Source organism: Copadichromis virginalis, linkage group LG14 (genome assembly GCF_057382275.1).
Source record: "Copadichromis virginalis isolate Kocher_CV1m ecotype Utaka linkage group LG14, C_Virginalis_male_GT1.1, whole genome shotgun sequence".
NCBI lineage: Eukaryota > Metazoa > Chordata > Actinopteri > Cichliformes > Cichlidae > Copadichromis > Copadichromis virginalis.
The window spans coordinates 28316250-28459740 of NC_140631.1; the positions used below are offsets into that span (position 1 = coordinate 28316250).

The window sequence follows — 143491 nt, forward strand, 5'->3', positions numbered from 1 at the left end:
CCTGTTTTATATAATGAAGCAGCTAGAAAAAAAGTAGATATGATCATTTGAGTAAAGTGACTTCTGTAAATTTATAATGAATTATTAAACAAAGTAGTACCTGCCATGGCTTTATACTGTCCATATCTGGACATGCTTGCTGAAGAAATGGTCCTTTTCCTTTCACACAGCTTCTCATAGCCTTGATTGCATGGGCAAGGGCATACACAGCGTTATAGACATTGTAGGAAATCCTTAGCTGTGACACATCTGAATAGATATTTGCTATGCTCCCCAACTCTTCTGATCCAGAGCATGGAGGATTACCCTCAGTATTATATTTTTGATCTTCAGCCTCTACACCCAGACTGCACTGAAACACCTCTTCCCAGAAGGGTGCCAGGAAGGGATCATTACTTGCATCTGAGCTTAAGGGATTCAAACGAAGAAGGAAATCTCGCAATCCAGGTATGTCTGCTCGCCGAATGGCAAATCCCATCGAACCCTGGAGGATGTGATGGTACTTTCTAGGGGTGGAAAGAATGGCAGCTGTGCTCCAAGCCTCACTGGCCAGCCATTGTATCCCAGCAAGCTCCATTCTGAATTCATGAAACATGTAGATTTGTGTTTTTACAGTGATAAAAAAACATTATAGACTTAAAGTCAGCAAATAAAACAGATGATACTGAGGACTTGTGGAAGAATCCAACCTGAGCACTTCATCAAACAGAGCTGCTGCGTCTTGTTCCACGGCAAACACCAGAATCACCCAAACCCCAGATGATTGGATGTTGGAAACAATAGATGATATCGTGCTCTGCGCTCTGTTCTTAGGTATAATTTCATGAAGAGCAACACAAGCACCCAACTTTGTAACCTAAGAGAGCAATAAAGAAGATAAATAACAGTAAATATCATTTTCATAGTTATTTTAGTAAGATACTCAAAGAAAAGGAAAAGAATGCAATTTTATTATGAATACCTTTATTTGTAATTGTCTGACTCACCTCATTTACAAAGATATTAGCCCCACCACGACCATAATCATCATCCCCTGCAATCACACCCACCCAAGTCCAGCCAAAATGCTTGACAAGTTGTAGTAGTGCATCTACCTGGCAGTAGAAAAAAAACCAAGACTAGCACAGAGAACCAAAACAAAAAACAAATATAAAATAAAACAACAACAAAAAACAATGCAAAATATATTTTTGTTTGAGTGTTGCAGTGAACCTGGAAGAAGTCACTGGGCATGGTCCTTAAAAAGGCAGGGAACTTGTTTTTGTCACTGAGACATGCACAGCTTGAGAAATAGCTAACCTATAAAAACAAAACAAACAAAAAAAATCCCATAAATTTCAATGTAAAATAAAACCTTGATGATGACCGGTATTGAACCTTAAAAGACTCTTAAATTAGTCTGTTGGATTTAATTCACAGGCCTGACCTACCCTAGTGGTAATTAAAAAAAAAAAAAAAAATGACAATAAGCAATGCACACTACTATGTCGATTACAGAATATTTTACAAGCTGTGAGAAACCTACCTGTGGCACATGAAAGACTCCCAAGAAATGAGCTACTACAAGAGACTGAGTAGAGCCCCCATCTCCAATCACTGCTGGTATGGACTCATGACAGACTCCTTGCTGGTGTGTATTTCCTGCTGAATTGTTCTCTGTACCCCTTAACTCTAATACAGCCTTTAGAGCCTGATGGGGTGTACTGCATGAATCATATATCTTATAGCCCAGTGTGATGTTGGGAAGGAGATTGCCCTTTCTGTTAATTTCCTCAATGGCAAAGATCATAGTTTGCATCCAACGGAATGTCCGAAAATTAAACCTGGAAGAAAACAGCAAGAAATTTACATTTGAGATGCACGGGTTGACTGGCCAGGGACTAGAACTGGATGATTTCCATTGTTCTGAGTCAGGACTGGTAACTGGCATACCAGTCTCACGTAGTCTCACGTCATGCATGTACAACACATGCACAGTGATGCAAGCAAATAGTTACTTGTTACATGGTACCATGTTGCTAGGATACAAGCTCCTTTCTGTGAGAGTAGACACAAAGTTCACCAAAGCTATCAGGTAGGGGACTACAATGAAAATAATCCTGTCAACTAACATTTGTGACACTTAAATTATCTTAAAGATTAAAGATTTCTAACAAAGGCAATGTGGCACAAGCTAAAGCTAACAAGAAGTCAAATGGGTTGATCTAGTCACAACCCAGCAGCCTCAGTATGCACAAAGGATCACTAATTATAAGGAAAATAATGGAAACAAGTTAAAACAGAGGAAATGATCAGTGTCCTGTTATTTGGTCAATTTATAAACATTCTGGAAAATTATGTCAGCAACTGACATTTGTTTTGTTACATAAACGTGTTGCACCTGTGTAAAGCTGGGGGTACAGTGTGTGCATTAATTACAGTTAATTGTTCTTAAAATAACTTTATTTTCAGTTGGTTCAGTGAGAGAAGATTCTCCAACGTATTGCAGTTTGGGGGAAATTGTAAAGCTTAAGTTATTTTGTATCCATAATAAACAAAATATTTTGCATTAAAAGTTTATTTTTATTTGTACATGCTTTTAATTATAGCTCTTCGGAATCAGCAAAAATGATATTCCCAAGTAACACTATATTTCAACATCCTTAATGTGAAGTTCCAAACAGCAATGTTAAGGATATTTAAAGAACTCTTACCTCGTGCACTGGGTAGACGGAGGTGTAGAAGTGAAAGACAGACTGGGCTCCACCACCATGTCATGAAGGGAGAAGAGTCCTCCTAATATGATGTCCCCTTTTTTTTCCAGTGCAGGCAGGCTCATCGTGCCAGGAATTATCTCACATTGATCTTGGTACGAGTCATAGGCAAAAATCCCTGTCCACAAAAGACTAAAGAGGACAAGCCTTGCTCTTCTCCATGAAAGACTAAACTTTGTTAATGTCAGTGTCATCCATAAAGGGTTCATCCTTTCTGGAAAATAAATAACTATATACATCTGATAGTAAATTTTGCAAAACTTATAGAAATTTGACCATGACCAAAAAAAACGAATAAATTAAAAAACAGTTAACTTGTTAAGAAAAAGCATGAAGAATGCATCATTACATCATTAACTTATGCTGACACAAACACAACATTTAAAGAAATTTAACATACAGTATTTGGCCAACATAAGTTGATTAATATAAGCTCAATCTAGTAGTTAAAATACTTTCTATCAATCTGCTGTATCTTCCACCCCTACCAGTGGTGCACAAATAACTGTATAGTCTTTGGCATCAAGTAAGAGATGCTGCCCTGTATGATATATATGCTCTCTGTCTCATGCTGCAACTGTCAGATTGGCACTATCTCCCTGGAACTTATGATCAAAGGAAACAGAACATGAGGTTCACAACAAGTAACAACAACAACAAGGAACTGGGATGGGCACCTGACCATAATGAAGAAAGACATGAGCTGTCTCATGTCTTAGTGTTATGCCTGACTAGGTATTCATCCTTCAGGGATAAGGAAAGGCACATAGTAGTGCAGTGTTAGACAGGGCTTCTACACTACATCACACGTGAATACATTACTTTTAGAACATACACACAGCTGTACTTTTATCAATATAAAATACATTAAATTGACTTACACTGATTTACTCTAACCCTGAACCCTTTCTCCTACAATTCCCTAAACTTTTAAGGTACATTTAAAATAACCATAATTCAGCCATAATTTGATTTTTATGCTTTTAGGATTTATGTTCTGACTCACTTTTGGTGCCTAAAAGAAAGGTCAGACTCTGGAGTAATTTAGTGATTATTAATGAGTCATTGGTGTGTTTTGCATATTGTTATCAAGACAAACTCTGCAGGCTACAAAACACAGCAAAGCAGAATGAATATCACATGTTGTATGTTGTGCTGCCTCAGGCCATGCGATTGTGTTATGCACCTAATATGTCCCTGAGTGATGCTCAGAAGTGGAAGGATGGTGTCCTAGGAGACAGTGTTTAGTATTAGGATACGATAATCTCTGTATTGTTTAGTTGAGCTTTTTAACAAGACCTTGGGCTCAAAGGATCAAATGCTCTCATGGGAAAGGATTAACATTATTTTATTCTAAAAACAACTTGATGAAAAGAAAAAAAATAGACTGTAGTTAAAAGCTATCCTCGCTGGGAGATGGGTATCATGGTAAGTGAAGTTCCTCTCTCATAACAATACAAAGACAATATAAATGAATCAACTTTCTAAAAAAGGAAGAACAGAAAGAAAATACTGAGTCACAGTTAAGATCTTTGTCTTGCCTTCCTCCCCTCACCCCAACTGGCAGCCCCTCGCTGAGCCTGGTTCTGCTGGAGATTTCTTCCTGTTAAAAAGGAGTTTTTCTTTTCCAATGTTGCCAAGGCACTTACTATGATATGTAGGGGCGGTTTTTCTGTTTTCTTTGATTATTTTAGGAGTTCTCACTTGCAACATCGTCACCATTTTCTCTGCAACAGCTGGAGTTAAGCGTGTGAGAAATCGGGCAGGGCAAACTGTATGGAGATCGCACCAGGCTATTGGTTCTGAATGATTATGATTCACTAACATGGTGGCGAGAACAAAATAGACTGGTATGCAACACCGTTACCACACATTTCTGTCATTTGACTTTAACATTCCATCCTTGTACCTTACATCTCCCATCATAAATCAGACAGACACACATACATATATGCACATATATCATTATACACACACACACACACACACACACACACACACAGTTGCTAGCTCATATATAACAAATTAACTTACTGTTCCTCAGATAGATGATTTTGTTGGCCCTTACTGGACACTGACTTTTAACAATACATGAATGGATGGTTGTTAGTGGCATATGAAGGAATCCAGATGAGGGTTGATACCTTCATGTTTGAGGCCAGTGAAGTGTCATGTGTTGACTGTGAAGCAGACAGGTAAGACCCATATGCTGGACAAATGCGCAGTTCATTTCCCCAAATTTGAAGTGTAGACCGGTGTAGACTTTGTGGTCCCATATATCCCACAATTCATAGCGCGGCGGTGGGTGTGGATATTTTGTTTCGAAAAAAACGGCGGATGCCTGAAGCGTGGCCGCCAAAGAGTAAACTTCCAAAAGTAAGTACTGAATATTATGTCACTTATTTATGTGCGATGTATGTTTAATAATGAAGAACATTAAAACATTACTGTTGGCCACATGTTGGCAAATATATGTGTCATTAGTGATGTTTGTACTTTCAGCGTCAACTTGGTTTTAAAGCTTTTACTTTAAAATATACGCTGTTCAATAGTTGACTTAATCTTACAGAGAATGTGATGATTTTATAGATAATTAAAGTCAGTCATATATCCACAAACACAACAAGCTGAAAGTCAGTGATGCTGCTCGGTTTGCAGTCGTGAATATCACGGCACAAGCAGGATTCACTGCATTGTTAATGTTTGCTATGTTATATTGCTGCCTCTGTTCGGTGGTGTCGAGCCAAACAGACTTTAACATGTGTTTGAACGAGCTGACGTTTCACTCGTTAAGCTGAAAGAAAGATGCTTTAATCACAAGAATCACACATGTGTCCTGGGAACCAGGGGCGATTCTAGGATCAGAGCTTTGGGGATGCTGAGCACCCAGACAGCTGCGCAGCCAGGCAAGATAAACTTTACTCGTCACGATGAGACTTCTTCCCTGTCTCTGTCAGTCCCTGCATTCCTAAATGTCTCCAGTTTTCCCGAGTTCTTTCTGATTGTCTCCTTGGTGCATTTAAACCCTGTTCCTCCCTGTCCTCATCATCTGTTGTCTTCGTCTCCGTTATCAGTCATCATAATTTTACCATCTCTGTTCAAGTCTGCAAATTTCTTTATTAAATCATAAGATTCTTAAATTCATCAAGTCTCTCTGTGCCTGGGTCCTCGTCACAAAACATGACATCACTGTTTTGTACATCTTAATACAATTTAATCTCCAGACTTGTGAAAGAAAAGCAAAACACTTTTTTGAAAAGTCTGTAACAAAACCATCAAATCTAATCATGGTTATTTAAATGCTGCAAAAGAAGAATGGATTGGAATAAAAACAAATACATATCCTAACCTTAACTACTGGGGGAGAATAATGAATGATGCTCATAGTGAGTGATTTACTTAATCACTTTACTTTTTACATACACATTTTTAATGTGTATGTAAAATATAATACAGATACATAAAAATACACTTCAAAAATAGAAGTCCTTGAAATGTACAAATGTACAAAATATTAATTTAAAACAATTATAAAAATGGAGGCAACTTTGCCAATGGTACAATGTATACTATGTATGAAAAGATCTTTATTGCAGATACTACTATGGCTCTGCAGATGTTTTTATTTCATTTTAACCTATTTCGCCTCACCTTGAGGTTAGCACATCTGTCTATCACTTTTGGTCATCAACTCTCTCAAGCAGTTTAAAAGTGTCTGTTTTGCCTGTCACTATTCCCTGTCTGTTTTCTTACCTGGTTCTTCCTGACCTTGTAATTTCTCCTCACGTTCCCCTCTTTCCTCTCTCCCTCTTTGGACTGACAATCATACACAAATAGATTGTATTCAATTAAATGAAAAAATTACATTAATATGAAAAAAAAATACTATTATGATCACTAATGAAAAAGTCCTCTCTCAGTGTACTTTCAACCAAAAGGCAAATAACCAAACTACATGTACAGCTGATAGAAGATATAAATATTGAAACACTGATCCAGCGAACTGCGTGTACTACGAAGCGTGCGGTCGCTGGATTGGGACACAGCCAGAGAGATGCAGTCAATACATACACAGGAGGAGATGGGGAAGTGGAGACAGCTGGGAACACAGCGGGGGCAAATCAGGAGTAACGACACAGGTGAAGCAAAGCTGAACATAATGCACAAGAGACACCGGCCACCACAATAAAACAGAAAGCATAACCACTGAGACAGAGACAAAGACACGAACTTGACATGGACAAGAAAGGTAAACAAACAGAGACACAACTGACTTCATGAGGAAGGACATGGGAGGAATGAAATCTAAAGACTAGATAATACAACAGAAAAAGTAAATAAATATAAAACAGAGGGATTACAACTACAATAAGAACCAAAACCTGGAACAGAATCTTAACTGCAGAATATTAAATAAAACAAAATCAAAGGTCCAAACACATAAATGCTAGGTCGCAGACCCACAACTATGAAAACAGATTGTTTTATCTTTTCTGTTTTGGAGAAAGTCACTGCTACAAGTGGTCTGAAGTAGCTTTGGGTATTGGTCGCAATTGAGAAGGATGAAGATTAAATTCCACAGACAGATTAGTTCTGTCTCAGCATTAATGTGGGAATTGTAACCACACTTTTTCACTGATGCTTCCCTTTGTTGGATTTACCTTACAAGCTCATTTCACTGGACCCCGCCTGGTAGAGTGACAAATCAGTGACATGCAACACTAAATCTTGGAGAAACTCTAGGAGAAATTATATAAAAATGATGAAATTATATCTTTCTTGGGACGCCTTTCTAGGCTGCATCACGTTTCATGTGTGTTGCTCCTCCATATCATCCCTCTGGTGACAGGCTGATTGCTGAAAGGAGCATAAATTGAAAGTTTCGGAGGTCTTGCTTAATTTACAGTCATCTCTGTCCCATCAGTCTGAGTCTGCAGATATTATCAGCTCGATAGAGAACAACTTGTTCATTTTCTTTCTTCCTTATTAGATGTCATTTTTGCGCCGTTATATTGATGTAAAGGGCTACAAACAACTAGTTTGATAATCAGCTAATCCAAATCCAATCTATCTATTTATCTGACTTCTTTTTCTCATCTTTACGTTAGGTAGTGAGGTTAGGTGTAGTGTAGTTTCTTTCTTTTGGTTAGGATATCTTGATCTAATTGGAGATAAAATATCTGAATTTCAGGAGCAGGACCATGCCTCCAAACATGCTCATTCCGGTTCTCATCTATATATGTCCCCCAAGTTTACATGCCCCACCGTCCCAGCCCTTTACAATTCGTTAACGTCTTCACTTCTATTTAGTACATGGGGATCTGCCAGGCCCGGGAACCTCCGCCAGTCCCCTTCGAGGCCTTTCCCAAACCGTAGCTCAATTTATGTCCAAGCCATTCACCTTTATCTACTAAAACGATGTAAAACCTCATATGAGGACGTGGGCCCAGCGAGTGAATCTATCTATCATGGAATGCATGTCACACATATCTAATTCCTTAGATTTGTTTGTCTGATATTTTCAGCTAGAACGATCTCTTTCTCAGCCTCATCCTAGAAGGGACATAACATGACAGTAAAGGAAACACTCTGGATTTAGCAGTCAATTTGAATTTAAAGTATTACCTGTGGCTTCAGCTTTTAAGTATAAGCTGGATTTGCAGAATGCCTGGAAGGTGAAGAGCTCAGAAATCAGGAATAACATTGAGTATAATAAGTGCAAAAATTACATGGCTGTATCGAGCACACAGAAGAGATTAAGAACATAGAATTACAAATTCTAGCTGGCCTGGAAACACATTTTCTCTGCTGTTCTAAGGAAAATGAAAATGATCCAGGCAATATGTATGCCTATACTCTACATGCACTCTGTTGGATATATATGGAAAAATAAAGAACCTCTGGTTGTGATATGATGGTATAGGGCTTGATTCACTATGCAGATCAAGCAATTCCTTGTTGTTTCTCACACAGTGAATATTGAGCAAAATTTCACTGCCTCTCACTGTCATGCAAAAATCATTTCCTTTTGTACTGGAAGAAGTAAGAGACCTGCGGCCTATTAGAGTCTTCAGAATATTCAGTCTCCAGGCTAATAGTCTGTTCAGAGAATGAAGGTTACTTCAAACTTTGCTGTTTGATTTTCAGCATTTTTAGCATGAATATTTTTTCCCACAAAATCAACTTAAAGCCAGTGGTGTGGGGCAACTTTTCTTATTATTATAATAAAATAATAATAAAGAATCAGCTGAATTAAGAGGCTTGAGCAGACAAAGTTAACTGTAAATATCTACACAGTGGGGATTGAAAATATGAATGAAAAATGAATCTGATGTGTTGACAAAGCAGCTGGTTAAACATATTCAGATAATTTCATAGATGCTACTTCGAAAGTGTACCTACTCTCCCATCAGATTACCGTCAAAGACCAGTGGTTTATCCATAATGTGCACGTGCAAATTACAAGAAAAACACAGCTGGCCTTTCAGCTTGTCCAGTTAAAGTAATTTTTAATGGAGAATGGACACGTCCCCAAAACAGAGAGAACTGGGTTTTTTCTGAGATTGACACAAGTGAAGCTGACTGCAGCCACAAGATGGCAGCAATATAAAGGATGGATGCACATGTTAATTGACAGGCGCGAAGATCTCTGACAGTGACAGCATTGTCTGAGATCAAAAGAAAGAGGTTGGTTTCCTATGGTACACATTATTATATATGTATTTTTAGACAGCATTGCTTGCCTTGCTTGTCCTGTCAGAATGCCACAGGAGTTATGGAAAATTTTGAAAATTCTTGTTATTAATTAAAATGGTAACTATTAAGCAAACTTCAGTTAAACACCACAACTTTTGATTTTCCTAAAATAAATCTCATATCTCAAATCCTATACATACTACAGGCTATAGTAAGAAGGAACAATTGGGTGGCATACACACAGTTGTACAAGCTATTTGGATAGAGCACCACTTTGCTAACGTTTGGAAGAAGACCCAAAATGTCACAATAAGAAGAAAGGGAAATTGGTTAGGATGTTCAGCAACAACCCAGGAACCACCAAGCCTGCCAGAAACTAGAAACTGCTGAAAAAGTAGTGTCACTGTCCACAAGAAGCCAGTTTTACATAACCATGGACTGAATGGTTCAAAATTGCCACTTTCAAATCAATATTCAGCTGCCCAAATTGACAAGCCAAATGATTTCTGGGAGAAATGCTTTATGGTCAAACAAGAAAAAGATCAAACTATTTAGCCAAATTGACAAGAGGTATTTTTGGAGTACGAGTACCAGTTATTAAGCATGGTGGTGGTATCATGCTCTCGGGTTATTTTGCTAGTACATTGCACAAAGTCAATGAAATAATTAACATCACCTCAAATCAACAGCTTCAACTTAAAAACAACTGGTTGTTCCAAGACAACAAACATCAAAAGTGATTTTGAAACTGATAAAGTTATAAAGTAAAGAGTTGTCAGTTATCCAACCAGAATTATGCTAGAAGGTTGTTGCTGTCTACCAGGAGCATTTGGTGTGGTGCAGCATTTGGTGTGGTGCAGCTCGATAAAAGTCATTTAAGGGGTAGTGGTCACATCACAATTTAGACTCAGTGCCATCTTATAAATGTATAGATATAATATACGATTTAAAATATATATGCATACGCTTATGTATAACATGAAATATGTCACACATATTCACAGACACAAAAGTTTTTAAATATCCTTCACTTGTGGCAAGTTTTTTTGATGTTTGCATGTCACTTGTTTGTGAACTTGTAGATGATGAAAACAACATGTGTTGTCTTAATCTGAATGAATAACAACATGCATTGAAGCATAAGTGTGTGCACTTGGGAAGCACTTAAACTTGTTTGTGAGCATATTATGAAAGGGAAACTATGTTATGACATCAACCTAAACCTGCCAATTTACCTTTTTCCCAGAGGGGTGAGAGGTAGACAAGGGGCAAACTGGGCAAGAAAAGACAAGCAAGTGTTTTCGACAAGACTGATGACATCTGGCCCTTAGGATAGAAAACAAGCGTTCACCAGGTGTTGCGTTGAAAACTAATTAATTTAGAATTTTTTTAATTGAAGGTTACCTTGTTTCTCTCAAAACAATTAGCATTGATGCCATTAATTAGTGAGATGGCAGTGAGACATTAGTTACTGTCACCTGCAATTATTAGTTTAATATTGAAGAGAAGAAAAAAAAACTCTTCTAAGTTAACTTTAAGAAACATACACACATACTGAGTACAAAGGTATACAAAGTATAAAGGTTTCTATTCAAGGGTTTCATTGTTTTCACAATTTGAAATTAAACATTACATTTCAAAGTAGTTTATCTAATTTATGTTCAAGCTAATGCTGTACATATATATTTATATTCATTAGGTTTACAAGGATTAAAAATATCAGTATGAGTTCAAATAACATTGGCTGTATTCAGGCCACTCAAATCTCCATCATGACTTTCAGACTTCATTGTAACTCTAATTCTGCTGAATATCTTCTATTTGATTGTCATCTACCCACAATTTAATTGTAATTCAGTTATCTAGCTGTAAAACCTTTTAGGCAGAACTGGGAAATATAGTCTTTTTCTTCTATGAGCACAGTCATCTTTAGAATTTCCCTCGTTGCAGCCTTTTAAAAAGTATCCACACGTCATCATCAATTCTTTGGTAAATGTCATATTTTGATATGGACACTTGGGCCTGTGACTATCTCCTAGTATGCAGCAGAAATCAGGGCAGTGGGAAAAGACTTGCCGCCAAAGATGACCATAACCAAGTACCCCTATTGGTTCCATTGAATTTTGGCAAACAAAGCAATTGTTTGATTTCAGTCCTTTTGTGAGTTTGCACTTCACATCAGAAGATGTTTCTCATTATTACTGAATGTCACCGTTATACCTGAAGCCCAGTGATATTTTGCAAACATTTGGATTTACTCTTAAGATTGTCCCTGTAAGAGAAACTACTGTGACCTTATAGAGTCATGAGAAAAGAAAGTACATCTTCTTTCAGTTCTAAGGTTTTATGTATCTGGACATAACAAAAAATAAATAAACCATCTGGTCCTTACCAGGTTCAAAAATTATTTCAACACATTTTGAGGTACACAGCAATAAATAATCTAACATACATATTACATACAGTATATCATTTTTGTTTTTAACAAAAACTATCCCAGAATGAACAAACAATGAGTCAGAAACTATCAAGATGACTCAAGAACCACCTTTAGCAACATAAACTTGAAGTAATGTTCTGCATATCTTTACCAATCCCTCACATCACTGAAGAGGAATTTCAACCCAATACTATTAACACTATTGCTTCAGATTATTGATTATTTGTGGGCATTTTTTTTCCCAGTGATAGCATTCTGGCCAGGGTGAGGTCTCTCACTTTGATTCTTTACTTTCTCAGGCATTATGATTTGCTGCTGTGCTTTGGATCACTGCTCTGTTACATGATGTAGTTTAGGCCAAGCTTTAGCTCTCGGATAGATGATCTCACATTAGACTCTACAATACTTTGGTATCAATGTGCTCAGATTCTGTGGTGAAATGGGCCCAAAACATCACCCCTCTACCAATGTGCTTGATATGTAATAATTTCCCCCAGGGATCAATAAAGTATTCTGATTCTGATTCTGATGTGGTATGAGGCGTCTGTGCTGATGTGCTGGATTTGGTTTCTAACAAACATGCATTATGGTTAGACATTTCCATTTTCTTCTCTGCTTTTGAAAGGATATTATTCCAGAGGTATTGTGGTTTATTAGGGTGTTGCCATACTTGTTAAGGCTTTTTTCTAATTGTACTGTCATGAACTTCAATATTTAACATGCCAACTTGGGCCTATAGAGTCTGAGATGTGACTCTTAGGTGTTTTTGCAATTTCTTTTAAACATTGCACAGTCTGACTGAACAAGTCCCTTAATTGGTTTTAATTAAAGACACAACATTGAATTTTAGGGCTTATCATCATTGAGGTTAAGAAATTAAGAAATTAAGTTTCAATCTATAATAAGAACACACAGCCAGTGTCAATATTGGTGTGTCTGTGGCCATGCCACGTAAAAAAAAAAAAAAAAAAAAAAAAAAAAAAAAAAAATATATATATATATATATATATATATATATATATATATATATATATATATATATATATATTTAACTTGTCACTGTGCTTATGTTGAATTTCTTTATATTTCCCTCATGTGTTGGTCTACTTTTTGTTCTGTAATTGTTGTATATGTTTGTATTTATATGCATTTTTGTCCCCTTACAGTGTGTGTATGGACTAGTAATATTGGCTGTATACAGTTTTTTAGTTACTACTACTACTACTACTACTACTACTAATAATAATAATAATAATAATAATAATAATATGCTGCTGCTGCTGCTGCTGCTGCAGCAAAATATACACCATAACTGGAATTAGTATGGTTTTCAGTAATTCCACAATACTACCAGCAGATGACAGTATTGTCCATGGTATGGTGATCCAATGGAGGTACAAAGAAATCACTGATTTGTGATTGTGTGTATGTGTAATTTGTTAGGAAAAGTATTTTACTTTTTTTCTTTTATTTTCATTGATTTAAATCTTGCACTACATACTGTATTGCTGTCCCAGATGTGTTCTGTATAAGAACAAAATTAGGTTTCAGCTTTTATAATTTCTTATTTATTTCTCTCTTTCCATGTTCTACCCCATAATTTAGCTGACTTGTATTCTAAGTTCCCTGTTATGGTAATACTGACCTTCCAAGACTAACTCTAACACTTTAGTGTAGGCCGTTCACTCTTGCAACACTAAAATGCTCTCCTGAATATAAAGATCATTTAGTAATAATAAAGAACATCACTGGACTGCACAGAGATCTGACCTGATCCCCATTAAAAAAAGAACACAGGTAATAATCATCTGCTGCACTGCTACAAACTTATAAATACTACATAAGTGTACCAAAGGAAGCAGATCGTTTTTGGATTGTTATCGAAATGTAGCTTAAATATTTATTATTTGTCAATGTTTTGCTAACCTACCCTGCAACAACCCTCATAATACCAAAGAGAATAAGCCTAGGTGTATAAAAAGTTCAGATCCAGTTGATTGATAATATGTCTTTTGACACTAAAAAAAACATATACGAAGTTACCTTCTGACTTTCATTCATTTCATCAAGTTCAAAAAGTAAGATCAATCATAGACTTTGGCCTTGACGGCACCAGCTCTCCAGTGGACATCATAAGGGTATCATGATGCAACACTCCTGGAAACAAGTATCTGCTAAGAGGATAGGTGTGTGAGCTGAGTGTATTCTGGAGGGAATTTCTCAGTTTGTTATTGTGCTTGTTACTGGGATGAGCCACAGGTGTAGGTCATGGTCAGGCCTTAGGCACCTGCACTTCAGCACCTGTGTTCGAACTTAATCAATACCCAAAGGTAAACAACCGTGACTGAAACACCAATTTAACTTTGCATAAACAAAATTAACAATATCTTTTGGTAATTCAAAAGGGCCCAAGAGGCACACCAGCTGCTACTGAACATCCCTTTGGCTGAAAGGCAACAATAACAAAATTAATTATTGCAAGACTCAATACACTGCTAAATCAGTTATGCTAAATTGTTTATTTTGCTTCCTTGTCAAAAGTGTAACTTTAATCCCCTAATCCAAATGCAATACCTTCTTAAAGTGCCACACAGGGAAATAACTGAAAATACAAGGTAAACATGCCAAAAGCATTTAGCACAAATTCAAATCAAGAATGATTATGTGTAAATCCCCATGCAATATATAATGTTGTTTTTTGTTTGTTTCTTTTGTTTTTATTTCACATTCAAACTTTCTGTTCAAAGCAGACAGAACAAAGAAAGAAAGAAATTGACCGATTAAAAAAACAACAACATATTAGCCCAGATTTCTAGATTACTAGATGTAGGATTCCACATCACTATGTTCATCCAGCTGAGGTTTTGTTAGTCAAAAAGACTTTCAAATCATCTTCCCCAACTGTTCATAACAGTTTACAAAAAAACAATAGTTACTATCGAAAACTACTGCACTAGTTGTTTTCTGAAAAAAATGACTTACTTGGTATGTCATGTTACAATATTAAGTGTAATGAAAAAGGCAGATATTTGGGTCACATTACCAGGAATAATGTACACGGTTATGACAGTGTTCAGCAGTAATACTACCATTTGTATGCTGGAACACAAATTTCCTATGTGATCTAAAATAGTCAATATTAAAACTTTGCAGCATTTTGAAGCCCTGCAAAATGGAAGTGCCTTGTTTGTATAAGTCCCCAAGATGAACAACTGCAAACCATATACTATATTTAATTATGGTCCCCACTTTTCATACCTTTACATTTTGAGGAACTGTATGTACACTGATGTATAAATTAACTAACTCTAAAAATGTAATCTTATTGAGCTACAGTTACACAAGATATGGTATTACTTGTGTTTTCACAAGTCTGTGTTTAATTCACTTGTAAACTTCTGTTTTTCATTTGCAATGATATGGATCTATATATTATTGTTTTAGCACTGCGGTTATTGGAACACTGTTAATACAGTGGAATAAGTAAATCGGGTATAATTGAAGATATTCACAAATACATGTATGGATAAAATACTCTTGTAATTGTTTTTTGAAGACATATATTCTCATTATTTTCATTACAGCAAACAGAGTGTGTACAATCATATGTATAAAATAAAATAAACTGAATGAAAGAAAGGGAATCTGAACACTTTCAAGTTAAACATACGGTAGCATTCATCATCTCTACATTTTGAAATCAAGGCCTGCTGGCCATAACTCTGTGTGAAAATAGCCAAATAGTACATTTTACTCATAAATCAAATCCCACTAAACATCATATCTATATTGGGTCCATCAATTCTGGTCATGGATTAATGTCCAAAGCAGGTCCAGATCTTGGACGTCAATATGATGTTCAACGTTTGAGCTTTGGACTGGGTAATATTTCTGGACATTATGTGTCTATGACAGGTGCAGGAAATGTACATTATTTATACATTTTTTTAAATCACTTTTTAATTACAAATGTGTTTTATTACAAAGAGCTTATGGTTGTAAGAGGAAGTGAACATGGTTGTGATTGGTAGAGAAGTTGCAATGACAAGTAGGAGAAGTTTGTGAAAGTGTATATGTATGAACTGGACTATCTGCTCGACAGTCTTTGTCAACGCGCACATTTTCCAAACTGTGAGAAGCTGGGGACATGTCCACCGAGCAGCTGCTCACTTTTGTTTTAGCTTCAACAGCCTGCGGCATCTTGGAGATGTGCACTGATCACTCTGCATTTCTTTGTACATAAATGTTATGATCTAGACCCATTTCAGAAGGTGGCATACTGTTCCAGATCATTTTCCAATAACTTCATTTGATTGTCTCAGCCACAAATGATAGCTAAAGACGGATACAAAAGTGTAAACAAAGCAACAAAAAGATTAACTGGTAGTCTATAGAAAACATGTCCTTTACCCTCTGAAAATATGTGACTACTGACACTATCCGGTCTTTAAGTGATGACGTGACGAATCCTGCTTCCGGGTCTAAAGTAGTCTGTGTTTAATATGGCTTTTGTGTTGTTAACATGTTTAATGTTATGTATTTTCTTCTATTTAATCTCAAAAAGCTCCTAAAACAGTCAGTGATCACTGTTGACCTCCCTCGGCTTTCATTACTGCTAATCATTTATTTAAGCTCAGTTTTTAAAACCTTAGGATGTAACTACAGCCCAGCCCATGCAGCAGTATATGAATGACTAACCTTGTATTGTGGATGGATTATCTCAGTTGTTCTCCTGGCTGAAGTTTGGTCCTTTTACAGTATCCTGCCATGCGATTACATTTGTTCCTGACCACCGAGAACACTCACGTTAACTTTTATCGAGTGGAAAAAGGTTAGCTTGTTTACATTATGTGTGTGTGAATGCCAGAGTGAATGAATAAAGTGCTTTGGGTGCCTTGAAAAGCGCTATATAAATCCAATCCATTATTATTATTATTATTATTATTATTATTATTATTATGCTCACATAGCTGTGTCACTAGCGGTCACGTAGCAAATCATTATATACCAGCTAGCCAAACTTCAGTAACCCTACAAACGTTACTGCTGTTCTGACTTCATTTATGTTGGATGTGATAGAAGAGCCGTACGTTTGAATTTGTTTCCAAAATCCATCAGTCAGTATTTAGATGGAAGCTAGCGAGCTAACTTTCTGCTAATTTCTAACTCCGTTAAATGTCATAAATTCCGTTTTCATGGATGCCCGGATGTTAAACTCAATTGTTACACCTGGTAGAGCAGAACGCTGATCATTTTATTACAGATGAAAAACTTTAGACAGTTTTTCAGCTCTCAGTGATGCCACAGTGATCATTTGATTTATGGACCTGGAGTTTGAGCCCAGACACGGCTAGTGACGTCAGACTTAAAGACCGGATAACAACAGTATAAAAACAACATTTAAACAGGCTTTAGGCTTTAGGCTAAGTTTTGTTAAGTTTGGCATTGAGAAGATGTCCACAACAACCACAGTTTGACTATAAATAGCCTGTACATGGCGGTCCAACAGACATCTACACTAGATGTTCTGTAGACATTGAGAAAAAAATGTCACCTGGCATTACAAAACAACCCCTCCAGTGGACCAAAACTGGATGTCCAAAAGTGACATATTAAAAAGGTTACTCTGACATCACTTTGCATAGTGGGATTAAATTAAAATTTTAAGTATTTATGGATTTTTTTTCAAAATGCACAAGTTTTATCTAATATTTTATGTTAAATCCTCAAATTGTGTATAATTATGCATTGATATCCACTGGACTTTATGTTTGTTGGTCTGAAGTTATAATTTGTTTCATTTGTTTAATATAAATTTGGAAATCTAAAAAACCTAAAATTGTAACAAATCATTATCAACACATAATATCATGACGAGGCCCAATGAAAGTTTTCCTGTCTCTGATTGGTTGGTAAAAACTAACGTATCCTGCCATGGTCTAAGATAAAATTCTGCTCTAACCCAGACAAGAGTAGCTTTTTCCCACCATAATGCATACATAGAAGATGTTGTCATTGATAACAGGGCTAGTGTTCATTGGATTTTTTGCATTTCAAACTGTAGAGGAGAAAGCTTCTCTGTGTCAAATACTGGGGAGTCCAGAGTTTCCTATGATGTCAAAAGAAGGAGATGTTATGATCGGTGGAGCCTTTTCCATCCACAGCAAAATAACATCGCCTTCACTTGTCTTTACAGAGAAACCCAAACGCCTCAGGTGTTCCAGGTAATTTTATGCTATTAACAAAAATACTGAGTTTTGTGACAGTAAACACAAGTTTATATTTCCTTGTCATTTCTCAGTGTCAACCTTAGGGAGTTTCGATTTGCACAGACGATGATATTTGCTATTGAGGAAATAAACAAAAACAGTTCTCTTCTTCGCAATGTTTCTATTGGATATCGTATTTATGACAACTGTGGCTCAACACTGTCCTCAATGCGTGCAGTTATGGCCCTGATTAATGGTGATGAATGGATGCTGGGAAAGAGCTGCTCTGGCCAATCAGCTGTGCATGCTATTATTGGGGAGTCTGAATCCTCTTCAACCATTGTTCTGTCACAAACTACTGGACCATTTAAAATACCAGTGGTAAGAGGGATGTTGATGGATATTCCATGTATGCATATGAAATGTAAACTTTCCTTATTCTGTCTCTCTTTCTTGCATCTTTCTATTGTGTGTACTCAGATAAGTCATTCAGCTACTTGTGAGTGTTTGAGTAGCAGGACAGAATATCCTTCTTTTTTTCGAACCATTGCCAGTGACTTTTATCAAAGTCGAGCCCTCGCTCAACTGGTCAAGCACTTTGGCTGGACCTGGGTTGGAGCAGTCAATAGTGATAGTGACTATGGTAACAATGGCATGGCTATCTTCCTCGCTGCGGCCCAAGAAGAAGGAGTATGTGTGGAATACAGAGAGAGGTTTCACAGGGCAGAACCAGAAAAACTTCTAAAAGTGGTTGATGTGATCCGTAAGAGCACTGCCCGGGTTATTGTTGGTTTCCTGGCCCATGTAGAGATGAACAACCTTCTGGAGCAATTGAGTCTGCACAACATCACTGGCAGACAATTCATTGGAGTGGAGGCCTGGATTACTGCTAACAGCCTTGTGACTCCTACCAGCTTTGCTGTATTGGGAGGCTCACTGGGCTTTGCAGTGCAAAAGGCTAATATCAGTGGCATGGAAGATTTTTTAGTCAAAGGCTTTTGGGAGACAGAATTTCAGTGTAAGGAGGCAAACCAGGACAGTATGATAAATACTACATTTTGCAAAGAAAATCAGGATCTAATGGAGCTGATAGATTATGATGATGATGTGGCAGAGCTGAGATACTCCAGTAACATTTACAAAGCAGTCTATGCTGTAGCCTATTCTCTGCATAATATCCTAAAGTGCTCAAACATTCAAGGGTGTGACAAGAAAGTTCATGTTACTCATAGGCAGGTAAACTAAACTAATGACTAAACTTTTCTTTGTTTTGTACATCAAAATAGTGATATTAATATAATGGCAATATATGACACAGTTTAGTTTTCTGGTCTTCAGGTAGTGGAGTCCCTAAAGCAAGTGAACTTTACTATTAAGAATGGGGATCGAGTGTGGTTTGACAGCACTGGAGCAACTGCTGCCAGGTACGAGGTGGTAAACTGGCAGCATGGACCAGATGGATCTGTTCAGTTTATACCAGTTGGCTATTATGATGCTTCTCTACCTCCTGGTCAGAGGTTTGTTCTTAAAACGGAAGCCATTGTGTGGCCTGGAGGAAGCAAAGAGGTAAATATTTTAACTGATAAAACAACAGTTAAAAATGCGTCTCTTCAAAAACTTTCACATATTCCTCTTTATTGGATCTGAAGTTGCCTGTCTCAGTGTGCAGTGTCAGCTGCCATCCAGGAACACATAAAGTTCTTCAAAAAGGAAAGCCAGTCTGCTGCTATGACTGTATGCCATGTGCAGAAGGAGAAATCAGCAACACCACAGGTATCACAGTCCTGAATTACAGCAACGTGCATACACTGTTTGCTTTCTACAGTTTATGTGTCATGTTTAAGTCTTCTGTGGTACAGTTACTGATTTACAGTTACACTGATTTAATACCAATAACACTATTTTCATTACAGATTCTAATGACTGCAAAAAGTGTCCTGGAGAATATTGGTCCAATCAAAACAGAGATGCATGTATATTAAAAAATGTTGAGTTTCTTTCCTTCACAGAATTTATGGGAAAGATTATTGTGTTTTTTACTTTCTTTGGTGTTCTCCTTAATTTGATAGTGGCTGCTCTATTCTTAATCAAGAAGGACACTCCACTGATAAAGGCCAACAATTCTGAGCTGAGCTTCCTGCTGCTCTTCTCCTTGACTCTGTGTTTCCTGTGTTCTCTAACTTTCATTGGTCAGCCCTCCGAGTGGTCCTGCATGCTTCGACACACAGCATTTGGCACAACTTTTGTGCTCTGTATCTCTTGTATTCTGGGGAAAACAATAGTAGTACTGATGGCCTTTAAAGCTACACTTCCAGGGAGTAATGTCATGAAATGGTTTGGACCTGTACAGCAGAGACTGAGTGTTCTAGCATTCACTCTCATACAGGTATTGATTTGCATTCTTTGGCTAACAATAAACCCACCATTCCCCTACAAAAATATGAATCATTACAAAGAGAAAATTATACTTGAATGTGCCCTGGGATCACCTGTAGGTTTCTGGGCTGTGTTAGGATACATAGGGCTGCTGGCTATGTTATGTTTTGTACTTGCTTTTTTAGCTCGAAAGCTGCCTGATAATTTCAATGAAGCTAAATTTATCACTTTCAGCATGTTGATATTCTGTGCAGTGTGGTTAACCTTTATACCAGCTTATGTCAGCTCCCCTGGAAAATTCACAGTTGCTGTGGAAATATTTGCTATTCTGGCATCAAGTTATGGGCTACTCTTTTGTATTTTTGCACCAAAATGCTATATTATTGTAATTAAACCTGAACTGAACACAAAGAAACATTTGATGGGAAAAATACAATCAAAATAAATCAAGGCACCAGTTTTATTTCAAATGCATTTAGTCATATACTTTTTGATTTCACTACTTACCCTTACGTTTTGGTGTGACATTCATTTTCACATGTATTGTATTTGTATTTTCTAGTTTTTCAAAAATCTTCAAAAAATTGTACAAAGTGAATGTACGATGTTTTCTGTAGAATGTAGAGTTTTCTTTTTTGTATTGATTTTGATAATTTTATAGTGTACTAATTCTAACACTGTCAGTAATATTAACAATAACAATCAACAATAAAAATGTGTAATAAAAATTTGATACACTTTTTTTGGTTCATTATTAAATTGGGAATTAAGTGAATATAACGTTCTTTAGTTTAATATGAATAAATTAAACTAAAAAAAACTACTTGTCGCACTTTATTATTAGCATAGGTATAGTCTACAGCAGGGATGCTCACACTTTTTCCGCATGTGAGCTACTTATAAAATGACCAAGTCAAAATGATCTACCCACTACAAAAATCCAAAACATATACTTATTTATAAATATATTGAGGATTCTTTATATCTACAATGTATATACATGCATAACCGCAATATCCAATATTTCACAACACAATTAACTATGTAAATTTTTTGTCATTACCTGAGTTTACTCTGATGACTTGCACTGAATTGAATCAGCCAGGGATGCATAGTCCGGACAGTAGCTGCTGACGGCCAGGTTTAAGAGAAAAAACCGAGAGCTAAAAATTGGAGTTAACTCGCTGACTAGCTTGTCAGTTTTACTACACTTCGCGCCGCTGTTTGCGCATGCGCAGCGACCTAAGCGTCAGAAAAAATCTGATGTCATCTGACTGGCTTCCCTGTATCAATCAAGTGACGGGATGGATGATAGGCTGGCATCTATTTTTTTAATGCCATGCGATCTACCAATACTACCTTTGCGATCGACTGGTCGATCGCGATCGACGTATTGAGCACCCCTGGTCTACAGTATAGACAATGCCTTCTGATTTGCAAACCTTTATCATGTACACATGAGTCAAAAAGCTTTGTCATTACAAAATAAAAATGCTTGAAAAAACACAGAAACCTGAACCTGATCCTGCAAATTGTTGGATTATTGCAGGGTCTTTTTACCTTATAATATAAAGCACCTTGAAGCAACTGTTATTGTGAATTGCTGTTATATAAATAAAATTAAATTGAATCAGTTCTGAACTGAGTTCTGTGTTTAATATGTTAAAAGTAATTTTTTCAAATATTGCAGTATGCACTTGTGAACCAGGCCTCTTTCTCAGGCATGACCTGTTCACACTCAACCTTTTAAAAACAATCACTCCTCAGCACTGATCAAGTTTGTTGGACATAGTACAGCCTCACTGACAGAAAAGTGCAAGGTACAGTGGGGCAAAAAAGTATTTAGTCAGCCACCGATTGTGCAAGTTCCCCCACTTAAAATGATGACAGAGGTTAGTAATTTGCACCAGAGGTACACTTCAACTGTGAGAGACAGAATGTGAAAAAAAAATCCATGAATTCACATGTAGGATTTGTAAAGAATTTATTCGTAAATTAGGGTGGAAAATAAGTATTTGGTCACCTCAAACAAGGAAAGTCTCTGGCTCTCACAGACCTGTAACGTCTTCTGTAAGAAGCTTTTCTGTCCCCCACTCGTTACCTGTATGAATGGCACCTGTTTGAACTCATCATCTGTATAAAAGACACCTGTCCACAGCCTCAAACAGTCAGACTCCAAACTCCGCCATGGCCAAGACCAAAGAGCTTTCGAAGGACACCAGGAAAAGTATTGTAGACCTGCACCAGACTGGGAAGAGTGAATCTACAATAGGCAAGCAGCTTGGTGTGAAAAAATCAACTGTGGGAGCAATCATCAGAAAATGGAAGACATACAAGACCACTGATAATCTCCCTCGATCTGGGGCTCCACGCAAGATCTGATCCCGTGGGGTCAAAATGATCATGAGAACGGTGAGCAAAGATCCCAGAACCACACGGGGGGACCTGGTGAATGACCTGCAGAGAGCTGGGACCAAAGTAACAAAGGTCACCATCAGTAACACACTACAACGGCAGGGAATCAAATCCCGCAGTGCCAGACGTGTTCCGCTGCTGAAGCCAGTGCATGTCCAGGCCCGTCTGAAGTTTGCCAGAGAGCACATGGATGATACAGCAGAGGATTGGGAGAATGTCATGTGGTCAGATGAAACCAAAGTAGAACTTTTTGGTATAAACTCAACTCGTCGTGTTTGGAGGAAGAAGAATACTGAGTTGCATCCCAAGAACACCATACCTACTGTGAAGCATGGGGGTGGAAACATCATGCTATGGGGCTGTTTTTCTGCCAAGGGGACAGGACGACTGATCCGTGTTGGGGACAGGACGACTGATCCGTGTTAAGGACAGAATGAATGGGGCCATGTATCGTGAGATTTTGAGCCAAAACCTCCTTCCATCAGTGAGAAATTTGAAGATGAAACGAGGCTGGGTCTTCCAACATGACAATGATCCAAAACACACCGCCCGGGCAACAAAGGAGTGGCTCCGTAAGAAGCATTTGAAAATCCTGGAGTGGCCTAGCCAGTCTCCAGACCTCAACCCCATAGAAAATCTGTGGCTGGAGTTGAAAGTCCGTGTTGCTCGGCGACAGCCCCAAAACATCACTGCTCTCGAGAAGATCTGCATGGAGGAATGGGCCAAAATACCAGCTACTGTGTGTGCAAACCTGGTAAAGACCTATAGTAAACGTTTGACCTCTGTTATTGCCAACAAAGGTTATGTTACAAAGTATTGAGTTGTATTTTTGTTATTGACCAAATACTTATTTTCCACCCTACTTTACGAATAAATTCTTTACAAATCCTACCATGTGGATTCATGGATTTTTTTTTTTCACATTCTGTCTCTCACAGTTGAAGTGTACCTCTGGTGCAAATTACTGACCTCTGTCATCATTTTAGGTGGGGGAACTTGCACAATAGGTGGCTGGCTAAATACTTTTTTGCCCCACTGTATATCAGACAACAGTTTACGGACCATATTCAGTGTTAGTATTTATCATACAAGCCCAATTCTGAAACAGAGCGTTCTCACTCCCGAGGCGTAACATGTCGACGTTTTGTCACGTCCCGCGGCGTTCCTGAGGAACGCGAAAGGAGACCTTCGGCGTTCTTATGGTACGCGGTGGGTTATGGCTGGAATCCAGTGCACTGACGCTCCCGCGGTAATAGACGTTCCAGCCCCTGTATTCCAGCCCTAAACCTAACCTTATCCCTAGCCCTAACCATAACCTTATTCCAGACCGTAACCAGGACTTTAATGATGTTAAATAGCGTGTTTCTAAGCGATTTGAAGAAAAAGAGCGAACATGTGTAGGTTCAGTCCAGACGGTTCTCATATTTCCTCTTTTTCCGAGGTCGTCATTTAGGAACGTGGTGGGTAGCCGAAAACGTAATATGGTGACGATTTGTCACCTAGCGTAAAATGTTACGCTTTGGGAGTGAGAACGGGTTGTCTGAAAATATTGGGATATTGTACAAAATCTGTTTAAAATTTGTTTACGCTATTGTGGATAAAGTATGGGTTTCTACGATACCATCTCACACACATGTCCACACAGAGAGAAAAGAGAGAAAAAATGTCAGCCATAGACATCGCCACTATGATACCATGATGTCACCCATTAGTTTTGGACTGCATTTTAAAACCTCAAGATTAATGTGACTTCTGTGTTAATGCTATAATAATGCTAACATTTCACTCACCACTGCTGTCAGGACACCTGTCAGTCACAGTGGCTATGCAACTAACTACAGTATCTATGTGAACGAGTTACAATAAAGTCCAAAGATGTCAACAATACATTTTGTACTCACTTATAAACATGATTTCAGTTGTAAAGCTCCTTGTGATTGCTTTTTTCTCTAGCTGATTGCCACAGTCACCCACATTTTGAATCAAACGCACCAACCTGTTAGTAGTCATTTACCATGTACTCTCAGACATACAGCGAAACCTGAAAAAGTGTGATGCAGGCCAGAAATGTAGAATATTTGCCCTCAAAGTAAAGGTTGTGCTTCATAACTATAATCAACATGTTTCAAGAGGTAAAACTTTAAAGGTAAATGTTCTCTGTTTCTGGTTTATGGGGCGCCGTTTGTAAACTGAAGCATGCTGAAATTAACTACCAGCATGTCCAGAGATTTAGCTGGACATATGCTGCGGTGATTGTAAAGTGGACACTGCAGTTGCTTAGTGTGACTACTGCTGAACCTTTGGATGGCCAACAAAATGGCTCTTTCGATGTTTTCAGCTAAATCGCTGGACATGTTGGTAGGCAAGAAGTGAAGCAGCCCATGGCGGTTAGATGTGACTGTCAGGCAAGAGCAGACAAACAACCTGACCACTACCGGCACACTTTAGTGCCGGAGGTTTTTGTAAAGCTTTTATTTTGGTTTTCTGTTGACCTGTACAATAAATTTGCATGTTAGCTAAATATTTAGTTTCCCGTAACATTTAGATTTAACATTTAAATTTAAATACAATATTTAGATTTAGTATTTAACATGTAGATTTAACATTTAAAATTGTGTTTTAAATATAAAAAGTTACAAATGTTTTAGTAAATGTTGTAAAAGTGACTCGAAAAAACATGTTTTTGTAAGGTTTTAAGCTATATGTGGAAAAATTTTGCCGTTAATTTCAGCATGTTTCAGTTTACAAACGACGCCCCATACTGGTTTGCTTCACCCTTTTCCCAGTGTAACTAGAGCTTGGCAAGTCACTTGCTTATCTTTATCGTTCATACTAACTTTCAAATGTGGGAACTAGCCAGCCGTAGCTACGTATGCTGCAGTGCCATAACGGTTTGTGACCAGTTTCATGACTGCTAGCAATCTCCAGTAACTACTCATGAATTTCAGATTTCACTAGCAACTTTTGGTTGCCAGTGGGTTACTAATCAGTCTATATAAGTGTGTGAGTGTGTGAGTGTGTTTACAAAACAAATATTTACATATATGTCTTGTTTAGAGTCTTTATTTAGTTACCACAAAGGTTATGGAATGTTGCCACCTAAAATATCTTAAATAGAAGTTTGACAGCTGTTTAAGTATTAAGTATTTATTTTAAATTGTGTTGATTTTATCACACTGCCAAATGGTTCCTGTTTTGAACCATCAATTAATAAAGAAAACTGTGCAGCTGAATTAGAATATCTAGCTCTGTGTGTGTTGAGTTGTATGGTCCCACGTGGAGTCTTGTGTCATTCAAAAATTTAATGTTTTTAAATTATTAAATCGTTTCAATTACCACTATTATAACAATTTACATAATTTACAAAACAATTTACACTATTATTATATCAAATGTTTCCAAAGAAGACAGCTTAAAATATATGCATTTTCTGGTAAGGGTGACTCAAAAAAAAAAAAAGCTGTCTCCCATAAAAATCGCAAAACAGTGTGACAATGTATGTCATACTGTGATATGATAGGAGGACCTCAGGCTTCATCAATTATAGCTCTATAAAGCTCTGCCCATTAAAGAATACACATGCTTGGTCAGTAATATCAAAACAGAGTACAGGGCTGTACATGCATGAGTGTGGTTGTCTGTAAAAGATGTATGACTGCACATTCAGAGTGTTATTTTGGGGTTTATTTATGGGAGTCTGCAGAGCAGAGGAAAATACTGTTCTCTGTGAAATGCTGGGAAGTCCAGAGGTTCCTCTTTTGACTAAGAAAGGGGATATTACTATTGGAGGAGCTTTTTCTATCCATAGCCAAATCTCAAAGCCTTCGTTCTCCCTGACTCATACTCCAGAAACTCTCACATGCTCCAGGTTTGTCTTTTTTCCCTTTGCAGGGTTCATGACTTGAAGAGCTTTACATTACACTTTTTAAAACACTTTTTTTTACTCTTTTCAGGATAAATTTGAGAGAATTTCGTTTTGCCCAAACAATGATTTTTGCAGTAGAAGAGATCAACAATAGCAGCACTTTACTGCCTAATATTTCAGTTGGTTATAAGATATTTGACAGCTGTGGTTCAACACTGCCTTCAACACGTGCAGTGATGGGTTTACTAAATGGACAGGAAAGGACAGCAGAGAAAACCTGCAGCAGTCATTCATCTGTTCATGTCATCATTGGAGCTTCTGAGTCTTCCTCAACCATTGTGATGCTACAAATTTGTGGGACCTTCCAAATACCAGTAGTAAGTATTTATAATATTTGTGTCAATTTTTTATAATGTGACTCTCTCCAAAAATTGAAGTTTAGTAACTTTTTTGGTCACTTACAGGTTTATGTGAATCTTAGATTTAAGGCTTCCAAGCTTTACATTAAATTTAGTTACAAGCCAGAAACAACATTTTGTTTTGTCTCTGAAGACCCAACTGTAAATCTCTTCCCACTTACTTGTCAATTTGTTTTTGTTTTTCTCTTTTACTTCATTTCAGATCAGCCATTTTGCCACATGTGCTTGTCTGAGTAACAGAAAGGATTACCCTTCATTCTTCAGAACCATCCCCAGTGATTACTATCAGAGCAGGGCCCTGGCAAAACTGGTAAAATATTTTGGATGGACATGGGTTGGGGCAGTCAGAAGTGACAATGATTATGGCAACAATGGGATGGCAACTTTTATCACAGCAGCAAGTCAGGAAGGGGTTTGTGTTGAATATTCAGAGGCCATTTCAAGGACTGACTCTAGTGAGGAGGTTGCAAGGGTGATTGAAGTGATTCGTAGTGGCAGTGCAAGAGTTTTGATTGCCTTTCTTGCCCAGGGTGAGATGGACATTTTGCTGGAGGAAGCTCTGAAGCAGAACTTGACTGGGTTGCAGTGGGTGGGCAGTGAATCGTGGATAACAGCAAGTCATTTGACTACTAAGAGGTACTCTGGCATACTGACAGGGTCTCTGGGCTTCACTATCAAAAAGGCAAAGATTGCAGGCCTGCGAGAATTTCTTTTACAGGTTAACCCAAGTCAAGATCCTCAGAATAGTGTGCTAAGAGAGTTCTGGGAAACGGTTTTTGGCTGCAGTTTTCAATCCAGGCTGCCTGGTCAGATTCAGTGCTCTGGCTCTGAGAAGTTAGAGGACATAAACAATCCTTTTACGGATGTATCACAACTAAGGATATCTAACAATGTGTACAAGGCTGTGTATGCCATAGCTCATGCTATGCATAACTTGTTAAATTGTGGTCAAAGTGCTAAAGCCATGAATCAGTCATGTATATGGAAGGATCATTTAGAGCCAAAAAAGGTAAGACATTACCTTACAAAATCGTAGAAAAAGTATTTATTTGATCTAGAATTCTATATATGCTAAGTTACCAACCCTCGTTTTGGATTGGTAGATTGTGAAACACCTCCAAGATGTCAATTTCACTCTTCAGTCGGGAGAAAGAGTATATTTTGATGAAAATGGAGACCCTTCAGCAATGTATGAACTTGTGAACTGGCAGAGAAACCAAGCAGGAGATATAATTTTTGTGGCTGTAGGGAGCTATGATGCTTCACTACCAAATGAAAGTCAGCTTGCCGTGAATGGAATCAATATAACATGGGTTTCTGAATCCCGAATGGTAAGTCTATTTGAGAGCAAGGAATATTTATTTAATACTTATTTTGCAGGTTGATTAAAATTAAAATTTTATTAATAAAAACTGTCATTCAGAAAGTTTTTTAATATTGAACTTTAGCAAATAAAAACAATCTCTCCCACATACAGATATGTATAATCCTTAATTTTCAATGTTAATTTTCAATAACAATGTTAACATAACAGCTTCAGAACTATTTTTATGTTAATTTTCCCCTCTGATGCAGAATAATGAGTAAAATAATGGTCTGAAGGTTAAATGCATGTTTGTATGTTTTTCTTTCTTCAATATTATTAATGTGAAATAAATTGAACAATCTAAATTCAGTATGTGGATTACAAGAGGAACAAACTGTGACCTTTGAGTTGTGGTGTTGTTACAGAAGCCATTGTCTGTCTGCAGTGAGAGCTGTCCGCCAGGTTTCCGCCAGGCTGCAATTAAAGGCAAACCCATCTGCTGTTTTTCCTGTATTGCCTGTGCTGCTGGAGAGATTAGCAACTCAAACAGTGTGTAGAAAATTTCCTGTCATTTTTACTATGTAAAAAAGTGTTAATAAGTTGATACATTACTAGGAAGTGTTTATTTCAGTATTAGGTGTATCAAAATACTTTTTTATGTTTGACACTTTCTACTCAGATTCTGCAGTGTGTTTACTATGTCCGCTGGAGTGCTGGTCGGATGAAGATCGCAGCCACTGTGTTCCAAAGGTGATTGAGTTCCTGTCTTTTGGAGAAACTATGGGGGGCCTACTCGCCGCTTTCTCATTGTTTGGAGCAAGTTTAACATTGGCAGTGTCATGTGTTTTCTTTCGGTTTCGTCACACACCTCTTGTCAAAGCCAGTAATTCTGAACTGAGCTTCCTGCTGCTCTTCTCCTTAACTCTGTGTTTCTTGTGTTCTCTGACCTTCATTGGCCAGCCTACTGAGTGGTCATGCATGCTACGCCACACAGCTTTTGGCGCAAGCTTTGCCTTGTGTATGTCATGCATTTTGGCTAAAACTATAACAGTGGTGATTGCCTTTAAGGCTACAAGGCCAGCAAAAACAGTTCCTCAGTGTTCTGCTGCACTTCAGAGAACAAGTGTGCTCAGCTTTACTTTACTCCAGCTGCTGATTTGTGTGCTGTGGTTAATTTTTGCTCCACCATTCCCCTACAAAAACACAGTCCATGCCACTGAAAAGATTATACTAGAGTGTAATTTAGGTTCACCTTTAGGATTCTGGGCTGTTTTAGGATATATAGGACTTCTCAGTTTGCTATGCTTTATCCTTGCTTTTCTGTCTCGAAAGCTGCCTGATAATTTTAATGAGGCCAAATTCATCACCTTCAGTATGTTGATATTCTGTGCAGTCTGGGTCACTTTTATCCCAGCATATGTCAGTTCTCCTGGTAAATTTACTGTAGCTGTAGAGATATTTGCTATTCTGGCCTCAAGCTTTGGGTTATTTTTCAGTATATTTGCTCCAAAATGTTATATTTTATTAGTGAAACCCGAAAGAAATACAAAAAGACATATGATGGGGAGAAACCATTAAAAAATAATAAATGCACGAGGGTTTGCTTACTCCATCTTTAAGATTTGTTTATTTTAATTTGTATACAATCATTGATCAATTTATTACTTTATATATTGGTCCTGGAAACCAGTAATTCAAATATGTATTGCATTTGTTTATGTTTTACTCTTTAGTACGATGTTAAAATGTGAACCACAGATGGAATATGTAATAAACAATAATAACTTAGTATAAAGAGTGGTTATGTTGAATGAAAAGATATTACTTTCGTAGGAGGCCCTCTAAGCCCATTAACATCCCTATTCACTGGTCAGTCACAGCAGAACCAATATCATTGGTAGAGACAAAGACAATAAACACAGCTGTCACCCATAAGTCCCTGTGGCTTTGTGACATAAAAGTCATATTAAAAGCAGTGTTGAGGAGGCTTATCTTTGAGCATTTGTTAGGAAGCATTCAGCTGAGGAACTATGCTGCTGATAGCCAACCTACTACTTCTTTCCTGTCTGGCTGTGAGAGAAGGGAAGCCTGTGTGTCAGACCTATGGGACAAAAGAACTGTCTCAGTTTTCTAAGGAGGGAGAAATCAACATTGGAGGAATTTTTTCTTTCCATCAGAACCCCATCACTGTTTATCCAACTTTTGAAGTCAATCCAGGAAAAATACAGTGTGAAGGGTAAGACTGGGATGAAATAATTTATCTATAAATCCTATTACAATATGGGTTGTTTGTTTATATTTTAAATATAATCTTCCTCTTTGCTTATTTCTGCTATGAAAACTTTGGTCCTTCTTCTTTGTCCAGACTGGACCCAGGAGAGCTTCAGTATGCATACACTATGATGTTTGCTATAGAAGAAATTAATAACAGCTCAGGGCTGCTGCCAGGAGTGACACTTGGTTATAGGATCTTTGATTCCTGCCCCAGTATACCTTTGTCTATTAGGGCATCACTAAACTTGATGAATAGATATGAAAGTGGAGCAGGGAGCTGTAACAAACTTTCCAACGTACATGCTGTCATAGGAGAAACCACATCCACCTCCACGATAGGCATTGCACGCACCATGGGACCATTCCATATACCCGTGGTGAGTGTTGGGGGCATGCATGCTCAATGCACACATAAACTTCCTGAGATGCAATAATCTTCATTAAATGTCTTCAATGCTCAATATGACATTTAACCATGTTATTGTTTTCCAGATCAGTCATTCAGCTTCTTGTGCATGTCTTAGCAACAGAAGAGACTATCCTTCTTTTTTTAGAACCATACCTAGTGACATTTACCAAAGCAAAGCATTAGCAAAGCTTGTGAAACATTTTGGCTGGACCTGGGTAGGAGCTATCAGAACTAATAATGATTATGGGAATGGTGGTATGGCCACTTTCTTGGAAGCAGCAGAAAGGGAAGGTGTGTGTGTTGAGTACTCAGTGGCCATTTACCGAACTAATCCAAGGAAGTGGTTCTTAGATGTGGTAAATATTATAAAGAAATCCACCTCTAAGATAATAGTGGCATTTGCTGATGGCACAGACCTTGACATACTTTTTAAAGAGCTTCATGCTCAAAATGTGACAGGCCTGCAGTGGGTTGGGAGTGAAGGCTGGATCACATACCGTTATATTGCCTCTCCAGTAAATTACGCTGTGGTTCAGGGGGCAGTTGGCTTTGCAGCATTAAATGCTCACATTCCTGGACTGCAAGAGTTCCTAGCCAGCAGCAGGCCTTCCACCGTACCTGGGAATCAGGGCCTTGTGGAATTGTGGGAGACAGTGTTCAGGTGCAACCTGTCTCCTCAAACAGAGACTCATGCTGAAGATCTGACAATAGCCTGCACTGGAAAGGAGTCTCTCCTGCATGTGAAGACACGTTTCACAGATGTGTCAGATGCCAGCCTGCTAAATAATGTGTACAAAGCCACATATGCTGTTGCTCATGCTCTACATATGCTATTTACTTGCAAAGATGAAAGGGAGCCTTTTAAGAACAATACTTGTGCTGATACGGAAAATGTACAACCATGGCAGGTAAACATAAAAAGAAACTACTGTGTCTAAATGCAAAATGTTATTTTTAATGACTATTGTTACATAGTCAGATAACATTAATGTTTGTCTGTAGGTACTGCATTACCTAACCAAGGTCAATTTTACAACTAAGACTGGTGAAGAAGTGGTCTTTGATGAGTTAGGTGAACCTGTGGCACGTTATGCATTGGTGAACTGGCAGATGGGTGAAAAAGGTTACATACTTTTTAAGACAATTGGTTACTATGATGCATCCCAGCCTGAGGGTCAGGAGTTTAAGATGAAAGCAGGTGTGAGAGCCATCTGGGCAGGAGAGAATTTCGAGGTAAAACAACACAGATAATACTGTTCCTTTCTAACCCTAAAGTTCTGACGCTTGATCTTTTACAATCACACTAAATGTATACAATTGTAAATCTGGAAGTAAATTGTTTTTAATATTGTCCCTATAATGCAGGTGCCAAGGTCTGTTTGCAGTAAGAGTTGTTTGCCTGGGACCCGTCAGGCTTTTGTTAAGGGCAAGCCAATCTGCTGTTTTGATTGCATCACCTGCGCTGATGGGGAGTTCAGCAACACTACAAGTGAGACAGCTGGATTTCTAGCCTTTACTCTTGTGCTCATTGTGTTTCTGTTGGGCAAAATCACTGCCAGCACTTTACTGGTCTATTTAAAGATGTATGTGGTGTACATCATGAAGATATTTATGTTTTCAGATGCAGTGAAATGTGACAAATGCCCTCCTGAATTCAAGTCCAATGAAGAGAGAAATAATTGTGAAATGAAAGCTATTGAGTTCCTCACGTTCACAGAATTATTGGGTATACTGTTGGTCTCCTTTTCTCTCTTTGGTGCGTGCATCTCAATGACTGTAGCCCTAATATTTTTCCAATACAGACACACTCCTATTGTCAGAGCAAACAACTCTGAGCTCAGCTTTTTGCTGCTCTTCTCCTTGACTCTGTGTTTCCTGTGTTCTGTGACCTTCATTGGCCGGCCCTCCGAATGGTCCTGCATGCTTCGACACACAGCATTTGGCATAACTTTTGTGCTCTGCATCTCTTGTATGCTGGGGAAAACGATAGTGGTTGTAATGGCATTCAAGGCTACACTTCCAGGCAGTAATGTTAAGAAGTGGTTTGGACCTGTACAGCAAAGACTGAGTGTTCTAGCATTCACTCTCATACAGATTTTGATTTGCTTAGTTTGGTTAGCAATAAATCCACCATTCCCCTACAAAAATATGAACTACTACAAAGATAAAATTATACTTGAATGTGCCCTGGGATCACCTCTAGGGTTCTGGACTGTGTTAGGATACATAGGGCTGCTGGCTATGTTATGTTTTGTACTTGCTTTTTTAGTTCGAAAGCTGCCTGATAATTTCAATGAAGCTAAATTTATCACTTTCAGCATGTTGATATTCTGTGCAGTGTGGTTAACCTTTATACCTGCTTATGTCAGCTCTCCTGGGAAATTCACAGTTGCTGTGGAAATATTTGCTATTCTGGCCTCAAGCTATGGAATGTTATTTTGCATTTTTTTGCCAAAGTGTTACATTATTTTATTAAAACCTGAAAACAATACAAAGAAACACCTGATGAGTAAAGGGACCTCAAGAACGATCTGAGAGGTTGCTAAAAAAAAAAAACAAAATTGAATCTGTCCTTTCTATAGTTTAAATATTGTTCAAATAATTCAAAACCCACTGACATCTAAGAAAACACAGCAATTAATTGTTTCAAAAACAAATGCTGGTTCACTACATGAAAGAAGGAAAGAAAGAAGCAAATAACTATAGTCCTTCCTACAAGCTCTATATCGTATATTAAATATTCCCAACAAAATCTGTAATTTCTTTTCCATGTAAAAAGTTCCGTTGATTTTTTTTTTACATTTTTCTTTCCCTTAATTAATATTTGTACAAATAAAGTTTTGATAAATTCTGAATGTTCCGTTGTGTTATTTTGCGCACCCATAAAAAGTGAATAATGACAGACTCCAAGACTGTGTATGTATCAAAATTCCATTCAATTCAAGTCAGTTTTATTTATATAGTGCCAAATCACAACAACAGTCACTTCATGGTACTTTATATAATATAATGTAAAGACCCTGCAATAATGGAGAGAAAACCCCAACAATTCAACAACCACCTGGTGACAGTGATAAGGAAAAAACACTCTTTAACAAACAACCTGTGGAAGAGAGTCAGAGATTCATTATAATTAATGATTAAATGCAGAGTGGTGTATAAACACATAGTGTGTGCAGAAAAAACACTACATGCATCATGAGAAAGCCACCAGGAGCCGAGGTTTATTTCCTTACTGTGGTGAGTTCTGAAACATGACTATCACTCTTTCAATAAACTATCCCACTGCAGATTATCAGTTAGGTCTTTAACAACTAATCTTTTTTAAATAATTGAAAAAAGGAAGGCTTGAGATTGGCCTTCAATTAGTTCAAATGATCGCGTGATGACATTTAAAGTAATAGTTTAATTACTGCCCTGAAAAATGACTAGGGCATATAGCCCATTAATAGAGATAGACTGATCATATTTAAGATTGAAGCATTAAGTAGTGGTAAGACTTCTGTGAGCAGTCTTGTAGTAATAGGGTCCAATAGAAATCTTGATGGTTTATTACAAAAGTTGTATTGATCAACAACTACTGATCAACGACCATTGATCAAAGACCAATGATCAATGGCCATGAGTACAATTCAGAGTTGATTCAGAGATGGTCTTTCCCTTTTCACGTAAATGGCTTCCCTTGACTTCCCGCTCAAACCAGCGTTCCTCCCTGTCCAGGATCAAATCAAATCAAATCACTTTTATTGTCACTTCACATTACTGGTACACTGTACATGTGAGTGAAATTCTTGTGTGCAAACTTCACAAGGAACAGTGGTGTGCAAAATGCAAGAAACAAGAAACAAAGCAAATTATAAGAATTGAGAATTATAAGAATAATACTAAGCAAGCCTACCGTATACTTACCGTTAGAGATTGACAAGGTACAATGCACATGCTATGGTAAGGGGTAGCCAGGATGACAGGTCAGGGGGAAGACATCATCAGTGCGAAAGGAACTGACTTGAAAGATAGGATGATGGAGTCGGAACAATACTGGAAGAACATATGGGAGAAGGACGCAACTTAAAATACGCTCAGTGGCTAGGGGATCTGAGACAGGGACCAGTAACCATCACAGTGGCAGATATCCAAGACAGGGTCTCCAGTATGAAGAGTTGGACAGCACCAGGGCCTGACATGGTTCACGCTTAGTGAACTACTAGGTATCATACTAGGTATCAACTGAGTTAAACTGAACTGAAGAGCTTCACTCCTCAAAAGCTGTATAAACCAGAATAAAAACATGTCTGAAATTTTTCTTCCTGTTTGCCTATTGTACAAATAATTGAAAAACCAATTGAAAATGTTGAAGTAAAAGGAAAGGAAATCATATGGCTAACTTTATCAGGCTCACAAACGTCTGATTTTCTCGAATCTACATGGACCTATTGAAATGATAAATGTTATATTGCATCCGAATCAATGAAAGTTGAAAACAATGAATTTATGGTAATTTATGGGCATGGTAATACAGAGAGGACATTTACAATAATTCAGTAGTGTTTTGCAGGGCCACTCCTCTGGCCCCTCCTTTTGTTCCACATAGAAGAAGCATGATGGTTCTGTTATTCATTTTTGCTGCTTCAAAATGTATAAATAAAGTCTGCATGTTTCACTTAGACTAGGTTACTTGCAATGCCACCCAGTGGTTTATTTTTTACAGACAGCATGTCATTTACACAGAAGTGGCCAGAACAGGGGTGGGCACTTTTCCAACTGTTATTGGTGGCATCTTTCTCTCAGGCAAAAGAACCTGTGTGCATACGAAGAGGGGATCCTGAGAATCCCCAGTTATCTAGGGATGGGGACATTATACTGGGGGGGATGTTCTCTTTTCACAGTAGCTGGAATGACAGAAAGGATACCTACATGCAGAAACCACTGCCACTTCAATGCACGAGGTAAATAACATTATAAAAATAAATTTAAAATAGATAAATGATCTAAGACATAAAACAATTCATCCTTTTATTTCTTGCTTTTATCTTGTTTTTCAATTTTCATATAACTGACTGATTTCAGTATTTTATGTGTTAGTAATCTATTGTCTTTATGTCAACTTTTTCATTTTTTCAATGAAGTTTGAATTTCAGGGAATTTCAGGTCGCCCAGGCTATGCTTTTTGCCATTGAGGAGATTAATAACAGTACAGACCTACTGCCAGGAGTCTCTCTGGGCTATAAAATGTATGATACTTGTGGTTCCATTGCCCAAAGCATAAAAGTTGCACTAGCCTTGATGAATGGTAATCAAATTATTTTCACAGCACCTGAGGCCCCTTGTACCAAACCAGCACAAGTGCAGGCTATAATGGGAGAGACTTCTTCCTCTCCTTGCATGGCAATAGCTACCGTAATTGGGCCATTTTATATACCAATGGTGGGTAGAATAGCTAAAAATATTTTTTTTTCTGGAAACACAAATGTGACTCTTTAAAAGTTCTGCTTTCTTTGTATTTTCCATTTTAGATAACCCTCTTTGCAGGGATATAATGTGCTTAACACAGTGAAAACTGAAATTAAATGTGGATGTGTGCAACATTTTTTTTCTATTTTTAATGGTCAGTGTGACTATAATCTCTCTTTCTTTTCTTTTCTTTTTTTCTTTTTGCTTAGATGAGTCACTTTGCCACATGTGCTTGTCTCAGTGACAAAACCAAGTACCCATCCTTCCTCAGAACAATACCCAGTGACTACTACCAGAGCAGAGCCCTGGTCTATTTAGTAAAGTACTTTGGATGGACTTGGGTTGGAGCTATTCGAACCAATGATGATTATGGAAATAAAGGCATGGCAACATTCACAGAAACTGCACAGCAGCTGGGCATCTGTCTGGAATATTCTGTATCTTTTTTTAGGACAGATCCCTATGAAAAAATTCAAAAGATCATTGACATTATAAAAGCTTCAACCTCCAAGGTGATTGTTGGCTTTCTGTCCCACTTTGATATGGATGTGCTATTACATGAGTTTTCTCTCAACAACCTCACTGGTTATCAGTGGATAGGCAGTGAGTCTTGGATATTTGATTCTCAAACCGCAGAAATGGATATACATCACATACTGGATGGTGCCATTGGTCTTTCCATTCCCAAATCACACGTCACTGGCCTGAAGGAGTTCATGCTGAATGTGAAACTTCTTAATTCATCTAATGATTTGTTTACTGAGTTCTGGGAGGCATTATTTAACTGTAAGTTCAAGGAGTTGAAGTCAACAGCAGAAAATCCGAGAGAGTGTACCGGACATGAAGATCTTACTGGAGTTAAAAACAGTTTCACTGATATGTCACTCATGCCTATCTTTAACAATGTATATAAAGGAGTGTATGCAGTGGCCCATGCCCTTCACAATATCCTCAATTGTAATAAAACATGTGAGAAAAATGTGCAACTAGATCCATTCATGGTGAGGTTACATTTAAACAAAAAGTAGCAGTTGTGCTGTCTGTGTTACAAAATGAGATTCAATAAATTAACAGACTGCCTGTCTTCTTAGATTTTGCAGCGCATTCTAAAAATTTACTTCAAAACAAAAGAAGGAGATGAGGTTTACTTTGATGAGAATGGAGATCCAGCAGCAAAGTATGAAATTATAAACTGGCAGCCAAGAAAAAACGGCATTGTGGAGTTTGTGACAGTTGGCCTTTATGATGCATCACTTTCTCCAGGCAAACAGCTGACTCTGCAAAATAACTCTTTAATCTGGGCAAGAAACTCAAAGCAGGTGAGTGATCAATAAACAATGAGTACAAATAATAAGCTTATTAAGAATAAAGAATTAATTATAACCAGGTGTTATTTTAAAACATTTGAACTTCATGCATATAAATATAAAATATGCATATAAAATTAAGAAATGATTGTAAAGATCATCATACATGCAGTTTATCCATGGTTATTATTGTACATTTATCCATACAGGTGCCTGTGTCAGTTTGCAGTGAGAAATGTCCCCCAGGAACACGCAAGGTTCTCCAGAAAGGAAGGCCTGTTTGCTGCTATGACTGTATAAGATGTGCAGAGGGAGAGATAAGCAACACTACAGGTGTGGTAATATTTCAATAAAAAAACTTTAATGAACTACAAGCAATATTACTGTTCATGTTCCAGCATATTTTTTCATTCTTTCGCAACATTGAGGAAACCCCTCAAAAAATTTGAATAATTATGCTCTTTTTTTCTATACATAAAGCAAATGAAGAGTGAAATATGGGGCTGTTTCAGCCTACTGTGAATAATATGAGCACACTCCCTGCTTCAAAACCTGCCCTATCTATCATAACTTTCGTTGTTGTTCCAGCACCAGTTGCTTTATACCACAGCATGTAATTTCTTGATGCTGCAGTTTGTTCAGAATTAGTGTCAGTTTTACTGAAAAATGGTCAACGATGTTTGAAGTGACTTATTTACCATTTTTCATATTGACTGTGCAAAAGCATTGTCAACACATTTTTTCTCATCTTCTCATTGTGTAGCTTTAGCAGTAGCCTGACCAATGTAGAGTAATACTGTAGTTAGTGTGCTAGTGAGTATAATATGCTGTAAAGTAGATTCAAACGCATAAATCTAGTAAATCTCCAGAATTCTAACATTGTGTTAACATTAATTTGCAGATTCTGTTACCTGTTTGAGATGTCCCCCTGAATTTTGGTCAAATGAAAGAAGAGACACGTGCATAAAGAAGGACGCAGTGTTTCTATCATATGAAGAAATTATGGGAGCACTCCTGACTGCTGCATCTTTATTTGGAACATGCATGACTACTGGTGTGGCATTAATATTCTTCAAATACAGGAAAACTCCTATTGTGAGGGCAAACAATTCTGAGCTGAGCTTCCTGCTGCTCTTCTCTTTGACATTGTGTTTCCTGTGTTCTCTGACATTCATTGGTCAGCCCTCTGAATGGTCCTGCATGCTGCGACATGTAGCTTTTGGGATCACCTTTGTGCTCTGCATCTCTTGTGTTCTGGGGAAAACAATGGTTGTTTTGATGGCTTTCCGGGCAACGCGTCCAGGTAGTAATGTTCAGAAATGGTTTGGACCTACACAGCAGAGACTCTGTGTTACAAGTTTTACTCTTATACAAGTTATCATATGTATCATTTGGTTAACAGTTTCGCCTCCTTTTCCATTTAAGAATTTTAAGGAAATCAAAGACAAGATCACTTTAGAGTGTGCTCTGGGCACATCTGTGGGCTACTGGGCTGTGCTTGGCTACATTGGACTTTTGTCTGTCTTATGTTTCATTTTTGCTTTTCTGGCTCGAAAACTGCCTGATAATTTCAATGAAGCCAAGTTTATCACCTTTAGCATGTTGATATTCTGTGCAGTGTGGATCACATTTATTCCAGCATATGTCAGCTCTCCGGGGAAGTTCAGTGTTGCTGTAGAAATATTTGCTATTCTTGCCTCCAGCTTTGGACTGCTGATTTGCATTTTTTTTCCAAAGTGTTATATCATCTTACTGAAACCAGAAAAGAACACGAAAAAGAACATGATGGGGAAGGGTCCACGATCGCCATCATGAAAATAAATAAATAAATAATTATTTTGTTTGTGTGTGTGTACGTGCTTCTGTGCTTGGTTTGTTTGTACCAGCAGAGAATGCAAAAATGCAACCATAACACATTGCTCAGACATGCTTGGTCAAAATGACTAAGCAAATATTTTAACAATGTCTGCCTTTAACATGCATGATTTAATTTAAAAAAAGAGACCATATTATGATTGACAAACAGAGAGTTTTGAAGAGAAAAAGTGACAAAAAGTATTCCTTTGTACATGAATTAAAAGAAGATCATGTTGAAATGGAGGCTCATGTGAGATTGAGCTAATGGTAAATCTGACTGAAGATAATAGCATAAATTGAACAAGACATGAAGTGAGAATATTAATATGTAACTGAACATTCACATGGAATTATTGACTTTTCTTATTAAAGCAGCAAATAGAAAAGAAAAAAAATGTGATGAATTCATATTAATGAAGTAACCTTTGTCCTCATTAAAAGCGGGTGAAAATTCAGAGAGACTGACATTGAGTGATTGTATGTCAGAATCTGTGATTGGATGTCTAGAGAGAGGGAGAGAGAGAGGGGTATGCAAATCAAATTGACAAATGAGTATAAAAGGGGGTACCCAGGAACATCTGAGAGCTGTGTCTTCTTGTAGTTCTCGCAATGAGCAGACAACATCATCTGAAGATTCGGTCTGTGGACTCACTAATTTGATTTATAATTTTTGACTTTTTTCTGCTAATTTTTGTTGTGTTAGAGTATACATGCAAGAGGATTTGCATTTCCATTGTTTCCTACTGGACTTGGCTCCTCTCCTAATGGGTTATAGTTACACTGAAGAGATAATATTAATATTAATATTCAATTGATATTATTTGAATCTGCTTTTTCATTGCTCCTGCTAAATTGCTTTAATAAAAATATCCCACATTTAAAAAGTAAATTGCGGACATTTCCTTTTTAACCCACTGTGAAACAGTAATATTAAAAATCTGAGTATTGATCTACATTAGTATAAATACTACAGGTTACTCCAGCCTTTTAAAAGTAACAGACCCCTGGGGCAAACTGTTCAGACCACTAATCAAACTCAGCCATATTCCAAGAGCATTGATCTAGATGAAAGCTGCCGCAACAGGTGTTGCTGGTAAATACTGGGCCTGCAAGGCTACTTTTAGCTCCAGGGTTTTTTTTTTATCAGAGTAGGCAGGGTAGAAACCTGGGGGTTAGAGGCAGTTAGTCTGGAGGAAGTCCCTTCACCCATCGGCTCTAAGCTCTGCACAACCTACTGAGTAATACACAGTAGGTTTTAAACAGAGTCAATCCAGACTTCCTGTATTGGGGTGCTGGTTTTACAGGTCGACAATATATTTAAAGAAACTTTTTAGTAGTAGTTACAGGTTTTGTTGATTTCAAAGAACGGAATTTCTTTTCATTCACAAATTGTGACTGATCGTTCAGACCCAAGGTATGACGAGACATACAGAAGGTAGGAGACAATGCCACTTGCAGCTTAATAAAATATCACCATTTTCCTTCTCACCTAATGTTGAATTCTATAAGATTATTTGGGTAACAATGGACAGTTTGAGCTGAGACAATGGAGTTGGTGCAGAAGGTTATGTAGTCAGTGATACACTCATTAAGTCCATTGATGTCCTCACCCTTGGGTTCACAGAGTGTCTCCCAGTCTGTCATCTCAAAAACCGCCCTGTAGTTCTGCTAAAGCCTCTCCCTACCACCTCCTAATACTCCTAGTAGTCACAGGCTCCTTCTTCACCATAAGCACATAGCGGTGGATATGGTGATCATCTGACCTACCCAGTGGGGGGAAGAACTGCATGCATCCTTGACGTTAGCATACAGTAGGTCCAAATTCCTCTCCCTCTTGGTGGGACAAACCACATAGTGTGTAAGTTGGCTGTGTAGCGCCCTAGGGGACATGGTTGAACTCACCAAAGATAGCAATGAAGGCACTCGGGTGCTGAGGCTACGTCCACACTAGCCCGTATAGATTTGAAAATGGCATTTTCATCTGAAAACGCTCCGTGTACACACTATCGTTTTCAGTGGTTTTCACAGAGTTGTGTGTCCACATTGAAACAGCCGAAAACACTTACCTTCCAGTAATGCACATGCATGAAACGCATTTATTCTGCCACTTATTTACTTTCCGGCTCTTTAAAATTTCGCGGCAGAATGCTGAGGAAAAGCACTGAGTTTTTTAAATGGACTAACAATGAGGTGGAGTTGTTGCTGCGAGTAACACATAAGTACAAAGTTGCAAAAGCGAGTGAGAATTAAAGAATCTGAAGAAAAGCTATCAGCAGCATGTACAGACTGATATTAATCTTTAATAGGGCTGTCAAAGTTCGTAGCAAACAAAACAACTCAGAATCAGAATCAGAATCGTGTTTATTGGCCAAGTATATGTGGAGACACATACAAGGAATTTGGTTCCGGTAGATGGTGGCTCTCAAGCACAGCAATGTAAATCACACACACACACACACACACACACACACACACACACACACACACACACACACACACACACACACACACACACACACACACGCACACGTGTCTATATATACACATTACACATACATACACATACATACACAAAGCTGTGTAAACCAACTATAAAGAACTTATATACATAAAGTACAGAAATCAAATGAGGTGGAATGAATACTACAGAATGTACATAACGTGCAGTTGCAGTCTGGCAGTGGGAGCAGTGCGACAGGTCAACTGTTTAGAAGGGAGATGGCGAGGGGAAAGAAACTGTTCCTATGTCGGGTGGTCCTGGTCTGCAGGCTACTGTACCGTCTGCCAGAGGGCAGCAGATCAAAAAGTCTGTGTCCAGGGTGTGAGGGGTCTGTCATGATTTTCCCTGCCTGTTTCCTGGTTCTTGAGAGGTACAGATCCTGGATGGAGGGCAGGGGGGCGCCGATGATCCTTTCTGCTGCCCGTACAGTCCGCTGCAGTCTGCTCCTGTCCTGTTTAGTGGCTGCACCATACCAGACTGTGATGGAGGAGCACAGGACAGACTCAATGACCGCAGTGTAGAACTGGATCAGCAGCTCCTGTGGAAGACTGTACTTCCCCAGTTGTCTCAGGAAGTACATCCTCTGCTGGGTCTTTTTGAGGATGGAGTTGATGTTGGTCTCCCACTTCAGGTCCTGGGAGATGGTTGTACCCAGGAACTTGAAGATCTTCACAGTCGACACAGGGCTGTCTGATATGGTGAGGGGGAGCAGAGTTGAGGAATGTCTCCTGAAGTCCACTGTCATCTCTACAGTTTTAAGAGTGTTCAGCTTCAGATTGTGCTGACTGCACCAGAGTACCAGCCGCTCAACTTCCTGCCGGTATGCAGATTCATCACCATCCTGAATGAGGCCAATGACAGTGGTGTCATCTGCAAACTTTAGGAGTTTAACAGCCGAGTTCTTGGAGGTGCAGTCGTTAGTGTAGAGGGAGAACAGTAGTGGTGAGAGGACACATCCTTGAGGGGCGCCAATACTGAGGGACCGAGTTTCAGAGGTGATCTCCCCCAGCCTCACTTGTTGCTTTCTGTCTGTCAGGAAGCTGGTGATCCACTGACAGGTAGCTGGTGACACGCTGAGCTGGGAGAGTTTGGAGGAGAGAAGTTCAGGCACAATGGTGTTAAAAGCCGAACTAAAGTCCACAAACAGGACCCTGGCATAAGTTCCTGGGCGGTCGAGGTGTTGCAGGACAGAGGTGGGACCAAGTCATTGTTTTGCAAGTCTCAAGTAAGTCTCAAGTCTTTATCCTCAAGTCTCAAGTCAAGTCTCAAGTAATGTCAGGCAAGTCAGAGTCGAGTCTCAAGTCACTGGTGTAAAAGTCCGAGTCAAGTCACAAGTCTGAAACTTTGAATTTCAAGTCCTTTCGAGTCTTTAAAAAAAAAAAACACGGAAAAATAATGTTGCAGTTATATGCTAAATGTAAATATTAGACCATGTAATTTTAAAATCTGTGTTTTTCTCAACACATGACAAAATAGTGAACTTAGAAAATATACACAAATTGTGAAATTGCACCTCTTTAAAATGCAGCTCAATTAAACTTAGCTCCAAGAATAATTTTCACCGACAGTTCTGAGATAAGCCGCATGTTATTCTTGGATGCGGTTGTAGGACCAGCTTTAAAATCGCATGACAAAAATATCATACACATTAAAAAAAAACTGTATCACCAACGTAGCCTGGACAACATTTGCTAGTTAGATGAAGTCAGCTATCTCATCTTAGCATATTTATATGCATATTTATAATCATACGGTTCTTGGAGTGAGTGCACACACTCGTGAAGTTTAGTAACTTCCGGTCACTGCAACAAGCCCAGGTACAGTTTACCGATGGATGGGTACAGGACCTTGAAATGCACCGTGTAGAACGAAAGACCATCGTACGTATCATAAGTTTACCAGTCTCACAAATTGTCGTCATAAATACACATTTGTTAACCGTTTATTAATAGCACCTTTGAGCTCAATGGTAATTAATTAGTAGTGGAAATAATTTCTGGTACCCATCACAGAAATGTAGCAGTGACAACAATATTGTATGCTGTAATCGTACTGGGCAATTAGTGATACAAAAAACCTGTTTTATCCTGTGAATAAAAGTATATGTTTTTGTCAATGTACCATAATAACAGAAGCGAAACGCAATATTGTGTCAGGACAATTCACTATTTATGCACAATAAATAAAGGAGCATAGCGCGACAATTTCTGTTCAGCGCCAGACTTGCTTGTAACCTATATCACTAATTATGTTATGAAAATGACGTATTAACTACTAAAAAAACACTGACCTTCGTGTAAATGCTTGGAGCAGACTAACCTGTGAGCTGGAGTGTTCTGGGACGTTATATTTGATCTTTGAATGGCTGCAATCCAGGCCATCCGTCGCGTCTTTGTTACTTCGGAAACATGGCTTGAACAATTTCTCTTCAACGACGTAATCCGATAACAACCGATCTCTTTACCCGTCGGCTTCCCGTGGCTGTCATGCGACCGGCTATTGCAGTTAATAATACAACGGCTTCTTGACATTTTTGTGTTTCTTTTTATCGCTGTATAACTGATTTTAATTGAAAGCCTGCGTGCGCTAGTACCGCTTGCCACGAGTTCCCAGAATCCTTTGCGGTTCTACCCGTGAATGACGTCACATTTTCAATCTCTATATAATATGCATGTTAAATTTTATATTTGGGGTAAAATATCAAGTCTTTTCAAGTAAACCGGTTCAAGTCCAATTCAAGTCCCAAGTCATTGGTGTAAAAGTCCAAGTCAAGTCACAAGTCTTAGAACATTTTTTCAAGTCAAGTCTAAAGTCATAAAATTAATGACTCGAGTCTGACTCGAGTCCAAGTCATGTGACTCGAGTCCACACCTCTGTTGCAGGATGTAATGTAGCCCCATGAGGCGGCAAAACACTTAGCAGGGTAGCCAAAAGAATACACACTCACACTGGCATTGGGAATTCCACAGCGTGTTCTTTAATATACCTTCTCTTCATCAACCATATAAGCCCGGTTGAACGGCTGCAGCTTAACAAACATAGCGCAGAGTGTTCGTACAACCCATAACGTTGCAAACAAAGGTGTCTGGAGAGGTAAAACATAACATCCGTCCCTCCTCATGCACTAGCATGCAAGCACATGTCCACACAATCACAGAGAGAGTCAGTGGCGCATATAGATGACAACATTAACCCTCGACTTGGGTTGTCTTAAAGAGACAACACACCATTGTGACTGTTACAACACTGCGACATGAAAGCACCGTTTCCAATTGTATGCGTTATCCAGAGCGTTTTCAACACGTTGCGTTTTCCATGAGCGAAAATGCCATCTCAGTCTGGACGAGAGGCCAAAACGGAGAGAAAATGATTAGTGTGGACATAGCCTGAGTCTGTAATCGGGCTATAGCAGAGTGGATAATCTCACATACAGCTGTGGGTTTAGCAGAGGGAGAAACATAAAGAGCCACCAAGATTACTGGGTAAATTCCCTGGACAATTAATATGGCCTGAGTCCAACAGTGCACAGTTCAGTTTCCGGGCAACAAATCCGCTCTTTGATTTTTATTTGAGCAGGGTTACACCACCTATTGTTAACAACAATGACAAGCCCCTCTTCGTTCTGCTTACTGCTCACAGTGCTGTCCAGTTGGCCTGAACAGTGTGGAAGCCTTTCATAGATGCACTGTCATTGGGTGCATCCATGATTCAGTGAAGCCTATCAAGCTTCGATCGTGGCTCAAGACTTGGGAGTTTGTCTTGAATCGGAAGGTTGCCGGTTTGAGCCCCAGCTTGGACAGTCTTGGTCGTTGTGTCCTTGGGCAAGACACTTGACCCGTTGCCTACTGGTGGTGGTCAGAGGGCCTGATGGTGCCAGTGTCCAGCAGCCTCTGTCAGTGCGCCCCAGGGTGGCTGTGGCTACTATATAGCTTGCCATCACCAGTGTGTGAATGGGTGGGTGACTGGATGTGTAAAGCGCTTTGGGGTCCTTAGGGACTAGTAAAGCGCTATACAAATACAGGCCATTTACCATTTACACAGAAATTCAAGCCTGGAACTTATAGCTCATCAAGGTCTTCAAGTCTTTAAGACATTACTACAGTTTAACTAACTGGCGTGTGTCATCTTGCCCCATAGTTAGACAGAGCTAGGTATCATCTGCATAGCAATGCCTTAAAATGATACTGTCCAATGGAAGCATGCATAATATAAATAGAATTTTTCATAGCATGAAATCCTGTGGAACTCCATAATTTACTTCACAGTGTAAAGAAGTCACCCCATTTATAAAAACAAACTGGAGTCTATTAGATAGACATGATTCCAACCACTGCCATGCTGTACATTTAATTCCTATGGCATACTCTAATCTTTGTAATAAATACCGTGATCAACAGCATCGAGCGCTAAACTGATATCTAGCAAGACATGCCCTAAATCCACAGTGGCGGGGCGTTGTCTTTGCCCTGCTGCAAAGGAGGGGTGGCGCAGTGAGTGCACAGGGCAGCACGGAGGTGGGGAGGGAACAGGTGTGCAGAACTGTTTAATGAGGGAGACCTGTCTTATGTCTTTGGCACTGAGAAGGAGCTGACACACGGGGAGTGACGGAGTGGCTGCGTCCAAGGCTGATCCCGGAAACCGCAGGAGGAAAAGACACTGTATTTTGAATAAAGCACAGTTACAAGCACAACCCAGACGTGTGTGTATGTGGGTCCTGTGTCACAAGTGGTGTCGAAACCCAGGTGTACGCCGTGATGTCTACATCACAATAAAATGTACTGACTCCAAAATAAAATGTAGTCAGGAGCCACCAAACTCTGTCCAGTATTATGAAAACGTGCCCAAGCAATGCGCTGCACAGTGGTGGAAATGTCACAGTACTGGTCCACATAACATGGGTTCTTCCCTCCCAGAATCAAGGTGACGGGTGTGAGTGTGCTCAAGAAACTACCTGGTACCAGACCCACCTGGCCTTTTTGACGGCCACGTCTGGCCCATGTACCTGAAACATAAGAACATGTGCTTGAGCACATTGTTTCCACATTTCTCTTATTTCATGAACAAAGTCTTGTTTAGCATTACCACATGTACCAATAATTTAATGTTTAAATGATCAGAATTGTTTTAAATACAATGTAGCTGCCATCACCAGTGTGTGAATGCGAGTGTGAATGGGTGGGTGACTGGATATGTAAAGCGCTTTGGGGTCCTTAGGGACTAGTAAAGCGCTATATAAATACAGGCCATTTACCATTTACCATGTCGGACCCCTGCCAGGTCAGCCCGCCGCCCAGCCTGCCGCCCAGCCACCTGTCCAGCCATTGCAGATTCTGGGGCAGATAATGCAGGATCTGGCTGCTATGTCTGCTCGGCAGGCGGCGGTCCAGGACCAGCAGCTGTCTTTGCTTCGCCAGCAAGCGGTACAGCAGACGGCGGCGCTGCAACAGTCGCTGGGAGGTCCGGCTGCGCCGCCTCAGCCTACCCCACTGTTGGTGATGCTGGACCGGATGGGTGATGGGGAGGATCCGCTGACATTCATTGAGACATTCCAGGCCACGGTGCTTGCCTGCCGGTGGCCTGAGGAGGAGTGGGCTCCCAGGCTGCTGCCGCTGCTGCCAGGGGAGGCACAGATGGCGGCCCTCAGCCTGCCCCCTGCGTCCCCGAGCGTCTTCGTCAATGTCTGCAGGGCAGTGCTAGATCGGCTCGGGCTTACCCCGGAGGACCACCGGAGGCGGTTTCAAGCAAGCTGGATGTCAGCGGGGGAGCAGCCATTCACTTGGGCTCGTCAGCTGGAGGAGGCGGCGGCGAGATGGCTGCGACCAGGGCCGACGGAGGAGGAGACGTGTCTGCTGAACCTGGTGGTGTCTTTAGTTAAGACAGCTGGGTTATGTGATGGCTTTTAAAGTAATGGTTTAATCACTGCCCCCCAAAATGCCTGTGGTATATAACCCATTAATGGAGATAGACTGATTATATTTAAGACTGGAACATTAACAAGTGGTAGGACTTCTTTGAGCAGTCTTGTAGGAATAAGGTCTGAAAAATTTTGATGGTTTGGAGAAGGTGATTTCTCAAGTTAACCCAGAGAGATCAATTGCAGAGAAAGAGTATAAATAAATATCAACTGAACTGAATAGAACTGAATAGCTTCACTCCTCAAAAACTGTAGATGGCTGTTTTTCCTCACTGTACACAAACTGAAACCAGAATATAAACATGTCTGATTTTTTTTTCTTCCTGTTTGCTCGTTGTGCAAATATTGGAAAAACTGATTGAAAATACAACAGTGAAAGAAAGGAGATCATATGGTTTCATTTATCAAATTAAAACATTTCCAAATATAATCTTAAAAGATAATAAAGGTTTTCTTGAATCTTCATGGACCTATTGAAACTATAAATGTTATATTGCATCTGATTCAATCAATAATGATATTGTATAGTAGTGTAGTGTTTTGCAGGGCCACTCCTCTGGCCCCTCCTTTTCCTTCCACATAGAAGAAGCATGATGGTTCTGTTATTCATTTTTGCTGCTTCAAAATGTATAAATAAAGTCTGCATGTTTCACTTAGACTAGGTTACTTGCAATGCCACCCAGTGGTTCAGTTTTTACAGACAGCATGTCATTTACTCAGAAGTGGCCAGAATTGGGGTGGGCACTTTTCCGACTGTTACTGGTGGCATCTTTCTCTCAGGCTAAAGAATCTGTGTGCATGCAAAGAGGGGACCCTGAGAACCCCCAGTTATCTAGGGATGGGGACATTATACTGGGGGGGATGTTCTCTTTTCACAGTAGCTGGAATGACAGAAAGGATACCTACATGCAGAAACCACTGCCACTTCAATGCACGAGGTAAATAACATTATAAAAATAAATTTAGAAAGGATGAATGATCTAAGATGAAAAAAACCCCAAACATTTTTTTCTTGTTTCTTGTTTTTTTCCTATTAATATAACTGACTGATTTCAGTATCTTATGTGTTAGTAATCTATTGTCAACTTTTTCACTGTTTGAATGAAGTTTGAATTCCAGAGAATTCCGGGTCGCCCAGGCTATGCTTTTTGCCATTGAGGAGATTAATAACAGTACAGACCTACTGCCAGGAGTCTCTCTGGGCTATAAAATGTATGATACTTGTGGTTCCATTGCCCAAAGCATAAAAGTTGCACTAGCCTTGATGAATGGTAATCAAATTATTTTCACAGCACCTGAGGCCCCTTGTACCAAACCAGCACAAGTGCAGGCTATAATTGGAGAGACGTCTTCCTCTCCTTGCATGGCAATAGCTACCGTAATTGGGCCATTTTATATACCAATGGTGGGTAGAATAGCTAAAAATATTTTTTTCTGGAAACACAAATGTGACTCATTTTAGATAGGCCTCTTTGTGGGGATATAATGTGCTTAACACAGTGAAAACTGAAATTAAATGTGGATGTGTGCAAAAAATGTTTTTCATTTTTAATGGTCAATGTGACTATTGTCATTATTATTCCTTGTAACATCTTTAATTTTATCTCGTTCTTTGTCTTTTTCATGGCCTTTCCCCCCCCTCTTAGATCAGCCATTTGGCCACATGTGCTTGTCTCAGTGACAAAACCAAGTACCCATCCTTCCTCAGAACAATACCCAGTGACTACTACCAGAGCAGAGCCCTGGTCTATTTAGTAAAGTACTTTGGATGGACTTGGGTTGGAGCTATTCGAACCAATGATGATTATGGAAATAAAGGCATGGCAACATTCACAGAAACTGCACAGCAGCTGGGCATCTGTCTGGAATATTCTGTATCTTTTTTTAGGACAGATCCCTATGAAAAAATTCAAAAGATCATTGACATTATAAAAGCTTCAACCTCCAAGGTGATTGTTGGCTTTCTGTCCCACTTTGATATGGATGTGCTATTACATGAGTTTTCTCTCAACAATCTGACTGGTTATCAGTGGGTAGGTAGTGAGTCTTGGATATTTGATTCTCAAACCGCAAAAATGGATATACATCACATACTGGATGGTGCCATTGGTCTTTACATTCCCAAATCACACGTCACTGGCCTGAAGGAGTTCATGCTGAATGTGAAACTTCTTAATTCATCTAATAATGATTTGTTTACTGAGTTCTGGGAGGCATTATTTAACTGTAAGTTCAAGGAGTTGAAGTCAACAGCAGAAAATCCAAGAGAGTGTACCGGACATGAAGATCTTACTGGAGTTCAAAATAGCTTCACTGACATGTCTCTCATGCCTATGTTTAACAATGTATATAAAGGAGTGTATGCAGTGGCCCATGCCCTTCACAATATCCTCAATTGTAATAAAACATGTGAGAAAAATGTGCAGCTAGATCCATTCATGGTGAGCCTAAAAATCTAAAATTTTATTGTTCAAATCGAGTTACAAGAAGAATTGTTTAAATTTGAAGACAACATATGTTGATAATGTCATTAAGCCAGCAGATCTATTAAATATCCGTCAGTGTATTAACTGCCTTATTACTAGAGATGGCACGATACCACTTTTTTATGTCCGATACCGATACCGATATCATAAATTTGGATATCTGCCGATACCGATATGAATCCGATATAGTGTTTTTTAATCAACAAAACTGTTTTTTAAATATCTTGCTGCATTTTGCAAGTCTGCAAGTTCATACTCAAGTTTAAAACAACAACTACACTAAAGCTATTCTGTTATACCTGTATACAAAAAAAATATTTCATAGTTCAGCAATACTGATCAATCTAATAAACTTAAACCTACACCATCCTCCCTATTCTGGTATTTTAAAGAGTACTTAGCGTAAATATTAAGCAACCTAACTAATAGGGTTCCAACTCCCAGCAACAACAAAAATAAATAAATAAAAAATAGGGAACCACCCCTCACGCTCCACCTCATGATGCTTAATCGACGTAATCAACCTTAATTTGATGAAGTGTGAAAAAAATGCACAGAAATCAATTATTTTTTAAGAAATATTAAATAGATTCAACATCTTTCTTCAACAAAATTGCAGACTGCACAGATGGTACCTTCCCAAAGGAAAAAGTACTATAGCTTACTAGGGTATATATATTAGACTTAATAGTCACTATATACAGTAATTGACTTCTATTCATTTTACATCAAATTAAAACTTTGGGTGTCAGATAATTATTTATTAAAAGCTAGACATTTTAAATGAGAATAAGAAAGAAAAGTATGTCTTTGTGCCCCCTTTTCCCAGTTAATGCCCTATCGGCCCCCCTGGCTAAACTTTGCTAGATCCGCCCCTGCACAGTTACCAGCGTCAGCTACGTAGAAAAAGATCCTGGTGTAGAAAGAAATATTAAATAAATTCTAACAACAGCTTATCAAGCTTAAACGTGCTGCTGTTGTTCAGCCGCTGGTTTCCTCTTTCTGGCGCAAAGTGGGCCAAAAACAAACAAGAGAGACTCACAACAGAAAAGCCGATCAGCTGATCATTAGCAGTTTCACGATTGGGAGAGCGAGAGGCAGTCGCTCGTTAAGCTTAACGTGGGAATGCTTTACAAACATTCAGAGATGGACTTACACACTTGCTTTACTTCTCTCGGGGATAACTTTGTCGGAGATGAAATGCCAGGTTGCTAGCGAAGCTCCAAATGCTATCCAGACCACCAACAGGTCCCGCATGCCACAGCTGCTCTATCACGTGATGCATACTGCTCCGACGTTCTGAGGCGAGTTACGGCGTGTTGCAAGTTTTGTGAGGTGCTTTCGTGATATTTAATGGATCGGATTACATTTTTTATTTTTCTCCGATATCCGATCCAGTCATTTAGGTCAGTATCGGACCGATACCGATACGTAATATCGGATCGGTCCATCTCTACTTATTACATATGTTTTTAGATTTTGCAGCGCATTCTAAAAATTTACTTCAAAACAAAAGAAGGAGATGAGGTTTACTTTGATGAGAATGGAGATCCAGCAGCAAAGTATGAAATTATAAACTGGCAGCCAAGAAAAAACGGCACTGTGGAGTTTGTGACAGTTGGCCTTTATGATGCATCACTTTCTCCAGGCAAACAGCTGACTCTGCAAAATAACTCTTTAATCTGGGCAAGAAACTCAAAGCAGGTGAGTGATCAATAAACAATGAGTACAAATAATAAGCTTATTAAGAATAAAGAATTAATTATAACCAGGTGTTATTTTAAAAAATTTGAACTTCATGCATATAAATATAAAATATGCATATAAAATTAAGAAATGATTGTAAAGATCATCATACATGCAGTTTATCCATGGTTATTATTGTACATTTATCCATACAGGTGCCTGTGTCAGTTTGCAGTGAGAAATGTCCCCCAGGAACACGCAAGGTTCTCCAGAAAGGAAGGCCTGTTTGCTGCTATGACTGTATAAGATGTGCAGAGGGAGAGATAAGCAACACTACAGGTGTGGTAATATTTCAATAAAAAACTTTAATGAACTACAAGCAATATAACTGTTCATGTTCCAGCATATTTTTTCATTCTTTCGCAACATTGAGGAAACCCCTCAGAAATTTTAATAATTTTGCTCTTTTTTTCTATACATAAAGCAAATGAAGGGTGAAATATGGGGCTGTTTCAGCCTACTGTGAATAATATGAGCACACTCCCTGCTTCAAAACCTGCCCTATCTATCATAACTTTCGCTGTTGTTCCAGCACCATTTGCTTTATACCACAGCATGTAATTTCTTGATGCTGCAGTTTGTTCAGAAACAGTGTCAGTTTTACTGAAAAATGGTCAACGATGTTTGAAGTGACTTATTTACCATTTTTCATATTGACTGTGCAAAAGCATTGTCAACGCATTTTTTCTCATCTTCTCATTGTGTAGCTTTAGCAGTAGCCTGACCAATGTAGAGTAATAGTTAGTGTGCTAGTGAGTATAATATGCTGTAAAGTAGATTCAAACGCATAAATCTAGTAAATCTCCAGAATTCTAACATTGTGTTAACATTAATTTGCAGATTCTGTTACCTGTTTGAGATGTCCCCCTGAATTTTGGTCAAATGAAAGAAGAGACACGTGCATAAAGAAGGAAGCAGTGTTTCTATCATATGAAGAAATTATGGGAGCACTCCTGACTGCTGCATCTTTATTTGGAACATGCATGACTACTGGTGTGGCATTAATATTCTTCAAATACAGGAAAACTCCTATTGTGAGGGCAAACAATTCTGAGCTGAGCTTCCTGCTGCTCTTCTCTTTGACATTGTGTTTCCTGTGTTCTCTGACATTCATTGGTCAGCCCTCTGAATGGTCCTGCATGCTGCGACATGTAGCTTTTGGGATCACCTTTGTGCTCTGCATCTCTTGTGTTCTGGGGAAAACAATGGTTGTTTTGATGGCTTTCCGGGCAACGCGTCCAGGTAGTAATGTTCAGAAATGGTTTGGACCTACACAGCAGAGACTCTGTGTTACAAGTTTTACTCTTATACAACTTATCATGTGTATAATTTGGTTAACAGTTTCGCCTCCTTTTCCATTTAAAAACTTTAAGGAATTTAAAGATAAGATCACCTTAGAGTGTGCTCTGGGCACATCTGTGGGCTACTGGGCTGTGCTTGGCTACATTGGACTTTTGTCTGTCTTATGTTTTATTTTTGCTTTTCTGGCTCGAAAACTGCCTGATAATTTCAATGAAGCCAAGTTTATCACCTTTAGCATGCTGATATTTTGTGCAGTGTGGATCACATTTATTCCAGCATATGTCAGCTCTCCGGGGAAGTTCAGTGTTGCTGTAGAAATATTTGCTATTCTTGCCTCCAGCTTTGGACTGCTGATTTGCATTTTTTTTCCAAAGTGTTATATCATCTTACTGAAACCAGAAAGGAACACAAAAAAGAACATGATGGGGAAGGGTGCTCCACGACCACCATCATGAAAATAAATAAGTTATTTAATTAAAATATTAAGTTTGTGTGTGTGCTTCTGTGCTGTTTTTTTTGTTTTTTTTTTGTACCAGCAGAGAATGCAAACATAGCACACTGCTCAGATCTTGTCTGAGGTGTTTAGCGTGTGGTCAGAATGACTAAGCAAACATTCAGACAATGCCTGACTTTAACATTTATGATTCAATAAAATAAATTTTTTTTTGAGTATATTATGATTGACACACACTTAATTCATAGTGCACAGTTCTCACTACTGTTGGGTTCAATCTTATGAGAGAAGACAGCTCAGCAATCTGTACGAATAAAGAGCACCCAGGTAGTAAACACTTTTATTATGAGATAGAAAAACAAAATGTTAATTTGATTGGCCAAAATTTTTCGGGGGAGGTTGTGGTCGTGGACTTGTTTCCCATTATTTGCCTTGGGTCCATTCCATGGATCACCATACACCCTGGTATGGATATCTCCTTCTGCAATGAGAAGAACAGATAAAAAACCACCGACTGTCTAAACAGAAAACTTATTCCTTGTGGTATTTTTTAAGCAGTCTGGTTTTGGATGGGCGTGACATTATCTTTTCAACACTCTATTCTACAACACCGATTTGTGTAATAAAAGATAAGATATAAATGTGTTATTTTAGATAAAATATAAGTGCGTGATAAAAATTGTGAGGTAATTGTAATATGTAAGACAATGGGGCACACATATTAAAAATTTGTTTAAAAAAATTAAAACAAATCTCTACTTTCACACCTTTTAACATGTAAATCCATAATCCATCTTAAAGCCTCATGTCCTTTCTTGGTATCAATGTGATATTGGACCAGAGTGGTCTTCCTCTCTTAAACCTGTTTCAGAAGTCCCCAGAAGGTGAGAAAAATTTGTCACTCTTCTAATAAAAGTTAATGGACCTTACAGGCCATCATCCTTTCCCATCAGGAGAGTGCAAAATGAGGTCCTCTGGACAAGCCTGATGACCTGAATGTTGGAGGGAAAAAGAACAAAAAACCGAAGTTTCCTCTCTCAGTACCTTCCTTCTGGCTTCCTTGACTGTCGTCTTCACTTTTCAGGTCCTCTGCCATACTCTAACAATGGCATCTGAAGCTATGTTTTTAGGAATGAGAGTGCAGCACACAATACCAAACACGCCAAGAGCGGAGAGGGGAAGTCTAAGGACTTCCTGTTCTATACCACCCTCACTGACTTGAAAACAAATTTTTCAAATGGACCTGCAATGTTATCATCAGATTAAGTTAGCCAATTGGATATTATAGTGTGGTCCACATGTTATTAGGGATTCCCCAACAGGATGAATGTAAACACGTTTACAATTTAATTAGGTAACACATGCTCATTAGACACACATCTTAGAACTTCAATAACACCAGTTTGTATCACAATCTTTATGAAATCAATATTAAAATTGAGGAATCATCTTAACCACAAAAGTATTGGAGTTAGGTTTGACCAGTACCCTATTACAGTCACTGGAAGCACTAGTCTTACCATTGTACAGGTTCCTAACCACATCCAAGCAGGAAATCCAAGTCTTTTCCTCCACAGAACCACAATAGATCAGAATTGGAAATAGGTATCTGGTATTGGACCAATTCACAATGTTTATTATTTTATTAAACCATGAAAGCTTTGCTGCACTTCACCTACCTCTGTTGCATTATAGTAAACATGTATAATTATCCTCCTTTGGCATTTAGTTGGGTGGTGTGGTCATGTTGGACGCTCTGAAAACAAAGAACTCAGAACATAACATTTAGCAGGGGTGTGACTCATGTGCAAAGCAATCATGCAGTGTAAACCTTTTAATTCTTTACACATCATGATTTCTCTCAGTAATGATACAATAGCATTTGCTGGTGATGTTCAGTAACAACAGCATTAATGAGACAGTCAGGTCAAGGCAATATGACAAGATCAGACCTAATTATTAGGCTGATGATTAACAGAAATGACATTCATTCACTGTAGCAAAAGTAATTTGTAATAACATATAAAATCATTAGTTCATCTTCCTCGCAATGGTATTTGCTGATAATCCATTGTGGGCTGGTTTGGAGGGGGCCCCCAAAGACCTGGTGGATTCAGCTGTTGTTGTGATGCCAGTGCTGCTGCTACTGCATGTTTTTATCTTAGTCTTCAAATCCATAGGTGTTGTGACCATCTGCTTGGCCTGTTTTGTTAATTTCCTTTTCATTCTGTCAGGGCTCTGTGTGCGGGTAGGCAGAGGTGAGGATCCAAAAGCAGGACTCGCTGAAAACCATAGCTTTATAGCTGGCGATAAAAACAAAACATGAACTGAACACTGACTGCAGAAAACAGAAATCAAACCAGGGAAAAACACAAACTAGAACACACAGGCAAAATCTGATTGTACGACGCGACACTGAGCAAAGACAAACACAGAGCTAAAATACACAGGCCTCGACGTACCTGGAAATCCCTCACCTAGGGTCTTCTGGGTGAGGGATTAGATCAAACACAGAGTGATTCAGAAGGCCCCTATGAGAAGAACACTTAGGGAACAGTTCACCCTGCCCATGATAGGGTTGCCGGGGCCCCTCCCTAAAGCCAGGCCCAGGGAGGGTGCCCAAGGGCAAGCCAGGCCTTAGTCCATGGGGCTTGGCCAGGCACAGCCCAAAAAAAGGACATGGGCCCATTGTCCTGCAGGAGGCACCGTAGGGGTCATGGGTGCATTGTGAGCTGGGTGGTGGTCAGGAGCAGAGGCCCTGGCGGACTGATACCTGGATACCAAGACTGGCAATTGGGAAATTGAATTTTACCTCTCTGATGGGGACAGAGGCTGAGTTAGTGTGTGAGGTTGAGAGGTACCAGCTGGATATAGTCGGGCTCACCTAAATGCACGGCTTGGGCTCTAGAACCAGTCTCCTGGAGAGAGGTGGTGGACTGGAGCGGGTATCCTAGTATCTCCTCGGCTTCCTGTCCGTACATTGGGCTTTCTTCAAGTGGACAAGAGGGTTCGTTCCCTGCGCCTTCGGGTCGGGTAACGGGTCTTGACCATCGTCTGCACTTATGCACCAAGTGGCGGTTCAGAGTACCCAGCATCTTGGAGTCCCTGGGTGGGGTGGTAGAGGGTGCTCCACCTGGGGACTCTGTGTTCCTACTGGGAGACTTCAATGCTCATGTGGGCAATGACAGTGAGACCTGAAGGGGCGCAAACGGCCTCCCGGATCTGATTGTTGTTGGACTTCTGTGCAAAACACAGTTTGGCCATAAGGAACACCGTGTTTGAACATGGTAACGGGCTTGGTTAGCCTGTGGGAATTTGGAGGCAGCTGATAGCTACCAACAGGCCAAGTGGAACACGGCTTGGGCAGTGGCTGAAGCAAAATTTTGGGTGTGGGAGGAGTTCGAAGAGGCCACAGAAAAAGACTTTCGGACTGCCTCAAAGAGATTCTGGCACACTGTCAGGCGACTTAGGAGGGGAAAGCGATTGCTCTACCTACACTGTGTATAGTGTTGGTGGAGCGCTGCGGACTTCAGCTGAGAAAATATTCAAGCTATGGAAAGAATATTTTGAGGACCTCCTTAATCCCACTGTCATGGCTTCCATGGATGAAGTGTGAGATGGCCCCACAACAGCCCTTTTGAATGTCTCCCTAATTATGAGGTCTCAAGGTTGGCAAGTATGCTCCCACTCCCCAAATGCTCTCAGCCAGCCACAAGCATGCTCTGCTACTCTGTCATAGTTAGCTGATATGACTGATAGGCTTAACGGCCTCTAGACTGTGGAGCAGCTATGCCATAAGTGAGTGGCAATGTGAACACAATAACACAACAATCAACTAACTTGTAATCGAGTGCGTTACAATATGTAAGGAAACATGTTAGAAGTGGCTACAGGTTGTATTTATTTTAAAGAACAGAACAGACTCAATATATGAAGAATCATACAGAAGGGTGAGAGAAGGCCAACAACATCCTAATTGTCCTTCTCACCTCAAGCTTCATGTTTTGAACAAGGCTCAAACACACAAATATGCATAAACACGCATATTTAACCCTGATAAAGTTATTTATTGTTAGCAGATTAGACATGCAACCCTTCTGCCTCCAGACAGCAGACAAGTACAAGCTAAACTACAACACTAGCAGGATATTCCTTTGTTTAGAAAAACATTGCATATAAGATAACAAAGCAGGTTGTTGTTTTGAGCCAGCCCTAAATCAGAAAGCAGGTTGTTGTTTTGAGCCAGCACTAAATCAGATTCTCTTGAGTCTAATTAAAGTTAAAGAAAATGTAGTTTAAACTGTATCTCAGTCAATTAAAAAATTGATAACAAATACGTATTTGGGATTTAAGCACATATAGAATATATTTTGAATAAGACTATAGTATATCACAGAGTTACTCCTCTCACCCCACCTTTTTGTTCCACAGGGATTAATTTTTGCTACTTTAAAATGTATAAATACAAGTCTTACTGTATACAGTGCCATATAATGCCACCCAGTGGTTTAGGTTTTCCAGACAGCATGCCATCTACGCAGAAATGGCCAGAACAGGGGTGGGCATTTTTACAACTGTTATTGGTAGCGTGTTTCTCTCATAGTGAGGAGATATGCAAGAGAAGAGGGGACCCTGAGAACCCCCAACTGTCTAAGAATGGGGATATTATACTAGGAGGGATGTTCTCTTTTCACAGCAGCTGGAAAGACAGAAAGGATAACTACATGCAGAAACCACTACCACTGCAATGTACCAGGTATAACATTGCAAAAATTTATTCAATTTTGAAATATCTAAAAGTGGTCTCCAAAAAAAAAAGGTGTCAGGTCTTTTGTCTCATTCTGGTTTAGATATTCATGTATTTCAGTTGTGTTACTGACGGATTGATTTTAACTGAGTGACATTTAACAATGTTCTGTGTCTTCTTCAATGTGAAACTAAATATTATATCAATTATTTACTGTTTGGATCAAGTTTGAATTTCAGAGAGTTCCAGTTTGCCCAGGCTATGTGTTTTGCCATTGAGGAGATTAACAACAGTTCAGATCTACTGCCAGGAGTCTCTCTGGGCTATAAAATGTATGATACTTGTGGCTCCATTGCCAGAGGTATAAAAGTTGCACTTGCCTTAGTAAATGGTAATGAAATTTTTTCTGCAGTGTCTGGAGTACCCTGTACCAGACCTGCATCAGTGCAGACCATTTTGGGAGAGACTTCTTCATCTCCTTGCATGGCAATATCAACTGTAATTGGGCCATTTTATATACCAATGGTAGGTAGGATTGGTAGAAATGTAAGAATTTCTGGAAAAAAAAAAACCCCAACAAAAACCATTTGCCTTTATTGTTCCACTTTATCAATATATATCATTCTTTGTGTTTTTCCATGTGAATGAGTTCTTTTTCCTTTCTTTTAGATCAGTCACTTTGCCACATGTGCTTGTCTCAGTGACAAAACCAAGTACCCATCCTTCCTCAGAACAATACCAAGTGACTACTACCAGAGCAGAGCCCTGGCCCATTTGGTCAAGTACTTTGGATGGACTTGGGTTGGAGCTATTCGAACCAATGATGATTATGGAAATAATGGCATGGCCACATTCACAGAAACTGCACAGCAGCTGGGCATCTGTCTAGAGTATTCTGTATCTTTTTTTAGGACAGATCCCTATGAAAAAATTCAAAAGATCATTGAAACTATAAAGGCTTCAACCTCCAAGGTGATCATTGCCTTTCTTTCACACATGGATATGGATGTGCTAATAAATAAACTGTCTGTCCATGGCCTAACTGGGTACCAGTGGGTAGGCAGTGAGTCTTGGATATCTGATTCCCAAATAGCTGCAATGGATATACATCACATACTAGATGGTGCCATTGGTCTTTCAATTCCAAAAGCACATGTCAGTGGCTTGAAAGAGTTTATACTGAATGTAAAATCACTGAATTCATCTAATAATGAACTCTTTATTGAGTTCTGGGAGACACTATTTAGTTGTAAGTTCAAGGAGTTGAACTCAACAGCAGAAAATCCGAGGGAGTGCACTGGACATGAAGATATGACTGGAGTTCAAAACAGTTTCACTGATATGTCACTTATGTCTATCTTTAACAATGTCTACAAAGGAGTGTATGCTGTGGCCCATGCACTTCACAAAATCCTCAGCTGTAATGAAACATGTAACAAAAATGTGCAGCTAGATCCATTCATGGTGAGGTTACATTTGAACAAAAAGTAGCAGTTGTGCTGTCTGTGTTACAAAATGAGATTCAATAAATTAACAGACTGCTTGTCTTCTTAGATTTTGCAGCGCATTCTAAAAATTTATTTCAAAACAAAAGAAGGTGATGAGGTTTACTTTGATGAGAATGGAGATCCAGCAGCAAAGTATGAAATTATAAACTGGCAGCCAAGAAAAAACAGTATTGTGGAGTTTGTGACAGTTGGTCTTTACGATGCATCACTTTCTCCAGACAAACAGCTGACTTTGCAAAATAACTCATTAATTTGGGAAAGTAACACAAAGCAGGTAAGGTATTAGAAAATAATTAAAACCGTAATTAAAAGCTACAATTTCAATTTTGAATGTTTGAATTTGGTTTGAATTTGAGGCAATGAAAAATAAAGCTCAAATGATACAGGGACTTTTGTTGTAGTCATTGTGCATTTATCCATACAGGTGCCTGTGTCAGTTTGCAGTGAGAAATGTCCCCCAGGAACACGCAAGGTTCTCCAGAAAGGAAGGCCTGTTTGCTGCTATGACTGTATAAGATGTGCAGATGGCGAGATCAGCAACATTACAGGTTTTGTGCTCTAACAGAAACTTTAGAAGTTAGTGAGGCAGGCTTTGCATTTTTGTTTAATTCACATATCCCCCAAAGCCAGTAAAATACACCTTATACACCTTATAAAAAAGAAACAGACAAAAAGACCTATGCCAGATGTCTTTTCACAGTTCAAGAGTCAACTCCAGGTGACACCAAATCTTCAACGTTAATAGAAATAAAAAAAATATAACAAAACAGTCAACTCAGCAGATAACATGGGTTTGTAGGTTGATCTCTTTTCATTTTTGTATGCTCTATATTTGGCTAGGTGCAGAGTAGAAACTGGAGCAATGTAAGAAATGCATCATCTGCTATGTTGATGAGAAAGTGAAGAAATGTCAGGAAACATGTTGCTTCTTCTCTTTATGATTGTGTGACATCAGTAGCTTACTAGAGTAATTGTAGAAATGATATAGGATAAAGTAGATGTAAACACTGAAAATTATGCACTTGGGGAAAAGTGAAAAATCTACTCATGAAGTGTAACATCTGGTTCATTATCAATTTGCAGATTCTGTCAGCTGTGTGAGATGCCTCCCTGAGTTTTGGCCAAATCAGAAAAAAGATGCCTGTATTAAGAAAGAGGCAGTGTTTCTATCATATGAAGAAATTATGGGAGCACTCCTGACTGCTGCATCTTTATTTGGAACATGCATGACTACTGGTGTGGCATTAATATTCTTCAAATACAGGAAAACTCCTATTGTGAGGGCAAACAATTCTGAGCTGAGCTTCCTGCTGCTCTTCTCTTTGACATTGTGTTTCCTGTGTTCTCTGACATTCATTGGTCAGCCCTCTGAATGGTCTTGCATGCTGCGACATGTAGCATTTGGCATCACCTTTGTCCTTTGTATCTCTTGTGTTCTGGGGAAAACAATGGTTGTTTTAGTGGCTTTCCGGACTTCACGTCCAGGGAGCAATGTAATGAAATGGTTTGGACCTGCACAGCAGAGACTCTGTGTTACAGGTTTCACTCTTATACAAGTATTCATATGTGTCATCTGGCTAACAATTTCTCCGCCTTTTCCATTTAAGAATTTCAAAGAATTTAAAGATAAGATTACCTTAGAGTGTGCTTTGGGCTCTGTTGTAGGTTATTGGGCTGTGCTTGGCTACATTGGACTTTTGTCTCTCTTATGTTTTATTTTTGCTTTTCTGGCTCGGAAACTGCCTGATAATTTTAATGAAGCCAAGTTTATCACCTTTAGCATGCTGATATTTTGTGCAGTGTGGATCACATTTATCCCAGCGTATGTCAGCTCTCCAGGGAAGTTCAGTGTTGCTGTAGAAATATTTGCTATTCTTGCCTCCAGTTTTGGACTGCTGATTTGCATTTTTTTCCCCAAATGTTATATCATCTTACTGAAACCAGAAAGGAACACAAAAAAGAACATGATGGGAAAGGGAGCTCCATAATCATCTTTCTGAAAAAAATAAATAAAACAATATGTAAGCAATGGTTTGGATATTCAAACAACAGTTCACTTCATCCTTCGGTTACAAAGATTGTATTTTTAAAATGCATATGAATATACCAGTGACATTAATATGGTCATATTGCGAAAAGTATTCACGCTCACTCATCGAAATTATTGAATTTAGGTGTTTCAATCACAGGTGTATATAACCATGCATGTAGGCATGCAGACTGCTTCTACCATCTACTATCAAAAAGTTGATTCTGTTCATTGGACATAGTGTTTTCAGTAGGAGAAATGTTTTGTCACTCATCCAAGTGACTTCTTCACTCTCAGCTGACTTCAGCTTTCCCAAACCTACTCTACTTGGCTCTACTTTAAGAGTCACCACCATCTCAAAGCAGGATATCAAAGACATAGCACAAGTTTGTCCACGTGGAGGTATTTCTCCTCTTTATTGTGAGTGTTGTTAGAGTCATTGCTCAAAAAAGTTGTCATGGTGTGCGCTCTGTGAAAGGCAGGAGGAAGGACCCAAATGCAGGCCCAAAAATTAAACTCAAAGCGACAGCTTTATTTGCTAGAAAAACTCAACATGAAATACAAGATAACTCAAACTAGAAACTCAAAGCACAAAACTCTAATCAGACAGCTGGGAAAACTAGAAAAGAAAACCAGGAACAGAGAACCAGAATGTTACCATAAGCACAGAGGAGAAAACGCAGCACAATGAAGGTACAACACAACAACTAACAGAAAGAAACACAGGACTTAAATACACAAGCAGGACAACAAGAGGATGGGGAACAGGTGGTACCCATACGGAAAAGAAATAGTAAAAACTTATATGTGATTACTCATGAAAGTGGCCACTTTCGCATTACTTTCATATATTGTTTTAGTAAGTATCCAAAACATACAAGTTTCATTATATAATTTTTCAAGGGATCTTATATCTGTTTTCACACTTATATGCTTTTCATACAAGTTTCACACAAGACAGATACAAACTTTATAAGATTTATATATATCTTTTCCATATGGGTAACACAACTGGGACAAGTCAGACCTAACGAGACAAGGGAAGCAAAACCAGACACAGTGCACACAGTACAGGGAATATCAAAAGAAAACAGGAAACATATGACAGGCACAGAGGCATGGACTTGACACTGAACAGAGGGAACATGGAGCACGGGGACAGGATTAACTGGGGAACAAGAAAATAAACATGAAGACAGAACTACGCCTACACTAAACATGAGGGGCACAGGAACAAAACCCAAGAACTAGAAACCCCAAAGAAGAACTAGATAGCTAGAAATACAATACCATAAACCAAAAAGACTATTAATAATAAACTATGATGAAATCAAATATTAATAATAACACAAAACACTGGGTCACCAACCCATGACCGTTACAAAAGTAATGTATTACACAAATTACACAAAACACTTTTCTTAACCCTTTAAAACCAGTCGGAGCGGGCACGCTCTGTTTTGCATAACTATTTTTAAATCGCGGTAGCACTGCAACCACATAAGCTAGCGCAATAATTTTTTTTGCATATGAAACCGGAGGAGTTGTACTTACATCTTATGCCATCAGCTTGTCCTAGGTCACGGTTTCCTTCCACATATAGCTTTGCAAAAACTGCATAAAAAGTGTTTGCAGGAACAAAAACATAATATTCCAGAAACCCCAAGTGTTTTGGAGTTTGTACGTGTTTTGGAGTTTGCATGTGTTTTTTAGTTTGCAAGTGTTTTGGATTTTCCAAGTGTTTTGGAGTTTGTACGTGTTTTGGAGTTTGCAAGTCTTTTGGATTTTGCAAGTGTTTTGGAGTTTGTACGTGTTTTGGATTTTGCAAGTGTTTTGGAGTTTGTACGTGTTTTGGAGTTTGTACGTGTTTTGGAGTTTGCAAGTGTTTTGGAGTTTGTACGTGTTTTTTAGTTTGCAAGTGTTTTGGATTTTGCAAGTGTTTTGGAGTTTGTACGTGTTTTGGAGTTTGCAAGTGTTTTGGATTTTGCAAGTGTTTTGGAGTTTGTACGTGTTTTGGAGTTTGCATGTGTTTTTTAGTTTGCAAGTGTTTTGGAGTTTGTACGTGTTTTGGAGTTTGCATGTGTTTTTAGTTTGCAAGTGTTTTGGAGTTTGTACGTGTTTTGGAGTTTGCATGTGTTTTTTAGTTTGCAAGTGTTTTGGAGTTTGCAAGTGTTTTGGAGTTTTTACGTGCTTTGTCTCTAGGGGCCAACGTACAGTTGCATTCAACTAGCGCTTCAAAATAGGAGTGAGAGGAGCAAAAAGTAGCAGGTAATTTCAAATGGAGCATTTCTGTTTGTTGCACTGTGTGTCTGCTAGCTAAATTTACAGCAGCTGTATTTCACAGTAGTGATGCGCGAATCATGAACGAATCATTCAATACTCGAGAATCACTTTACTGACTCATGAATCATGATTCACAAGCCCAACTAACTCACTGACTCATCCCTGTTGCTGTTAGCAGCAATGTATCTAGTTTATAATTAAAATTGTGGAGAAAAACACAACATCCAGTAACATAACAAAAAAAATTCTGCTCTGAACTTGAAGAAAAAACCCTGAGTACAAGCTCACATCAAGAAAATAGCTCCTCGGTTCACAGTAGCATCGCTCTGCTAACATGCTAACAGCACATTTGAGCTACTCACCCCCTCCCTTCCTGTGCTGAATCGTAAGCCTAAGCGAATCACTCAGGACTCACTAACCCCCTACCTCCTGTGCTGAATCGTAAGCGTAAGCAAATCACTCAGGACTCGCTCACCCCCTCCCTCCTGTGCTGAATCATAGAGCGAACGAATCACTCACCCCCTCCCTCCTGGCTCACAGCTTCTTCTTCTTCTTGGTTGGCAACCACTGTTAAGGCACATTACCGCCCCCTGGCTCACAGCTCAGTGGACATTTAGATGAGAAAATATATATTTAACACATTTAAGGAAAATACTAATAAAATAAAAAATAAAAATATATTAAAATAAAAATAAATAAATGTTTATTAAGCAATTTTGATACGAAATTGCTTAATTTTAGAAATGTTTTTGCTCTTTTTTGCTCTTTAAAATAGTTGTTTTCTTTTAGAATCATTCATCTTAGCAGTAGGATTTACATGAAAAGAGAAACAAATTAAGTTTGAGTGAAAATGTATATTTTTTGCACTCTCTGGTCGACTGACTCAGTGACTCAAAAAAACAGATTCACTTTGGTGAGTGATTCATTAAAACTCGATTCAGTAAAAAGAATCAAATTTACCATCACTATTTCACAGGGAGCAAAAAGAAAAAGAAGTAACTTCACTCAGAGATACTGTAGAGCAGAGCTTTCCAAAGCCCGCCCGAGCCATTGCAGGAGGAGGGGGGGGGGGGGGAGGCGGCGCTATGAAAAAGGAAAAAAAAAAAACAAACAATTGCTTGGACACTGCTAGCACGGGGCGCCCACACAAACGCAAAGCAGGAGATGAAGCATAGCTGAATATGTTTCCAAACCAACTTCATTCTAAGCCAAAGACTAGAAAATATTGTGAAGCATACCTTCCCTTTGGCTTCACCTGCACAAGTGCCAAGGTAGGTCTCCCCTGCTTAATTGGTTTTCCCTGCGTCGGGAGCACGCGTTGGGCTGTTCAAATCACAGACAAACAGTATCCCACATTCTTGGTTTTTAGTTCACAATCACTTGTTGTAATAACTAACTACTCCTGACATTTTGGAGATGTTAAGTCTTTATACAGTAAAGTTACAGTGGGATACAAATAATATCAGGCTGATCCTGTCACGATTTGTCCCGTCTGTCTAAACAGTATCCTACAGTTGTTGACGTTTTTAAGCCCATGTTGCACAGAGAGGCATATGTTGAAAAATGTATTGATAGCAATGTTGAATATTATTACACAGGAAAAAAACAACTACACATAAAATAATTACACCATGATGCCTCTGCCTTTCTAAATGGGGGGACAGTAACTGCGTGTGTATATGTAAGCGTGTAAAACCTGAAGATAGTCAGATTAACAGTAACAATATTTTGTCTCTATCTGCCATTCTGCAATTCATCTCATGTAAACAATAACGTGCGCACAGCATGACGTGAAAAAAGGCACACACCTTTGAGGTTGTGTGACGAACTCTGTATTCCTCGTTCACACGTAAACGCAAAAAAGGAGTTTTAAAAAAATCTCAGTTTTCGGTGATTCGAAACGCCGTTTATGTGTGGACGAAAGTCCCAAACGCATAGAAAATGTCATGGTCCTGGGCCATGTGGGCCCAGTATTCTTAGTTCCTTGTATTTTTGTATTTCGTTCCTTATTTAGGCCATGTTTTGTGAGTTGCCCTGTTGTGTTGTTCCCTAAGTGTTTTCCCTTCATGGCTTTTACCCCCTGTGTGCCCCTCTGTGTATCTGTGAGCCCTCGTCTCTCCTTATGTTTTATTCCATGTTTCCCCTGCCCATTATGTCTAAGTTCTCCCCGTGCTCTCTCTCCCCCCTGTGTGCCCTCTATGTATTTATGAGCCCTCGTCTCCCTTTGTGGTTGTTTCATGTTTCCCCAGCCCGTTATGTCTGTGTTTTCCCCGTGCTCTCTCTCCTCCTGTCTGAACCTCTGTGCCGGTACATGTCATGTTCAGTTCACCCCGCCCTGTCTCGTTATGATTATCAGTGTCACCTGTGTTCCCCGTGTGTGCCCACTTTCCTCGTTTACCCTCTGTGTATTTCTGTCTGAGTCTCCCTCTGTTCGGCGTCGCGTTCTCCCTCATGTTGTGTGTAATTCTCCCCGTGGTTCGGTTCCTTGTACAGCTCATGCTTTAGTTTTCCCAGTTTTAGGTTATTTTGTATTACTTCTCGTGGCCAGCAATAAAGCTGTGTTTTTTGAGTTTATCCCCGTGTCTGTGAGTCTGCATCTTGGGTCCTTCTCCTGCCTGCCACACAGCAAACCATGACAGAAGAACGCGACCCCGAACTGGACCCAGCAGCTCACAACCCCTCCGCGGACCTCCAGGACGACTTGGTCTACACGGTGGAATACCACTGTGAGGAATGGGCGACGCTACCTCGAGGCGAATACCGGGAGACCGTAGCCGTCCGTCTTCAGCGGATGGTGTCCGGGCTCCCGTGGCTATTCGGCGCGCTGCGCCCCCACATCCGGGACTTTCTTGTGTCCGCCGTGGGCATCCGTCCGGGGCAGCTGTCCCAGAAAGAACCAGAAACGGTCAGGATCGGGACCATGGGGCTCACCACCGTTACGCCGCCTGTTCGCTTCTCATCGGCTTCTACATCTCCGCCACCGCCTGTCTACACTACGTGGCGCACGGAGATGCCAGAGGCCAGCGACTTCGGTGAAGAGGAGCGGCAGCAGGTGTTACGGGCGTATCGGGAGGACGAGCTCCGTTGGAAGCCCTGGCTTATCACCGAGGAGGAGCTCTCGTCAGCTGTCCCACCACAGACCGACCACCCCCCCTCGCCGCCGCGATCGGGCTACTCGTCTCCTGCTTCCTGCCTGGCACGGATGTGGTCTGAGGGCGAGGAGCCGGTCGCCACGGAAGGCCAGGCTGAGCCCACGGCCGCCCCTAAGAGGAAACGGCGTTCCCGCCGCTGTCGCGCACCGCCACGGCCCGTTCTGCCCTCCACTGAGCAACACGAGGTGGCTGTGGGGGGCGCGGATTCCGACCTCGAGGAGCGGCAGCGCGCCGTATGCGCGCAACCGGAGGAAGAGCTACGAGAGGAGCCATGGCTCGCTCCCCCCTACGATGAGGTTTTCCGCGGGACACGGCTAGCCCTTGGGGGCCCCCGGAGTTGCCTGGGACTTCCGCCTGCCACTCCGCTAACTACCGCCTCCTCAGCCGCTGCGACGCCTCAGGAGCCTCCATCTCCCACGTCTACGGGGCCCACGGCCAAAAGAAAACGGCGTTCGCGTCGCCACCGCATCGCCCGACGCTCGGAGGTGAGTGAAACTGTCCAGTCGCTCCAAGTTACCTCTGAGCAGAAGGCATGTGAGGAGGCTACGGACTTAGCCGGTGAGGTGGCTAGCAATGAGCCGTTCACCGAGCCGCAGGCCAGAGACAGTTCCGCTCCCGCTTCACTCAACCCGGCAGGGACCACAGACTCGATTCACAGACTGACAAGGTTTCCCACCGCCTTTGGTTTTAATAGCAGTAGGGAGGTGTTTCCTTTGGTGTCTCTTTCCGTGTCTGCAGTTCCAACTAAATCTGAGTTGCCTGTGGTTTCTCTCTTCCCTCCTGAGCCGGCCCTGCTCCTCCATCAGTCACTGAATGAAGGCAACGAAAGCATAGCTAGTGCTCCGGTGTGCCTAGCTACACTTGCTTTTCACGAACCAGAGACTGTGAACACTGGTCATGAACCCCTAGCATGTTACCAAGATGCACACATAACAGCAGATCATGGTGACCAGGACACTGTAATGTCGCAACACGTCTCCTGTCTCCCCATAGATAACAAACCAGGTGGTTCTGAACTGTTTTGCTCCAGCACCATAACCACCACTCAGGAGATGGAAGCTGGGGTCAGGATTTATGTGACACCATTTTCTCCTGCCTCTATGAACTCGTCACTAGATAGGGTTTTGGCCACGAACAATGTCATAACCACCCTCTCTCAGCCTGAAGCGTCACCTGCTTCAGTTAATGGTTCACGTACCGTTTCACCTGTATCTGTCTCTCCACTCAATAGGGTTAACACTCTGCAGCCACAGATCACTGCGGGTACGGGTTCCAACAAACACGTCCATCCAACACACCACAGTCATGCTACCACGGTGCCAATGGTTAGGTCCATATCTGTGTATCTACTGTTTTTCCAGGAGTCAGCTCCTGGTGATCTAAGCTTTGTTTTTGTGGATCGAGTGGCGGTCCTTGTTTTCCGTATGGTCGAACCAGCTCCTCTGAGCCGCACACTACCACCGGTTGAGTCCAACCAGCTTATGTTGACCTCTCCTAGGACTACACAGACTGGGCTAGTAACCTCTGAGCCCCTTCGGACTGATGTAGACTCTGGGAACCTAATGATTGCTGGCTCAGAACTGGTGGTCCCTACCACTGTCCACTTCATGGTTTCTTGTGTTAAGCTGTTAAGTCCTATGGACTGTTTTTTACCTGCTCTCTCTCTCTCTGGGTTTGTGCCTCAGCAGCCTGTGTTTCCTCAGCTCCTAGTCCAGCCAGGGGCCTTCATAACTGTTTGTCCTGCGTCTGCTGTTGGACTCCCAGGTGTGCCTATCTGGCACCCTGCGGCGACGCCACCGCTTCGCGTCACGTCAGCTGGAGGGCCCGAGGAGCCCACCCAGCCACCTTCTGCTTCTGCTCCTCCTGGTCCAGCTCCAGCCTGTGCTTCGTCAGCTGCAGCTCCAGCCTGTGCTTCGTCAGCTGCAGCTCCAGCCTGTGCTTCGTCTGCTGCAGCTCCAGCCTCCGAGTCTTCGTCTGCTGCAGCTCCAGCCTCCGAGTCTTCGTCTGCTGCAGCTCCAGCCTCCGAGTCTTCGTCTGCTGCAGCTCCAGCCTCAGAGTCTTCGTCCTCGTCTGGCCCAGCCTCAGCCTGTGCTTCGCCTGGTCCAGCTTCATCCGCGTCGTTATCCTCGCCGGGTCCGGCCCCAGCCTCTGCAGCGACGCCTGGTCCGGCCCCCGCATCGCCACCGTCTGGTCCTGCCTCGTCTGGTCCTGTGCCCACCAGGCCACGGCCAGCACGCCTGAGACTGGAGAGCCGCCGCTGCCTTCGGCGCGGCCGGCCCCCTGAACTGCTCCGTCGTCTCCTTCGCCGCCGCCGCTGCCTTCCGTGCGGTCGGCCCCCTGAACTGCTCCGTCGTCTCCTTCGCCGCCGCCGCTGCCTTCGGCGCGGTCGGCCCCCTGAACTGCTCCGTCGTCTCCTTCGCCGCCGCCGCTGCCTTCCGCACGGCCGGCCTCCGGACCAGCTCTGTCACCTGTGCCACCCGCCTGGTCGGCCCCCCGACCGTGTGACCCGTGAACTCTTGTGCCTGTGGGCTCTGGGTCGGCCCCCTGAACTTTATTTGGACTATGGTCATGTGCTCCTGTGTTTTCTGTTGTTTGTTTTGTTTCCCGTTCTGGTCCCTCCGTCCTGGTCCCCCGCCTCCCGCCCTGGGTGGGTTGTTTTCTGTTTTTGTTTTGTTTTTCGGGTTTGGGCTGTCGGGAGCCAGCCCTTTAGGGGGGGGTGATGTCATGGTCCTGGGCCATGTGGGCCCAGTATTCTTAGTTCCTTGTATTTTTGTATTTCGTTCCTTATTTAGGCCATGTTTTGTGAGTTGCCCTGTTGTGTTGTTCCCTAAGTGTTTTCCCTTCATGGCTTTTACCCCCTGTGTGCCCCTCTGTGTATTTGTGAGCCCTCGTCTCTCCTTATGTTTTATTCCATGTTTCCCCTGCCCATTATGTCTAAGTTCTCCCCGTGCTCTCTCTCCCCCCTGTGTGCCCTCTATGTATTTATGAGCCCTCGTCTCCCTTTGTGGTTGTTTCATGTTTCCCCAGCCCGTTATGTCTGTGTTTTCCCCGTGCTCTCTCTCCTCCTGTCTGAACCTCTGTGCCAGTACATGTCATGTTCAGTTCACCCCGCCCTGTCTCGTTATGATTATCAGTGTCACCTGTGTTCCCCGTGTGTGCCCACTTTCCTCGTTTACCCTCTGTGTATTTCTGTCTGAGTCTCCCTCTGTTCGGCGTCGCGTTCTCCCTCATGTTGTGTGTAATTCTCCCCGTGGTTCGGTTCCTTGTACAGCTCATGCTTTAGTTTTCCCAGTTTTAGGTTATTTTGTATTACTTCTCGTGGCCAGCAATAAAGCTGCGTTTTTTGAGTTTATCCCCGTGTCTGTGAGTCTGCATCTTGGGTCCTTCTCCTGCCTGCCACACAGCAAACCATGACAGAAAAAGCTGCGTTTTCAAAAAAAACAAACATTTTTCTTGTAAAAGAAAGGAGGGCCTAACGAAAAAAGTTTGATATAGAGTAAGATAAGAAAGACAGGACAGGAGAGGAAGAAGAGACATTCTGATTGGTATTTGATTATTGGAAATTTAAACCTTATTAGTAAGTCCTCGTGTTTTGGACTTTGTGTCTGTACATGTGACATTATGTTTTTTCATGTTGTAAGACGTGCTGCAGGTAGATTTTTATTTAAAGGTTGCATGGAGTTTAGTGCAGGGTAAGCAGTAATGGATTCAAAATAAAGCACTGTGTTGGACTGGAACACAATGGCTGCTGTGGTGCTCATGGTCAAAGTGACTCTTTACATTAGGAGTAACGGAATACATGTACCGCCGTTATGTATTTAAAATACAATATATGAGTAACTGTATTCTGTTACATTTACAGTTTAAAAAGGTGGTATTCAGAATACACATGCTTTTTTGAAATAAAGAGATTACACGGCGGCCTTTTCCTGTTTCATATGTTAGGTTAGGCCAGGGGTTCCCAAACTTTTTTCGCTGGGCCCCCCTTTGTTTTACAGAAAAATGTTCGCGCCCCCCTCGCACGCACACGCACATCCTCCAACCACACACACGCATATTTTGCTCAATTGTGGTTTATTTCACACCTCAAACATTTAGTAAACAAATAAGCAAATACAAGTAATCTACAGGTAGTAAGAAAATAAACTACTAACTCTTTTACGCTACGTCTGCACCTACATGGGTATTTTTGAAAACTGCAACCACAGCCTCCCAGACACTGTTCAGAGAGGTGTACTGTTTTCCCTCCTTGTAAATCTCACATTTGATGATGGACCACAGGTTCTCAATGGGGTTCAGATCAGGTGAACAAGGAGGCCATGTCATTAGTTTTTCTTCTTTTATACCCTTTCTTGCCAGCCACGCTGTGGAGTACTTGTACGCGTGTGATGGAGCATTGTCCTGCATGGAAATCATGTTTTTCTTGAAGGATGCAGACTTCTTCCTGTACCACTGCTTGAAGAAGGTGTCTTCCAGAAACTGGCAGTGGGACTGGGAGTTGAGCTTGACTCCATCCTCAACCCGAAAAGGCCCCACAAGCTCATCTTTGATGATACCAGCCCAAACCAGTACTCCACCTCCACCTTGCTGGCGTCTGAGTCGGACTGGAGCTCTCTGCCCTTTACCAATCCAGCCACGGGCCCATCCATCTGGCCCATCAAGACTCACTCTTATTTTATCAGTCCATAAAACCTTAGAAAAACCAGTGTTGAGATATTTCTTGGCCCAGTCTTGACGTTTCAGGTTGTGTGTCTTGTTCAGTGGTGGTCGTCTTTCAGCCTTTCTTACCTTGGCCATGTCTCTGAGTATTGCACACCTTGTGCTTTTGGGCACTCCAGTGATGTTGCAGCTCTGAAATATGGCCAAACTGGTGGCAAGTGGCATCTTGGCAGCTGCACGCTTGACTTTTCTCAGTTCATGGGCAGTTATTTTGCGCCTTGATTTTTCCACACGGTTCTTGCGACCCTATTGACTATTTTGAATGAAACGCTTGATTGTTCGATGATCACGCTTCAGAAGCTTTGCAATTCTGACACTGCTGCATCCCTCTGCAAGATATCTCACTATTTTTGACTTTTCTGTGCCTGTCAAGTCCTTCTTTTGACCCATTTTGCCAAAGGAATGGAAGTTGTCTAATAATTATGCACACCTGATATAGGGTGTTGATGTCATTAGACCACACCCCTTCTCATTACAGACATGCACATCACCTAATATGCTTAATTGGTAGTAGGCTTTCGAGCCTATACAGCTTGGAGTAAGACAACATGCATGAAGAGGATGATGTGGACAAAATACTCATTTGCCTAATAATTCTGCACTCCCTGTAGTTGTTTTTTTCCTGTGTAATAATATTCAACATGATGCTCACTGTGCAGGTGCTAGCAAAGAGTCAAAATTGTATTGTTTTTTTTTTCTGAAAATGTTTGCACATTACTGTTGTGCTCTCATCTTTTTGTATGATAAAAATAAAAGTAATGTACATATCCATACTGTAGACTGTGCCGCTATTTTCCTTCTCTGGAGCAGAAACTCAAATTAGCTCACTGTAGCAGAAGTACAAGTGGAATCAATAAACGGGATCGAGAGACAAGCAGACTTAACAGTTCCAAGGAACTGGACTTCTGGGAATCTGTTCTTAAGTCCCGTTCCTAGACACTAATAATAATGCACCAACCTACTCGAGAGCTTTCTTAATTTGGTTAGATGTTGTGTTGTCTTCAGTTTTTCATTACCATGGAAATAATTCTGTCAGCACGCAGTTTAGTTGTCTTATGCACAAGTCCTTTGATGCTTTTTTTTCTTTTATTTATTAATTTTTTTAAATGTAACAGATTGTTGCTTTATGATTTATTCACATTCAAAACAGTATGTGTTAAAAAATTTTTTAGTAATGTGACTATGTAAACAATTTTCATTGTGTAACCAGAAATACTATAAAACATTATGTTGTATATTATTATAACGTATTAAATTACGCTAGTAGGTAGGTAGGTAGGGTAGGGTAGGTGTAAGACCACAATTTTCCAAATGACCAAAAGAGGGTGCTAGGCATTGTTGGAAAAGAAAGAAGAAAAGAGAAAACAGAAAAATGGATGCAGCAGAATTTGGTGCTTTAGAAAGTTAGCCTGGATTAAACACAAGAATTCTATTTTTTTCTTTCTGGTTAAATGTTATTAACAGTGTTATTTTATCATTATGTGTGAAATACAACTAAGATGTGGAATAAGGTACTATGCTGTTTTGTAATGATATAAAATATTGCAGTTGCTGTTACACTTTATGAACACAAGTAGATTAGAAATTTTTTTTAAGAAAGCAATCGTTAAAATTACATTTTTGTAATTTTTATTTTTAAGTGTTTCATTGCAACTAAGAGTGTGAGTCTTTATTGCTAAATTTATACTCTTTCTCTTCTCAGTTTCATTGTGATTTTACTTCCTCACACAGACAAAAGACGGGTGAAGTGAAGAAAATCAAATTGGTAGCTAGTTGTTGCAGTTGGAGAGGGAACCACTGTAAACACAAATTACTATAAAGAAAAAGTGAAATTGTTGATACTGACAGCCTGAAATACCTCCAAACTGTCGATTTTTTAGTATTAGCTTCTCCCCTTCTAGCAACTGGTAGACTGCTGGTAATCTTTATTGTAGAAAACACAGAAAAACATCAAACTGAATCGATCTGACCCATCAGTTGCCCAACTGTGAGAAATACAGTTGTTTTAAGATTGATATATAATATTGCATCACTAATATGAATGTAGGTGTGTGAATGGGTGAATGTGACTTACACAAAGCTCTCAGAGCAGCCTGAAAATACAATATAAAGTGAAGTAAATAAAGTAGGCAGCTCAATTATTTTAATTGAATTAATAAATAAGTATGTGTTTTCTAAGAAAGTAATAATAACAACTTTTTTGTCACTTACTGTAGGAAGAAGCCACTATAATTTCATAATTTTTCAGTGCATATTTATTTATAGTGAATCACTTTTTGTATTATAACTACATATTACATACCTACACACCTAAACTGCATTTCCTTCTTTTACAAAAAGTAACCTCCATAAAATTGTATAATTGGACATGTTCCTCCTCTTCCTCAACCTGAGAATGCATCATCTCTCTTCTGTTATTACATCTTAGGTTGCACCAGAAGGTATAAATATCAGTGCAAGTCTTTCATTTACACGAAGGCATTTATAATGGCATTAAGTGGTTTAGCTCTAGACTTGGCATCCTCACACAGATGGCCAGAGCAGGGGTGGGCACTTCTCCAATTATTATTGATGGCTTCTTTTTCTCAAGCTGAGGACCCAGTGTGCACGCAGAGAGGTGATTCTGGGAACCCAGTCCTATCAAAAGATGGGGATTTTATATTAGGGGGGATGTTCTCTTTTCACAGCAGCTGGGAAGACAGAATGGACAACTACACACACAAACCAATGCCACTACAATGTACCAGGTAAATGATAAGAAATGAATTTAATACAGTCATTTAAGAAATTCATCAATTCTTGGCTTTAAACATCCTTTGAAATGTTTTTTCCAAGTTTTAAGGGAAAATGTGATGCAATTCCAATTATTTGTAAATGTCTCAAGTTTAAATTTCAGAGATTTCCAATTTGCACAGACTATGCTTTTTGCAATTGAGGAGATTAATAACAGTACAGACCTACTGCCAGGAATCTCTGTGGGCTATAAAATCTATGATACTTGTGGATCTGTGGCCAGAAGTGTAGGTGTCACACTGGCTTTGGCTAATGGAAATGAAATTGTGTCTGTACCCCCGAAGGCACCATGTACCAGACCTGCACATGTGCAGGCGATAATAGGAGAGACCTCTTCTTCTCCATCCATTGCAGTAGCTACTGTTATTGGACCATTTGTTCTGCCAGTGGTGGGTAGGCTTCTTTCTTTATACATTTTATATATATATAAAGATATATATAATGTTTAAAAAATATTTTTATTCTCTTAGATCAGTCACTTTGCCACATGTGCTTGTCTCAGTGACAAAACTAAGTACCCATCCTTCCTCAGAACAATACCCAGTGACTACTACCAGAGCAGAGCCCTGGCACATTTGGTCAAGCATTTTGGATGGACTTGGGTTGGAGCTATTCGAACCAATAATGATTATGGAAATAATGGCATGGCCACCTTCACAGAAACTGCACAGCAGCTGGGCATCTGTCTGGAGTATTCTGTATCTTTTTTTAGGACAGATCCATATGTGAAAATACAAAAGATAATTGAAATTATAAAGGCTTCAACCTCCAGGGTAATTGTTGCATTCCTTTCCCATGTGGATCTGGATGTGCTGCTACATGAGTTTTCATACCATAACTTGTCTGGGTACCAGTGGGTAGGCACTGAGTCGTGGATATTTGATTCACAAACAGCAAAAATGGATATACATCACATACTGAATGGTGCCATAGGTCTTTCCATTCCTAAAGCACATGTCACTGGCCTGAGAGAGTTCATACTGGATGTTAAGCCACTGAATTCATCTAATAATGAACTCTTTATTGAGTTCTGGGAGACACTATTTAGTTGTAAGTTCAAGGAGTTGAAATCATCAGCAGACATTCAGAGAGAGTGTACTGGACATGAAGATCTGAACGGAGTTCAAAACAGCTTCACTGATATGTCTCTCATGCCTATCTTTAATAATGTATATAAAGCAGTGTATGCAGTGGCACATGCACTTCACAATATCCTCAGCTGTAATAAAACATGTAACAAAAATGTGCAGCTAGATCCATTCACGGTGAGCTTTACACCAACTTAAAAGATTAAATCACATTAGCACGAACATTGTTGTCATAATTAAAAAAATATTTTGTCTTTCATAATCTTTGACCATTAGGTGTCCAAGATATCTCTATTGCAAGTAACTGAGTTTTGGCATGTTATCTTAGGTTTTGCAACACATACGAAAGATTCACATCACAACAAAGGAAAGAGATGAGGTTTACTTTAATGAGAATGGAGATCCAGCAGCAAAGTATGAAATTATAAACTGGCAGCCAAGAGAAAACGGCGTTGTGGAGTTTGTCACAGTTGGTCTTTATGATACATCATTGGCTCCAGAAAAACAGCTAAATTTGCAAAACAAGGCTTTAATTTGGGCAAGAAACACAAAGCAGGTACACATTCATACAACTTTGGGGTTTTTTGTTTTATTTTTTTCAATTTATAAATATGTATTTAATTTGTTTTACAGTATTTTGGTTTTGATCTTTCAAAATTAAGAAATTGTTTGACAGAGAACTTCATTTTTTTCTTAAAGTCCATATGCAGTTTAATTTTCTTGATCATGCAGGTTCCTGTGTCAGTTTGCAGTGAGAAATGTCCCCCAGGAACACGCAAGGTTCTCCAGAAAGGAAGGCCTGTTTGCTGCTATGACTGTATAAGATGTGCAGAGGGACAGATCAGCAATGTTACAGGTGTGGTGACATTTCATTTTAACTTTGGTGCATTACAAAGCAAAGTTAGCCATGTAGGACGGTCATACGAGAACTATTTAATAATCGTGATGTTTGTTTTTATGCAGACATAATATGCATTTAGTACGGAGCCCTGCAGGGGACATGGGAGAAAAAAAAATTAAGACGGACTTTTGCGAGATCTCGCAAAACTAACTCGGGATCTCGCAAAAGTTTTGCGAGATCTTTTTACAGAGCTGCATAGAACTATATGTGCATTTTTTCACATATATACTCATAATTTAAAATACATGAAACTAGTAACCAATATGATGAAGAAGAAATCATCCATTCATTTTCTGCTGCTTATCCATGTCTCGGTCATGAAGTAGAATTGATAAAAAGAATTAGATAAAAGTTTACATGGAAAAAAAGAACAGGTTTATTCAAGACGTTGTATTTAGTCTTGTTGTTGCTAATAATAATAATAGAAATAATAATAAATTTTACACACAGAGACCCGCAATAACATGCACAACTTACAAGTCAAAATAGAAATATAAAGATATAGTCTGTGCCAAATTTCATCAGGTCTTTTTATTTATATTGTAGTGTCTCTCCAACAGAAGACAGAGACAGTCGGTTATTCTGTTTCTGAGTTTATTTGGAACAGTAACACATGTTGTTCTACAGACTCTCTGTCATAGGTAGCTGATATAATTGACAGGCTTAACAGCCTCTAGACCAGGGTTCTCAAACTTGCGGCCCCTCTACTTGCGGACTGCATATTGATGTGAAGAATTTTTTTTAAATTATTATTCAAAACATAATTTAATATGAAGGCAATGTGAGCAGAGTGTTACAGGTATTGCCCTTTAAGAATGTAGCCAGTGTAGTCTGTGCTTTAGGGAGATAGTGTGGGACTGCCTCTCCGTTATGTGTGTGAGTGTGAGCGAGGGAGAAAAAGGGGAGTCAAAAAGTATGAGTTCTCACCGACCAGAAACAGGAGATGGAAGCATGTAAATATAATAACAACCACTCCAGCCAAAAAGAATGCTTGACGAGCCCAGTTGTAAGTAAGCTGTTAAGACTAGACTGTACGCTGTGTTCGTGTTTTCCTCCGAAACAATAGAGTTCAGTTGGAGCAGCCTTTCAACACCTCTCTCTGTCTCTCACTAGCAAAGTTGACCCAGACAGTAAAGCTAGTTCCTGGCTATGAGCCCAACACAGAACCCGACATATTAGCCAGAGGTCTCTTTACTACGGTATGGAGCCGTTGACCTGGCTGAGGTAGCAAGAGAGTACACACACGTGGAAGGATTGGCTGTGCCAGTTCAATGAGAGTCAAAAACTAATGTGTACACTTACGTCTGCATTTTTATTTTGTTAAATATGAACAAAATTATAGCAGAAGTGCTGTCACGTGTTTGGCCAGAAAGAGCGTACCAATTTGTTTATTTGGTAGTTCAATGAAAGGCTTCAGTTAAGAGTGAGAAAAAGAATTCCTTTCATGTTTGCAGTTTTGTCTTGTTATACAATATTTGAAATTTAAAACAAACAAACAAAATACAACATTTTAGGAAATATTAGTGGGTGTTTTCTGGTTTGTTTGGGTTTTTTGTACTACTTGAACATGAAAGTGGCCCTCCAATGAGATGGTGGTGCCAGCAGTGGCCCGTGGCTCATTTGAGTTTGAGACTCCTGTTTTAGACTATTACACCTTCAAGGATACTCAGTAAATTACTTCTTTGCAGGTGTGGAGCATATCTGCCAAAACTGTGTGGCAATTCTGAAAACAGTAATAACACAACAATTGGATTAACTTGTAATCCAGTCCATTACAATATATTTTAATGCCTTACAAAACCATGATTATACATAGTCTGCTTTTTTTCTGTAAAGTAACTCTTATGTTAGCCTCTCAGTTATAGTCAGTGTTTAATATTTACCACAATCCTTTGTTCTAAACTTAGAGTTAATACAATTAATGGTGATTAATACTCAATAAATGTTTTTCTCTATCTGATAACACCACTGAGGCTAAATATTAAACACTAAATAATATTTGGAATAATATCTGGAAAGTATAGAAAATCTATTATAACTCCTTGTAAAATTTAAATAAAAAGTATGCCACAATCACAAACACTGATGGATGCTCAATTTAATTTAATTCAATTTTAGTCATACAGCTCTAAATTGCAACAACTGTTGCCTTGAGGCTGTTGTTGTTGTTGAAAGCTGGTTCAAAAGTAGAAAAAGAAGCCTGAAAACCAAAGGCTCTGGCTCCCATTCTACTTTTAAATACTCCAGAAACCACAAGTAAGCTTGCAGTCCAAGAGTGAAGTGCTCTAATAGGGTGATGTGGTTATTAAGATAAGATGCGACCTGAGTATTCAAGAGCTTAAAAATGAGAAGCCCGATTTTAAATTCAATTCTGGATTTAACAGGGAAGGGAAGCCAATATTGGAGAAATATACAGTACACTCTCTTTCTAGTTCCTGTCCATAATCTTGCTGCAGTATTTTGGATTACGTGGAGGCTTTTCAGGGAGTTTTTAGGACATCCTAATGACAAACCAATTAAAAATACTCCAGCGTAGATGTACTAAATGCATGCACTAGTTTTTTAGTGTCACTCTGAGATAGGATATTTCTAATTTTAGAGATATTGAGCAAATGGTAAAAAGCAGTCCTACATATTTGTTTAATATTTGACTTCAAGTTTCCTCACAGTGTTACTGGAGGCTAAGGTAATGCCATCCAGAACAAGAATCTGGTTAGATACCATATGTCTTTGATTTTCAGGCCAGTGCAATAACCTCAGTTTTATTTGAATTTAGAAGTAGAAAATTAGAGGTCATCCAGGTCTTTGTCTTTTAAGACATTCCTTTCGGTCAAACTAATTGGTATCTGGCTTCATGGATAGATAAAGTTGGGTGTCATCTGCATAGCGGTGAAAATGTATGCTATGCCTTCTGATTATACCTCCTAAGGGAAGCATGTGTAATGTAAACACAATTAGAACCATGTGGAACTCCATAATTGACCTTACTGTGTGAAGAGGACTCTCCGTTTACTTGATAGCTATGATACAAACCACTGCAATGCAGTACCTGTAATGTCTACAGCACACTCTAATCGTTGTAATAGAATATTATGGTCTACATTATCAAACATTGCACTGAGGTCTAACCGGACAAGCACAGAGATGAATGCATTGTCTGAGGCCATAAGAAGATAATTTGTAACCTTCACTAAAGCTTTCTGTTTCTGTACTGTGATGAGCACTGAATCCTGACTGAAACTCTTCAAATAAGCCATTCCTCTGTAGATGATCAGTTAGCTGTTTGATAACTACTCATTCAAGAATTTTTGAAAAGAAACAAAGGTAGGAGATTGGCCAGCAGGGTCAAGAGATGTCTTTCCAAGTAATGGTTTAACTATTGGCAGATTGAAGGCCTGTGGTACATAGCTGATTATTAGAGATAGGTTGATCATATTTAAGACTGATGCATTATTAATGGTAGGGCTTCTATGTGCAAATGGGAAGTAATTACTGAAGTTAACTCAGAAAGATCAATTGGAGAAAAATACTCAAAATAAGTACCAGTGGTACTGAAAGTAGCTGTAGATAATGTTACAATCTTTGAGATGATTATGAGTAAATTTTTTTTCTCCAATGGTTACAATTGTATTTGTCGTGGTGGAGGGTTTATGTGTCCCAGGGACCCCAGGGGCTATGTTGTCCGGGGGCTTGTATCCCCTAGTAGGGTCTCCCATGGCAAATTGGTCCTGGGTGAGGGACCAAAGAGTGATTCAGAAAACCCCTATGAGTAGAACATCAAGGGAACAGTTAACCCTGCCCGGGATAGGGTTACCGGGGCCCTGCCCAGGAGCAAGGCCCAGTGAGGGTGCCCAAGGGTGTCTGGTTAATGGGCCTTAGCCCATGGGGCCTGCCAGGCACAGCCCAAAAAGGGGACATGGGTCCACCGTCCTGCAGGCCACCACCTGCAGGAGATGGGGTAGGGGTTGGGTGCTGGGTGGCGGCCAGGAGCGGAGGCTCTGGCGGACCTGGAGAGTTTCTCAGTCTGGAGCTGCCCCTGGTGAGAGGCAGCAGGCTGGGGTGGGTATCCATAGTATCACCTTGGCTTGCTGCCTGTACATTGGGGTTTCTCCCGGTGGACAAGAGGGTTTACTCCTGCGCCTTCAGGTCGTGGAATGGGTCCTGACCGTCATCTATGCTTATGTGCCAAGTGGCAGTTCAAAGTACCCAGCCCTTTGGAGTCCCTCTTGGGGTGGGGGTTTCAATGCTCATGTGGGCAATGACAGTGAGACTCGGGGGGCATAACTGGGAGGAAAAGCTTCTCTAGACCTAACCGCGGACTTCTGTGCAAACCCCAGTTTGACCATAACAAACACCATGTTCGAACATAAGTGTTCATAAGTGCACGTGGCACCAGAATGCTCTAGGCTGGAAGTCGATGATTGATTTTATAATCGTATTACCAGACCTGCGGCCATATGTTCTGGACACTCAGGTAAAGAGACGGGCTGAGCTGTCAACTGATCACCACCTGGTAGTGAGTTGGATCAGGTGGAGGATGCTGGACAGACCTAAACATATAGTGAGTGTGCACTGGGAACGCCTGGCAGAGGCCCCAGTCCACAAGATCTTCTTTTTTTTTTTTTTTTTTTTTTTTTCTCTTATGGAAGTGACAAGATCTTCAATGCACACCTCCGGCAGAGCTTCAACAGCATTCTGAGGGAATCTGTGGACATTGAGTCCAAATAGACCATATTCAGCACCTCCATTACCAAAATCACTGCACTGTGCTGCAAGGTGGTTGGTGAATGTCATGCTGGTAACCCCTGAACCAAATCGTGGACACCAGAGATGAAGGAGCCACCAGGCTGAAGGAGGAGTCCTATCAGGCTTGGTTAGCCTGTGGGACTTCAGAGGCAGCTGATAGGTATGGACAGGCCAAGCAGAACATGGCTCGGGACTCGTCACTGCACGGATATTGGACTGCCTCAAAGAGATTTTGGCAAACCGTCAGGCGACTCAGAAGGGGAAAGTGGTACTCTACCTGCACTGTGCATAGTGCGGGTGTAGCGCTGCTAACTTCGACTGAGAAAATTGCCCTGAGTTCCTGAATGCTCTGGATTTTTTAAGGCTGTCTTGGCTGACACACCTCTTCAATGTTGTGCGTTACCTCTGGAATGGCAGACCGGATGGTGGTTCCCACCAGAGGGTGTGTTCCAATTACAGGGGGATCATACTCCTCAGCTTCCCTGGGAAAGTCTATGCCAGGGTGCTGGAAAGAAGAGTCCATCCGTTAGCTGGACCTCAGATACAGGAGGAACAGTGCGGTTTTGTCATGGAACACTGGACCAACTCTTTATCCACTCGAGGATACTTGAGGGTGCATGGGAGTTTGCCCAACCAGTCCACGTGTGTTTTGTGTATTTGGAGAAGGCATTCGACCATGTCCCTCGGAGTGTCCTGTGGGAGATGTTAACAGAGTATGGGGTATCTCTCCCATGGCTACATGCCATTCAATCCTTATTCAACTGTTGCAAGAGATTGGTCCACATAGCCGGCAAAAAGTTGGTCTCATTTCAGATGGGTGATGGGCTCCGCCAGGGCTGCTTTTGTCACAGGTTCTGTTTGTAATTTTTATAGACAGAATTTCTAGGCGTAGCCAAGTGTCGGAAGGCTTTTATTTGAGTGGTCTCAGAATCTCATCTTTGCTTTTTGTGGATGATGTGGTTCTGTTGGCTTCATCAGGTGATGGCCTTCAGCTCGTGCTGGAATGGTTTGCAGCCAAGTGTGAAGCGGTAGGAATGAAAATCAGTACCTCCAAATCTGAGGCCATGGACCTGGAAAAGGCTGAAAAAGAGTTCCTGCCCCAAGTGGAGGAGTTTAAGTATCTCGGGGTCTTCTTCATGAGTCACGGGAGAAGGAAGCAGAGAGAGCTGAGCGTAAAAGGGAAGCTCTCAATTTACCGGTCGATCTACGTCCCTACCCTCACCCTATGGTCATGAGCTGTGGGTAGCGACTGAAAGAACGAGATTGCTCTCCCTTGCCTCTCCCTTAGAGAGGGTGAGAAGTTCAGCCATCTGGGAGGGGCTCAGAGTAAAGCCGCTGCTCCTCCACATTGAAAGGAGCCAGTTGAGATGGTTCATGCATCTGATAAGGATGCCTCCTGGGCACCTCCTGGATGAGGTGTTACGGTCATGTCCCACTGGGAGGAGACCCCGGGGCAGACCCAGGACTCGCTGGAGAGATTATATCTCTCGGCTGGCCTGGGAACACCTTGGTGTTTTCCCGGACAAGCTGAAGGAGGTGGCTGAGGAGAGGGAGGGTTTCTTTGCTTAGCCTGGTGTTAACCTGGCATTCGAGGCTAATTAGGATAATTTACATCTGGCTCTGCATTTAGATTATGTAATTATTTTATATTTTATATCTGTAATTTATATTTCATATTGTGATTTTACCTGTATCATGGTTTTACTGGAAAGCACTTTGGTGTACTTCGGACTTTAAATGTGCTATATAAATAAATTTGATTGATTGATCAATGGTCATGAGAATTTGCATATTAATGATCAAGGACTGGACCTCCCAGCCCATTGTTCATTCAGTGGTGCTAGTTTCAGACATGTTGTGTTGAGTCTGTCATATTTAGCATTTACATGGATGTTAAAATCACCAGCAATAATTATTTTATTTGATCTGACCAGTAAATCAGATAAAAAGTCTGAGAAATTAGACAGAAACTCTGTATAAGGCCCAGGTGGAAGATAATAACAAATAAGACTGTTTTTTGAGTTTTGAACAAGGCTAAGCATCAGGCTTTCAAATGAATTAAAAGTCTGTCTTGGTCTTTGGTTGATTAATAAGTTGATGTGGAAAACTGCTACCACACCGACCCCTCAGCCCTGATAGTTACTATGGCTCAGGGGTGTTGATTCATTTAAACTAACGTAATTATTCTGCTGTAACCAGGTTTCTGTAAGGCAGAGTAAATCAATTTGTTAATCAATTATTAATTAATGTACGAACAGACTAAAAGACTTGGAAGAGAGAGACCTAATATTTAATAATCCACATTTTACTGTTTTACTCTTTGTTGTAGAAGCGCATTATTTTATTGTCCCTTTTTTGCGATTTTTTATGTTTAAGTTGTTTTTTGCCGGTTTTTAGTTTGTTTTTTTGTCTGTTTGGGAGCTGACACTGTCTCTGAGGAGATGGGGTTTTGGGGAATAATGGGAGGAGAGAAGCTGCAAAGAGGCGTGTAAGACTGCAACTCTGCTTCTGGGTCCCAACTCTGGATAGTCAGGTTTTGGGGGGAATTAATACATTTGGCAAGACTTCTAGAAATGAGAGCTGCTCCATCCAAAGTGGGATGCATGCCGTCTCCTCTCTAGACATCACATCTGTTAATCCTTACTTGATCACAAACCAGTATACCTGTGTGCTTAACTTAATAAACATATTGTTTATCACCTTGTAATTGTACAGCATCAGTAGGATGTTTCATGGATGTTTTAAATGCAAACACATATGAAATTGTGCTCATTAAATTTAACAACTTGTAACATCTGCATCAATATTAATTTCCAGATTCTGTCACCTGTGTGAGATGTCTACCTGAGTTTTGGTCAAATGAAAGAAGAGATTCCTGTATCAAGAAGGAAGCAGTGTTTCTGTCATATGAAGAAATTATGGGAGCACTGCTCACTGCAGCATCTTTATTTGGGGCATGCATGACAATTGGTGTGATACTCATTTTCTTCAAGTATAGGAAATCTCCTATAGTGAGGGCAAACAACTCTGAATTGAGCTTCCTGCTGCTCTTCTCCTTAATTCTGTGCTTCCTGTGTTCTCTGACCTTCATTGGTCAGCCCTCTGATTGGTCCTGTATGCTCCGACATGTAGCATTTGGCATCACCTTTGTCCTCTGTATCTCTTGTCTTCTGGGAAAAACAATAGTTGTTTTAATGGCTTTCAGAGCTACACGTCCAGGTAGTAATGTTAAAAAATGGTTTGGGCAGACACAGCAGAGACTCTGTGTTACAGCATTCACTCTTATACAAGTTGTCATTTGTATCATCTGGTTAACAACTTTTCCTCCTTTTCCATCTAAGAATTTGTTACAATTCAAAGATAAAATCATCTTAGAGTGTGCCCTTGGCTCAGCTGTAGGCTTTTGGGCTGTTCTTGGTTATATAGGACTTCTGGCTATTTTATGTTTTATTTTTGCATTTTTAGCACGAAAACTACCCGATAATTTCAATGAGGCCAAGTTTATCACTTTCAGCATGCTGATATTCTGTGCAGTATGGATTACATTTATCCCAGCATACGTTAGCTCCCCTGGGAAGTTCAGTGTTGCTGTAGAAATATTTGCTATACTTGCATCTAGTTTTGGACTGCTAATTTGCATCTTCATACCCAAATGTTATATAATCTTACTGAAGCCAGAGAAAAATACAAAAAGGAATATGATGGGGAAGAAGGTACCAAATTCACTTTGAAAATTGAATTTAGTAAAATGGTATTTTACTCTTATTATTTTTCCCAAATTAGTTTGTCACCATCCTGTCAGAATATGAATAAGCTCCTTCTCCTTCCTGATGCATTTTCATTACTTAGTTTGCAACTAGGTAAAAAAAAAAGCATACCAAGGCACTGATAGCTAGAGGTTATTGAGTCAATCATATATTTATCATGGCATGCCTTTATTTTGTCTTTATTTTATGTCAAACCCTGGAAGTTTGAAATTTGAATTACATGCCACTGCAGATAAAATCAGTAAGAGTACCTGTTCTTCTATAACCTGTTCATTTTCATTTTCAAGAGGTTTCCATTGCCATTATCAAATTTTTGTGCGCACCACAATGCAACTCCATCAATTGTTTTGCTTTGTGCATGTATGTGTTTAATGCATGGTTCTCAAAGAGCAGCTACACATATATATGGCAAATGAAATAAGGAAAGTAAAAAAAAATCTGGGGCAGCACGGTGGCACGGTGGTTAGCACTGTTGCCGCACAGCAAGAAGGTCCTGAGTTCAATTCCAACATCAGGCCGGGGTCTTTCTGTGTGGAGTTTGCATGTTCTCCCCGTGTTTGCGTGGGTTCCCTCCGGGTACTCCGGCTTCCTCCCACCGTCCAAAGACATGCAGCTTGAGGGGATAGGTTAATTGGAAAATCCAAATTGCCATTGTGTGAATGTGCGAGTGAATGAGAGTGCAAATGGTTGTCTGTCCCTGTGTGTTGGCCCTGCGACAGACTGGCGACCTGTCCAGGGTGTACCCCGCCTCTTGCCCTATGACAGCTGGGATAGGCTCCAGCGCCCCCCGCGACCCTGAAAAGGATAAGCGAATGGATGGATGGATGAAAAAAAAATCTCTTACTATATCAGTAAAAGCAATAACAGTAAAGCTCTTCCTTTGTATAGGATTTAAAACAAAATATAATATGTGGTACTTTAAAAGATGAGTTTTTAGTGTAAACACAAGTTACAGTAAATAAACAAATAAATCTTTTGGTGTCAGATGTTTGAAATATCTCTAAACTGCTGATTATTTGCTGTTGCCTTTGTTCTCTGTTACCTCTTCATCTGCAGCTGGCGCAAAGACGCACTTATCCACACAACTGTCATTTGCAAAGTGGGTCTACAAACCCAAGCATTAGGGCCACAGGTGGATTGCCCTATTTCAGTACACCAAGCAAAAAATGTAACACCAACCAACCAACCCAGTGATATCAAGTTCTGTACTGATACAAGATGGCGCTACACATGCTGTAAAATCTTTAAACACTTTCTTAAACCATACTTCAAAGACATTGTTAAGTCCATGACATGTTTTTAGAGTAGGGTTCAATGGTGTAAATTTTCCTTACCATTTCCTATTAACTTCAGACTGAATTAGTATCAGACTGATGACAGATCTTAATATCACATCTATGCATCACAGATGTGAAAGTGTAAGTGAATGGATGACTGTAACTTGTATAAAGTTCTAAGAGTATAAAAGTACTGTATAGGAAAAAGATTTTTTTAGTACATTATTTGTAGTGAATTGTTCTTTCCATTGTTAATTTATATTTAAATGGGCCTTTGTATACACTGTTAGACTTTTCATCGCCACTTTACGGTAACATACTGGCCTCACTGTGCTGTGTTACGGTAGCTTAATGCTCTGCAGGATGATACAGTTTTTTGCTGGTGTGGTATAATACTCTTGGACAAATTATGGTAACACGCCGTAGCCTTTTTTACGGTATCTCACTGGCAACAGTGACGCCAGTGAGATACCGTTATGTCGTTATGTCGTAAATTACGTCAACAAAGTAACATCATACTGTGATTAAAAAATTGGTATACTACTGTTTATTCACGGTATGCCACTGTAAGCCCGCTGCAAGGTAATAAACTGCAATTTATTAACCAGTAACTTACCGTTATCACGCATCATCAGTACCAAAAATATTCATCTCTGCTAGAGGATACCGTGTCCCAACAGGCGGTCATTTACCGTTTAACAGGTCGTAATTTTACCGAAATTTCAGTTAACAGTAACATACTGTAAGAGACTGGAGGGTTCCAAAAAAAAATTGGATGGATGGATGGATGGATGGATGGATGGATGGATGGATGGATAGATAGATAGATAGATAGATAGATAGATAGATAGATAGATAGATAGATAGATAGATACACACACACAAAATATAATTCATGTGCTTTACACCACTTTATTTATTATCACTGATTTTTCCCTGCTGAAATACACATTTCCAAAATCAAAAACTAAAAAGAACTGAAAACATTTTCATTGAGGAAGCACTTGTTTTTACTAAACCATGTAATACATTATTTTCTCAGATGGTTGTACAAACAATAACGATATTATGTCATATCCATATCATGGCAGACAACATATGCTCAAGTGTTGGGTTTTCTTAGTTATATTTTGTAGGGTTTTGAAGTGCCTTGGCATTCATTTTGTTGGCACCATACAAATAAAGTGAATTGTAATGAATATAATATCAAGCCCCACACTTCTGCCTTTATATACACTTTGTCCAAAATACTGGCTCACACCACCAAATCATTGCACAAAACAGGGTCCACGACATGGATGAGCGTGTGTGGTGTGAAGGAACTTGACTGACCTGCACTGAACCCTGATCTTGCTTTGTGGACTGAGTTCATTGATTTGTAGGGTGAGCCAATACATGTGACAATTAAAGTGTAAGTAGCTGAAATAATTTTTAACAAACAGGTAAAAGAAGGGAAAAAAATCAAAACTGTTGCACTCAAAAAACCTATTGGACAGAGACAGCGTCTTGCAAGATGGCAAGAGAGCTTGTCTTCATTGTTGTTCGTCTTGTGTAAATGTCCAGAAAGCATGGGCCATGGATCATCTGTGGAGACACAGGTAACAACACATTGGTCACTTAAATTATACAAGAAATTCACTAAAAATGGCAACAGTTACCTAATTTGAAGTTCTCCACTCAAATTCAGTAAGCCGCTGGAGGAAAGTTGTGACATGAGGGTTAATGTAAACAACCTTTCGCTTCACAGTGGTCCCAGTCTTTCTGCTTGTCCCAACCTTGGAGGTACATTTTGTTCTCTCTTCAGGGTTTATCCTTACAAAAAACTTGCACACGCTGACTCCTGGTATTCCAGGTTGAATACATCAATGTCAGAGACTGACATTGCATCAGCAAAGGTGTTCTCTTTGTCCAGCTCAACAATTACACGCCCCTCTGCACTCACCATCCAGCAGGTGGCGGTCATTGAACTTTGTCCTTAAATGTATAGGGGCAACATGTTGTCATTATGCAACATAAAATAATTGTAATACTTCACTTCTTCACACTGTCTAGATAGTCATAAAGCAAATAGCTACGTACTGTTAATTATTAATGGCCTTATGTACATAAGTCCGTTTTAACATATTATAATTGTACATAATTGGGAATTATTCTGCACATTAAACACACCTAACAAACAGTCAGCCCAGTTAAATTACCAGAGATGAATCAACTCTATGGTTATTTTGGAGTTCATAGTTTGTGCTGCTGTTAAACTTTACAGTATTGACTTCAGTATTTCTGCTGTTGGTGTAGCTAGACTACTACGTTGATCAGTAATATGTATTGTGAAATTTGATATTGTTACTTTGCTGGATTCACTGAGACACTTGTCCAACAACCTTGGTTTATAAAGGAAATTACAGAAATTTGAGCTAACAAAACAGACACTGGATACCTGTGTCCACGAAAAGCTCCTGTGCCAAACAGAAATTCTAATATGGTCTAATCAGCTCTATTTCATAAATGACTTCTTACCAAGCATAATCAGCCTTGGGGTGATGGGCAGGTTGCTCTCTGCTTCAAGGGACATCCTGGTAGATGTTTCCTGCCAGAAAAAGGACCAAGACATTTTATGTAACAAATAAAAAAAATATAACAGGACAGCAAGCAACAGCATTAAACATACAGGGAGTGCAGAATTATTAGGCAAATGAGTATTTTGTCCACATCCTCTTCATGCATGTTGTCTTACTCCAAGCTGTATAGGCTCGAAAGCCTACTACCAATTAAGCATATTAGGTGATGTGCAACTCTGTAATGAGAAGGGGTGTGGTCTAATGACATCAACACCCTATATCAGGTGTGTATAATTATTAGACAACTTCCATTCCTTTGGCAAAATGGGTCAAAAGAAGGACTTGACAGGCTCAGAAAAGTCAAAAATAGTGAGATATCTTGCAGAGGGATGCAGCAGTGTCAAAATTGCAAAGCTTCTGAAGCGTGATCATCGAACAATCAAGCGTTTCATTCAAAATAGTCAACAGGGTCGCAAGAAACGTGTGGAAAAACCAAGGCGCAAAATAACTGCCCATGAACTGAGAAAAGTCAAGCGTGCAGCTGCCAAGATGCCACTTGCCACCAGTTTGGCCATATTTCAGAGCTGCAACATCACTGGAGTGCCCAAAAGCACAAGGTGTGCAATACTCAGAGACATGGCCAAGGTAAGAAAGGCTGAAAGACGACCACCACTGAACAAGACACACAAGCTGAAACGTCAAGACTGGGCCAAGAAATATCTCAACACTGGTTTTTCTAAGGTTTTATGGACTGATGAAATGAGAGTGAGTCTTGATGGGCCAGATGGATTAGGCCCGTGGCTGGATTGGTAAAGGGCAGAGAGCTCCAGTCCGACTCAGACGCCAGCAAGGTGGAGGTGGAGTACTGGTTTGGGCTGGTATCATCAAAGATGAGCTTGTGGGGCCTTTTCGGGTTGAGGATGGAGTCAAGCTCAACTCCCAGTCCCACTGCCAGTTTCTGGAAGACACCTTCTTCAAGCAGTGGTACAGGAAGAAGTCTGCATCCTTCAAGAAAAACATGATTTCCATGCAGGACAATGCTCCATCACACGCGTCCAAGTACTCCACAGCGTGGCTGGCAAGAAAGGGTATAAAAGAAGAAAAACTAATGACATGGCCACCTTGTTCACCTGATCTGAACCCCATTGAGAACCTGTGGTCCATCATCAAATGTGAGATTTACAAGGAGGGAAAACAGTACACCTCTCTGAACAGTGTCTGGGAGGCTGTGGTTGCTGCTGCACGCAATGTTGATGGTGAACAGATCAAAACACTGACAGAATCCATGGATGGCAGGCTTTTGAGTGTCCTTGCAAAGAAAGGTGGCTATATTGGTCGCTGATTTTTTTGTTTTTTGTTTTTTGTTTTTGAATGTCAGAAATGTATATTTGTGAATGTGGAGATGTTATATTGGTGTCACTGGTAAAAATAAATAATTGAAATGGGTATATATTTGTTTTTTGTTAAGTTGCCTAATAATTATGCACAGTAATAGTCACCTGCACACACAGATATCCCCCTAAAATAGCTAAAACTAAAAACAAACTAAAAACTACTTCCAAAAACATTCAGCTTTGATATTAATGGGTTTTTTGGGTTCATTGAGAACATGGTTGTTGTTCAATAATAAAATTATTCCTCAAAAATACAACTTGCCTAATAATTCTGCACTCCCTGTAGAGCTGTATGAAAAAAGCTTACATTTGCTAAGACAAAGAGGGAGTCTTCATCTTCCTTGTAATACTTCATCATGAGAAGTATGGCTGCTGTGCCAACCTTGTTGTTGGTCAAAACTCCCTCACTTTCTATCTGCTGGATGAGTGTCCTTATACCAAGGTTCCATTTGAGCTTCTGGGTGGAGAAATAGTTAACAATCCTTCTGCCTTTGGTTACGAGGGCCTGACCTAAGCACTCACTGACATCGATGCCTGTGAGTTTGTAAAAGTGGTTCGAAAGACCTTTCCGAGTAAACAAGAATGGCCACTGCTCCTGAATTTCAGCTACTGAAAGTGAGGGACAACTGTTGATAAGCTGCCGCTGAGAAATATATGTGATGCACATGAAGTCATCCACATCAGGTCTCTCCACAGCTCCAGGTCCTTCTGAATTAAAAATTGTTAACAAGATGTGTTTCTTTTCCTCTAAAGAAGCTGGCGTTTCCCCCTGAGGAAGTTCAACTGGCTGCCAATTTATACAGCCATAGCTATCTGCAAGGCATCTAACTTTTTTATGTGAGGTTGCATTACTGTTGGGACTGCAGTCTTCCTCATTCCTGGTTCTCTTTGTTTGACGAAGTCTATGTGTTGTATTATCTCGATTAACATGTTGAACTCTAGATTTGATGCTTCTTAGTAGTGAATAATATCCACAACCCAGTCTTTCTCCCGTTTCAGTAAAATCTGCAAATGTTTGAGGGTATCTGTTTATAATGATCTTAGCAACCTCTTCAAAAGATGCACGTTTAGGGTTTCTGCAGTTAACTTGCATGGCCTCCACAACAATTTCTAACCATACTTCTGTCCTCTGGATGACCTCTGTCTCCTCTTGTGATTGCATGGGACAGTTGGAGTGGAAATCATTCCCAAGCTCCAGAGTAATGGTGTCATTCAAATTCTTTGGTCTGCCATCTAAAAAAAAGAGAGATGGTGTTAGATTCAGTGTCTACTTTTGTTACAGCTGCAAAGATCCTGAAAATCCTCTATGATGCTCTGTATAGTGCTGGTTGGCAAGAGCATTTTAGCCTGCATTTTTAAATGACACAAAGTCAACTGTCTTCTAATAGATTAACTGTGTCCTCTCCTTGTATTATGGCAAATCCTCCAATTTCTTGTTGCCTTGACTGCTGAACTGTCTACTTATGTTTTCGAGAAATATGGCTGGAAAATGATGTTCGGACACTGAAGTATTTAGAGCAACCTTCAAATGGACATAATACTTTCTCCCCCATCTTTGATATGAAATCTGAGAGGGGCACAAAGAGCTGTGAAGTTTTGCGCAGCATACCCACATCCAGGAACTTGACAGCCGAGGTCACCAGTGAACATATAAAACTCCTCCTTAGTGGTCTCCCTTCTTGTTCTGTGATTCCTAGGCATATGTGAATGAAGGCAGAAAATGTTCTGAAAGTGGCAGGGCAGTTCTCAGTTCCACAAGAAAGCCTATAGTTAGCTACATGTTTGTGGCTTTTAACATGCAAACTGAACAATATATATTTGCGTGCACTGATGCCACAAAATTTAGAAATACACATAGTTGCAAAAAGTTCAGTGACCAATTACCTTTCCTAAATGACATATGCAATGCAAAAAGTAAGAGTATTGTCAATAGGGACCAATTCCCAGTTTTTACATGATCAAAATTATTCACAAAAGGCTTCAATAAACAGAAAATGTGTGCCGACAAGAGAGCAGTGCACAAAAATGAAAAGATATTTGAGCTCGACTCTTTAATGGGTTTAACATGACTTAGTCAGCACCCCGTACCGTACAGGTAGTACAAGCACACCTGAAAACACTGACCAGCTAACAGCTTTAAGCATTTGGGCGCAACCTCGGTAGTTCACCGATTCACCTGTTGCAAACGTCCAAGTTTCTATCAAGTCTCATAAATCCATTGGCAACTATTACCTAACTAGTCTCTTGAGTCTCCACATTCATAGATATTGACATTTTTTCTTAGCATTTGACTGAAAATATCCTGGTAGGGTAGCTTGAAAGTCAAAACAAACAGTACTAAGAACGCATTTCTGACTTCTCTCGAATAAGAGAAAAAAACACTTACCTTCAGACTGATTAGCTGGTGTCAATCCAACTTTAATGTGTTCCATGTCAGTCCGTTTTAGGGAAAAAGTGTTATATGGTTTCATTTAATTTTGAGATACTCCCGCATGGACGAGCAATTTGGAGTCTAGCAGAGTTATCACGAATAGCATACGATCTTCAGATATAATCCAATCAACCTTGCATTTAACCCGATTGAACATCCAGTTAACTCTGACTACTTCTAAGTTGCACATGTTAACCATCTATTCATCAATAGTTGATGGTTATGTTGTTCTCCTGCTTTGCAGCTTTGTTTGAGTCTGAATTGCGACTTAAACGTGCAAAACTTGAGAAACAGATCAATATTTTCCTCTTGTTGTTATTTAATGGTGGTTGGCAACCAGCGAAAGGAGCATTAACCGCCTCGAGCAATATTTTCTATCCCCATTGTTGTTTTGAAAGTGAATACCCGACGTGTGCGTCATACGTCACGTTGTACGTCAGGTGAAGGTGTGGTGTCGGCTATCGCACCTGTCGCATTACAAAGCTTCAAAAACGTAACAATCGCTTTAAAAACACAACCCAACGCGCTAAACATGAACAAACATAAACACCCGTGTTACATTATCACGTATATCCAGGACATCTCTTCTGAACCAAGACGAAGTGGTGCTACAAAGGAATTATTTGTTTAGGAGAGTGCATTTAATAGCAGTCTGGCCTGCCACAAAATGCACCGCTAAAAATACAGTTTCTGCTTGTCCCAGAATTTATTAATTTTGAGAGTGAAGTTGTAGGACTGATGCTGGTTAGTGGTGTAAGTTTCATGGATGTGACACCTTAACTTGAGTAAAAATGATGACCAGAGCATATTATTAGGTTAGTTCACTGTAGTTAGGCAGAGGTGTCTTAAAAAGTACCACCTTATACAAACCAAATGAAGGTCCAGTATAAGAAAGAATAAGAAGAGAACAAAGGAACACCCTGCTAAATGAAGTCATTTTTAAACATTACTCTAAATGTAGCCATTAGTTTTTGTTGCTGGCCATACAAAAAATAAGTATACTTCAATTATATTTCCCAAGTATACCTTACCTAGTACGTATACTAATAATGCTTCTTGGGATTATATTGGCCCCCGTTTTAGTACATAACAGTATTCTTGAAATTAACTTTTAGATGTACTTTTTGTTCACCATAAATGTACTAGCATAATGTCATAATGTCTACAAGAGTATAATTAAATATACTCGACTCTATCACAATACTAACCTTACAGTATTAATAATGTTTCACATTGTTTGAATAAACAAATACATTTATTAATATATGAGGTTCCATTCAGTTCAAGGAATTAAATTTTAGTGTGGCTGTAACTTACTCCTTCAGTTAAAAATTACGCTGTATATTGTAGTTTATATGTTATACTACTTTCACAGTGAATCGCATTTTATAGTAATACACTCTGAATGAGGATTTAAGTAATTACTCTTAGATCTACAGTAGAAAACAACAGAAATCCGGATGGTGTAATAGTAATCTCAGTAACATCACCAATTGTTACATTTGCTGTATTTTACAGCTGTTTCCATGGGTACGGTGAGTTACCGTAAAAATAATGTAATCTCATGGAATTTTCCCACAATTACATGCAAATTACAGTACTAAACTGCTAACATCCTTTAGAGTTTTTTACTGTTGATTTTGCAGTACTAAGCTATGGAAATTACTGCAAAGGCTAACAGTGTATCGTTATTTTCTGTATATGAACCAACATTAAATTGCAAATTTGGGCGAGTCCCTCCGTTTGCTGAACCTGTACATCAAATGGGAATGATCTGTCTCTATTCAATTTTTTCTTTTGCTGCACCAAAAGGTATAAATACCTTCATCTACATTGTGGTGCTTTAATGCTACTAAGAGTTTAGCTCAAGAAATGACATCGACACAGAGATGGCCAGAGCATGGATGGGCATTTCTGCATCTGTTGTTGGTGGCATCTCTCTCTCATGCTGAGGAGCCAGTGTGCAGGCAGCGAGGAGATCCTGAGAACCCACTGCTGTCTAAGAATGGGGATATTATATTGGGTGCTATCTTTTCTTTTCACACAAGCTGGAAAGACAGAAGAGATTCCTACATGAACCAACCTCTGCCACTACAATGTATCAGGTAAATGACACAATACAAATCAATTTACATTTAAGGAATCTGTTGGCTATCAAAAGAGGAGTAAAATGTATTTTGATTTTCTCAGTTATTTCATTTCCTTCCATTGAATGCTTTAATTTGAAATGCTTTTTTTTATATTTTGAGATTTATCCAGATTATTTATGTCTGCTTTAAGAAACACAATGCAATGCAAATTAATCATAATTGTCTCAATTAAGTTTAAATTTCAGAGATTTGCAGTTTGCCCAGGCTATGCTTTTTGCCATTGAGGAGATTAATAACAGTACAGACCTACTGTCAGGACTCTCTGTGGGTTATAAAATCTATGATAATTGTGGATCTGTTGCCAGAAGTGTAGGAGTTACATTAGCTTTGGCTAATGGTAATGAAAATGTGTCTGTACCATCCAAGACATCATGTACCAGACCTGCACATGTGCAGGCCATTATAGGAACAACATCATCTTCTACAACCGTAGCAGTAGCTACTGTCATTGGACCTTTTTTTATTCCAGTGGTGGGTATTATATATATTTGCCTGGTGCATCTTATGTACAAGTACCGAGTAGAATTGTTCTTTTTGTAATTTTGCATTATATTTGAACGTTTTATTTTTAACAGTTTCATCTTTTTTCATTCTATGTCTTTTTCATTTATATTTTTTTATTTTTAATTCTAGATTAGTCACTTTGCCACATGTGCTTGTCTCAGTGACAAAACCAAGTACCCATCCTTCCTCAGAACAATACCCAGTGACTACTACCAGAGCAGAGCCCTGGCCCATTTGGTCAAGTATTTTGGATGGACTTGGGTTGGAGCTATCAGATCCAATAATGATTATGGAAATAATGGCATGGCCACATTCACAGAAACTGCACAGCAGCTGGGCATCTGTCTGGAGTATTCTGTATCTTTTTTTAGGACAGATCCATATGTGAAAATACAAAAGATAATTGAAATTATAAAGGCTTCAACCTCCAAGGTGATTGTTGCATTCCTTGCCCGCGCAGATTTTAATGTGCTTCTACATGAGTTTTCATACCATAACTTATCTGGGTACCAGTGGGTAGGCAGTGAGTCTTGGATATTTGATTCACAAACAGCAGAAATGGATATGCATCACATACTGGATGGTGCCATTGGTGTTTCCATTCCCAAAGCACATGTCACTGGCCTGAGAGAGTTCATACTGAATAAGAAGCCAATTAATCCATCTAATAATGAATTGTTTACTGAGTTCTGGGAGACAACATTTAGTTGTAAATTCAAGGAGTTGAAGTCATCAGCAGACATTCAGAGAGAGTGTACTGGACATGAAGATATGACTGGAGTTCAAAATAACTTCATTGACATGTCTCTCATGCCTATCTTTAACAATGTCTACAAAGGAGTGTATGCAGTGGCCCATGCACTTCACAATATCCTCAGCTGTAATAAAACATGTAACAAAAATGTGCAGCTAGATCCATTCATGGTGAGCTTTTTGCTAATTTACATGACAGTGTTCACATTAAGATTTTTAATTAAAAATTGATTCTTGCATATTTTTCAGTCAGTAGGTGTGTAATATCTTTGTCATGCTATGAATTGAATTATGACATACTTCTTAGGTTCTGCAACACATACGAAAGATCCATTTCACAACTAAGGAAGGAGATGAAGTTTACTTTAATGAGAATGGAGATCCAGCAGCAAAGTATGACATTATAAACTGGCAGCCAAGAGAAAACGGCGTTGTGGAGTTTGTCATAGTTGGTCTTTATGATATATCATTAACTACAGAGAAACAGCTAAAACTGCAAAACAAGTCTTTAATTTGGGCAAGAAACTCAAAGCAGGTAAGCTATCATACAATTCCTTTTTTATTGTATGTATATGTACTTAAATTGTTTATTTTGGTTTTAATGCTTCAAAATTAAGAAATCGTTTGACATAGAACACCATAGACACAATTTTTTCTCAGTGTCTATACACGGTTAAATGTTCTTGATCATTCAGGTGCCTGTGTCAGTTTGCAATGAGAAATGTCCCCCAGGAACACACAAGGTACTCCAGAAAGGAAGGCCTGTTTGCTGCTATGACTGTATAAGATGTGCAGAGGGAGAAATCAGCAACGTTACAGGTGCGGTGATATTTCATTCTAACTTTGGTGCATTACAAAGCAAAGTTATGTATGTAGGAACGCCATACGAGAACTATTTAAGCATTTTGATGAATGTTTTTATGCAGAGATAATCTCCATCTAGATTGCCTGATTGAAATATTTAAAAATATTTAACACATTGCCACAGAATAGTATATATGTTTGCATTTGTTATTACAGCTCACTTATAAAGTGATAACCACTTAATATCGAAGTAATATCATGGTAGCATAATATAATAATAAAATGCTGACATTTATGTAAATGGATAGTAAGTCCCAAAATCTAGGGGTAATAATGTGGAACTACAGCTTGGTAAAAAAGTGGAAATAGTAGGGTAACAAGGCAGAAACAAGAATGTAATAATATGGTACTTTCTAATTTATTAGCACTCAATTACTGTTTGAGTGTTTGTGTAATAATCAGGAAACAGAGCTGCAAAATGCAAAACTGCCTGTTTCTATCTAATAACATATTAATAATCACACTTAAAGAATAGTAATGACTACCAGGAAACACCTTTTGCGTTTTTCAATTCAATTCAATGCCAAATCAAAACAATAGTAATCTCAAGCCACTTTACATTATAAGGTAGGCCCTAGAACAATGCATACAGAGAAAAACCCCAACAATCACATGGCCCCCTATGAACAAGCACTTTGGTGACAGTGGGAAGGAAAACCACCTTTTTAACAGGAAGAAACCTCTGGAAGAACCAGGCTCAGGGAGGGGCGGTTGGGGTGAGAGAAGGAAGACAGGATAAAAGATAAGCTGTGGAGAAGAGCCTGAGATTAATAACAAGTATGATTCAATGTAGAGAGGTCTATTAACACATAGGGAGTGAGAAAGGTAACTGAAGAAGAACTACTCAATGCATCATTGGAATCCCCAAGCAGCCTACACCTATTTCAGCATAGGTAAGGGAGGACTCAAGGTCACGAGATGCAGCCCTAACTATATGCAAAAAGGAAAGTTTTAAGCCTAATCTTAAGAGTAGAGATAGTGTCTGTCTCCTGAATCCAAACTGGAAGCTGGTTCTATAGAAGGTGGTTTCAGGGGCCTGAAAACTGAATACTCTCCCTCCCATTCTATTTTTAATTATCCATCCATCCATCTTCATCCGCTTTATCCGAGGCCGGGTCGCGGGGGCAGCAGCCTAAGCAGAGAGGCCCAGACCTCCCTCTCCCCAGCCACCTCCTCCAGCTTATCCGGGGGAACACCAAGGCGTTCCCAGGCCAGCCAAGAGATATAATCTCTCCAGCGTGTCCTGGGTCTGTCCTGGGGCCTCCTCCCGGTGGGACATGCCCGGAACACCTCACCTAGGAGGCGCCCATGAGGCATCCTTGTCAGATGCCCGAACCACCTCAGCTGGCTCCTTTCGATGTTGAGCAGCAGCGGCTCTACTCTGAGCCCCTCCCGGATGGCCGAACTTCTCACCCTATCTCTAAGGGAGAGGCCAGCCACCCTTCGGAGGAAGCTCATTTCTGCCACTTATATCCGCGATCTTGTTCTTTCGGTCACTACCCACAGCTCGATAGGTGAGGGTAGGGACGTAGATCGACCGGTAAATTGAGAGCTTCGCTTTTATACTCAGCTCCCTCTTCACCACGACGGACCGGTGCAGCGTCCGCATTACTGCAGCTGCAGCCCCAATCCGTCTGTCGATCTCCGGCTCCCTTCTCCCATCACTCGCGAACAAGACCCCGAGATACTTGAACTCCTCCACTTGGGGCAGGAACTCATCCCCGATCCTTTTCCGGCTGAGAACCATGGCCTCAGATTTGGACGTGCTGATCCTCATTATTGCTGCTTCACACTCGGCTGCGAACCGTTCCAGTGCGAGCTGGAGGCCCCCACCCAATGAAGCCAACAGAACCACATCATCCGCAAAAAGCAGAGATGAGATTCTGAGGCCACCAAAGTGAAAGCCCTCCGCCACTTGGCTGCGCCTAGAAATCCTGTCCATAAAAATTATGAACAGAACCGGTGACAAAGGGCAGCCCTGGCGGAGCCCATCACCCACCGGGAACGAGTCCGACTTATTGCCGGCAATGCGATCCAAGCTCTTGCAACGGTTGTATATGGATCGAATGGCCCGTAGCAATGGGCCAGACACCCCATACTCCCGCAACACCTTCCACAGGACACCCCAAGGGACACAGTCGAATGCCTTCTCCAAGTCCACAAAACACATGTAGACTGGTTGGGCAAACTCCCATGCACCCTCAAGTATCCTTGAGAGGATAAAGAGCTGGTCCAGTGTTCCGCGACCAGGATGAAAACCACATTGTTCCTCCTGTATCTGAGGTTCGACTAGCGGACGAACTCTCCTTTCCAGCACCCTGGCATAGACTTTCCCAGGGAGGCTGAGGAGTGTGATCCCCCTGTAGTTGGAACACACCCTCCGGTCTCCCTTCTTAAAGATGTGGACCACCACCCCGGTCTGCCAGTCCAGGGGTACTGCCCCTGATCTCCACGCAACATTGTAGAGGCATGTCAACCGGGACAGCCCTACAACGTCCAGAGCCTTCAGGAACTCGGGGCGGACCTCATCAACACCAGGGGCTCTGCCACCAAGGAGTTGTTTAACTGCCTCAGTGACCTCGCCCCCGGAAATTGGCGAGTCATTCCCCTCATCCCCAGACTCTGCTTCCTCCTCAGAAGACATGTCAGTGGGATTAAGGAGGTCCTCAAAGTATTCCTTCCACCGCCTAACAATTTTCTCAGTCGACGTCAGCAGCACTCCGCCAGCACTATACACAGTGTAGGTAGAGCACCACTTTCCCCTCCCGAGACGCCTGACGGTTTGCCAGAATCTCTTCGAGGCAGTCCGAAAGTCTTTTTCCATGGCCTCTCCGAACTCCCCCCACACCCGAGTTTTTGCTTCAGCCACTGCCCAAGCCACATTCCGCTTGGCCTGTCGATACCTGTCGGCTGCCTCCGGAGTCCCACAGGCTAACTAAGCCCGATAGGACTCCTTCTTCAGCCTGGTGGCTCCCTTCACCTCTGGTGTCCACCATTTGGTTTGGGGATTACACCACGGTAGGCACTAACCACCTTGCGACCGCAGCTCAATGCAGCAGCTTCGGCAATGGGGACGCTGAACATGGTCCATTTGGACTCAATGTCCCCAGTCTCCCTCGGAATGCTGTTGAAGCTCTGCCGGAGATCTCGCAGACTGGGGCCTCTGCTAGACGTTCCCAGCACACCCTCACTACGCGTTTAGGTGCACCGGGTCTGTCCAGCGTCCTCCCCCGCCACCTGATCCAACTCACCACCAGGTGGTGATCAGTTGACAGCTCAGCCCCTCTCTTTACCCAAGTGTCCAGAACATATGGTCACAGGTGTGGTGATACGATTACAAAATCGATCATCAACCTACGGCCTAGAGCGTCCTGGTGCCACGTGCACTTATGGACACTCTTATGTTCGAACCAGGTGTTCGTTATGGCCAAACTGTGATTTGCACAGAAATCCAATAACAAAACATCGCTCGGGTTCAGATCAGGGAGGCCGTTCCTCCCAATCACACCCCTCCAGGTCTCGCTGTCGTTACTCACATGAGCATTGAAGTCTCCCAGCAGGACAACAGCACTCCCCCCCCCCCCCCCCCCCCCCCCCCCCAGGGACTCTAAGAATGCTGGGTACTCTGAACTGCCACTCGGCGCATAAGCGGTCAGGACCCGTTCCCCGACACAGGGGAACGGGTTACAGGCGCAGGGAACAAACCCTCTCATCCACCGGGAAAAACCCCAACATACCGGCAGCAAGCCAAGGGGATATTAAATTGGAATTAATTAATTAAATAAAGATATGACACATGTAATTAATTAATTATTGACACATTTAATTAATTATTTATGTATTTCACATTTTAATTAATTATTGACACATGTAATTAATTAATTATTGACACATTTAATTAATTATTTATGTATTTCACATTTTAATTAATTATTGACACATTTAATTAATTATTGACACATTTAATTAATTATTTAATGATATATTTATTTATTTCATTTTGGCAGTCCTGGCACCTGGCTCTCATCATGAAAAAATTTTATCTGTCAGCCTCACCCATCAAACTCAGGGGGCGGGGTTAACGCTGATCGAGTCAAAACCATTGCTTTGGCCTGGTGGCCATTGTTTCTAGCACACAACAACCGGCACATGGAAGCTAACAGAACTGAACTTTGAAAAACCCTGTTTGTGTGTCACCAAATACCGTTTTAATATTTTTTTAGCCGAGAATGTAGTGGTTTAATCTTCATGTGTTTGGTCGGTTTGTCAAGATACAGCCTCTTTGCAAAAGTGCTTCGATGATGTCGGAGATGTCTGCCCAGTCTCACGGCAAAGCGTGGGATAGACCCGCTCGCCTCGCAAGCAATCCCACCGACAAAGCGCAGGCCCCGGTACACAGCTGTAGTAACCCCCGCTGACTTCTTTTACTGAGGTTATATTTATCGGTGTTTTATTTCCTGAAGTTCTTATGTGTCCTACGTGTTTCAGTCGCCAATTCTGAATTATAACTAACATTAAAAAAATGTTTAAGGAGGAGAGAGAGCAAATAAATCTGTTTAACATCTGATCTTTGGGTTTTTGTTCAGTAATCAGCGTGACCTGTGTATAAACGCATAAAAGAGATAACGTTGGTGTTTCTGTCATGTAGTAACTGCTGGCTTTAACTGTACAAAGGTTGTTCGACGCTATGAAACACATACAGACTTCATGATGTTCGGCTAATATTTTTATTGTGAATATTAATCATGAGGGTAAACGGCCCTGTACACCACGGAGCGAGGTCAGCATATCCACGATATCCTCAGCTCCATGAGTTAACACAAAGTTTCCCAGCTGACTATCTAACTGCCAACTATTCCAGAGACGTGAAAATATACAGCATAAAGAAAAGTGCAAGAGACTCAGCAGCAGATTAGAATAACAGTTATAGATTTAATAAATCACCAAATGAATCCAAGAAACGAGCAAACCTGTTCCGACAATTTGAGTTTGTATTCCCTCAGCTGCAGACTCGCTGCTGTTTAAATGTTTGAAAAGGAAGATTAGATATAAACAAATGTGAGGCAAGCACGTATAGTGGCTGTGTCCTGTTTTAAGATCATACATGTAAAATTGTTGTCTGACCTCCGTCGATCCAGCCGCTCAGAGTCCGTGGTTACCATGGTTACTGCATAAGCAGCTATAATGTTAACAGCTGGCACTGAGAAAACCTACCGGCAGCATGGGTGTTTATGTTTTTCATTGCAAAAGAACTGTCTGAATGGTTAACTGAAGTTAACTTGGATAAATTATAGTTAAGGAGTATCACAGATAACGCCTACGTCAGCTGTGTGACTGTTCACCACTACACTGAAATCAGCAGGCTATTACTGAAATACACGTGCTATATCATAAACTATGATATAAATAGGGAGGTCCTATTAACATGTTTAGTTTTAAAGGACACCTTCCTGCCTTTAGTCTCCTTCATGAGCAGTATTAGTTTTCTTCTAACATCCAGAAGTCTGCACGATGTGTTTCATAGTTTGTAACAAGCCTTTGACAGGTAAACATAACATGACCGAAAAAGCCAAAAAAAAAAAAAAAAAAGAGAGAGAGTGTTGACATAAGAAGAGAAAATGCTCTCAATAATGGGGACAGGCAAATGGTTTATTTATGTTTGATGTGTTTTTATTACTCCCTAAATATCGTCGGTGAAGTTCGCCATGCACGTCAGATTTTCCTGCGCATTTTTATATCTCTGCCAACAGAGAGAGAAAAAAAATCACATTCTAACAGACAGCTGGTGCTTAGAATACAGTTGAATAACTATTAAAAATCAGATGATATTTAGATGATAGTTCAGTCTAACACATGTGCCAGTGAACCATTAAACGTCTGTGAAACTATGCAGTTATGAAACATAACTCTAACCCCAGCCAAACCGATTTGCTCAGTTGTAAATAAAACAGCGAAGTAAACGTGACCCGACAGACAGAACCTGAGTGAATGAAGTCCAGCGTTTAACCACTGAGAGCTAAAACTCAGCTGAGGTTTCAAAGCTGTGTGATTGGACATCAGCCGCTGATAAAGCTGGCTCGCCTATAAAGTGCTCTGTAAGGAAAAATGTCTGTGAAGGTTCTCAGTCATCCAGGTCATCGTAGTCAAAGGAGCTTGCAAAGAAAAGCGTCTGGACTTCTTTAAGTTACTTGAAGACGTTTCACCTCTCATCAAGCTTCTTCAGTTCTAAGGTCAAATGGTGTAGAGTCCCAGATATAAATCTAGTGGGAGAAACCCCCCACAGAGGGACAAAAGGACCCCCTGATGATCCTCTAATCGCCTGAGCCAAGGTGTGTAACTGGGTGTGGGTCCCAATCAGCCAGAGTTTCGGGTGTGTTCATTGTGAAACCTGGCCCCACCTTATCATGCGAATTCCTGAGGGCAGATGGCCCAGGATGTGAGTGGGCGTTAAGGCGTCTGGGAAGGGATCTCAAAACTGGATTATAGATGGCAGAGAGTTGGTGTCGTAAACCCCCGCCTCTGTTCAAAGATGGTCGCTCACAGTGGACATAGATGGCTTCTTTCACTCCTCTTTCAAACCATCTGTCCTCCCTGTCCAAAATGTGAACATTGGCATCCTCGAAAGAGTGTCCTTTATCCTTAAGATGCAGATGGACTGCTGAGTCTTGTCCTGTGGAGGTGGCTCTTCTGTGTTGTGCCATGCGCTTGTGAAGTGGCTGTTTGGTCTCTCCAATGTAGAGGTCTGAGCATTCCTCGCTGCACTGTACAGCATACACCACATTGTTAAGTTTGTGTTTTGGCGTTTTGTCTTTCGGGTGAACCAGTTTTTGTCTGAGCGTGTTGCTGGGTCTGAAATATACTGGGATGTCATGCTTGGAGAAAACTCTCCTGAGTTTCTCTGATACACCGGCTACATAGGGGATGACAATGTTGTTGCGTCTGTCCTTCTTATCCTCCCTCGCTGGTGTCTGGTCTTCTTTTCTGTGCCTCTTTGCTGACTTTAAGAACGCCCATTTAGGATAGCCGCACGTTTGGAGTGCTTCCTTTACATGTGTGTGTTCCTTCTTTTTTCCTTCAGGCTTAGAGGGAACATGTTCTGCCCGGTGGTGTAGGGTCCTAATTACTCCAAGTTTGTGTTCCAAAGGGTGATGGGAGTCAAAGAGGAGGTACTGGTCCGTGTGTGTGGGCTTCCGGTAAACTTCGATGTTGAGTTTGCCGTTCTCTTCAATGTGCACAGCACAGTCCAGGAAAGGCAAACAATTGCCCTTTGTGTCTTCCCTGGTGAACTTGATGTTTTTATCCACAACGTTAATGTGCGCAGTGAAGGATTCCACTTCTTGTGTCTTGATTTTGACCCAGGTGTCGTCCACGTATCTGTACCAGTGGCTGGGTACTCTTCCTTAGCAGCAGGTGTTAAACAGCTGACAGGTGAGGAGGGGGATGCATGCAGGTAAACTGAGGGTCTGTTGAGCTGATCGCTGGTTTCGTGAGAAAAATGTCAGCTCGTTCTTTATGTTACAGAAGCACAGAGACACAAGACCAGGCGGAAAGAGACAATCGTTCGGTGAAAATGAGAATCTGCGAATGCAACATGTGGAACACGGAGAGTGGAATATGTAAACAAACCGGTTAACGTAACCCCCTGGGTGCACTCTGCATGCTAATTGTTAGCAGAGCTAGTAAAATCTCTGAAAACATCTGAGCACTTTTGCAAACATGTTCTATGTTGACAACCTGACCAGACGTATGGCGCGACATTCGCGGCTAAAACACTGTTAAAAGTGTAGCTGGTGACAGAAAAACGGGGTATTTTAAAACTACTCCACCACCATTGCTGCCTGTGATTTGATCTGCATTCTGGGATACCTGGCTGCCCCAAGTCTACACAAGCAATCGATTATCTAGGATCGACCTGTTTTGACTTACTTTGCACGGCAACCAATCAAATGTTAGAGAAGCTGCATGGGCAGCGTTAACCCCGCCCCCTGAGTTTGATGGGTGAGGCTGACAGATAAAATTATTTCATGATGAGAGCCAGGCACCAGGACTGCCAAAATGAAATAAATAAATATATCATTAAATAATTAATTAAATGTGTCAATAATTAATTAAAATGCGAAATACATAAATAATTAATTAAATGTGTCAATAATTAATTAATTAAATGTGTCAATAATTAATTAAAATGTGAAATACATAAATAATTAATTAAATGTGTCAATAATTAATTAATTACATGTGTCATAACTATTTATTTAATTAATTAATTCCAATTTTAATTAATTATTGACACATTTAATTAATTATTTAATGGTGTATTTAATTAATTCATTATGGCAGTCCTGGCGTTCCATAAGCTTGAAGGCCTACATAGCAAATTATTAGAGATAGGTTGATCATATTTAAGATTGACACATTAATTAATAGCAGGACTTCTTTGTGCAGTCTTGTATGAATGCAGTCAGGAAGACATGTTGATGGTTTGGAGGAATTAATTACTGAAGTTAACTAAGAAAGATCAATTGAAGAAAAAGATTCTAAAGACTTTCTAATATGTTATTAAACAGAAAGGCAGTTTTGCATTTTGTATTTCTGTTTCTGCTTATTACACAGAAACTACCACCAGTAATTGAGTGGTATTACTTACAAATGCCGAGCTGTAATAAAAAGTGCTGCCATAGAAAACTATGTATTATTAGAAAGAGAGATACATGTTTGATCTTGTAACACAGAGGTTCCCAAAGTGGGGGACATGCCTAAGAAATACCGCAGTGTCATTGCGGTATGAATTTTTTAAAAAAAGAACGCTTGGACACTGCTAGCATAATGGACAGGTTTTTGACAGGGCTCCCACAGAAACGCAAAGCAGAAGATGAAGCATCGCAAAATATGCTTCCAAACCAACTTCCCAACCCAAAGACTAGAAAATATGATGAAGCATATCTTACCTTTGGCTTCACCTGCACAAGTGCGAAGGTAGGTCTCCCTGACAGAATTTGTTTCCCATGCGTCGGGAGCATGCGCTGGGCTTTCCAAATCAAGGACAAACAGTATCCCACAGTTGTTTATGTTTTTAAAACCATTTTGCATAGAGGCATTTTTTGAAAAATGTATTGATAGCTATGTTGAATATTATTACACAGGAAGAAAAACAGCTACACGTAAAATAATTACATTCTGACGCCTCTGCCTTTCTAAATGGAGGGACAGTAACTGTGTGTGTATATGTAAGCATGTAACAACTGCAGATAGTAAGATTAACAGTATTTTGTCTCTATTCGCCATTGTAGAAATTCATCTCATGTAAACAAGAACATGGCGCACAGCGTGATGTCAAAAAAGGCAAATACCTTTGATGTTGCGTGAAAACTGAGTTTTTGAAAATCTCCAACCTGACAGGAGTTTTTAAAAATCTCAGTTTGCGGTGATCCGAAACGCCGTTTACCTGTGGACAAAAGCTCCATGCATAAATGCATAAAAAACCTGCTTTTTCAAAAATATCCGTGTATGTGTGGACGTAGCGTAAAAGAGTTAAAAGTTCATTTTATTGCTACCTATAATTTATTGCACTTTAATGTATTTGTTTGTTTACTAAATATTTGAGGTGTGAAATAAACTGCAATTGAGTTTGAAAACAAAAAATATGGGTGTGTGTGGTTAGAGGATCTATTTGTGCTGGGGGATGGGGTTTAGGTGGGGGGGGGGGGGGGGGGGGCAAAATTTTCTTGTAAAACAAAGGGGGGTGCCTAGCAAAAAAAACTTTGGGAACCACTGTTGTAACAGGATGTATTATGTAAAATTGTGTATCTTTCTGCCTTTGTGCTTGCTACTAAATATTTAGAATTATTTGCACATTGCTTCTAAAATGCAAAGGACAAGTATACCACATTCATAAACTCTGATGAATGCTCTAGAAGTTATATCTTTAAATCGTCATTTGATCACAAAACAGTGTGGCAGCCATTCAATAATAATGTTGTTTATGCACTTCTAATTCAACACCAGTAGAATATATCATAGCAGAGGCATAAAAAATTGTATTCATTAAGTGTAACATCTGCTTCAATATTAATTTCCAGATTCTATCACCTGTGTGAGATGTCTACCTGAGTTTTGGTCAAATGAAAGAAGAGATGCCTGTATAAAGAAGGAAGCAGTGTTTCTGTCATATGAAGAAATTATGGGAGCACTGCTCACTGCAGCATCTTTATTTGGGGCATGCATGACAATTATTGTGATACTCATTTTCTTCAAGTATAGGAAAACTCCTATTGTCAGGGCAAACAACTCTGAACTGAGCTTCCTGCTGCTCTTCTCCTTAATTCTGTGCTTCCTGTGTTCTCTGACCTTCATTGGTCAGCCCTCTGATTGGTCCTGTATGCTCCGACATGTAGCATTTGGCATCACCTTTGTCCTCTGTATCTCTTGTCTTCTGGGAAAAACAATAGTTGTTTTAATGGCCTTCAGAGCTACACGTCCAGGTAGTAATGTTAAAAAATGGTTTGGGCAGACACAGCAGAGACTCTGTGTTACAGCATTCACTCTTATACAAGTTAATATTTGTATCATCTGGTTAACAACTTCTCCTCCTTTTCCGTTTAAGAATTTTAAGGAAATCAAAGATAAAATCACTTTAGAGTGTGCCCTCGGCTCAGCTGTAGGCTTTTGGGCTGTTCTTGGTTATATAGGACTTCTGGCTATTTTATGTTTTATTTTTGCATTTTTAGCTCGAAAACTACCCGATAATTTCAATGAGGCCAAGTTTATCACTTTCAGCATGCTGATATTCTGTGCAGTGTGGATTACATTTATCCCAGCATATGTTAGCTCTCCTGGGAAGTTCAGTGTTGCTGTAGAAATATTTGCTATACTTGCTTCCAGTTTTGGACTGCTAATTTGCATCTTCATACCCAAATGTTATATCATCTTACTGAAACCAGAAAATAATACAAAAAAACATATTATGGGGAAGAAGGCACCATAGTCACTTTCAAAACTGAATGCAGTAAAATGGAATTTTAATGTTATTATTATTTTTACATAATTGGGTCATCATCCTTTCAGAATATAAATAAGCTGCCAGCAGGATATAGTCCATTGATACTGGCTTTGTAGAAACTGCTTCTTCTTTCTGATGCATTTTCATTACTTACTTTGTAATTTACTCAAACAAAAAAAAAAAAACATACCAAGTGACTGATAGCTAAAGGTTATTGAGTCATTCACACATTCATCATGACGTGCTTTTATTTTGTTCTGTCAAACTCTGGAAATTTGTTATTTGAATGACATGCCACTGCAGATAAAATTAGTAAGAGTATGTATTATTCTGTAACCTGTTCATTCTCCATATCAAGAGGCCTCCAACCACTGTTGAATTTTAGTGTGCAGCACAGTCTTGATTACAGTAGTTGCTTTGCTTTGTCCATGTATGCGTTTTATGCATGATTCTCAAAGAGCAGCTACACATAGATACATGGCTAATGAAATCAGAAAAGTTTAACTTTTTTCTCTTAATTTAATGATAATAGCAATAACAGTTAAGCTCTTCCTTGATATAAGATCAGAACAAAATACAGTCCCAAACGCATAGAAATAGCTGCGTTTTCAAAAATACCCATGTAGGTGTGGACACAGCGTAAAAGAGTTAGTAGTTTATTTTATTACTGTAATTTATTGCAGATTACTTGTACAGTGGAACCCCAACTTACGAATACCCCATTTAGCGAAAAATTCAAGTTACGAAGGCACTTAACGGCAATATTTCTGCCCGTGTTACGGCAAAATGCCCGCGTAACGAAATCCGCTGGCTCTGATTGGCTGAGCCCAGAATGCCTGCAGTTAGCAATTAGCCTATAGCCTATCGTTCACTCAAAAGGCGCAATGGGTGCTTCGACTTATGAAAATTTTCGACTTACGAAAGACCCTCAGGAACGAATTAATTTCGTAAGTCAGGGTTCCACTGTATAATATATGGTACTCTATACGATGAGATATTAGAGTAAATACAAAAACAGTAAATATACAAAAAAATTCTGCTGGTGTAAAATGTCTAAAAAACCTCTAAACTGCTAATCATTTACTGTTGCCTTTCTGCTGGCAACAGAATCGGTCTCCCAAGTAGATTGGGAGACAGATTCTAGCTAATTAAGGTGGACATTAAACTCTAAAAAGCTGTCATACTGCCCCTAGTAGCAGCAATAGATTTAATTTTAAGAACAAAAACACGAGGATATGCAGTTCATTTTCAACTTCTGTCTAATAAGCAACGAGTGATTTTAATTATTTATTTATTGTTGGCTAACTGAACTGAAATGAAATCCACTTGTTAGCCATAATGCATAGTTTTGAAGAGTCAATTATAAATGAAGACTTTGTGGAGGAGAGCCTGTTTGCGTGGGTGCACCAGTGGTTCACCGGACCAACAGGCTAAAGTCAGATTAGATTTTTCCTCACTAGATCAGTATACAGACCAAGCTGGCAGAGCAGATGTCTGTAAGATGCGACCAACAATATTTTATGCGAATAAAATGCTGCTCATCAAAAAACATGATAACTGGTCAGTTTACAGAGTAAGCAGAAAGTATCAAGTAGTGTAACAAATGGCTTTATCATAGGAGTAAGTAACATACTGTGCTACTCAAAAGTAACACGTAATGTATAATACATTACTGTTTTTGAGTAATGACCGCAGCACTGATTGCAAACTGGTTGTAAATTGATTTGATGTGCTTGGGTACTCATCGCACATCTGCACTGCCAGCTGATTGTGCTGCTTGGCCTTTCCACGTGGCCTGACGAGGAAAAGTCAAACACAGAGGGGACAGTGTCAACTTCAGCTTGTGGGTCTGGTGAACCACCGATGCAACTGACTTAAACACACACTTATCCACCTAACTGTCATTTGCAAAGTGATCTACAATCCCAAGCATTATGGCCCACAGGTGGATTACCTTATTTCAGTGGGAATCAATTTAACAATTAAAAAACAACCAACCTAGTGACATCAGGTTCTGTACGGGCACAAGATGGCGCTACACCTGTTGTAAAAACTTAAAACACTTATTTCCTAAACTACACTTCAAATGTCAAATCCTCCCTGCTGTAAATTTCCCTTAGCATTTCATGTCATCTTTAATTTAGTATCAGACTGTTGACAGATCTTAATATCACATCTATGCATCACAGATGTGAAAGTGGAAGTTAATGGATTACTGTAACTTGTTGTATAAAGCTCTAAGAAGAGTGTATAAGAGTAATGTATAAAAAAGTAAAGTTTCCAGTGCATCCAGTTCTTTCCTTATTAAGCAGGTGCTTTCTAAGAAAGTAATTTTATGACCTTTGTTACCACTTTGGAAAAGGATACTGCATGTTTAACATTTGAATACATTTTAATGCATATTTATTTCTAATAAATTGTTTTTTGCACTGTTACTTCTTATTTAAGCCCTGTGTGATGTGTATGTCCTTGTTTTACATACATAAACTTACATTTAAATGCAAATTTGGGCATGATTCTCCTTTTGCCAGACCTGTACATCTACTGTGAATATACTGCCACTCTTCGATTATGTCTTATGCTGCACCAAAAGGTATAAATACCAGCTTAAGTATTTCATCTTCATTATAGTACTTTTAATGCTACTAAGTGGTTTAGCTCAAGAAATGACACCAACACAGAGATGGCCAGAGCAGGGATGGGCATTTCTACAACTGTTGTTGGTGGCATCTGTCTCTCATGCTGAGGAGCCAGTGTGCAGACAGAGAGGAGATCCTGAGAACCCACTGCTATCTAAGAATGGGGATATTATACTGGGGGGGATGTTCTCTTTTCATACAAGCTGGAAAGACAGAAGAGATTCCTACATGAACCAACCTCTGCCACTACAATGTACCAGGTAAATGACACATTACAAATCAATTTGCATTTAAAGAATCTTTTGGGAATCATTACAGACAAAAAGGTATTTTCATTTGTTTTAGTTATTTAAATTCCTTTCATTAAATGTTTTAATTTGAAATGTTTTTGTTTTGTATTTTGAGATTTATCCAGATTATTTGTGTCTGTTTTAAGGAACACAATGAAATGCAAATTAATCATAATTGTCTCAATTAAGTTTAAATTTCAGAGATTTGCAGTTTGCCCAGGCTATGCTTTTTGCCATTGAGGAGATTAATAACAGTACAGACCTACTGCCAGGACTCTCTGTGGGCTATAAAATCTATGATACTTGTGGATCTGTTGCCAGAAGTGTAGGAGTTACACTAGCTTTGGCTAATGGTAATGAAAATGTGTCTGTACCATCCAAGACCTCATGTACAAAACCTGCATATGTGCAGGCCATAATAGGAGAGACCTCTTCTTCTCCAACCATAGCAGTAGCTACTGTTATTGGACCTTTTTTTGTACCCGTGGTTGGTATTTCATATATAGAACCTATTTTATCATCTTTGAATACTTTTTTAAAAAAAAAATTTTTTTTAGATCAATCATTTTGCCTGGTACATTTTATGTACTCAGTATAAGTATTGAGTAGAACTGTAATTTTAATATTTTTACTATATTTTTTCCATTAAATTTAAATGTTTTATTTTTTAACACTTTCATCTTTTTTCATTCTTTGTCTTTTTCATTCATAAGTTTTCATTTTTAATTCTAGATCAGTCACTTTGCTACATGTGCTTGTCTTAGTGACAAAACCAAGTACCCATCCTTCCTCAGAACAATACCCAGTGACTACTACCAGAGCAGAGCCCTGGCCCATTTGGTCAAGTACTTTAGGTGGACTTGGGTTGGAGCTATCAGATCCAATAATGATTATGGAAATAATGGCATGGCCACATTCACAGAAACTGCACAGCAGCTGGGCGTCTGTCTGGAGTATTCTGTATCTTTTTTTAGAACAGATCCATATGCCAAAATACAAAGGATACTTGACATAATAAAGGCTTCAACCTCCAGGGTGATTGTTGCATTCCTTTCCCGTGCAGATTTGAATGTCCTGCTACCTGAGTTTTCATACCATAACTTGTCTGGTTATCAGTGGATAGGCAGTGAGTCTTGGATATTTGATTCACAAACAGCAGAAATGGACATACATCACATACTGAATGGTTCCATTGGTCTTTCCATTCCTAAAGCACATGTCACTGGCCTGAGAGAGTTCATACTGGATGAGAAGCCATTGAAATCATCAAATAATGAACTGTTCACTGAGGTCTGGGAGACACTATTTAGTTGTAAGTTCAAGGAGTTGAAGTCATCAGCAGACATTCAGAGAGAGTGTACCGGACATGAAGATATGACTGGAGTTCAAAATAGCTTCATTGACATGTCTCTCATGCCTCTCTTTAACAATGTCTACAAAGGAGTGTATGCAGTGGCCCATGCACTTCACAATATCCTCAGTTGTAATAAAACATGTAACAAAACTGTGCAGCTAGATCCCTTCATGGTGAGCTTTTTAGTAGCTTAAAATACAGTTTTCACATTAAGTTGTTAATTAAAAATGTTATCTAAAAAAATGAATTCTTATATATATATTTTAACCAGTCGGTATGTACAATCTTTGTCATGCAATGAATTGAGTTATGACATACTTCTTAGGTTCTGCAACACATACAGAAGATCCATTTCACAACAAAGGAAGGAGATGAGGTTCACTTTAACGAGAATGGAGATCCAGCAGCAAAGTATGACATTATAAACTGGCAGCCAAGAGAAAATGGTACTGTGGAGTTTGTCACAGTTGGCCTCTATGATGTATCATTAACTACAGAGAAACAGCTAAAACTGCAAAACAAGTCTTTAATTTGGGCAAGAAACTCAAAGCAGGTAAGCTATCGTACAATTCCTTTTTATGTTCTTGTTTCTTTGTTCAAAATATGTAATTAATTATGTTTCACAATATTTTGATGCTTCAAAATACATTGTTCTACAGAGAACATCATATGGACATTTTTCTTTGTCAAAGTCCATACACGGTTAAATACTGTTGATCATGCAGGTGCCTGTGTCAGTTTGCAGTGAGAAATGTCGCCCAGGAACACGCAAGGTTCTCCAGAAAGGAAGGCCTGTTTGCTGCTATGACTGTATAAGATGTGCAGAGGGAGAGATCAGCAACATTACAGGTGCAATGATATTTCATTTTAACTTTGGTGCGTTGCAAAGCAAAGTTAAGTGCGTAGGAAGGCCACAGTAACCATATAATAAGTTTGATGTCTGTTTTTGTGGAGACATAATATCATTTAGATTTCCTTGTTGAACTATGTGAAAATAATTAACTGCTTATCACGGAATCGTGAGTAAGGAGATAAAATTAATTTGGACATTATTTTTGATAATTTATATAAATTTTACATATGTCTGCATATGTAAATATAGATAAATAGAGAGAGAGTTTTTATGTTATAACAGGACTTACATGTGGTCTTCGTAAAATTGTGTATGCACTCTGGAAAATATTTAGAATTGCATGTTCATTCATTTAAAGTGCAAAGGAAACGTATGCAACAATCAAAAACAGCAAGTCAATGCACTAGATAGCTACACTGTGCAAACTCACTTAACCACAAAACCGTGAAGCACTGTTTTTTGGTTTTTGTTTTGTTTTTTTGGGAGGGGGGGGGGTGCTCAATAAACATGTTGTTTTTCATCTTGTAACTGTAAATCATCAGTAGAATATTACATGGATGTTTTTGATGCAAATGCAGGCATATGACAATTGTACTAAATATTAATTTCCAGATTCTGTCACCTGTGTGAGATGTCTACCTGAGTTTTGGTCAAATGAAAGAAGAGATGCCTGTATAAAGAAGGAAGCAGTGTTTCTGTCATATGAAGAAATTATGGGAGCACTGCTCACTGCAGTAGCTTTATTTGGGGCATGCATGGCGATTGGTGTGATACTCATTTTCTTCAAATATAGGAAAACTCCTATTGTCAGGGCAAACAACTCTGAACTGAGCTTCCTGCTGCTCTTCTCCTTAATTCTGTGTTTTCTGTGTTCTCTGACCTTCATTGGTCAGCCCTCTGATTGGTCCTGCATGTTCCGACATGTAGCATTTGGCATCACCTTTGTCCTCTGTATCTCTTGTCTTCTGGGAAAAACAATAGTTGTTTTAATGGCCTTCAGAGCTACACGTCCAGGTAGTAATGTTAAAAAATGGTTTGGGCAGACACAGCAGAGACTCTGTGTTACAGCATTCACTCTTATACAAGTTATCATTTGTATCATCTGGTTAACAACTTCTCCTCCTTTTCCATTTAAGAATTTTAAGGAAATTAAAGACAAGATCACTCTGGAGTGTGCCCTTGGCTCAGTTGTGGGCTTTTGGGCTGTGCTTGGTTATATAGGACTTCTGGCTATTTTATGTTTTATTTTTGCATTTTTAGCTCGAAAACTACCCGATAATTTCAACAAAGCCAAGTTTATCACTTTCAGCATGCTGATATTCTCTGTAGTGTGGATTACATTTATCCCAGCATATGTTAGCTCTCCTGGAAAGTTCAGTGTTGCTGTAGAAATATTTGCTATACTTGCTTCCAGTTTTGGACTGCTAATTTGCATCTTCATACCTAAATGTTATATTATATTACTGAAACCAGAGAATAATACGAAAAGGAATATGATGGGGAAGAAGGTACCAAATTCACTTTGAATATTGAATGCAGTAAAATGCGATTTACCAAGTGACTGAAGGCTAAAAGTTACGGATGTATATATATTTATTATGATTTTTCTTCATTTATTTCGTTATGGTAAAGTCTGGATTTTCTAATTTAAATTTGAATGACATGGGACTGCAGATAAATTCAGAAAGTATATGTCATCTGCTCAATTTTCCCTTCTTTTTTAAGAGGCTGCCATGTAGAGCCATAGTTGAATTCTAGTATTAATTGCAATGTAACTTGATTAGTATGTTTTGCTTTCAGAAATGCTGTTTCTGCATGATTCATAGACAGCAGCTACATTCATGAGATACGTGTCAAATGAAATAAGGAAAGTTAACCCTTTCTTCCTTTTATTATATATGGGATAAAACAATAAAAGCCAAGCTTTTTCTTGGTATTGGATCAGAAAACAAATGCTATATGGTACCTTACATGATGATAACTAGCTGTTCTCAGCACATTATTTAACCGTTTTAAACACAAATTACTGTAAACAAAAAATAAATACAATTTATTGATTTACTGTTAACTTCTTTGTTTTTCTATGTTAATGCCTCATTTAGACACATTGCTGAACAAGAAAAAATGTAATTTTATGCAAGCCAGAATTTTTTTTCTTTCTTCTGTTAGATACACGTATTTTTACTCTTACATAATTTTATGTTAATTTTTATATTTGCACATTTTCATTCTCATATGTATACATTTTAACATTGATGTACAGGGTAAAACAATGGTGTACTTGGTTTCTAGTCATAACAACACCACGCATATGAAAAAAACAAAAACTTAGGCTCATCGTGCTGGAGCTAGACATTCCAAGTAAAGAGCAACTGTTCATAAACCGAGCGCCCAAGCCGCTTGGCTGATTCAGCGTGTAGGGAACAGTAGAACCAAACCAGGACCCGGATGAGGTCAATGATGCAGTAATAATGGGTGGAAGAAGAAGCAAACGGAAAGGGATTCAATCAGGTAGGGAAGCCAGGAAATCCTGCACCTGCCCAGGGGTGGAGAATCTCCTCCTTGAGCCGTTGTGTGTCACCTGGAGTGTCGCCGGAAAGAACATGGCGTACTGTATCCCCCGCTCCCGCAAAAGCAGCTTCACTGCATCATAGGCCTTTCACTTCTTCAGCACCGCCGTGGAGAAGTCATTGTAGAATGACACCGTTGAGCCATTAAGCTTGAGCCCCCCATCTGAGTCGGTGCACCGCTTCCATGACTCTCTGCTTATCTGTGAAAGAGTGAAAACAAATGAGCAGATTCAGTGTCCTCCGGTAGGCCAACAAGCCGAACGTTCAGTCGTGTGCTGTAGTTTTCTGCTGCATCCAATCTTTCCATGAGAGCGCTGACTTGATTTTCAAGCTCGGTGATCCGGGGCTCGTGAGCAATAGCAACGCTGTCCACAGCTGGCACCCTAGCTTCTGCTTTGTCCAACCTTTTATGTGCTGACTGGAGTTCCACCACGAGCTTAGAAACAGCCTCGGTCAGAGGACTAAGTTTCTCGTCAATTACTTTAACAACATTAGCCGTCATCAAGTTAAAGGCATTGGCAAGGGATGGGTCCAATTCGGCAGTAGGGTCAGAGTCGGAGTGGGCACCATCTTGAGGGGCTTCGATCAGTTCAGACGGAGTGTCTTTCCTTTCTCTATTCGGTCGCTGCTTACCCATCTTGTCAAAAGACTGTGGCCAAAAGTCTTTCAGGGACATAGCCCACAATGTACAGGGTGGGCCATTTATATGGATACACCGTAATAATGGGAATGGTTGGTGATATTAAAGTCCTGTTTGTGGCACATTAGTATATGTGAGGGGGCAAACTCCTCAAGATGGGTGGTGACCATGGTGGCCATTTAGAAGTCGGCCATCTTGGATACAACTTGTTTTTTCAATAGGAAGACGGCCATGTGACACATCAAACTTATTGGTAATGTCACAAGAAAAACAATGGTGTGCTTGGTTTCAACATAACTTTATTCTTTCATGAGTTATTTACAAGTTTCTGACCACTTATAAAATGTGTTCAATGTGCTGTCCATTGTGTTGGTTTGTCAATGCAACCCTCTTCTCGCACTCTTCACACACTGATAGCAACACCGTAGGAGAAATGACAGCACAGGCATCCAGTATCTGTAGTTTCAGGTGCTCTCGTATCTTCACGCCATAGACAATTGCCTTCAGATGACCCCAAAGATAAAAGTCTAAGGGGGTCAGATCGGGAGACCTTGAGCGCCATTCAACTGGCCCACGATGACCAATCCACTTACCAGGAAACTGTTCATCTAGGAAAGCTCGGACCTGGCACCCATAATGTGGTGGTGCACCATCTTGCTGGAAAAACTCAGGGAATGTGCCAGCTTCAGTGCACAAAGAGGGAAACACATCATCATGTAGCAATTTCAAATATCCAGTGGCCTTGAGGTTTCCATTGATGAAGAATGGATCCACTATCGTTGTACCCCATATACCACACCAAACCATCACTTTTGTTGTTCCAACAGTCTTGGAGGGATCCATCCAATGTGGGTTAGTGTCAGACCAATAGCAGTGGTTTTGTTTGTTAACTTCACCATTCACATAAAAGTTTGCCTCATCACTGAAAAAAATCTTCTGCGTGAACTGAGGGTCCAGTCCAATTTTTGTTTTGCCCATTCTGCAAATTGTCCTACCAGGGGGGATATAACACTGGACCATTTGTGTACTAACATGAAGCATGCCTACAGAGCAACACCCCTCTCTCAACCTGAGACAATCTGACCACCTCTCTCTGCTCCTTATCCCTGCCTACATCCCCCAAAGAGAAAATAGTTCTCTAAGCACCCAGGTCATTAAGACATGGCCAGATGATGCTGTCCTCCAGCTACAGGACTGTTTTGATCTGACAGACTGGTCCATCTTTGAACAGCAGGACATGGAGACCTTCACTAAGTCTGTCAATGGAAGATGCCATCACCCTTCACAGAGCACTGGCCCTTTGGAGAACAGGAAGAGCTACATGAAGATGCTCTTTGTGGACTACAGCTCAGCATTCCACACCACAATCCCAGACATCCTTACCACCAGACTGTACCACCTTCAGAAGACTTTCTAATCAGCCAGCCTCAATCAGTCTGACTCCTCGCCCACTGTCACTCAGCACCAGATCTCCATATTGCTGTATTCACAGCCCCCCACTTTATGCCCTGTACACATTTGACTGTACACCAACCCACGCAGCCAGGGTCATTGTCAAGTATGCCCACAGTGGTTGGGTTCATCTCTCAGAGAGATGAGACAGTGTACAGGTCGGAGGTAGAAAATCGGTCCTGCTGGTGTTTAGAAAATAATTTGAAGCCAGATGCCCTTAAAACAAAAGAACTCATAACGGAGTTCAGGAGGCACAGACAGTCCACTCCTCTCTTATACTTAATGGAGAACGGGTGAAATCTGTCTCCATCTTCAGGTTTCTGGGCAACCACATCTCTGCTGATCTCACCTAGACCCACAACATAAACGCCCTTGTAATGATGACCCAACAGTGGTTGCACTTCCTCGGAGTCCGGAGGAAGAATAACCTGGACCAGAAGCTGCTGCTTGATTGTATATCTCCTGTTTGTTATTTATTTCTGCTGTCTTGCAATTTATATTTTATTCTTGCATATTTGGCATGGAACACACATAATTTCACTGTAAATGTACAATAACAATAAAGGGCTATTCTCTATTCTATTCTACAATAAAATTTAAAACCCTTCTCCTCATTTACAAGGGCTTGAATAATCATGCCCCATCTTATCTTAGAGAACTCATACTGCTGTATCACCCTAACTGAGAATTTCAGTCTTAAACCGAAGGCTACTTGTGGTTCCTAGGATATTTCACTAGCTGGGCCCACATCCTCATTTTAGGTTTGACAGTGCTTTTAGTAAAATGGTAAATGGCCTATATTTGTATAGCGCTTTACTTAGTCACTATGGACCCCAAAGCGCTTTACACTACATTCAGTCATCCACCCATTCACACACTGGTGATGACAAGCTACATTGTAGCCACAGCTGCCCTGGGGCGCACTGACAGAGGCGAGGCTGCCGGACACTGGCGCCACCAGGTCCTCTGACCACCACCAATAGGCAACAGGTGAAGTGTCTTACCCAAGGACACAACGACCGAGACTGTCAGAGCCGGGGCTCAAACCGGCAACCTTCCGATTACAAGACGAACTGCCTTTCATTTTTCAATGATAAATGCAGAGAAACTGCCAAATCAGTGGTAGAAAAGCTTGATGCTGTGTTTGTGAATGAGGGCTAGAGAAAGATCCTGGCATCCCAGTGCCAGAAGGGTTAACAGCTGCTTTTTGCAAAAAGAAATGCAGAGAAACTGGCAACTCGGTGGCAGGAAGTTTGCTGCATTTTGCGAATGACAGATAGAGAAAGAACCTGGCATCACAATGCCAAAGTTTGCTTCTGCACTTTGCGTAAAGAGGGATGGAAAACATCAAAGCTGACATCCTATGCTTAGCAGAGATAAACAGCATGGAGGAGCAGTAGAGCATGGAACTAGCGACTATTTTCCAGCTGTGCATTAAATGGTTGTGGGGTGCAGGTGCATAGTACTGAGCTTGCCCCTGCTACCTGGTGCTGATGGGTGGGTGGAGCTACAAGGTACGCAGTAGCTTTTGCTTTTGGAGCTGCAATTTTGCTTCTGCACAGAAGAAGACTTTGGACTGATATTTAGTCCGAGGTTAAAAAACTACAAAAGTTAGAATACTGGTGAACAGAAGCAGTTAAAACCGGGCTACAACCCAGTCTGAATCCTTAACGGCAGCATATTCGGAAGACCTTACAGAAGCGTAGGAATGGCATGGCTTCTGGGTCGGGTGCTGATGTCTGTCGGCTTTCGGCTAAGTCACCCGGCCTGTGGGCCAGTTTCAGAGTAACGTGAGTGGAGCTGCGAGCTTTGCTGGTGAGTGATCTTCCTGAATTTCGTGGAGGTGGCCAGTGGCCGGACTTACTTCATAACTGAATTTACTGGAGAGAAGATGACTGAATAGATCAAGCTAACAAAAAATTGCTAAAAAGTTTCCCAGGATGGCAGAGGGCATTCGGTCTCTCTGAACCGCTGCCGTGACATTCAGAGTGTTTGGGTTTCTTGGATCGCCTGAAGGATATCAGATAAAATTATGTTACTCTTTTAAGATAAGCTGTGTTAAAGACCTTCTTAAATGGTATTCACACGAAAATGAGAACCGACAAAAACTAACCTTGTTTGCACGAAAAAGAGAACGAACAGCTCGTAGAACTGAGGGTCATATATAGATAAGAAACAGAAGGGGCGTGTTTGGGGGAGTGGTTCTACTCCTGAAATTCAGATAATTTATCTCCAATTAAAAGTAGTATGGGAGGAGCTTTAAGGCACTGTTTTTAATTTTGTTGTTCTGTTGTTTATGAATCTTTTTTGTCTTTCAAGTAGTACATGTTTTATATGTGAAAATGTTTTTTGTTAAAAAGTTTCTCTGACCCCTGGATTGCAGAAGCTAATGGAACCGGATGCTTGTTCATCTCTAGCATCATCTAAAACACTCTCTCCTTGAAAACTCTTCTGTGGAAAAAGCTCTTAGCTTGGATCTGGGGACAGACACCCTCTCTACTTTTCAGATAAGGCTTAAGGCTTTCTTTTTTGACACAGCTTACAGTTAGGACTGGATCAGGGGACTCTGAATACACCCTTATGGTATAATAGACTTGGCATCTTATGATACACTAAGCGTTTCTCCTTATCTCACCCCTTTTCACTCACCATGTGTTTAGACCACTCTACATTTAATCACAAGTAGTGTTGTCAAAATTAACATGTTAACGCAAGTTAATCTGCCATCACGGTCAAGGCAATACATTTTTTAAACGCATTTAACGCATCTATTTTTTTGATCTATTGACAGCACTAATTATAAGTTATTATTAATCTCTGGCAGCAAAAACAGATGTGGTAGCATATTTCATCACACACCACACTCAGCTAGACTCTGGGACCTTCATCTCCCTCTGCAAGCTTCAAAACTCTGCCTGCCAAATAAACCATGCATATCCCACTAACCTTCATTTCCTCCTGGATACATTTTGTGTCCCTGCTAATTCCCATCTCCTATGTCCACAATTTACCAGCGCTAGACCACCATGCCACGAGTCTCCCCCAATTGTTTACCTTTGGAGCCTTTACCCCTTCACTTCACCACACCATGCACTTTTTCTTGTTGTTCATGATCTTAAATAAAACTTGTGTGAAACTAACTCAACCTTCTCCATATCTGGTTCTGCAGGCACAGGCCCTCTTGACAGTCATGCCCAATACAATATCCTCTTTGTTAGATAGCAGTGGGTTTTTAGGATCTCCTCTCTGCCTACACACCGGCTCCTCAGCATGAGAGACAGATGCCACCAACAACAGTTCGGAAATCGGAAAGGTAACAGCGGTCACCATGGTGACACTCAGTGCAGTGACCCGCAGGTTAGACAAGTGGCTCCAGCAGATACCAGGAACAATATCTGAGATCTCTGTCCAGAAGAGCACAGTCCTAGGAACAGGAAAGATACTGCGCAGGACCTACAACCTCCCAGTCCTCTTGCGAGAGGATATATAGATATCATTTGTTTTTATTTAAAAAAATGTTTTACTCTGTTAGATCAGCCACTTTGCCACATGCGCTTGTCTCCGTAAAAAAAACACAAGTACCAAAAAGCCAAGACTACTACCAGAACAGAGCGCTGGTCCATTTTATCAAGGAAATAAAGTTTAAAAAAAAAATGCTCTTAATATATTGGTAATAGCAATAACAAGCTCTTCCTTGGAATAGGATCAAAACAAAATATAATATATTGTACTTTACAAGATAAGTTTTTAGTGAAAAAAATTACAGTAAAAACAAAGATATCTGTTGGTGTCAAATGTCTAAAATACTTCTAAAATGCTGATCATGTACAGTTGCATTTGTGGTGTGTTAGCTGTTCGTCTAGCATTTGGTGCATTGCTGCTGATGCTGAATGGAGTCTGTCTTCCAAGTAAATTGGAATGGAGCTTAACCCTTTAAGACCTACCATAGAACCAAGTCCGCCAGAGCTTATATTAAATTTTTACATGCTGTAGAGCCATTTTTGGGAGCATTTCAAGTTCATATACATCAATAAAACCATTATAGCCTAAAGTTTAATAATATGTATGCATTAAGTGCATAGTACTTACATAAATTGCAAAAAAGTGCAATAAACTACAAAAAAATTGAAAATCCTTTTGGTTTTTTTAACATATATTTCTAGTTAGAGAAATTTAAGAGGCTTATCCCTCAAAACTGTAAATACAAAAAAGTTGCACAAACTAGTTTCCCACCACAGGAAATTTATTTTAAGTGTCTTCATAGTTTTATTTTTGAAATACACGAATTTTCATATACTGCAGGAAAAACGAAAATATTATAATGCAAATTTTCAAAATAACAGCATATGCATCAAAATAAACTATTTCCAGCAGTGCTATATGAACCTTAAGCATCCCAGAAAGGACACAGAAAGTCATAAAGTCAAACATAACTTTTAAAAACACCAGTATAGGCTCATGATGGTAAAAAACTACATTAGTTCACGCTGATGGACGTAGGAAGTGTTATGAACAGCTGATCGGATCGGCAAAGCGTGTTTCTGGAATATTATGTCTTTGTTGCTGCAAGTGCTTTTTATGCAGTTTTTGCAAAGCTTTATGTGGAAGGAAATCGTGACCTAGGACAAGCTGATGGCATAAGATGAATGTACAACTCCTCCAGTTTCATATGCAAAAAAAAATTATTGCGCTAGCTTACGTGTTTGCAGTGCTACCGGGATTTAAAAATAGTTACGCAAAATGGAGCGTGCCCGCTCCGACCGGCTTTAAAGGGTTAAACCACACTTCCAAGACAGCGGTAAATCTATGACAGCTTTTAAAGTAGGGGTCCATGCTGTAAATTTCCATTAGCATTTCATGTCAACTTTAATTTAATATCAGAGTGATGACAGATCTTAACACATCAATGAATCACAGATGTGAATGTGGAATAGATTATTGTAACTTGTGGAATAGAGCTCTAAGACTTCTGTATAGAAATATGATATCTGAAAAATATTGTTTAGTTTATATTTATTTCGAATGCATTGTTTTTTGCACTGTTGCTTCATATTTTGCTTCATGTGTAATGTGTATATCCTTGTTTTACATATATAATAACCTACATTTAAATGCAAATTTGGGCATGATTCGCCTTTTGCCGGACCTGTACATCTACTGGGAATATACTGCCACTATTCGATAACTTCTTATGCTGCACCAGAAGGTATAAATAACAGCTTAAGTATTTCATCTTCATTGCAGTACTCTCATTCCACTAAATGGTTTAGCTCAAGAAATGACATCAACACAGAGATGGCCAGAGCAGGGATGGGCATTTCTGCAACTGTTGTTGGTGGCATCTGTCTCTCATGCTGAGGAGCCAGTGTGCAGACAGAGAGGAGATCCTGAGAACCCACTGCTATCTAAGAATGGGGATATTATACTGGGGGGGATGTTCTCTTTTCACACAAGCTGGAAAGACAGAAAGGATACCTACATGAACCAACCTCTGCCACTACAATGTATCAGGTAAATGACACACTACAAGTCAATTTGCATTTAAGGAATCTGTTGGGATTCATTACAAATACAACTGAGGAGTAAAAGTTATTTTCATTTGTTTTAGTTACTTAATTTCCTTTCATTAAATGCTTTAATTTGAAATGCTTTTGCTTTGTATTTCAAGATTTACCCATGATTATTTGTGTCTGTTTTAAGGAACATGATGCAATGCAAATAATTGTCTCAATTAAGTTTAAATTTCAGAGATTTGCAGTTTGCCCAGGCTATGCTTTTTGCAATTGAGGAGGTTAATAACAGTACAGACCTACTGCCAGGAATCTCTCTGGGTTATAAAATATATGATAATTGTGGATCTGTTGCCAGAAGCGCAGGAGTTACACTAGCTTTGGCTAATGGTAATGAAATTGTGTCCATACCCTCCAAGACATCATGTACCAGACCTGCATATGTGCAGGCCATAATAGGAGCGACTTCCTCTCCTACAGCCATTGCAGTTGCTGCTGTCATTGGACCTTTTTTTGTACCAGTGGTGGGTATTTTATATATAATTTTATATTTTTATATATAATTTTCATCTTTTAATATTTTTTTAAAATGTTTAATTCTCTTAGATTAGCTGTTTTTGTTTATTTGTACGAGTACTAGTATTTTCATATTTTTACAATCGAGTTTTGCAGTAAATTTGAATGTTTTATTTTTAACAGCTTTATCTTTTCTCATTCTCTGACTTTCACATCTATATGTTTTTCATTTTTAATTCTAGATCAGTCACTTTGCTACATGTGCTTGTCTCAGTGACAAAACCAAGTACCCATCCTTCCTCAGAACAATACCCAGTGACTACTACCAGAGCAGAGCCCTGGCCCATTTGGTCAAGTATTTTGGATGGACCTGGGTTGGAGCTATCAGATCCAATAATGATTATGGAAATAATGGCATGGCCACATTCACAGAAACTGCACAGCAGCTGGGCATCTGTCTGGAGTATTCTGTATCTTTCTTTAGAACAGATCCATCTGACAAAATACAAGAGATAATTGGCATTATAAAGGCTTCAACCTCCAGGGTGATTGTTGCATTCCTTTCCCGTGCAGATTTGAATGTGCTTCTACATGAGTTCTTGTACCATAACTTGTCTGGGTATCAGTGGATAGGCAGTGAGTCTTGGATATTTGATTCACAAACAGCAGAAATGGACATACATCACATACTAGATGGTTCCATTGGTCTTTCCATTCCTAAAGCACATGTCACTGGCCTGAGAGAGTTCATACTGGATGAGAAGCCACTGAATTCATCAAATAATGGGCTGTTTACTGAGTTCTGGGAGGCATTATTTAACTGTAAATTTAGGCAGTCAAAGTCATCAGCAGACACTCAAAGAGAGTGTACTGGACAAGAAGATGTGACTGGAGTTCAAAATAGCTTCATTGACATGTCTCTCATGCCTATCTTTAACAATGTGTACAAAGGAGTGTATGCAGTGGCCCATGCACTTCACAATATCCTCAGTTGTAATAAAACATGTAACAAAACTGTGCAGCTAGACCCATTCATGGTGAGCTTTTTAGTAGCTTAAAATACAGTTTTCACATTAAGTTAAATTATTACGAAGACTTTTAATAAAAAATGATTCTTAAAATTTTTTAAGCAAGAGGTGTGCAAAATCTTTATCATATAATGAATTAAGCTATGTCATATTCCTTAGATTTTACAACAGATACGAAAGAGTCACTTCACAACAAAGGAAGGAGATGAGGTTTACTTTAATGAGAATGGAGATCCAGCAGCAAAGTATGAAATTATAAACTGGCAGCCAAGAGAAAATGGTATTGTAGAGTTTGTTACAGTTGGTCTTTATAATCCATCATTAGTTCAAGAAAAACAGCTAAATCTGCAAAACCAGTCTTTAATTTGGGCAAGAAACTCAAAACAGGTAAAATTCCTTTTTTATGTTTTATGTTTTCATTTCTTTTTTCATTTTAGAAATATACACTTAACTTTTTTTCACAGTATTTTGGTTTTGATGCTTCAAAATGAGTAAATTGTTTGACAGAAGATCATAGACAATTTTTTTTTGTCAAATTCCTTATACAATTAAATGATCATACAGGTGCCTGTGTCAGTTTGCAATGAAAAATGTCCCCCAGGAACACATAAGGTTCACCAGAAAGGAAGGCCTGTTTGCTGCTATGATTGTATAAGATGTGCAGAAGGAGAGATCAGCAACATTACAGGTGTGGTGATATTTCATTTCAATCTTTGCACAAACCAGCACACGCATACCTTATACATTTGGCACCACTTTTGTTGGATTTGAAGAAGGTGGGTGGGCGGGGGGGCAACTGCACTCACTCCTTTCTGATTCTGTGCACTCTGGAAAATATTTAGAATTGTATGCAAATTACTCTAAAATGTAAAGGAAAGTATGCCACAATCACAAATATTGATGGACACTCTAGATGTCACATCTGTCAATCCTCACCTGATCACAAAACAGAATGCAAGTTTTATTCACTCAATAAACATATTGTAAAGCATCAGTAGGATATTGCATGGATGTTGTAGATGCAAACACGGGCATATGGAATTGTACTGAGTGTAACTACTTGTAACATCTGCTTCAATATTCATTTCCAGATTCTGTCACCTGTGTGAGATGTCTACCTGAGTTTTGGTCAAATGAAAGAAGAGATTCCTGTATCAAGAAGGAAGCAGTGTTTCTGTCATATGAAGAAATTATGGGAGCACTGCTCACTGCAGCATCTGTATTTGGGGCATACATGACAATCGGTGTGATACTCATTTTCTTCAAGTATAGGAAAACTCCTATTGTCAGGGCAAACAACTCTGAACTGAGCTTCCTGCTGCTCTTCTCTCTAATTCTGTGTTTTCTGTGTTCTCTGACCTTCATCGGTCAGCCCTCTGATTGGTCCTGCATGTTCCGCCATGTAGCATTTGGCATCACCTTTGTCCTCTGTATCTCTTGTCTTCTGGGAAAAACAATGGTTGTTTTAATGGCCTTCAGAGCTACACGTCCAGGTAGTAGTGTTCAAAAATGGTTTGGGCAGACACAGCAGAGACTCTGTGTTACAGCATTCACTCTTATACAAGTTGTCATTTGTATCATCTGGTTAACAACTTCTCCTCCTTTTCCATTTAAGAATTTTAAGGAGATCAAAGACAAGATCACTCTGGAGTGTGCTCTAGGCTCAGCTGTAGGCTTTTGGGCTGTGCTTGGTTATATAGGACTTCTGGCTATTTTATGTTTTATTTTTGCATTTTTAGCTCGAAAACTACCCGATAATTTCAATGAGGCCAAGTTTATCACTTTCAGCATGCTGATATTCTGTGCAGTGTGGATTACATTTGTCCCAGCATATGTTAGCTCCCCTGGGAAGTTCAGTGTTGCTGTAGAAATATTTGCTATACTTGCATCAAGTTTTGGACTGCTAATTTGCATCTTCATACCCAAATGTTATATCATCTTACTGAAACCAGAAAAGAACACAAAAAAACATATCATGGGGAAGAAGGCACCATAGTCACTTTGTAAACTGTATGTATGAAAATGGGATTTTACTTACTTACCAAAAAAAAAGACACACAGTAATAATTATATGTATGGCTCAATAACCTTTAGCCTTGGTATGGTTTCTTGATTATCTCAAAAAGTTAGAAGCTTTTTTATTTATATTTACTTGAATTGGTTCTGCAGATAAATTCAGAAAACATATGTAACCTGCTCAATTCTTCCTTCTTTGGCTGCCATTTAGAGCCATAGTTGAATTCTACTATTAAGTGCAATGCAACTTGATTAGTATGTTTTGCTTTCAGAAATGCTGTTTCTGCATGATTCCTAGAGAGCAGCTACACTCATGAGATACATGGCAAATGAAATGAGGAAAATTAACCCTCTCTTGACTTTTTTTATTAACTGGAAAAAGCAATACCAGCCAAACTTTTATTTGGTATTGGATCAGAAAAAAGTGGTATATGGTAGTTTACATTATGACAACTTACCATTGACATCTCCTTACTAAACCATTGTAAACTCAAATTACTGTAAACAAAATAAAAATAAAATGTATTGGTGTTAATGTCTGAAATATATCTAAACTTCTAAACATGTAGTGTTACTTCAGTTTTTATTCTATTTTTCTATGTTAGTGCCTCATTTAGACATATCATTGCTGCTGTTGCTGAACAAGAAAAAATATAATTTTACCGGTACCATAATTCTTTTTTTTTTCATTCTCACATACTTTCTTTTATTAGATACACATGTTTGTTTGTTTTTTTTGGTAGCAAAGAGGAACAAGAGGTAAGTGACGAAAGTGACGGGAAAAGGTAAGTGACTCAAAAAAAGTGAATGGTAGCGTAGAATTTAACAAATGTTTCTTTAGACTTCAAGTATACTAAATATACTAATCAATATACTAATCAATTGTCATATAGCTAACCACATCTGTATTATCATCTCCAACACCCTGGAGGCCACCCTGGAGAGTTTAGATGCTCTCGAAGATTTCATTGATCGGTGCTTCCAGGACATAGTGATGAAGAAGGCCCAGATTGCATCTTCCTCGGACAAAATTGAGACGGCGTCATCGAAAACATGTTGCCTGGCACAACATTGCCTGCCAGCAATGACATCGCAGACATCCTGGAGTCAATCGACAAGCGATTGTTCAGTTTTAATGCGAGGCTGTCCCTGGTGGAGATTTTACATTGGGAATTAAAATTTCTGGGAGAATCCCTGGAGTTCAGCCAGGAGCAGGTGGAAACGCTTGCTGCTGAAAATGCCACGCTATGGGAGTTGGTCAAATCATTTACTGCAAATGTGACTCAGCTAAACATACAGGGAGTGCAGAATTATTAGGCAAGTTGTATTTTTGAGGAATAAGTTTATTATTGAACAACAACCATGTTCTCAATGAACCCAAAAAACTCCTTTATATCAAAGTTGAATGGTTTTGGAAGTAGTTTTTAGTTTGTTTTTAGTTTTAGCTATTTTAGGGGGATATCTGTGTGTGCAGGTGACTATTACTGTGCATAATTATTAGGCAACTTAACAAAAAACAAATATATACCCATTTCAATTATTTATTTTTACCAGTGAAACCAATATAACATCTCCACATTCACAAATATACATTTCTGACATTCAAAAACAAAACAAAAACAAATCAGCGACCAATATAGCCACCTTTCTTTGCAAGGACACTCAAAAGCCTGCCATCCATGGATTCTGTCAGTGTTTTGATCTGTTCACCATCAACATTGCGTGCAGCAGCAACCACAGCCTCCCAGACACTGTTCAGAGAGGTGTACTGTTTTCCCTCCTTGTAAATCTCACATTTGATGATGGACCACAGGTTCTCAATGGGGTTCAGATCAGGTGAACAAGGTGGCCATGTCATTAGTTTTTCTTCTTTTATACCCTTTCTTGCCAGCCACGCTGTGGAGTACTTGGACGCGTGTGATGGAGCATTGTCCTGCATGAAAATCATGTTTTTCTTGAAGGATGCAGACTTCTTCCTGTACCACTGCTTGAAGAAGGTGTCTTCCAGAAACTGGCAGTAGGACTGGGAGTTGAGCTTGACTCCATCCTCAACCCGAAAAGGCCCCACAAGCTCATCTTTGATGATACCAGCCCAAACCAGTACTCCACCTCCACCTTGCTGGCGTCTGAGTCGGACTGGAGCTCTCTGCCCTTTACCAATCCAGCCACGGGCCCATCCATCTGGCCCATCAAGACTCACTCTCATTTCATCAGTCCATAAAACCTTAGAAAAACCAGTCTTGAGATATTTCTTGGCCCAGTCTTGACGTTTCAGCTTGTGTGTCTTGTTCAGTGGTGGTCGTCTTTCAGCCTTTCTTACCATGGCCATGTCTCTGAGTATTGCACACCTTGTGCTTTTGGGCACTCCAGTGATGTTGCAGCTCTGAAATATGGCCAAACTGGTGGCAAGTGGCATCTTGGCAGCTGCACGCTTGACTTTTCTCAGTTCATGGGCAGTTATTTTGCGCCTTGGTTTTTCCACACGCTTCTTGTGACCCTGTTGACTATTTTGAATGAAACGCTTGATTGTTCGATGATCACGCTTCAGAAGCTTTGCAGTTTTGAGACTGCTGCATCCCTCTGCAAGATATCTCACTATTTTTGACTTTTCTGAGCCTGTCAAGTCCTTCTTTTGACCCATTTTGCCAAAGGAAAGGACGTTGCCTAATAATTATGGACACCTGATATAGGGTGTTGATGTCATTAGACCACACCCCTTCTCATTACAGAGATGCACATCACCTAATATGCTTAATTGGTAGTAGGCTTTCGAGCCTATACAGCTTGGAGTAAGACAACATGCATGAAGAGGATGATGTGGACAAAATACTCATTTGCCTAATAATTCTGCACTCCCTGTATAACCATGCTGGCTGCTACCGCAGTCAGACTTGAGCTGGTGTCTCTATGAGCTCGGTCTCCCTTTTCCGGAAAATGTAAAATTAAAGATCATTATTTGAGTTAGACCACTTTGAGCTTGAGTCTTTCTTCGCCTCCAAAAGAATGCAAATAACTGAATTTAATAAGGGTCTACACTGTATATAGTGAAGTCTGCGGTTTTCTAACAGCAAAATTTGTTTTGTGCCCAAGTCATTTTGCAGAGCATTAGAATGAAAATTATTGGCCATGTTTGCATAGCCCTTTTTAAAAATATGCTTTCATGACATTATTGTATGTTGGGTGGTGGTCAAGGCTATCCAGACTGACAAGTGGGACATTGAATGTCACCTCTCTGGTGGGGAGGGAGCCTGAGATTGTCTAAATTGGAGTCTGTTCTATACCAAATCCAGAAAAAAAATGTTTTAAGAAAGCAATTAAGTTCGTGTTCCAAAGAATATGATTGTTTGCTTGCAGGACACCAGGAGAGATGAGTCCTCCGTCACAGATGGTGTGGTGAGTGAAGATGGTCGCCTGCAGGTTCAAGCTCATTGCATCTCCAACCCACATCCACTGCCACTGTACTTAAGGGAAGTTAAAGACTTTCTTCTGCACTTACATTTGGATCACCTCGACCCATGATAGTAATTCAGGCAGTAATGCCTGGACTGGAAACAAGCCATCCTTAAAATATTACAACATTCCAGCTCATGTGTTGGAATGAAAAACAAATGTGTTGTTTAATAAATTAGAGACTGCACTTGTGACAGAACAACAAATATATTTTATTTTGATTATATAAGTAATGTAAGTACAAAACAAACTTGAGGAAGGCCAAACTTAGTTTCAGAATAATTACATCTGAGACTTTGTTTCATTGTAAGATTATAACAGTGATGGCAATATAATTGTTTGTTGTTCAAGAGAACAGTGTCCAGTATGTTGGCTGTTATACTTTGTTGCGTTTAAAAATAAAAGTTGGGCTGATTTTTAACATCATTACAAAAAGTGTTGTTAATTATTTTTAATCATATTCAGGTTACTACAAATTGTTTTTTCATTTAGTTGAACTTGAAATGTTTGTCAGTAGGTAAACAATTAGTATTGTAAAGTCAGAAATATCAAGTTATTCTTAATATTGCATACTTACAATGAATAAGTTGTCCTAACAATCATCTTAAGTAAGCTTTACTTGGGTTTTTTTGAGGTAACAAGTTTGCATATTTTTTTTTTGAGTCCTGGAAACTAAATAGGTTTTTACTCTGTACTCAAAGTGAATAAATTGCCTTAACTTAGTCATCTTAAGTAAATATTACTCAATTTTTTTGAGGCAACAAGTTTGCATAGTTTTTTTGAGTTCTGGGAACTAATGAGGCTGTACAGTATACTCAAAATGGGTAAGTTGCCCTAGCTTAATCATCTTAAGTAAAACTTTACTACATTTTTTGAGGCAACGAGTTTACATAGTTGTTTTTTTTTTTTAGTTCTGTGAACTAATTAGATTTTACAGTGAACGCCGACCACAGCATTCTGCAGCACCATGCAACACCCTCTGAGTGTTGCTGTAGAAGTTGCTCAGGCGTTCATCCTATAGCAAGATAATAACCCAAAACATAAGTCCAATCTATGCCAGAACTACCTCAGGAAAAAAGAAAAAGATGGTAAGCTTGAAAACGTCGAGTGCCAAGCACAGTCTCCAGACTTAAACCCAGTCGAGCTGGTTTGGGATGAACTGGACAGAAGAGTGAAAACAAACCAACCTACAAGTGCCCCACATTTATGGGAACTTCTCCAACAGATATGGGAATAACATTCTGAGGAATATTTGATTTCTTTGATTTCTAAAACGTTTTACCAGTAGTGCACGTATGTGAAAGAAGAAGCTATGTATGTAAAAGTGAAAGAATGAATTTGGACTTGGAATACTCCTCCTAGAATTAGTTTGCCCAGTGTATTTGACTGACTTTCAGTAATGTGCAGTGTGACTACTTAAATGATTATATCAGACTGGTATTAGATTGATGATAGTTTCAAATATTACTTCTTCAATGCGAATATAGACATGAGTAGGTGACTGTGAGTTGTTGTGTAAATCTCTAACCCAAAAGTACTTTATTAAATAAAGTAAATAATGTTTCCAATGCATCCACTTGTTTAATAACATATTGACTTACCAAGAAAGTAAATATATGACCTTTATTGCCATATAAGAAGAGATCATTGCACATTTCACATTAGAAAAATTATTTTTAGTGGATATGTATTTGTAAGGAGTTCTATTTGAATTGTTACTTTAAATTTAAATGGGCATATGTATGTATAGCATTATTTTACATACATGAAACTACATTAAATTGCAAATTTGGGCATGTCTCTACTTTTGACTAACCATGTAGGTCTACGGAGAATAAACTGTCACTATAGTATTATTTCTTATGTTGCACTGAAAGGTATAAATACCAGTATAACTCTTTCATTTTCATCAAGGCACTTTTAATGCCACTAAGTGGTTTAGCTCAAGAAATGACATCAACACAGAGATGGCCAGAGCAGGGATGGGCATTTTTGCAACTGTTAATGGTGGCGTCTGTCTCTCATGCTGAGGAGCCAGTGTGCAGACAGAGAGGAGATCCTGAGAACCCACTGCTATCTAAGAATGGGGATATTATACTGGGGGGGATGTTCTCTTTTCACACAAGCTGGAAAGACAGAAAGGATACCTACATGAACCAACCTCTGCCACTACAATGTATCAGGTAAATGACACACTACAAGTCAATTTGCATTTAAGGAATCTGTTGGGATTCATTAAAGATACAAATGAGGAGTAAAGGGTATTTTGATTTTCTTAGTTATTTAAATTCCTTTCATTAAATGATTTAATTTGAAATGATTTGTTTTAAATTTCAAGATTTATTCATGATTATTTGTGTCTGTTTTAAGGAACATGATGCAATGCAAATTTTTAAAAATTGTGTCAATTAAGTTTAAATTTCAGAGATTTGCAGTTTGCCCAGGCTATGCTTTTTGCCATTGAGGAGATTAATAAAAGTACAGACCTACTGCCAGGAATCTCTCTGGGTTATAAAATCTATGATGATTGTGGATCTGTTGCCAGAAGCATTGGAGTTACACTAGCTTTGGTTAATGGTAGTGAAATTGTGTTTGCACCCTCCAAGACAACATGCACTAGACCTGCATATGTACAGGCCATAATAGGAGCAACATCTTCTTCTACAACCATAGCAGTAGCTACTGTCATTGGACCTTTTTTTGTACCAGTGGTTGGTATTATAATCTTTTTTTTCTATTTTTGAATACTTATTAAACCATATTTTACTCTATTAGATCTGTTGCTTTACCTGTCACATTTTATGTAACAGTACTGAGCAGAACTGTTATTTTCATATTTTTACAGTATGTTTGAATGTTTTATTTCTAACAGCTACAGCTTTTCTCATTCTTTGTCTTTTACATATATACATTTTTCATTTTTCATTCTAGATCAGCCACTTTGCCACATGTGCTTGTCTCAGTGACAAAACCAAGTACCCATCCTTCCTCAGAACAATACCCAGTGACTACTACCAGAGCAGAGCCCTGGCCCATTTGGTCAAGCATTTTGGATGGACTTGGGTTGGAGCTATTAGAACTAATAATGATTATGGAAATAATGGCATGGCCACATTCACAGAAACTGCACAGCAGCTGGGCGTCTGTCTGGAGTATTCTGTATCTTTTTTTAGGACAGATCCATATGCCAAAATACAAAGGATACTTGACATTATAAAGGCTTCAACCTCCAAGGTGATTGTTGCATTCCTTGCCCGTGCGGATTTGAATGTGCTTCTACATGAGTTTTCATACCATAACTTGTCTGGGTACCAGTGGGTAGGCAGTGAGTCTTGGATATTTGATTCACAAACAGCAGAAATGGATATGCATCACATACTGGATGGTGCCATTGGTGTTTCCATTCCCAAAGCACATGTCACTGGCCTGAGAGAGTTCATACTGGATGAGAAGCCACTGAATTCATCTAATAACGAACTGTTTACTGAGTTCTGGGAGACATTATTTAGTTGTAAGTTTAAGGAGTCATCAGCAGACATTCAGAGAGAGTGTACCGGACATGAAGATATGACTGGAGTTCAAAACAGCTTCATTGACATGTCTCTCATGCCTATCTTTAACAACATCTATAAAGGAGTGTATGCAGTGGCCCATGCATTTCACAATATCTTGAGCTGTAATAATACATGTAATAAAAATCTGCAGCTAGATCCATTCATGGTGAGCTTATTACAAGCTTAAATTACAGTTTTCACATTAAGTTGAAGTATTAAGAAGATTTTTAATTCAAAATTGATTCTTGGGTATTTTTCAATCTGTAGGTGTGCAAAAATTGTCATGCAATGAACTGAGTCATAACATATTTCTTAGGTTCTGTAACACATACGAAAGATCTATTTCACAACTAAGGAAGGAGATGAGGTTTACTTTAATGAGAATGGAGATCCAGCAGCAAAGTATGATATTATAAACTGGCAGCAAAAAGAAAACGGCGTTGTGGAGTTTGTAACAGTTGGACTTTATGATACATCATTAGCTGCAGAAAAGCAGCTAAATCTGCAAAGCAAGTCTTTAATTTGGGCAAGAAAAACAAAGCAGGTAAGCTACCATACAATTTTGTTTTTATGTCTTTGTTCCTTTGTTCAATTTATACCTAATTAGTTTCACATTGTTTGGTTTTAATGCTTCAAAATGAATAAACTGTTTGATACAGAAGATCATTGGGAGATCTTTTTTGTCAAAGTCCATATGGTTAAACGTTCTTGATCATGCAGGTGCCTGTGTCAGTTTGCAGTGAGAAATGTCCCCCAGGAACACGTAAGGTTCTCCAGAAAGGAAGGCCTGTTTGCTGCTATGACTGTATAAGATGTGCAGAGGGAGAGATCAACAACATTACAGGTGTGGTGATTAGCAAAATTAAGTATTTAGGAAGGCCAAAGGAGTCGTTTCATCTTGTTACAGGACATATATGTGGTCTCTTTCAAATTTTGCATGTACCTTTTTGTCTCTGTGCACTTTGGAAAATATTTAGAATTGTATGAACATTCCTTTGAAATGTAAAGTATTCCACAATCACAAATGCTGATGGACTCTCGATGTCACATCTGTCAATCTTCACTTGATCACAAATCAGGATACTAGTTATTCACTCAATGAAGGTGTTGTTTTTCATCTTCTACTTGTACAGCATCAGTATGATGCACGGATGTTGTAGATGCAAATGCAGGCATATGACAATTGTACTGAGTTAGTGTAACATCTGCTTCAATATTAATTTCCAGATTCTATCACCTGTGTGAAATGTCTACCTGAGTTTTGGTCAAATGAAAGAAGAGATGCTTGTATAAAGAAGGAAGCAGTGTTTCTGTCATATGAAGAAATTATGGGAGCACTGCTCACTGCAGCATCTTTATTCGGAGCATGCATGACGATTGGTGTGATACAAATTTTCTTCAAGTACAGGAAAACTCCTATTGTCAGGGCAAACAACTCTGAACTGAGCTTCCTGCTGCTCTTCTCCTTAATTCTGTGCTTCCTGTGTTCTCTGACCTTCATTAGTCAGCCCTCTGATTGGTCCTGTATGCTCCGACATGTAGCATTTGGCATCACCTTTGTCCTCTGTATCTCTTGTCTTCTGGGAAAAACAATGGTTGTTTTAATGGCTTTCAGAGCTACACGTCCAGGTAGTAATGTTCAGAAATGGTTTGGGCAGACACAGCAGAGACTCTGTGTTACAGCATTCACTCTTATGCAAGTTATCATTTGTATCACCTGGTTAACAACTTCTCCTCCTTTTCCATTTAAGAATTTTAAGGAAATCAAAGACAAGATCACTTTGGAGTGTGCTCTAGGCTCAGCTGTAGGCTTTTGGGCTGTGCTTGGTTATATAGGACTTCTGGCTATTTTATGTTTTATTTTTGCATTTTTAGCTCGAAAACTACCCGATAATTTCAACGAAGCCAAGTTTATCACTTTCAGCATGTTGATATTCTGTGCAGTATGGATTACATTTATCCCAGCATATGTCAGCTCTCCTGGGAAGTTCAGTGTTGCTGTAGAAATATTTGCTATACTTGCTTCCAGTTTTGGACTGCTAATTTGCATCTTCATACCCAAATGTTATATAATCTTAATGAAGCCAGAGAAGAATACAAAAAAACGTATCATGGGGAAGAAGGTACCACAGTCACTCTGAAAACTGAATGTAGTAAAATGAGATTTTGTTTACTTACTTAATAAAATAAAGACGAACGATAGTAATTATATGTATGGTTCAATAACCTTTAGCTTGCATTCACTTTTTATAGTTTCTTGATTATGTTAAACGTTAGAATTTTTTACATTTAAATTTAATTGACATGGTACTGCAGATAAATTCAGAAAGCATATGTAACCTGGTCAATTCTTCCTTATTTTTCAAGAGGCTGCTATGTATGAATTGTAGTATTAAGTGCAATGTAACTTGATTAGTTGCTTTGCCTCAAGCACTTCTGCATGATTTCTAGAAAGCCGCTACACTCATGAGATACATGGCAAATGAAATGAGGAAAGTTAACCCTTTCTTTTTGGAATACAAGCCAAACCTTTGCTTGGTATTGGAGTAGAAAAAAATGGTATATGATACTTTACATGATGACAATTTACCATTGAAATCTCCTTACTTAACCATTGTAAACACAAATTACTGTAAACAAAAGATAAACTGTGTATGACAATTCACACTGTTTATTATCAGTGTGAATTGTCTGAAATATATCCAAACTCCTTATTAACTTCCATATTAGTGCCTTGTTATGACCCATCTAGGGGCAGGGTCATAACATGAATGAAGCACCCCCCATCCCCACCCTACTGAATACCCAAGCAGCCACAAGAAACAAATATCTGTTCATTGCAATGTCATTTATTTACAACATAATGAAAAGGAAACAACAAAACGGGAGAGTCAACAACTTAGGGTGAGACAAGGCCAAAATAATAAACTAAACTAAACTCGTATTCCCACACACCTAACTTTACAGAAAACAAAAGCCAAAACCAAAGGCTGAGTCTGACCTGGAAACCTGGAAACCTTTACTTCGCCTCTGTCAGTGCGCCCCAGGGTGGCTGTGGCTACACTGTAGCTTGCTATCACCTGTGTGTGAATGTGTGTGTGAATGGGTGGATGATTGTGTATAGTGTAAAGTGCTTTGGGGTCCTTAGGACCAAGTAAAGCGCTATACATATACAGACCATTTACCATTTACCATTTACTTAGTTTGTCCATGGAGGATGCCATCACCCTTCACAGAACGCTGATCATTCTGTAGAACAACATTAGCTACATGAAGATGCTCTTTGTGGACTACAGCTCAGCGTTCAACACCACAATCCCAGACATCCTCACCACCAAACTGTACAACCTTGAGAAGACTTCCTGCCTAACCAATTACAATTAGTCTCAGACTTCCCACCCACTGTCAGACAGAGGCTGCCCATAGAGACTGCTGCAACCAGCCGGCGAGTTTGGAAACCGTGGTCACCCTAGCTGAGGATCATCTGGCTGCATGGAGACAAGCAGAGGAGGGCCGCAGCCAGCCGGTCAGCAGGCCCTGCCCCATCGGAGTGGGTTAGGGCTAGCCACCACTACATTCCACAAACCCAGTCGTTGCCGATCTGTCACCCTGGGCCCTGGCAACAACAGGCACTGCACCCAAGCCACTAGGGGTGGGAGTGCTGAAAGTGTGGTCGGTCGGGACACCCACTACAGGATTGTTAGCTGATGGAGGTCAGTTGGGTGTTCCGCTTTGGCTGCTCTCTGGTAAGGTGTCAAGGGGGTATACAGCAGGCTTTTGTGGACATGGGCTGCAAGCATACCCTAGTTCACGGTTCACCCCAGGACATTGTTGGAAGCAGAGTGGGTGAAGATTAAGTTGTTCATGGGAATATTCACAAATACCCCACTGTGCTGCTGCTATTAAAATACAAGGGAAAAATGCATGGGATAAAGGTTGCACTTAGCTCGTGCCTGATGCATCCCCTAATTCTGGAAATGAATTGGCTGGGGTGTAATAACCTGTTGAGGCAGTGTGTGGAGATGCGATCATAACCTTTAGTAGCGTGTACTGACTGAGTAGACCTCACTAGAAGGTCCTGCTGGCTCCAACGATTTGCCCCACGGAATTTTCCACTGAAGCAGTCTCATGATGACCCCTACACTCAGACTTTAACTAAGTGATAGAAATTAATGGTTACTTGGTGCACCCTGAAGCCGCATGGTCCTACTTGCACTTCATATTGTTAAATGATAGGCTTTATTGAGTAATTTGTGATACTCGCACAGAGGAACACACACAGTTGTTGTTGTCTATGACAAAACTCTGGAATGAATAATGGCCAGATGTTATTGGCCGGGGCATCCACGTGGATTATGGACCTTAAAGTCCATGATTCGGAATTTCATTCATAAGGATGAACACAATTGTGATTGCTGGTTAGACCCTCTGTTGTTTGCAGTGCATGAAGTGCCCCCTGCAGAAAGCCGCAGGGGTGTTGGACCTGCTTAAAGAAAACTGAGAGGAAGGTCCAAGCCCAGCAAAAAATCAGATTCAGTAGGTTCTGGACCTGAGACCAAAGCCGTACACTTTGGGGAGGTTGTCATGAGAGACACTGCTCAAGTCCCAGCAGCACCTGTACAACAGAGGGGCTAGACTCAGGCAGTTTTCACCAGGAGACAAAGTGCTTGTGTTACTTCCCTCTTCCAGTTGCAAGGACCCTTCTTGTTCAACCAGCGAGTGGGAAACAAGTTATCCTTCATATATAACTAATATCACTAATACATATGTATACTATCGTCAGAACACGTGATCAGTACACTAAGGTAAAAAAAATTTCCATCGGAACCTCCCGGAACACTCGTTCGCCCTCTGCTCAGACCCTGCTCCGCTGCAGTGCTTCCAGCGCATGAAGGATGCCAACGCCCAGATCACCTGGTGGGATCTGGCTTTTTAGACCTTTAAATTCAAGGTGATCCATAGGACTGGTCCTCAGATGGCAGTGGCCGACTTCCTCTCCCACACCCACAGGAGGAGTAGGTTCGGCCAGATGGCTCCCCAGTCTCGGCCAGGTGGTGAGGGTGGTGGTGGGGATGTGTCTTTGGGGTAGGTGCAGGGGAGGGATGAAGCAGCAGGCTTGAGGGGCAATGCCAGTGAGGCTGACAGGGCAGCTGTTCCTTATCCTCCTAATTAGTGTCTTCCTTTTTCAGTGACGCCAGGATGGGAGAGAGGAGAGGAGTCAGCTTGAAAGCTGAGAAGGCCATGTGGACATGTCCACTAGTTTGTATATGTTTCTCTTTTTCCACCCTTATGTTGCAATAGACTTGGCATCTCATGATACACTAAGCGTTTCTCCTTCTCTCAGCCCTTTTCACTCACCATGTGCTTATACATCAATCTACAGCGGGAACTCAGCGTAATTGGCAGTCCACAAATATAATCAAACAGTATATGAGCGACTTTGGTCTTTGCGATGCATGGTGCTCTCTTCACCCCACCAGTAAGGAATATACTTTTTTCTCACATGTCCATCACTCCTACTCTTGTCTGGATTATTTTTTGGTCAGCAGCTCACTGCTGAACGACATTTCAGACACTGAGATTCATCCTATAGCTGTCAGCGATCATGGTCCTGTATCTTTAACACTAATGCACAAGAATAATACTACGCCAAGAAAAAACTGGAGATTTAATATATCACTACTTAAAGATGAAGACTTTACTAAATATTTTTAAAAAGAGTGGACTTCATATTTGGACTATAATGACACTCCCGAAACATCAGCTTCTGTTCTATGGGAAGCAGGGAAAGCTGTGATGAGAGGTAAAATAATTTCTTTCTCATCACATAAAAAGAAAAAGGAAAACAAAAATATTCAGGAATTAGAAAAAAACATCAAATCACTAGAAGAAGCCTACGCGTCCCACCAAGATCAGGAAACATTGAACAAAATACGCAAAACAAAACTAGAATTAAATGAGATAATTGATAAAAAAAAACAAAATTCTTAGTACAAAGACTACGCCTACAAAATTATGAACATGGTAATAAATCCGGTCAATTTCTAGCAAACCAGCTAAAAATAAATAAAGAAAAAACAACTATATGTGCTGTTCAAGATTCATCTGGGAACACAATATATGATCCGATACAAATAAACAACATTTTCAGGGATTTCTATAAAACGTTGTATTCACCACAAATAAACCCATCTAAAAAAGAAATTGATCAGTTTTTGGACAACATAACTCTTCCAAAATTATTGGACACTCAAGCAATGGCACTGGATTCACCATTGACACTGAACTCCAGGAAGCTCTGATAAGTATGCCCAATAATAAGGCTCCAGGTCCAGACGGCTTTCCTGCAGAATTCTACAAAGAATTCTGGTCGATTCTAGCACCAGTTTTCTACAGAACGTTGTTGGAAATTAAAGAAAAGGGCAGACTTCCATCAAATATGAATTCTGCAAACATTAATCTCCTGCTAAAACCAGGCAAAGACCCTGTATATCCCTCAAGCTATCGTCCAATATCCCTTATAAACGTAGACCTTAAAATAATCTGCAAAGCTCTCTCAAAGAGACTGGAGAAAATAACCCCCCTCTTAATTCATCCTGACCAAACTGGTTTCATAAAAGGTAGGCACTCATCAACAAATACACGTAGATTACTTAATTTGATAGACTACTCATACAGTAAAAACCTAGAAACTACAATATTCTCTTTAGACGCAGAAAAAGCATTCGACAGAGTTAACTGGAAATTTCTATTTGCAACTTTACACAAATTTGGTTTTGGATCCTCTTTCATAAACTGGTTAAAAATATTATATAATTCCCCAACAGCTTGTGTTAGAACAAATGACCAGACATCCTCCAGCTTCTGTCTCTTGAGGGGCACCAGGCAGGGATGCCCACTCTCCCCTTCACTGTTTGCAATTTTTATTGAACCACTAGCAGCAGCAATTAGACAGAATTCAGTAATTAAGGGCATAAAATGCAAGAACGTGGAACATAAAATCAGCCTTTATGCGGATGATGTGTTACTCTTTCTCCAAAATTCACAAACCAATATCTCTGGGGTGATTGAATTGATAAACTCTTTTGCAAGAATATCAGATTACTCAATTAACTGGTCAAAATCTACAGTTCTACCAATTAATTGCTCCCTCCATAATTCCTCTTCTACACCACTGCAATCGGGAAATATAAAATATTTAGGTATTAATGTTTCTCCCAAGCTTGCAGATCTAACTAAATTAAACCATATCCCACTTTTAAAGAAGGTAGAAGATGATCTGGCTAGATGGAAATGTCTACCCATATCACTCATGGGAAGGGTTGCCGCTATAAAAATGATGGTCTTACCAAAAATAAATTATTTATTCTCAATGATCCCAACTAAACCGCCACAAGATTGGTTCAGATCTCTAGATTCATGTATGTCCAAATTCCTTTGGAAAAATAAACCCCCACGTATAAGCTTAAAAACACTACAAAAGACCAAGGATAAAGGAGGACTAGAACTGCCTAACTTTCAGCACTACTTCTTAGCCAACAGGCTTCAGTTTATCTCAGGATGGCTAAAACATACCCTCTTAGATGAACCTTGGCTAGATGTAGAAATCCTGATGGCGCCGGTGAGGTCGGCTGCCGTCACGACTGCTCCGACCACTTTTTGTCATATGCTGTGGGAGTGTCTTGTCGGGCGTGGTCCAGGTTCCTGTCATTCGTCCCTGGGGGTGGAGTTGGCCAGCTCATCACCTGTTGTCAATCTCCGGGGCTCCACCTAGAGGGTTTTTAAGCCGGCACGGCCTGCCACTCCTCGCCAGTTCGTCCTGCTACCATCTGTGGTAAACTCGCCCTCCTCTGAGCTCTGACTCTGTATATCTGGACCATGGGTTAATGTGTTTTTGTTTCCTGTATTCTTCAGATTCACCACCCGTCGCACTCATCAGTAGTGCTGGTTTGGTCTCCATTCTGTTCTTCCGTCTGCTCTGAACCCGAGGATTATATACTCCACTTCTCCTCAGCCTGCCCTTCAGTCCGTATTCTCCACCTCCTTGGAATCTGGACCGGACTCTCCACACTCTTTACCCTCTCTGGAATACTCCCACGGCAGCCCTTTTCCCGCCTAATAACTAGGGTCTCCAAGTAAGCCCAAGACTATCCACTGGCACTCCGTACCTCTGTCCCTTACTCGTTTTTTTCCCATTCAGTAACATCTCTCTCCTGTGTTTACAGAAGTTCCCCTTAGAGTTCTCCCCGTGCTCTACGCCGGTCTCTCCGCCCACGGATTTCCCTTAGTTTCTGCGTATGGTTTCTGTTAAACCCAGTTCTGTTCACGTTTTGTTCTTTTCAATAAATTATACACAGTTCGAAGCAAATTGAGTCTGCTCTTGAGTCCACCGCATTCTCGCCCGTGACACTTTTTCTTTGTCTTTGTTTTTTAAGTTAGTTTTCAGCGTTTCTAAATCGGCAAAATCATCACCATTGGGTACATTAGGTATGACAGTGACACTCTTGTTTCTATTGGTATACAATGTACTCACAATTCGAAGTTTTTAACTCCGGATCCGAGCTGGCCGAGTGAGATCTCGAGGGAGAACAAAGGGAAGCGGCGGCGGCCTAGAGGGAAGCGAGCCGGCGTCAGGAACAGGCTGAGAGCTCGTGCACACCGCACACCTCTGCCTAGCATCCTGCTCGCCAACGTCCAGTCACTGGAGAACAAGCTTGACGACCTCAGGGCCAGGATAAAGTTCCAGAGAGACATTCGGGACTGCAATCTCCTCTGCT

At 39.9% G+C, this 143491-nt stretch overlaps 9 protein-coding genes and 4 pseudogenes across 10 annotated transcripts in view; 11 read left to right on the forward strand and 2 right to left on the reverse strand.

Annotated features, from left to right (window-relative positions):
* The window catches only part of LOC146694156 (extracellular calcium-sensing receptor-like), a 4523-nt gene extending 1561 nt beyond the window's left edge, over window positions 1-2962 (reverse strand). Inside the window, exons 1-7 of the mRNA XM_085478692.1 lie at window positions 2694-2962; window positions 1526-1823; window positions 1213-1299; window positions 987-1094; window positions 690-856; window positions 101-578; window positions 1-22 (exon numbers count right to left, since the gene is read on the reverse strand). The exon at window positions 1-22 is cut by the window's left edge and continues 209 nt beyond it. Of these exons, the coding sequence (XP_085334818.1) occupies window positions 1-22; window positions 101-578; window positions 690-856; window positions 987-1094; window positions 1213-1299; window positions 1526-1823; window positions 2694-2962 (1429 nt within the window). The remainder of the gene's footprint in view (window positions 23-100; window positions 579-689; window positions 857-986; window positions 1095-1212; window positions 1300-1525; window positions 1824-2693) is intronic.
* A 12941-nt stretch (window positions 2963-15903) lies between these two features.
* LOC146694157 (extracellular calcium-sensing receptor-like) lies at window positions 15904-20919 on the forward strand. Its single transcript, XM_085478693.1, has 7 exons — window positions 15904-15937; window positions 17954-18113; window positions 18191-18479; window positions 18579-19334; window positions 19437-19664; window positions 19748-19871; window positions 20012-20919. Exons 1-7 carry the CDS (start codon window positions 15904-15906, stop codon window positions 20917-20919), a joined length of 2499 nt encoding a protein of 832 aa, XP_085334819.1.
* A 5680-nt stretch (window positions 20920-26599) lies between these two features.
* Window positions 26600-30057, forward strand: LOC146694158 (extracellular calcium-sensing receptor-like). Its single transcript, XM_085478834.1, has 6 exons — window positions 26600-26757; window positions 26843-27131; window positions 27376-28182; window positions 28277-28504; window positions 28905-29028; window positions 29159-30057. The coding sequence occupies exons 1-6, from the start codon at window positions 26621-26623 to the stop codon at window positions 30055-30057; spliced, it is 2484 nt and encodes an 827-aa protein (XP_085334960.1). The 5' UTR covers window positions 26600-26620.
* A 452-nt stretch (window positions 30058-30509) lies between these two features.
* Window positions 30510-33697, forward strand: LOC146694159 (extracellular calcium-sensing receptor-like). 2 transcript variants are annotated; one of them, XM_085478835.1, is made up of 5 exons: window positions 30510-30715; window positions 30845-31130; window positions 31246-32070; window positions 32165-32395; window positions 32528-33697. In XM_085478835.1, exons 1-5 carry the CDS (start codon window positions 30510-30512, stop codon window positions 33695-33697), a joined length of 2718 nt encoding a protein of 905 aa, XP_085334961.1. The 2 variants fall into 2 exon arrangements, with proteins under 2 accessions (XP_085334961.1, XP_085334963.1); XM_085478837.1 differs by lacking the exon at window positions 30510-30715 and having other exon boundaries at window positions 30879-31130; window positions 32528-32651; window positions 32784-33697.
* A 2063-nt stretch (window positions 33698-35760) lies between these two features.
* On the forward strand, window positions 35761-39735 carry LOC146694160 (extracellular calcium-sensing receptor-like). The gene is made up of 7 exons (XM_085478694.1): window positions 35761-35784; window positions 35924-36108; window positions 36289-36586; window positions 36823-37614; window positions 37705-37932; window positions 38130-38253; window positions 38822-39735. The coding sequence occupies exons 1-7, from the start codon at window positions 35761-35763 to the stop codon at window positions 39733-39735; spliced, it is 2565 nt and encodes an 854-aa protein (XP_085334820.1).
* A 9582-nt stretch (window positions 39736-49317) lies between these two features.
* LOC146694161 (extracellular calcium-sensing receptor-like) lies at window positions 49318-54180 on the forward strand. The gene is made up of 5 exons (XM_085478695.1): window positions 49318-49596; window positions 49838-50632; window positions 52154-52381; window positions 52579-52702; window positions 53264-54180. Exons 1-5 carry the CDS (start codon window positions 49333-49335, stop codon window positions 54178-54180), a joined length of 2328 nt encoding a protein of 775 aa, XP_085334821.1. The 5' UTR covers window positions 49318-49332.
* A 5007-nt stretch (window positions 54181-59187) lies between these two features.
* On the forward strand, window positions 59188-65745 carry LOC146694162 (extracellular calcium-sensing receptor-like). Its single transcript, XM_085478838.1, has 6 exons — window positions 59188-59451; window positions 59596-60390; window positions 60481-60708; window positions 60859-60982; window positions 61518-61731; window positions 65727-65745. Exons 1-6 carry the CDS (start codon window positions 59188-59190, stop codon window positions 65743-65745), a joined length of 1644 nt encoding a protein of 547 aa, XP_085334964.1.
* Window positions 65746-75173: 9428 nt separating this feature from the next.
* LOC146694163 (extracellular calcium-sensing receptor-like) lies at window positions 75174-85876 on the forward strand. Its single transcript, XM_085478839.1, has 6 exons — window positions 75174-75364; window positions 75502-75799; window positions 75881-76675; window positions 76827-77054; window positions 77231-77354; window positions 84963-85876. Exons 1-6 carry the CDS (start codon window positions 75189-75191, stop codon window positions 85874-85876), a joined length of 2535 nt encoding a protein of 844 aa, XP_085334965.1. The 5' UTR covers window positions 75174-75188.
* A 2838-nt stretch (window positions 85877-88714) lies between these two features.
* On the reverse strand, window positions 88715-93573 carry LOC146694164 (uncharacterized; annotated as a pseudogene).
* Window positions 93574-95929: 2356 nt separating this feature from the next.
* LOC146694165 (extracellular calcium-sensing receptor-like) lies at window positions 95930-108887 on the forward strand (annotated as a pseudogene).
* Window positions 108888-111562: 2675 nt separating this feature from the next.
* Window positions 111563-115504, forward strand: LOC146694166 (extracellular calcium-sensing receptor-like). The gene is made up of 6 exons (XM_085478840.1): window positions 111563-111741; window positions 111961-112258; window positions 112504-113298; window positions 113451-113678; window positions 113851-113974; window positions 114591-115504. Exons 1-6 carry the CDS (start codon window positions 111665-111667, stop codon window positions 115502-115504), a joined length of 2436 nt encoding a protein of 811 aa, XP_085334966.1. The 5' UTR covers window positions 111563-111664.
* An 8468-nt stretch (window positions 115505-123972) lies between these two features.
* Window positions 123973-127714, forward strand: LOC146694167 (extracellular calcium-sensing receptor-like; annotated as a pseudogene).
* A 5450-nt stretch (window positions 127715-133164) lies between these two features.
* On the forward strand, window positions 133165-136855 carry LOC146694168 (extracellular calcium-sensing receptor-like; annotated as a pseudogene).
* Window positions 136856-143491: the final 6636 nt, after the last annotated feature.

Excerpts from the sequence above, each read along its gene's own strand:
- LOC146694157 (XM_085478693.1), top strand. The coding sequence starts at position 15,904 with ATGGTTGTGATTGGTAGAGAAGTTGCAATGACAA. Across the intron at positions 15,938-17,953 it reads TAGAGAAGTTGCAATGACAA|AGGAGAAAGCTTCTCTGTGT; the intron begins GTAGGAGAAGTT and ends TTCAAACTGTAG. Across the intron at positions 18,480-18,578 it reads GACCATTTAAAATACCAGTG|ATAAGTCATTCAGCTACTTG; the intron begins GTAAGAGGGATG and ends GTGTGTACTCAG.
- LOC146694158 (XM_085478834.1), top strand. The coding sequence starts at position 26,621 with ATGCTGGGAAGTCCAGAGGTTCCTCTTTTGACTAAGAAAGGGGATATT. Across the intron at positions 26,758-26,842 it reads GAAACTCTCACATGCTCCAG|GATAAATTTGAGAGAATTTC; the intron begins GTTTGTCTTTTT and ends TACTCTTTTCAG. Across the intron at positions 28,505-28,904 it reads GGGTTTCTGAATCCCGAATG|AAGCCATTGTCTGTCTGCAG; the intron begins GTAAGTCTATTT and ends GTGTTGTTACAG.
- LOC146694159 (XM_085478835.1), top strand. The coding sequence starts at position 30,510 with ATGCTGCTGATAGCCAACCTACTACTTCTTTCCTGTCTGGCTGTGAGA. Across the intron at positions 31,131-31,245 it reads GACCATTCCATATACCCGTG|ATCAGTCATTCAGCTTCTTG; the intron begins GTGAGTGTTGGG and ends ATTGTTTTCCAG. Across the intron at positions 32,396-32,527 it reads GGGCAGGAGAGAATTTCGAG|GTGCCAAGGTCTGTTTGCAG; the intron begins GTAAAACAACAC and ends CCTATAATGCAG.
- LOC146694160 (XM_085478694.1), top strand. The coding sequence starts at position 35,761 with ATGATGGTTCTGTTATTCATTTTT. Across the intron at positions 36,109-36,288 it reads CTGCCACTTCAATGCACGAG|TTTGAATTTCAGGGAATTTC; the intron begins GTAAATAACATT and ends TTTTCAATGAAG. Across the intron at positions 37,933-38,129 it reads GGGCAAGAAACTCAAAGCAG|GTGCCTGTGTCAGTTTGCAG; the intron begins GTGAGTGATCAA and ends TTATCCATACAG.
- LOC146694161 (XM_085478695.1), top strand. The coding sequence starts at position 49,333 with ATGCTTTTTGCCATTGAGGAGATTAATAACAGTACAGACCTACTGCCA. Across the intron at positions 52,382-52,578 it reads GGGCAAGAAACTCAAAGCAG|GTGCCTGTGTCAGTTTGCAG; the intron begins GTGAGTGATCAA and ends TTATCCATACAG. Across the intron at positions 52,703-53,263 it reads AGAGATAAGCAACACTACAG|ATTCTGTTACCTGTTTGAGA; the intron begins GTGTGGTAATAT and ends ATTAATTTGCAG.
- LOC146694162 (XM_085478838.1), top strand. The coding sequence starts at position 59,188 with ATGTGTTTTGCCATTGAGGAGATTAACAACAGTTCAGATCTACTGCCA. Across the intron at positions 59,452-59,595 it reads GGCCATTTTATATACCAATG|ATCAGTCACTTTGCCACATG; the intron begins GTAGGTAGGATT and ends CCTTTCTTTTAG. Across the intron at positions 60,983-61,517 it reads CGAGATCAGCAACATTACAG|ATTCTGTCAGCTGTGTGAGA; the intron begins GTTTTGTGCTCT and ends ATCAATTTGCAG.
- LOC146694163 (XM_085478839.1), top strand. The coding sequence starts at position 75,189 with ATGGCTTCTTTTTCTCAAGCTGAGGACCCAGTGTGCACGCAGAGAGGT. Across the intron at positions 75,800-75,880 it reads GACCATTTGTTCTGCCAGTG|ATCAGTCACTTTGCCACATG; the intron begins GTGGGTAGGCTT and ends TTATTCTCTTAG. Across the intron at positions 77,055-77,230 it reads GGGCAAGAAACACAAAGCAG|GTTCCTGTGTCAGTTTGCAG; the intron begins GTACACATTCAT and ends TTGATCATGCAG.
- LOC146694166 (XM_085478840.1), top strand. The coding sequence starts at position 111,665 with ATGTTCTCTTTTCATACAAGCTGGAAAGACAGAAGAGATTCCTACATG. Across the intron at positions 113,299-113,450 it reads TGCAGCTAGATCCCTTCATG|GTTCTGCAACACATACAGAA; the intron begins GTGAGCTTTTTA and ends CATACTTCTTAG. Across the intron at positions 113,679-113,850 it reads GGGCAAGAAACTCAAAGCAG|GTGCCTGTGTCAGTTTGCAG; the intron begins GTAAGCTATCGT and ends TTGATCATGCAG.